This window comes from Atractosteus spatula, chromosome 16 (genome assembly GCF_055471065.1).
Source record: "Atractosteus spatula isolate fAtrSpa1 chromosome 16, fAtrSpa1.hap1, whole genome shotgun sequence".
Lineage (NCBI taxonomy): Eukaryota > Metazoa > Chordata > Actinopteri > Semionotiformes > Lepisosteidae > Atractosteus > Atractosteus spatula.
The window spans coordinates 14,662,384-14,770,019 of record NC_142721.1 but is presented as its reverse complement, the minus strand read 5'-3'; the positions used below and the strand labels follow the sequence as shown (position 1 = coordinate 14,770,019).

At 45.9% G+C, this 107,636-nt stretch overlaps 3 protein-coding genes across 4 annotated transcripts; all 3 read right to left on the bottom strand.

Annotated features, from left to right (window-relative positions):
• Positions 1-3,569: 3,569 nt before the first annotated feature.
• Positions 3,570-11,217, bottom strand: ccdc34 (coiled-coil domain containing 34). The gene is made up of 6 exons (XM_088934747.1): positions 10,962-11,217; positions 10,421-10,565; positions 10,184-10,291; positions 6,345-6,503; positions 5,364-5,505; positions 3,570-4,317 (listed from the first exon to the last, which is right to left on the bottom strand). The coding sequence occupies exons 1-6, from the start codon at positions 11,210-11,212 to the stop codon at positions 4,100-4,102; spliced, it is 1,023 nt and encodes a 340-aa protein (XP_088790873.1). The 5' UTR covers positions 11,213-11,217; the 3' UTR covers positions 3,570-4,099.
• A 3,226-nt stretch (positions 11,218-14,443) lies between these two features.
• On the bottom strand, positions 14,444-85,780 carry lgr4 (leucine-rich repeat containing G protein-coupled receptor 4). Of its 2 annotated transcripts, none has more exons than XM_088935116.1 (18): positions 84,886-85,780; positions 53,454-53,525; positions 46,397-46,468; positions 45,100-45,171; positions 35,782-35,997; positions 35,266-35,337; positions 32,384-32,452; positions 31,317-31,388; positions 30,864-30,935; positions 30,020-30,088; positions 28,891-28,962; positions 28,021-28,086; positions 25,507-25,578; positions 22,231-22,302; positions 21,863-21,988; positions 20,126-20,238; positions 19,063-19,131; positions 14,444-18,613 (listed from the first exon to the last, which is right to left on the bottom strand). In XM_088935116.1, the coding sequence occupies exons 1-18, from the start codon at positions 85,074-85,076 to the stop codon at positions 17,295-17,297; spliced, it is 2,886 nt and encodes a 961-aa protein (XP_088791242.1). In that variant the 5' UTR covers positions 85,077-85,780; the 3' UTR covers positions 14,444-17,294. The 2 variants fall into 2 exon arrangements, with proteins under 2 accessions (XP_088791242.1, XP_088791243.1); XM_088935117.1 differs by lacking the exon at positions 84,886-85,780 and adding an exon at positions 84,626-84,645.
• Positions 85,781-92,203: 6,423 nt separating this feature from the next.
• Positions 92,204-103,005, bottom strand: lin7c (lin-7 homolog C (C. elegans)). Its single transcript, XM_088935115.1, has 5 exons — positions 102,903-103,005; positions 100,140-100,258; positions 98,644-98,715; positions 97,557-97,766; positions 92,204-96,734 (listed from the first exon to the last, which is right to left on the bottom strand). Exons 1-5 carry the CDS (start codon positions 102,937-102,939, stop codon positions 96,567-96,569), a joined length of 606 nt encoding a protein of 201 aa, XP_088791241.1. The 5' UTR covers positions 102,940-103,005; the 3' UTR covers positions 92,204-96,566.
• Between the last annotated feature and the right edge of the window lie 4,631 nt (positions 103,006-107,636).

The window sequence follows — 107,636 nt, the reverse complement described above, 5'->3', positions numbered from 1 at the left end:
CCTTAGCACACACCATTCAGCTCCAGCATACTGCTCAATTATAACATTTTTAATGATTTATGGTTTGACTTCAACCAATTCGAGATATTACATAGTTAAATTTAAAGAGCAAAAGCAGTTCTGATCTAGGTCAAAGAAATATACAGTTTACTCCTACAAGCGTTTGCTAAAAAATATGCTACTGTTTTTGCTCCCGGCTTCCAGGATAAATCCATTTAAAAGTATCTTTTCTTACTCTTCCCTTAATAGATATTTTATGTAACCATAAATTACATTTTCCAGAACCACGTTAGGTTTGATGACTCAATTAAAGATTATATAGGCCGGAATACATGTTACACAGTCTTTGTTTCATTTTCAAAACAGAAGAGATGTTTCAAGAATTCTGTGTTTTAAGTATGACTGAACAAGGCGTTAACCAAGACCATCCCAGTCCCGAGTACTTGAAGAAGATTCAAACCTACAGACCAATTCCTAGAGAAACAAGGCAACTATCTGGCAGGAAGCTCAGTTTCTGGCTTGTAGCAAAACAATTTTGGCTGTGTACAGATCTGTCTGAAATAGATTATAGCCCATCTTGCCATATTAATTAAGGCCCTAGAATACTAGACAATGCTCCAAAACTAGAATAAAAATAATAGAAGACTACTCATACATCTGGATCAGAGTTTTGTCACAAAACTGTGTGTACACACTGTTCTACAGAAATCCTGCTGGAATGCACTCGAAGCAGTGATCCATGCACAATCAGCAAATTATTTATGAAGAACTGGCCTCTGGGTCTCTAATGGTAAACCCAAAGTGTTTCAGTTTATTCTTAGACAGCTCTGCAAAAACATTTGTGTGATGGAAAAAAAAAGAATGCTTAAGTGGTCTCTCACAGATTATAAGAGCCAAGCAAAACCTGAAATGGTTTTTCAACGCAGCACTCTACACAGAAGTTTTTCCTTCCTAAGGTTCACTGCTATTTAGAGATAGGCAGTGAAAAAAGGGAGTGTTATAAAAGCACTCTAGAAATCTACAGGGAAATTAAAAACTTAATTACACCCCACGAGCTGTGCTTTTTGTAAAACAAAAAAACTCGATTTTTTTTATAAAACAGAAAATAAGCTCTCTGGGGCAGAAAAAGCACATGCCCCATTCCCAATATACCAATTAGATTGGAAAACACGTCACAGATTGTTTAGTGAAACCAAAATGTCTCTGGAAAAACCTCCTTTGGGCACAAAGCTGTAAAATCCTAAATTTGTTGGGAAATGGTTTCAGTAAAACCTCTTTTAACGAGCCCTTTAAATGTCACATCTGTGACTGGATTAATCAACCATAATTGCCCTGAAATCTGTAGTGACTGAAATAGAGAAAAGGGCCTGGTAAACCAAATGTGGTCAGTTATATGCCTGGCAGACTCAGGGAAAATATGGTATTGTGTGTGAATAAAACACAATTCGATGGGAGTTTCTGCATATGCCAAATACAAAAGATGGGGGGAAAAAAACATTTGTCCTCTAATTAACACTTGCACTACGTACAGCTTGATGTAGAAAGAATAATGCATACCTACAATGCTGAAGCAGAATGTAATATAAACTTGATCACGACTCAAAAGAAGACCAGAAAGCTGTTAAAATCATATCCTCAGAAATGTTGATCTACTCAGGCACTCGTTTGTAAATGGATTCTTAAAATCAAGGCATCCTTTGCTTAAAAGAACAATGACTAATTACTTCTTATTAAAAGAAAATAAATTGAACAAAGCAGCTTTGATAAACAGAAAAGACAGGTGACTGGAAGAATTCTGTCAGGATTTGAGAGCTCCAGGCTCTTAAAGATAATGCATTGAAAATACATGAATCGGATTCAAAATGGCTTGTTTTAGGTACTATTTTCCTACCTGCAGTCTTTAGCTTAAAAAAACATATTTCTATTAAACACAAAAGGCATATGTTAAGAAAATAAAAAAGCTATACGTATGGTTTAAACATCATCCCAATAACAGTTTTACATATAATATCTTAACGTCTCTTTGAATGTGAATGTCAAAGCCTAATTAAGAAATGGTATAATGCTAATCACATTAATATACATAGTTCAGGGGGGTACACACCTGAAGAAGGTTCTACGTGCGAAACTTTCTTCTCTTTTCAGCATGGAATAAATCCATTACTTGTCCCTTAATATACATATACATTAGATACAACCAATTTCTTAGAGACAGAAAATTATGCAATAGTATTTAGTACCATGTACAAAAGGACATGCTAGCCAAGCACAGCATAGACACACATGTACATTTTTCTTAGTTTCATGTTAAGAACACCACCCATATTATGTATTTGGTGTAGTCCTAATAGTAAGCAGCAGGTGGCAGCAGCTGTGAGCCACAAGACCAGGTTAACACCTGGAAATCTTAGAGACTGAAAATGGCATGGTGAAACACTACCAAAAAAATCCCATCCATATCACCTAATTAATATACAGGTCCAGTAAAGCCTATTAAGGATTACTCCACTGCTGGCAATTATAAAACATAAGACATTCATTCTCCAAGCTAAATACAATGTAGGTCATTCACAACCATATACCAAAGTAGTAAACAATGTGCCTTGCCTGTATAAGTTAGTTTGTGAGATGTCATGATTTGCCAACACCTCAGATCAATACATAGTAACTGTAGGCTGTAGTAACTGTAGGCAGACTACACACTTTCCTAATAACCCATTACAGTGCATTAAAAACTGTTCTTAAAAATACATTTAGATAAGCTTTACACTGCAGAGATAAAATTAAGAGCATTCCAAACACAACCCACCACTATATTGAATCAGTTCCCATCTCTGCATATTTTCAAAGTGAATGTGTGGGATAGAGAAACCAAGACTGCTCTTTAGCAATTAGAGGAACCAGTATTGTAAGCACTTAGGCAAAACCCAAGACCACGCGTTTGGTTAAATGTTGACAGGAAAGCTCAGATAAAATAGACATGAAATGGTTTGATTTTTACATGAGGTACATAAAGTATATTCAGCAACCTAAATTTAACTCAGCTTTGCCATCACCGTCTCATTTTTGACTTCTGCGAGGTTTCTTCTTGGACTGAAAAACAGGTTAAGTGAACTGGCAGGAGGTATTTGCCTTCAAGTCAAATCCCCATACATAGCAATCAGCAACCATCCCATAACGAGTGCTTCACTTAGCTACTCTATTATTACCAAACAGAATTCTCGCTATATGACAGAACATGGTCCATAAAATGCAATTCAGGTCTTGCACATTAATTAAAGCTGACAGAAAAGAAAAATGCTCTCAACTATATGTTAGTGTAACAGGATGGAATGCTATTGCACAGATTAGCTCTGAGAACACTAGTCTTGTTCCTGTAAAAAAATGTATCAGACCTTTCAAACCAATCTGTACTTCCATTAAAAAGCAGAAATATAGAATCACCAACACCCTCATCTACATTAAGGCGACCTCCTGATGTGAAGTGAATTTTTAAGATTAGCAAAAAATAGATTTTTTTGTAGAGAATTATGATGAGAATAGAAAAGAATTAGTGAACTGCAGACTCATTTTCACAAAAAGTGTTTATGAAGGAACACTACTCATGATACCTTCAGCTACTAGAGAGCTAAGTATGTTCTCAGAAATTTAACAATGCCAAACTATAATCATGATTTCAAATTCTTTTGGTTTTAAAATAGTTGAACTGTAAAATTACTAAAGTACAATATTCTAGATTGTATTGAGAGATTATAAGTAAACCTTACATGCTACTGGCTCAAAATATGACAATAAATAAAACTCAGAAAGCTAAAAAAAATAACTCTGATATTTACAAATCTGAAAAGATGGTCATTTGAAAAGAGCCAGTGTGCTCCCCATAGAAATTTCAGTAACAGAAAACATTCAACAAATGTTTTTCTTCTTAAAGAAAATGAATGAGAAATGTTAATGCCAGTCTTGCTTCCAAAATGCCCATTTTTTTTCTTTTCAAGAAAAGAACAAAAAAAAGCAAGGAGGAGTTTCTAGGAAAGGGACTTAGGGCAATTAAGATGCCGCCTCCCAGGCAGCTGTGTAGTCCATACACTGCACTCTCTCGTCACCTCCTGTGCTTCTGTGATGACCCCACAGTGAGGCTGTCTTTCGGCTTACAGCTCACAGCTGGGGTCTGTCTATACAGTGCAGAACTGATGGGCTTCTTGTTTTTCCTAACGGAATTTTTCTTCAGTGAGTCTTCTGGTGGGGGATTGTGGATAGGCTTCCAGGGAATAGGATTGTAGAAGCTTGGTGCTGGATAGGAGGTGCCATCGTAGTATCCTGTAGAGAGCAATGAAACTACTTTAGTGAAAGTAGAACTGTCACTAGGAGGCAAAATACATTTCACATTTCACTAATGGTCCAATCAAATGTAATCAGATTAAGGGGGAAACACTTTTGATGATTTAGGGAAGCTAAATGTCTTGATCTGGAAAGGGTATTCAAGTTTTAACATTACTAGTCACAGTGTGAAAAAAGAAAAGGCTTAAAAAACAGCGGATCAGTGTAAGTATGAGCAGATTTCAAAAATGCTTTTCATTGTTACAGGACTGTTTGACTTGTGAGTAAAGAAAAAGCAGATTTCTGCATCCCTGATATATGAGTAATGTGACAACTATTATTTTAACAGCAGCAGGACAACACGTTTGCAAAGTAATCTGGAGTATGTCTGATAAGAAGAAGTGAAGACAGCACAAGGCAAGGCCTGCTCTTTATCACTCAGGAATGATGGCGCCTTCTGACAAGGGCAGAGGTCTGGTAGGAAGGCTCAATGAAATATGTAGGAAGGATATTAATAGGACCTGAAATACTCTGTAATGTTCCCACGTGTCTACTAATTCTCCTTTTCTTTCAGTTTGGTCTTCCGATACATTTAAAGCAATGATAGAACTAGTGAAGTGTGAACCCATTACATGCAGACCACTGTACAAAAAACAGCTATAAAACAAAGAGGAACAATTACAACTGCATGGCAATACCAATGAAGCAATTAAATGACAGTTTTTTTTATTTCCCTTCTTCTAGTGGTAGTAGATGTGCCATTATGTACTGTAGGCGACAACTGTTTTCTTTTATACTGGCTGAATGATAAGTACGTAAATGTACTGTAGCAGATTGGGTGACCCTTTGGCATAAGAAAAGGGGCTGCAGTGGTAATTCTGGATTCTGTCAGAAAGCTAATGTAAACAGAAGTGGGTTTGTCCCCCTCTGAAAAACCAATAATGAGACCCAGATGTGATTGAAACCCAATCTAGTATTATGTCATTAGATTAAGCCCACCTTCACAAATATGTGCATTTGAGGAACGTGCTCAACACAAACCATACCTGTGAGTTTTCCATTGGAGTAAGCAAAGCTGTTGGAGACAGGACGAGGCTTGTCCTTTGCACTTTTTAACCATTCCTGGAACTTCTCTTCAGCTTTTTTCCTCCTTTCTTTGAGCTCTGCCTCTCTTTTACTGGCTTCTTCCTGCACAGCGATGCACACCAAAGTGCTTAAACCTAAATCAGCTAAATTAAATTGCATTTTTAATATGTTCAACCTTTAACACGGCATCCGATTTTGTTTATTGCTGCAGGTAAAGTGTCCAGGACATTTTTTTTAAATCACACTGAAAACTCTTTGCTGTATTTGGAAAGCTAGAGATGGAACAAATCTTTAATTTTATATAGCACCTTTCATGCCAATACAAAGTGCTCAAGAATAGAAATATTTATTATATAGTCAAACAACATCCTGGTAAGCATGTTGCAGAAGGTACAATTTAAAACTGTAATGTCTTTGCAACAGATGCAAAATATTTTAAACAGACGTTCAGATGAAGGTTTTGTAATTTTACTGCATTTTTTATAGCAGGCAATTTGAGGATTCATGAGGAACAGCTTGATCCTTTGCTTTACACAAGGCAGAAGTTACACATTAACATAAAAGTTACATATAACATACATTCACACTTTGCACAGATCAGCCTTCTCGAAATAATCAAATGACACTTATAATAATGTCTCAGTCTGTCATTTAAAAAACTGGCACTTGAGCTCATCATGTCATAAACCCTCAATGATGAGACAGATAGATGGCACAAAGATGCTAAGGATGAATGTCACTTATAGTTGTATCCTTTAATTAAACTTATTTTCTACCATTCTTTAGCACCTATCTACAGCGGGCTTCTAAGCCCAATCAATCAGGGCCAAGTGAACAGCACTTGTCATTAAGGGGCTTAAGATATGATCTACACCAGAGGCCTGTTAAAACGCAAGGAAAAAACTGGTCTGCCAGAAAGAAGTGAAAAGAACTTTCCTCACCTTTTCTTTTTGCTTTTTTTCCATCTCTTCCTGCTTCTTCTTCTTGAGCCACTCTTTATATTGCTGCTGTGCCTTTTCCTCGGTTTCCCTCCTCTTCTGCTCCTTACTCTCCATCTCTTCCAGCTCTTTGCTTCTCTTCATCTCATTTTCTAACTTTTCCTTAAACACAACGAGTCACACTGAGCATAGGGAATAAAATGCCATTACCCAGACACGTACTGACCTTTTCCCTACGGTTGACATCTTGCTCTTCACCACATCTAGTGGGGTTTTCAAACCAGCGATTACAATGCAACACAGTGACTGAAAAGGGAACTGCAGTCCCAGTTTCTCAGACTGGTTATTAAACCTTGGCAAGAAAATAAATTCATTGATGTTACAGAAAAAAATGACAAATTTGGAATTAAGCACAAAACTGTGAACTATGTGAAAAGTACTGTCGTCACAAACCGCTGGTCTTGCCACGCACGAGAGCAAGAGTTTGCGCGGGTTGTGATGTGAAGGGGCCCTTCCTGCTCACTAGTCACTGTAATGAGTAATGAACAATGCACAAGCGAATAAGTAGAGGTGGTGCAGCAGACATTTCTCTCACAGAAATATTCCAAATGTGATCTGCATTCAGAGTTAATAAGAAGTACTGTATTTGTCAGCAAAACTGTCTTGAAATCGAGAACAATGTTTCTATTGGATTAAGAGATGGGATTGGATTCACAAGCCTGCTTCTTTACAGCGCAACATGTTCGCTTCACGTCACTGGAAGTTTTGCTGCCTCGTTCTGAATCACAGAATATGCAGCTGTGCACATGTAAATATTTCATTATTTTGGGATGTACACTGGAGGCTTTACAAAGTGCTACATATATTCTACTTTTATTGTGGTTTTAAATGAGCTGATCAATGCCGATTCCTTCTAACCCCGAAATATAATAATGGCATTGTATTTCCCCTTTAATCAGCAGCAGGCAATATAATGGGGTGGCGCTGGACCCCCTTATGGAGGGTCACTTCAGTGAAGCATTTTACCCACCACCAGTCCAACAAAACGTACAGAACAAACGAGAAAGATCAAAGCACCTGCCAAATCCACTGGCATTAACATCTCTTCTGACAGGTAGTAACTCTTCAGATGAACAAGCAGAGGTTCACGCCATGCCAAAAGGATTACACCTCTTCAAGTATGTGTCAAGGCTCTACATGTGAAGCTTTTTTCTCTCCTCCAATTTTCATCGTTTCAAGTTCTTCTCTCCAATTTTTTGGGGGGGGATATGAAAACCTGCCGTCTTGTGAGTCACCAACGTCACCTGAATCTTTTTGGACAGCCTCAATTTAAGCATTAACCCAGCCAAATATAACCTCACTTAACTCTTCAGATCAGATGAGATAATGTGTTATATGATTACACCTGACAAGTTGCAACCCTACCCATCAAGATTCAAAGTGTTTCAAGTTGACTGCAAAAGTAATTTAATATTTTTTTCATTTCCATACTGACAAGTTCATCTTTCCACTAACTCACATTAAGAACCCTTCATTAGGAACCCATTTTGCACCCTAACTTTCTGCATTCAAGACCTAAGGCCTCATCATAGACTATTTTAGGGCAAAGCCTTAAGTTAGTACTGAATTTATTCTTAAAATCCGTCATGGATAAAAGTACTCTGGATAAAAAGACCCTCTCAGATGAAACCTCCATGTTGAAATATAATGGCTATAAGTTTTGCTCTGGCATTGTAAGAAAAATTAATGCAATCACAAACACCATGTCGCATGCCTTTGAATACGCCGGAGGCTTTATTACTTTGCAGAATTAAATTACAGCATACTTAAAAAGAAGAAATAAATCATGCAGAGGCTTCTGAAACAAAGACTGAGAATAACTGAATTTCACATTTTCGCTGGGCTTTTTTTTTTTTAAAAACCCACAACTCTTTTTATTATTCTGATCTGCCACTGTCTGATTACACACAAAGATTTACATGCAACTTTGCCCAAGGACAGTTACCCATTTCGACATATTAATTACAGCTTTTCAAAATGCCATCCATTCTCCAGGAGCCACATAAGTGTTTTAACAATACTTTGGCTCTACGCCCATGAAAGCAGAGGTTTCGGTCCATCACTAGATCACTGTTATTAGTGTTTTATGTTTTTAATTAAGTAGCAATCATTTTTTCCACACTTTTTGACGAGGGAATTATTAAACCCAAAAGAACATTAAAAAAGCAGAAACCTCCCAAGTTGTACTTATTTTCTGCTCATAATAGAGTACTGTATTTTACCATGATGTATTAACAGCATGGAGACTTTCAATAAAGTCTTTTAATTTTCTTTAATACCATAACCTGAAAATGGTTTTTTTTTTACCTGAAATAAAATCAGTCCTAAATTGGCATGGAAAAGTACCAGTAAAAAAAACTCCAACAAATTTTAAAGACTTTTTTCATGATTAAAATGGACCCTTTAACTAAAGATTTATAAGCAATGTTCTTCCAATGTGTTTTTTTCTGGCTGTATCAGAAAGGGCTTAGACAAATTACCCATTTCTGCAGCTTAAATTGTTCTCATAGCCTCATGGGGAATTAATACATTTATCTCTATCATCATCAAGTGTTGGGGCACTTCCAAACCTAGGACTCTGTTGACAGAGACCTAAAACATAGCAACCAAACACACTGAACAAAAAACCATTAAAAGCACATGAAATTCACATTGAAAAAATCAACATTTCAGAGCCACATCATGCACTCTATGTGAGCAAAGAAAACATCACTCTGTCACTGGTGTTTTTGACACTACTGGTGCTGGAGATCTGGAAGATCTTTCTGTTAAGTGAAGGCTTATCTGCAAGTACACTTGTATTTGGCACTGTCATAAATTAGTGCTGTGTTTTGGAAAGCTCTAATTAAGGAAATGGTAGCACCTGCTCAGCTGTATTGCCTCCATGTTTAAACATGCATTTCATATCCTTTGAATATGATATTTCCAATTAGGTCTCAATGCTCTGCCAAGCTCAACAGAAGTTATTTTAACATTTATATTAATCCCTTAAGATCACATGCATCTCACATTACAAGATGTAAGAGAAAAAAATAAAACACTTTGTGGAAATGTTTGGATATACAGTAACAAGGAGTATTGATGACTATTCAACAGAACTAATGTGCATACAGGAAGGGATTGGAGATTGTTGTTGTAAAATACGTTAAGTACATTATAAAAAATATTTGTATTATGTTATACAGTACTAATAAGTGAAAACTAAAAAGTGTGCATAATGCCACTGCATAAGTCATTAGGTTTTGTCATCTGACTGAATTACAGGCTCAAGGAGGATATGAAAATTATGCTTATAAAGTCTGTGATTTTGAAGCTAGAAGTCAAACTACCAGTAATGAGGAAATTACCTATCTAGTAAATATAAGCCATGGACTCACTCACAATTCATAGCATAGTTAAAGTGATGAACTTATATTCAGAAATGTGAAACCTTTAACAGGTAGCCAAGAATCCCTTCAGTAAGTCTGACTCCTGAATCTATAATTTTTACCATCAGTCAAACAAATTGATCACAATGAAGACTGACTTAGTAATTTCCATTAAAAAGTCTCCCAGTGTGATAATTCCTGCTCCATTATTGCATGGGTAAGTTACCTTGGCACAGCCAGCCTGTGCCACAGAACATCACCTCAAACAGTTCTCCAATTGCTCAATGAATCATTAACTACCTGGTTAGCTCTGCTGCTTGGAAACTTTTGCATGATTGCAGACTGCTCTCCACAAAGACGTTGCAATGGAATTTAACTTGAGAAATTCAAGCTTGTCTAGCAAAATGTTTGTACCTGCTGTTTCTTCACCTGAAGCCAGTCACGCAGCTTTTCCTCAGCAGCAATTTTCTTTCTTTCCAGCTCCTTCTCTTTTTCCATTTTTTCTTCCTTTAGAGCCATCTCCTGTCATGAGGCAAGGTATTAGAACATTTCCTTATGAGAATGAAGCAGGAGGTCTTAAAACCATCAGTTTAAAAAGGCTAAGAAAACATACTTTTACGCTTTAAAGTAAAAAATTCCGTTTTAAAATACCTTCAAAGCTCTCTTCTGCATTTCAGTGCGCTCCTCTCTGGCTTTTCGAACAATCCATTCTTCCCAGGCAGTCAGATCAAACTCTACAGAGGGACATCTTTCCAGTTCCATGCGGATGAGTGTCTTAGCTTTATGCTTCTTAGTACTGTGGTTCAAAGATTACAAATACTACAATATGATTTAGATTTCACCTCGATTAAAAAAAAAAATCCTTCATAAAATTATTAAATTGCGTTTTACATAAAACAGACATTCATTAATATCACAAAGGGCCAATGTACAGTACAGCATTCACACCATTATGCAAGTACTGGGGCAGGGCTACCAGACATGTAGCTTTCTTCTTGTACTTCTTTAAATGACTTTAGAAAAATTAGCTTCAATGTCTGCAGTAAACCAGAAAAAGCACTAAAACATTACAAATTACATAATACAGTGCAGACGTGGTCACCCCCATCTTTTTTGATTTGTAACCTTGAACGCCCAAGTCTTTGAAGATGCGAGGAAGCCCCTGACTTTTAAAAATAATCGCAGCCTGTACCCGGTCCTGGGTTTTACGTCGCAGCCGTGTGAGGGAGGGGGATCGGTTCGTGGCCGAGGCTCCTCCTGGTCTTCAGACGCGCTTTCGAAGCTGTCGTGGTAGATCGGGGACAGCAGCGAGTACGTCGAGTCGCCGGTGGAGTCCAGATCGCAGCCCCTCAGCCCTGACAGCCCGCCCTCCCGGCTGTCGGCTCTGCAAGGGGTGGAACTGGACTTTCGGCAGGACACATGGTGGGTAGGCGTCCCCGACATTGTGATCCCTGGGGGGGGGGGGGGGGGGGGGACAAAAAAAAAGCACTTATGCACATAAACACACAAACATTCATTAATGCAACAGCACTGAGTGAACATTTCAAATAGGCAGCTGCGTGAGCATACACAAGCTGCAAAGGAACACGTAAAATTGTATCCCATGCTGAAAAGAAAAGAGAATGTTTTGACGGTGGTGCCTTCTTCAGGTATCGGGTGTCACACCTGAAGAAGGCTCCACCGCCAAAACATTGAGTCTCTTTTCTCTTCAGCATGGAACACATCTTTACTTGTTCCTTTGCAGCACTGAGTAAACACTGTACAACAGTTTTCTATTGGAAACTACTGGTTAAAAGGTCACATGGGCTATGTAACCATCATCAACTCTAAACAAATTCCTGACTTTCTGAACTGCCCTTATTTAGGAATGATGCCTGAAAAGGACTACATGTGGGCCTGTCTAATACTCTGTCATTGCCACCTGTGTCTGTTCATCATCAGTCACATAACTACCTTTACTCCGAAATAATAAGAAATGACATCAGCAAGTTAAGGAGAGGCAGTGTGTAAAGTTGTGTGCTGCTGGAAATAGTATACCTGAAGATTTTGACACTCAGGAATGTCTAAGGATCAAGTTAAATAGAAGTCGAAATGAGCCAGCAGATCAGTTAAGACTAGAGATGCACAGCTCAATTGGGAGGAATTGGAATTAACCTCCTCCAGGTCCAGGGCAGAGAGTTAGCCACTGCAGTAAACCATATAATAACAACTTATCCTACATTTCAATACGCTAGGATAAGCATACGCTTCGCCCAGCAAGAGCATGAAATAATGACAATAAAAAAATGTAATGATTGCGACATCAGCAAAGTATAGAGAGACAGATCACCGCGCACTGTGAACACAATCTGAGCTGCATTTTAAATCGTACTTCTTATGTAGATAAATCCTAATTTAAGAAGCAACAAAAATTTAATGCTCTAGCTCGCTATTTTTCCAAAAACTATTAACAATTAAACCGCTTCGGACAATTAATAGCATTTTGCATGGCAAAAGAAGTGTTTTACTAGACTCACTTATAAACAAAACAAACTCGTACTTTGTAAGGTTGCCGCTATATTTTAATTACAGCAAGTAAGTTCACTGGAACGGTAATTAAGGAATATGCACGTAGGTGATCTTTAATATTTTATCGTTTAAAACCGTCGTATTTTATTCACATTACGGCAACAATAAAAAGGAAAAACAGCTCATTACCTACCCAGCCCACTCTCGCAATAAGCGGTTTAAAAATGTCTGCTCACTTGATGCCTTCCCGTCAGACACCACGCTTTGTACGCCGTTGCTACCTGCCAACCAATAAAATGCGTCCTCAGTGCTGTCGTTACCATAGCAGCGCTTAACGCTAAGCTTTGGTTTTGGGAGTGTTGTGTTTCTGTCCCGTTGTATTACAATACGTAAACTAGCATGGCTTTATATAAAAAAATCGCTTTTTTTAAATATTATTTTAATGCTACTGTTAAAATCCCCAAATATCCAAAAAACATAATAGACATTATGTACAAAATACCGAGAGAAAAGTTCAGGTTCATCAACGTTTACCGAAGCAATAAGCACGTTCGTTAGCTTGGGTAACAAACATGGTACAACGTTAAGGTTAGTATTTAGGGAGTTGGCTGGACATTTAAAAATGTAAAAGTGTAAAACGTTAAAAAAGAAACATTTGAATACAGGCTGCAACAACATTTGATCAACACAAAAGCGACTTCATGTATTACATGACTGCTCTACAACTGTCCTGTTGACTTCAACCGACATAATCACGTTAAAAGCTGATATTCCCGCAAGGACAAATCAGATCATTCTCACCATGTCATAATGCGTCCATTTGTCCTTTTAGTTCTGTTTATTTTTTCGTGCAGCTGTTTTGTTATAGACTGAGTCGTCGGAGGAATTTCAACGCCCTGGTGCAATTACAGAAAACTACATCAGGCAGAGTACAGAGACAGGATTGCTGTCTCAAGGGCAACGGACTGTTTACCACCATATTTATCAGGAGAAAGACTCTGGTTCTTTAACTTACCTCTTACCTCTAGGTTTAGAAACATCTTTTTAAAAATTACGTTTAAAGTAAGTTAATGAGGCAGCACGAAGAGAAAGTTTATGTATAACACTACAAATAAATTCTTTTTTTTTACAACTTTGTACACCGTCACCCACAGCAAGTAAATTTCAGAAAAAACGCTGAAAATGGGTTTGTGCTTCCATGTCCACTGTATCTGCTGGGTTTTGCTCGTTCCGAGATCTTAGCAACAAGCTAATACAGATTAGTTTTTAATTAGGGACATACCTTAAAATCACGTTTCAGCTCTTAAAAAGTCAAATGGGATAACTGGGCTCAACCCTATAAGGAATATATCCTATAAACCCTACTGTATATTTTTTTCTCTTCATGAATACCATCATTCAGCAGCGTTTCCTGTAACCAACGAGATCTCTGCAGAAGGACAAAAACATTCTGTGGGTGTGACTGATACATTGCCATTCCCACCCGTGCTTGTTTGTCATAAATTGATCACCTATCAAAAGCTTTCTAGTTAGAAGGGTCAGGGAGCACCCAAGACTCAGTGCAGAAATAAGTTAACCAAACGTCTTAACAACGAGCAGGTTGGTCAAGTCCTCAATTACCACAGGAGATGTAGAACTCAGCTGGACACCTATACAGGGTAGGAAACAACTGCTTTGTAATCAGTGTAGTCAATTGTCCACACAAACTATCACACTAGTATGACTGCTGCCCTGTACTTAACAATTATTCTGTTCCCTGAAGCATTTTTATCTTGAAATGAATTCAACTGGCATCAACTCCATGGTGTATCCTGGCTTGTGGCTGTTACTTGCTCCCCTGTGAGCCTATACTGGATAAAGCAGTTGGATGGACAAATCGATCTTAAATCATGCACCAGATGGGTTTTTTTTTGTGTGTTTTTCTTAAGTCGCTCGCATGTTCAAATTCTGTTTTGTGTTTTGTAGGCATGTTTTGGAAGTATATTTTTGTTCACGTGAATTAATTTGAACTTCTACCACTTTCCAAGGTACTACGAAAATGAGACGCATATCTCATTTTGAGAGGTACATGCAGAAAATATAATTATTTGTAATCTTCACCTCAGCCTAAAAAAATAATAAACATAATGCAGAACAAAATAAAAATGCAGTGAAAACACACAGGACTTTAAAGCAATTATTCTTTTATATGAATGGTTTGGTTTACAAAAATTACAGTATACAGTACATAATTCCCTCCCACTATTAGTATAAACTAGTTTTTTTTTACATATACAACAATCAGAATTTTATTCATTGACAATGTACAACCAGATTTATTTACAAAGCAACAGAAAGCATTCATATATATATATAAAACAATTTATCACATCTTACTACTGGCAGCCACTACAATTCAGGAGGTAGCTTCCATTGTTGTACAATGTATCCCATTATTTATTTATTGTCTATCAAATAATTTACAACACGCACGCACAGACACACACACGTAGGGAAGACAATTCAGGACTTAAAATTACACGCATTAATATACAGTTCACACCCCAGCCTGTGCTGTAGAAAACAGTGAGTTTAATTTGGAATTGAAGCCTCTGCGTTTCCAATATTCATCTGCCATTTGTTTTTGCCCAAGGAACGTTAAGAGTGACAAAGTGATAACGGTGTGAAAGTATTGCCCTAAGGATGGTGTGGTGGGAGCAATTTGGCACAAAACATCACTGTACCATTACCATCCTTGGGAACTGTGGGTCAAAGTCACTTACTGATGACCGTAAATTCCACTGGGTTGCATGTACCAACAACCCCATCCCCTGGGCAAAAGGTTGCAGAAGGGGATTGCTTCTGAGAGGAGGCAAGTATCTACATAAAGCAAAGCAAGAAGGATCCTGTGGAGTGCGGAGAATGAAAACCAAAATCTACCACAGCTTTAAAGACACAACCCATACGTACAGGTAGCGAGATGAAAACGACAGGGTTAAAAACTAAGAATCTGCTATATAAGCAGGGGGTACGGTTACAACTCACGTCACACAAAATTGTTTGCACGTGAATCTGGTCTTCTTCCTGAAAAAAACAAACACAGAAACACAATGGTTTCACCCAACGTATCAAAGCTGGGCATCAGAGGACTGAAGCATAACAGACAAAAAAAATAAGGATCTAAAAGCTTCAATACTGAATATTAGAGACACTGACACAACCTGGGGGTCATATAGTAGACTCAGAACCTGAAATAAAATCCTTATAATCCTTATGTTAAAAAAATAAACTTTCCTATAATAGCTCTGATGCTGAATTCTTCACTGTTAACAGGCTCATGTAGTGACTGACAACTTTGCACAAAAAAATCAATGCCCTCCGATTGCAGACTGAAGTTACTTTCTAATTTGATTTTTACACAGACCATTAAAATGAGTAAGGACTGTAAAATGTCACAGTTTTTATACATCAGCAAGTACAAAGCTACTGAGTTTACAAACGTGTACCAGTGAACATTTCAATAATATTTTGGGGTAACTGTGGGCTCTCTCATGGTATTAAAATTATGAAATCATTTGCAACTCTTCTTAAAATCCTATATTTATGTCACTTAAGTTGAAAGCACACTAGGTTTTGAATGTTTAAATTATAGCTGACCTGCAGTTTCTGTGTTAAATGTCTATATAAACCCAGAACATACATATACACATGCTTTATCAGTGCTCTACAGTGTGCCATAGATCCTATTTTGCAACTAAAGGTGTTGGTCCACATCACATTAGTTTTGGCACAGAGAAGACTCATTTAGCACAGAAAGGCATAAGCCCAAGCATGAAAATACAAGCCTGTGGTTTTGCTATTTGTTTTTAACAGTAATTGCATATACAATACTAATACAGAAAATGCAGGTTATACTGAGAAATTATTTCAGGGATATGATGAGCCACATTTAGTAGGGATTGCACCCCTAAGCCCATGGAACATATTACCGTGACCTGAAATATGAATCCTATTCCATAAACCCTCTAGCCTTAAAAGCAACACCAAGAAGAAAAATGATTGTCGATCAACACAAAACTCTTTACAGCTGATGGTGTGCAATTTTTGCCAAGAGTGATACACGCAAGTTTACCTTCCTGGCTTGAAGAAGTTAGAAAATTAAGTTTTTCATGGCGAACCCTGAAAGATCACTAATATATACAATTTTGTCGCTAAAAATGTAGTTTTGGTTTAATCGTTTTGAAAAAAAAGAATCATCAAACAGGTTGTGACACCAAACACCCAGTGCTTTCCTCTAAGGAAATTGTCTCATTCTCATATAAACATAAAAGTTTTTTTCTCTTACATCTAGAGGCAAAAGACACCTGTGAATTTAGACCATGGTCATAGTTTCTTATTTCCCTTAGTATGAACTGTAACTTTTCTGTTATTATATTCGCAACACAGAAAAATCTTCATGACAATCCTGTCAGCTACCTTAAACAAAATGGGCAATTTGCAGGTAATGTTGACTCGCACAACATTCTTACATTCAAAGCAGATGAAACAGGGAAAAGCAGGTACCCATCTCTCGAAATGAAAGGTGGTGTGAACACGATATCGGTCAGAGAAAAGCTGCTGTGTGAAACGAAAAACATTCGATACAGCAATCGCATCACTTCAAAGAATAGGAGATCCCCCTAAACCAGCAAAGCAAAACAAAGATGGCTGTGGCCGAGATATTTCTCCCCCCCCAAGATTATTGTAAAACAAGCTCGGCGTGATCTACACGACGCTAGCCCCCCACACGCAAGAAAACACAAACTTAAAATTTTTCGACCAAAGATTCCTGGCTCAAAAGGATGAAGCGCATTGTCCGAATTCCCTTCTTATTAGGCAAGTCACACAGTGATTATTCCAAAAGTGCTTCCTGAATGGTTGTGTACGGAGATTCTGTACACCTCTCGTAGTGTCTCATGCTTTTCGTCCGCCGAAAAAAACAAAACAAAAACACCCGGAAAAAGCGTCCCGCGGGTCTCGAACTGCGCAGGTCTCCCTGCTAGTCTTTAATCCGGGGAATATTGTAGGAATAGTGGACGAGCGGGAAACCGCGGCTCTGGTAAAAGCACGCCCGTCCGCAGGCCTGAACCTGATCGGAGCTGTCGGACACAAACGAGTCTCCCTCGTCGGCGTATTCCGACTGGGCGGAGGGAGTGCCGCAGTCCGACCAGTACCCGTCCGATCTCTGGCAGGGCACCACCGCCAGAGCCGGGCAGCTGTGGGCCTTTACCAAATGTTTGCAGGCCACCGGCTTGGCGAGCAGGAGGGACTCACAGCAGTCGCACACCGCGAGGTTGTCCTGCAGCGGGGAGTAGACGCCGCAGTCGTAATAGAAATCCGGGGAGATGCGGCCGGCCTGCAGCCCGGCGGCGGCCGACCCCGCGGCGGCGGCAGCGGCGCCGGCGGTACCGGCGGCGGGTTTGGCTTCCCGCCACCGGCCGCAGAGCCGGATCTGCCTCCAGTCCTCCTTGAACTGGGGGTTGAAGAAGGCGTAGAGCACGGGGTTGAGGCAGGCCGGCAGCGGGAGGAAGATGAGCGTGACGGACTTCATGATCTCGGGGCTGATGGAGATCGCGGTGATGAGGGGGGCGAAGGAGAAGAAGGCCACAGGGCAGAAGAAGATGCAGTTGGTGAAGATCAGCCAGGCCACGTGCTTCACCATGCTGGCCTGAGGCGACGACTCCAGGAGGTCCGTCTTCTCCAGGCCGCAGTACAGCTTGGTGTAGACCACGGCCATCAGCAGGTAGGCCGTGGAGTTCAGGAGGACCAGAGTCACGGTGAAGCCCAGCGACGGCGCCTCCCCGGTGGGGAACGGCAGGCAGAGGGGCGAGGAAGAGAAGTCGCCCACGTGGAACAGGGGCAAGCAGGCCGCCACGGTGGCGAAGACGCCCAGTATCGCGGCGGCCGCCCGGAACTGCCTGTGCCGCCGGCTCTTCCCCTTCTTCGCCAGGTCCCGCATGGTGACGCTCCGCTCGACGGCCGCCAGAGTGAGGAAGAGGATGGAGGCCTCCGAGGAGAAGATGGCCAGGAAGCCGGTGACTCGACAGCCGGCTCCCGTCTCCCACCACACCCCGAAATCGGCGAAGTGGCCCCAGGACGCGGCGTCCAGCACGCTGAGCATGCCCGTGTAGACGCCCATGAGCAGGTTGGAGGCAGCAATGAGGCCCACGAGGAGCTTGGCAGGGGACACGGCCGCCCTCGACGAGAACGTCGCCGCCAGGACCAGGAGGTTGAAGAGGAGCGCCACCAGGCAGATGAACCACACGGTCAGGCGGATCATCCAGCTGCCTAACAAGTGCTCACAGGGCTTGAAGGCACCTACAGAGAGACGGCGAAAGAGAGACACACTGAGAGATGGGGGGGAAGAGGGGAGTCGCTCTGCATGGCTGATATTTCTAAAAGAGAAGACCGACAACTAAGGACAGCTGACAACTAAGAAACCTTTGTTGCGATTTATGCATGGGTCTTTATCATCAGAGACAGTTTTGGACTGTCACATTCAAAAACTGAGTTTCTTATATTAAAAAATGTTCTCTAATTTTCCAGGACTGAACTGTTGTGCCATGCTCTGTAATACAGAACTCCATGTATAGAAATTAATCTGATTTTATACTAATTCCTAAGTAATTCATTATATTCCTACAATTGCTTGTCTTTCTTTGCCATTTAGCAATTATATTTGGATAAATTGTGAAAAAAACCCAGCAGCAAGTTAAAAGGTCCCAGAAGGAATTTTTTTCCTGCCTGTGGCTTCTGGCGCTCCTTACCTGTCGCGGGAGAACAGTGCACAGCCAGCTGGATTCTCTCGCCCTCATCTTCGGCGACGCTGCCCTCACCTTGAACACAAACCCAACACCATCAAACCCCACTCGTGGAACCCCCCCCCCCCCCAGGAGTCTTGCAAACACTCGGGGCGGGTGTCCTAGGTAGCGCCCTCTCGGTACCATCATTCTGCACTCTTAAACGGGCCAGCCTGGATCTTTCCTAGCCGAAGGTGTCCGAAAACCCCCTCCTATCCCTCCCAAAAACTCTTTGTCCTCCTACCATCTGGGAAAAGAGGTCGCACTGTACGGGCCAGCTCCACCAGACTCTGGACCAGCTTCTTCCCACAGGCTGTCAGGCTCCTCAACACCCTGGAATCTACTTGCGCCCACCCCAATTCCAGAAACAGGGTTTAAACCCCCTCAGTGTGTTGTGTATGTTGTATTATGTAATTGCCTTGTAATCTGCACTTTGCACTATGTGTATCCTGTCTACAATGTCTGTGTCAGTGTCCTGTCTGTATTTGCACCATGGATCAGGAGGAACGATATTTCGTTCCACCATATACTTGTATATGGCTGGAACGACAAATAAATGTGAGCTTGAATATGGGTGAAGACCCCTTGTAGCGTGTGTGACTGGACTCTGGGCTCGAACCACTCCAGCTCCGCAAGCCTGATTTCTGGTACATAGCTCAGGAAGGATGTGTGAAACCTGGTGAGCGATACTGCCATTAAGAGATGCATTTACACACACAGCACTCCTGCTCTCGGTTTTAACTGCACTTCCCCATAGTCTGCACTTGTGTCCTCTGGTGTGTGTCTGCTGGCTTGCTCTCGAGGACTCTGGATACGTCAAGTCCTCCTGGAGTCCTCTCTGTTCATGTCTAAAGAGGTTCTGTCCCTGAAGCCTATCTTTAAACCCCAGAAGACATCTGGTTGCTCTTCACCTGGGCTGTACATTATCTTATAAATAGAGCCTTTCAAGTGCGATATCCAATTATAACATTCATTGATTTGTTCATTGCACAATACAAGTCATTTCACCCTCGGCTTCCAGAAAGCCCACCTGTCTTCTTCCGACTCGCGTCGCCCTGGCTCCCCTGGTCCGGGTTTGTGTTCAGGTAGGCGTCGCACCCGCCGAAAGCACAGCACTGGTAGGCGTAGGGCACAGACAGCGTCCTGCAACAAGAATGCAGTGCCCAGAGCACGCCGTTACTGCAGCTCGGGAGGCCCAGCGGCTCTCCGAATCTGCTGCACAGCGCCTGCCCGTGATCCGGCTCTGCCGACTCGGGGCTCAAGCAGAACGCTCGCTGTTCCTTTGGCGGCGCTTGCGAAAATCGGCCGCGCTCGTCAGTACAGAGGTACGTTTTATTAATGAACCCCCCCCCACCCACCTCAAATTGCTGGAGAGAGCTTCTTGTTTTGGGTAGTTGCATTTTTTTTCCTTCTTTTACCTCATTCAGCCCGGGCTGGTATGAGATGTACAAATTGAGGGCCCTTGTCTTTTTTATCCTTGATACCGGGGCTCCCTCCGCCCGCCCGCCCAGCCGCCAGGGCCTACGGCGTGGTGCGGCTAACTAAACGGGCCCTGTCCGCACCAAGCGCACGTGTCCAGTGTGGTGTCAGGTCCAGCCTGTTTTTTCTTTCCCTGCAATAACGTGTTGAAATGGTTTTTACTGGGCACCTCCCAGCGGAGACCCCAGACAGCCATTTCCTTCGTTGAATGACGGTCGGGGTGCATCAGGGAGATTATATTAAGCCAAGACGTTCAAATCAACGCCTTTTCTGATCACATCCAGTATGTTAAAGGATGAGGACGATTTAGAAGATCATTCAGATCATGCAAAGTTCCCCATTTCCCTACAGCCATCTAATAAAACCAGCATTTGTTTTATTCCTCTTTTTCGATTTGGGGATGGCTCTGGTCCGCCCTCCGGCTGCAGAGAAACTCAGATCTTCGAGCTACAAGCCCCCGGATCCAAGAGGCTCCACAGATGTATTGTATCATAAGTTCATTCTCGTTCCTGCCTACTTTATCCATCACCCCCTTTGCTGATGCAGGGGAACACAGCTTCGAAAGACAAACTATCCCTGAAAAGCAAAGCAAACCAGCCACAGGCCCAGATGCTTCAGTCTGAGTGCTGGATTTCTGTAAACAACCAGCTTTTGTCAGGTCAGCTCAGACCTTGGCTTCTCAAACTTTTACACACAAAGAGATAAGATAAGATCACTTTATTGGCCATATACAATTTCTTGTATTAGGAATTTATCTTTTCGCATACCCCAGCTTGCTCTCCATGAGACACACAGACAGGGAGAGAAGCTGGGGGTCAGAGCACAGGGACAGCCATTTATACGGCGCCCCTGGAGCAGTTGGGGTTCAGGGCCTTGCTCAGGGGCCCAACGGAGTAGGATTCCTCTGCCGGCCGCGGGATATGAACCGGCAACCTTCCAGCCACAGGCGCAGATCCTGAGCCACAGATCCACCGCTCCACCCCAGAAGCTGTGGCACTTTAAAACTGCTCAGAAAAAGTGATAGGGGACTGGCATATAGTTTATTGCTTAGGAAATCTGACTATGGAAAATTTTCTTAGGATAGACTATTTATCTCCACCACTTCTCGAGAGTTTCTCAGAGTTCCCATAAACCTATCCACACCCACACTTCAGTGATAATGTGTGGCGTATAAAACCTTCTTGCTATCTTATTCTCAACTTTAAAACTCTACAACTCAACTGAAAAGAGTCCTTTTTTGACCATCCGGAAACGGCAGTGGTTTGAAGGAGCAGTCCGGTTCGTCTACCTGAGCTTCTGCAGGTCCTTGGCTGACAGAGACCCCTTCATATCCATGTTTCCAGCTAACTTCAACTGGTTCAGCCCGCCCAGGCCTGAAGTGGGCAGGGACGACAGTGCGTTTGAACTCAAGTCCCTGAAATACAAACCAGCACATAGGACTCCTTTTAAAGCTTATTTCAGATGTACAAACAGGTTGAGCCTCCGAATTGAACCTCAGCTGTTGTCTAAAAAGACATTTTGTAAAAGAAAAGGTTTGATTGCACAATCTTTCCTTCTTGTATTTGGGCACTGAGCCATTTATTCTTCCTAATTCCACCTGAAAAAAACGAACATAGGTTTCCAGCAAAGACATGCTATGGTGCAAGTTCTACTCACAGATTTGTTAGCGATGTCAGGGACATAAATGCATCCTTGTGAATGGACTGGATCTGATTTCTGCTGAGGTCTCTGTTAAAATAATGAAACACTCATTTTTAATAGTGCTGCATGATTACTGTATGAGACACATAGACCAAAATGCAGACAAAGCTTGAACCCTACTGCTAGGCCCAATCCTAACTCTGAATCTAGCCCTAATAATCTAGCCTAACTCAATCATCATACTCATGTCCAATAATGGGGGAAGATCAGTATAATTTTCTGCACGTATCGTGTTTTTTTACTGTGGGGAGGGCAGATGAGCAGTGCACCAGGAATCCAGTGAGTCTTTTCAGTAGTTAGTTTCTGGTACAGATCCAAACGGGAGACAAAAAAAAAAAGAAGAAACAGCTAATTTAAAAAAAAAAACATTGGCAAGAATTAACGTCCTGACAAGCTGGAACGAATACACCAGCTTGTGCAGTTACACAACTGTCTGCAAGAATGCACAGAGTCAACGGGAGGTGAGTTTTTCCTGCAGGAGGGCAGGCATCGAGCGAGCCAGGTGAGCCGTGCTCAGGGAGACGGCCTCAAAACGAACAAGGTGGCAGCTTGTCCAGGGCAAGACTTTTCGTCAAGGGGAGCACACGGTTGCTTCCTTGTCTGTGCAGATCAAGTCCAAGCTAAATGGAGGAAATGCGGGGCTCTACGGAGGCACCGAAAACAATGCAGAAAATGTTCGGCCACGGCCTCTTCTTCGTTTTAGTGACCGATGTCGGAACGCTCAGGAAAATGATCCACAATGTCGACGACCAAGACTAAATGCCTTTGCATTTTTGAGTGAAGTAAGATGAGAGGAAATAACCGATTTGACTAAAACTCGAACTGAAATAAATAGCGTCACTTGAGGTTCACCGTTTACACATTTCTGTCTGGCGAATAGCAGGCTGGCTGTAACGGGTTTGAGCCCAGGACTGCTGTCGGATGTGCTTCAGGGCTGCTCATGTGTGAAAAGTGCCAGTATGAGGGTGTGCCAATTTCTCTCCTCTTCTCTTTTGTCCCTCATTTCTAGCCGATCTTTTCCACGTGTCTTGGCTAGAGATGAGCATGTACGAAGAAAGACACCCTTTTAAATTGTGAGAGTTGGTCAGACAAGCTTTGCGCCCGTAATTTCGGCTTCACAATGTGAATAAAATGTTTCCTTTTGCTCGTAGTTTACTTAGAAAAATGTTAAAGTGAGTCTGCAAAATGCTTTTTGTGTACTGTACATATCCCAGCATGTAATAGCGACCAGAAACGAACGCTTAATTGTATTTAGCTTGTGAATGTTGCTGGGTGTTTAGCTAACCGATAAAATATCGTAGGGCTCACATCTTATGGCACAGGCGGTCATTAGGTCATATTTTTTCAGTAGAATGTGTGTGGAGTGAAAGCACAGGTCCGTCACTTTGTTAGACTGATTCTAGCACAATGTCATGAGCACTCACACTGCTCTCAGACTATGGTAGTTTTTCGACTGAGGTAATATGGCATAGAAAGAGCTAGTTATTAATATTTTACCAATGAGTTAATGAATTTATATATTGCTTGCCCTGTCTGGTTTAAATATTTTTTAAAAGCTCATGCATGTCATTTCCCTATAGTTATTGCAAATTCAGTAACTATAGTGTTGGCGAGGGTCACTACTGAATAAATTCATAATACTGCTTCAAAACATTTTTAAAAAGCAGCTTTGAAATAAAGAACTGTGGGTGACTAGAAAGTGACTGTGACTAATAGACCTTTTAATCGACTTAGATTATGACTAGATCAAAAACTTGTGACAAAATTAACATTGTATGGAGCGAAAGTCAGGCTCTACAGCTGCAGTGCCAGCCTCTACAGCTGCAGTGCCAGCCTCTACGGAGGGAAAGCCAGGATCTACAGCTGCAGTGCCAGGCTCTAAGGGAGAAAAGCCAGGATCTACAGCTGCAGTGGCAGCTTCTATGGGGGAAAAGCCAGGATCTACAGCTGCAGTGCCAGTCTCTACAGCTGCAGTGTGAGGCTCTACGGAGGGAAAGCCAGGCTCTACAGCTGCAGTGCCAGTCTCTACAGCTGCAGTGCCAGGCTCTACAGCTGCAGTGCCAGCCTCTACGGAGGGAAAGCCAGGATCTACAGCTGCAGTGCCAGTCTCTACAGCTGCAGTGTGAGGCTCTACGGAGGGAAAGCCAGTCTCTACAGCTGCAGTGTGAGGCTCTACGGAGGGAAAGCCAGCCTCTACAGCTGCAGTGCCAGGCTCTACAGCTGCAGTGCCAGCCTCTACGGAGGGAAAGCCAGGCTCTACAGCTGCAGTGCCAGGATCTACAGCTGCAGTGCCAGCCTCTACGGACGGAAAGCCAGGATCTACAGCTGCAGTGCCAGCCTCTACAGCTGCAGTGCCAGCCTCTATGGAGGGAAAGCCAGGCTCTACAGCTGCAGTGCCAGGCTCTAAGGGAGAAAAGCCAGGCTCTACAGCTGCAGTGCCAGGCTCTAAGGGAGAAAAGCCAGGATCTACAGCTGCAGTGCCAGGATCTACAGCTGCAGTGCCAGCCTCTACGGAGGGAAAGTCAGGCTCTACAGCTGCAGTGCCAGGCTCTATGGAGGGAAAGCCAGGCTCTACAGCTGCAGTGCCAGGCTCTATGGAGGGAAAGCCAGGCTCTACAGCTGCAGTGCCAGGCTCTAAGGGAGAAAAGCCAGGATCTACAGCTGCAGTGCCAGGATCTACAGCTGCAGTGCCAGGCTCTAAGGGAGAAAAGCCAGGATCTACAGCTGCAGTGCCAGCTTCTATGGGGGAAAAGCCAGGATCTACAGCTGCAGTGCCAGCCTCTACAGCTGCAGTGCCAGCCTCTATGGAGGGAAAGCCAGGCTCTACAGCTGCAGTGCCAGGCTCTACGGAGGGAAAGCCAGGCTCTACAGCTGCAGTGCCAGGCTCTAAGGGAGAAAAGCCAGGATCTACAGCTGCAGGGCCAGGATCTACAGCTGCAGTGCCAGGCTCTAAGGGAGAAAAGCCAGGATCTACAGCTGCAGTGCCAGCCTCTACGGCTGCAGGGCCAGGATCTACAGCTGCAGTGCCAGGATCTACAGCTGCAGGGCCAGGATCTACAGCTGCAGTGCCAGGATCTACAGCTGCAGGGCCAGGATCTACAGCTGCAGTGCCAGGCTCTACGGCTGCAGGGCCAGGATCTACAGCTGCAGTGCCAGGCTCTATGGCGATTTCCACCCAACTGAGAGTAGCCCTTGCCCTTCACAAGCCGTCTCGAGGGGTATTCGACTCACAGCAAGCGCAGGGAGGCCAGTCCTCGAAACACGTCCGCCTGGATGCCTTTGATTCGATTGTGCTGCAGGGTTCTGCAGAAGGAAACAGAAGCGGAGGGGGGAGGCGTTTATGGTAAAGGAAACGAAAAGAAAAGGGCCGGACTTGTTAGAGCCTATTTCTATTATGCAACACCATCTCTGAGGGATTTCTCTCCACATACATGTTTATTTTTACGCCTATAAATTACGTCCAGTCCCTCCCCCTTTCCCTCACAGCTTCAACCGGCAAAGGTAAGATGGAAACTCTGCCTGTGCGTGTGGACGATCCGACACTCTGAAGGGGAAAACCCGTTTCCTGAAGGAAAAGGCCTGAGAGGTGTTGAGACTGGGTGTACTGTCAAGGTCTGGTCTTGAACTCTTTCTGAGACACACCTATTTCCATTTCTCTTATTCTGAGGCATTTGGCAGCTGAATGTAGCACTTCAGAAGGGAAAGCAATTTAGGAAGAGAAAAGGTCATTAAAAAAAAAACATTTTGAAAACCCACAAATTGAGAATGTGCGGGTTTCCTAGACAGCAACTTTAATCAACAGAATGGTGTTGTTTTGCTCAAGCACACAACACTTTAACCTTCCTCCCCACTTTCATGGAGAAAGAAAAGAAAATAGAGACCTTGTGCCTTATGCCTGGTATGATGAAGACACAGTGTATCTAAATTTACAAGGTAATTACATGTCATTTTTCTATAAAAACAGTACCCTTCAGTCTACCCACTGAATAGATGCATTTAACAGGACAGAGGCCAGTGGCTTTGGGAGAGCTGAGAGGAGCCAGCAGCACCAGGCAGATACTTGTTGGCATCTCGTTTGTGGGCTGTACCAGCGAAACGTGGTTTTCAGCAAGGAGCTGTGTGGCAAGTCATGTGGCACCACACTGTCATCGTCCTTTCATGTTCTCTGCTCTCCTCCAGCTACATTCTTTTGACAAAGAGCGGCATGAAAAAAAATCACTCAAGCTGGCCTTTTCAGGCCAGAAAGCCGACAGTTAAATGGGGCTTCAGTGTATTATTCTATTTTGAGACCTCTTGTAGGCCCTGGCTATCTCAGTGTTCTGCTTAAGATTAGCTTCACACTGCAGCATGCCAGGCAGACATGAAGTAGTGCCTACAGAAGAGTGTTCAGTACAAAAACACAATTCTGTTACTCTGTACACAGGCAGCCCTTCACAATGACATCCTACAGTGTGTATATCCGATATAGAGAGCTCAGAAAGCCAGACTGCCCAGTGTAAGCTATCTGTATGGTGAAAAATGTGTGCTGTTGGGCAAAGGCGTTTGGTATACGTACAAGCAGGTCCATGGGACACTGTTCCATGACAGTGCTATGGGCACACCACAGGGCTCTGCTTTTGCAGGTGTGCAGACAGGAATGAGATTTGCTTCCTTTAGTGTGTACTTCCTCCCTCTATACTTCTGACCCAATGACCTCCTCCACAGCTCTAGAACAGTGCTTTTCAACATGCTCAACGTCCCAAGCTATTCATGGCACGCCAAGTTACTTTAAAATATCCGTCGCTAACATTGCTAGAAATAACCTTTTTTTTCAAACGCGAGCTACAGCTGAGAGAATGCGAAATTCTGGACGTGGCTTTTGTGACGAGCAGCCGATTCACTGAAACAGGAGCTGGTTTCGATGACCACAACCGGTCAACATCTGGAAACAGCTGTTTCCACGAAGCCCCGATCCGTACTCTGTAAACGCGATCTCTTCTTGACTTCCCGGGACGTAAGAAGAACTGAGCCCTTTTGAGTTTTAGGCAGAGAAGTTCACGAGAAGACCCGATGCAAGTATTTAAAATCCTCAAGGGCACGGGCAAAGCCAGGGGACTTCTTCAGAATGAACAGCGGGATATAAACCAGAAGGCACAGGTGGAAAACACATGGAAGTGCGTTTAAAACTGAGAATGGAGGCACTTTTTTGCGAAGAGAGTTGTGGGGGCGTGGAGCAGACTACCCCTCCAAGTCGCTGAAGCCGATACCCGCCCTTCTTTTATGAAACAGTGGGCTGATCTTTGAATCAATCAGCTACTCATTACCACATGGGCCAGACAGGCTGAATGCCCTCCTCTCTCACACAACTTTACTTACGCAGTTTCTAAGCGCTGAGACCTTTTCTACAGTGTGCAGTTAGGAGACTGCACCTCGTGCACTGAGATGGCACAAAACCTGTCCCAGCTGACTTGGCTCACCAGAACCGCAACTTGCATCACAACGCAAGAATCTCGCTGGCAGGTCACCCCTTGCCCCGGAGCTACGTACTGGCACTGTGCTACACCCTGCCCCCACCCTAAGACCAACGTGGCTCCGGCCAATGTACTGCTCTCGGATTGTGCACACAGAGAAACCCTCTTGTGATCTCTTCTACTACACACAGACTCCTTGTTTTGCTTTATTCTGGCCTTAAACATCTGGTGACAAAATGTAATACTTAGAGAAAAGGTTAGAGAAAAGAGATTGGTTTGAATTTAGGACACTCACATTTCCTCCAGCTTGGTGCAGCCTTGAAAACTTGGAAGCTCTTCAATCTCATTATAGGACAGATCCCTAGAAAGACAGAAGGAAAAAAAACAACAAATGTATTGCACCGTACATCAGTCACAGGAACTTCGGATTTCACACAAATCGCTCCATGCTGAAAAGCCGTAAAGGGAACTTAGTTATAACATCAATTCTAACACAACTGACAAGTCCACCAGCAATAGTGAAGAATAACAGTGCAGTGGCTGACAATGAAAAACATCACCCATGGGCCTGTAAAGACACAGCAGTGCTCAGCTTCAGCTCCTCTCACCCTTGGATCCAAACCCCAGATTCCAGTTCTAATGAAAGCTGGGGGAACGTGCAGCTCAACCTACAGTTACTCTCATCATATCCTCTGCTGATCAAGCTGTTCTTGCTGAACGTGTTACTTAGTGGCCAGGGGAAAGGAATTGTGGTAATTGAACAATAAATGATAAGATATGCCAAAGGGACTGTCTGGTGCACATTCCAATCCAGCTTAACCAATTACTTAATTGGTTCAATTATTGGCTAAATGAACCATTCTTGGAAGGCTGCTATAAAAAATGGAAGGTTTTAATCTCTCCAGGACTAGTGCATGCCTTACTTATAATTTTGTATAAGTTTAGAAAACAGAACTTCAACTGATTTAAAAAAACCACCATACACCAGACACATTTTTATAAAACTGGCCATCAGAACAAGATCATTTTTGTCATTAGGTGCATTCATATTTCCCCCATAATAACTCATTCTTTCATTGAGAAGTACTACAAAGACATGACCTATAGAGGCACGATTTCTACACCTCCGAAGGACTCTGCTTCAGAGAGCTCAGGGGAAACTTACAGGGTTCGTAGCAACTTCAGATCTTCACACAGGCTCGCAGGAATGGTATCTATCTTGGTTCCCGTCAGTGTGCTGCAAAACAAAAGGTACACAAGCATGGGAATTTCTTTCGAGATAACTTAAATTTAACAAATGACCCTCAACTGTCCACACTCTAAAAGAAATGACTGAATGGCGAAGTTTAATCCCTGCTGACATGGGAGCTCTCCAGGTGCTGGGCTGGAGATGTATGGTGTAACACTTGCACACAAGCTTTTAAAAGTCTTAATTTGAATCTAATTAGATTGCTACACCCACTAAAACAGCAGCAGAAGCAGCCCCAGATTACTGCAGTGGTTATTTCGGGCAATTATAGGATCTATGAGCACAGGGTGTCAATCTTGCAAAGACACCTTAGGAACACAGAATCAGAACAGGTTTATAAAACCCAAAGAAACGAACACAGATTTAAAAGTTCAGGCTCTGCCAAGAGGATACTGGACTTCAAGTAACATAGGCTGACAGTATGATACAAAAGCCTTTTGATGCATTACTGAATGAATCACGTTTAATTACACATTTTTATTTTGTTCCTTTGTATTGTATTTCCAATTACTCCCAACTGCGTTTATTTATGAATAGCTTTGCTCATAAAGACTATATAAATATACTGATCAGCTATTTCTCACGCAGGAAAGAACCTGTCAGTGTCTGGTGAGGAATTTAGGACCAATTAGCACAACACAATGACTATTGGAATTTGACTAGCAAAAGGAAAATGCATGGTAACACAAATTCTGTCATTGAAATACTTTCTTTGTTTTCAAATTCATAAGTCCACAGCACTGTGCTTATCACTAAGCACTACTATCAATTAAGCAGAAGAGTACTTTAAAAATAATGCAGTATTTTTTGGTTATTATTAAAATGGTCTCAAGGTGTTCTAGACACACTGGGGACATCTGGTCACCCTTCATCAGGTACGGACAGCTTTGGCCCTGTGGTTCTGTAATACTGCACGTGGCAGTAGATTGTCAATGAAGAACAGAACTGTAATCGTAGCTTCAAGGCTGTTCATTTCAGCCTTAAACCGATGAAGCCAACATCAGCTGATAATTCACAAGTCACCCCATCTCCCAGTGAGACTTACAGGCTCTCTAAATTCTCAGTCCCATTGAGGTCAGGAAACCGCAGCACCATACTGGCTCCCCGCACTATCCTGAAATTAAACAGTCACAGCGCGTGAGAAGAACTTCACGGAGGCACACATTTTCTCGTTAAGAATTACAGAAAGGAAGACTGTAAACAGAAGCACACTCAAGCACTTTAAAGGGGAACTCGAACTACTTTCACATTTGGGGTTAGAAAGAATCAGCATTGATGAGTGCACTTCAAACCACAATGACAATACAATGTACACAGTAACTTATGTATGTGCAGTGCCATGTTCTGTGATTCAGAAAGAGGTAGCAAAACTTCTGGTGAGGTGAGCGGCCCTATGACATTGCAAACAAGCGGGCTTATGAATACATCTCTTCTAATCCAACAGAAATATTGCTCTCGACTTCGAGGTTTTGCTGACAAATACTACTTACTTGCTAACTCTGCATACAGATCACGTTGGAACATTTCTGCAGTGAAATGTCGGCTGTACAACCTGTACTTATTTGCTCATCCATCGCATTACAGTAGTCATTAGTGACTAGTGAGCAGGAAGGGCTGCATCACGCCACAGTCCGTGGGAACTTGATTATGAGTTTGCGACAACATGGAGACTTACAGTACCTTCACAAAGTTCACGGTTTTGTGCTTAATTTGAAATTTGGAATTTGTTTCTATAACGTCAATCAATTTGGCGAATTTACCAAATCAATTACTTAGAGCTACTTATGAGATCAAAGCCAATGGAGATATTTTTCTGGGGGATGAAGGAGTGGAGACGGGACATTTCTTTGTAATATTCAAAATGTAGCTGTTGCTAAAGGAGTTCTTACAGGGAGTGGAGCTCTGACAGGTTCCGGAAAGCTGTGCTGCCCACAAACGAGAGGGGGTTGTCATACAGGTGTCTGAAAGAGAAGAAGTGGTCCACAGAGTCACCTTCAAGTTAGGACCAGGAATCGAGAAACCAAAACTCGAGGAAATGTGAAAAAGACACCAGTGCATTCAGCTCAGAAATGACTGAAGAAACTGCAATGAAATCAGACACTACAGACTCCAAGAAGTAATGTCCTCAGCGTGAACCTTGCTTAGACAAAGCAAGAAAAGTCGGATTTTTTTTCTAACGCTGAGGCAAATGTATTTCGCTCCAGGTACACCAAACAATTAGAATGTTGTTCCTTGTAAAATAAGTTAATGAAGACTCTTAAGGCAACAAGGAACCCTAAACACCTCACCTGGAAAAGGAAAAACAGACAAGGCCGAAACAGACTCGACGGTGTAAAACTCACATTGCTCTCAGCAGAGGATTTTGGCTGAAGGCTCCATCGGGGATCACAGCAATGTTGTTACTATGAAACCCCCTGGAATAAGAGAAAAAAAAACCTAAATAAAGGACCAGATATAATTCTGGCACCATCGTCCGACTCAGGGCTGCTTGCACCCAGGTTAAAAGGACAATCTCAGGGGTAATCAAGTCCCTTTTTACCTTGATTTATCATAAAGATGAAAAGGCGCTATATAAATCACTTGGTTGGAGAGGCTCTTGATCTCTACAGTCCAGAAAATGCACTGCTACTGGCACAATGTGTCTGGGAGTTCCCAGGTAGCACTGCAGGTTTGGTCAGGCATCATGGCAACCAGGGTGCTGGTGCAAAAGGAAAGATACCTTTGCAGTTTTTGTGAAAAGGCAGCCCTCTCACAGGTAGAAGGTAGAACAGAGAGCGAGCCTGGAGGAAAGAGATGATTGAGGGAGGTGAACCGGGTCTGTTGACGTTACTTTGAACACCCAGGACGACATGCCAAAGAAGGCACCTTATAAAAATGTTTAGGAGTAGCAGAGCAAGATGAAGTGCATTAGTTTTGCAGAGAAGGGGGAGTAACACTCAGCAATCAGATTAATCTCCTTTTCTTCTTCTTAGAGCGAAAAAAAAAAAGAGCTTAGCACCTGGCTTTCAGAAACTGGCTGGATTACTGACATGTCATTCTCTACACGAAAGAAATCTTTTTCATCTCTCTAAAGCTCGGGATCAAGGTGTCATTGTAAACTAACACTACAGTCATTTTTCTTCATTCTGTGAAAAACTTTTCTACCTAAGGCTCTGTAAATGGGGGGGGCGGGGGGGTTGGTAACAAAAAGGTATTGAAATTTTTGGGCCCCGTCTGGGTAACTCGTCAATCTATCAACTTGAGCGACAATTCCCACAGGTCATCCGAGAAGGAGCGCAAGGGCGGGTTTCTCACACAAAGACAAGCAGAATCAGGCTGAGCTGACATGAAGCCCAGTGCTTCCAGCATGTGGGGCTGTGAGCAGACACCCCCCCCCCCTCCCCAAATCAGCTGTAAATCAGCAACTTACAGCTCCTTCAGATTTGGCAGAGCCTTGATCGCCTCAGGAAACTCAACCAGGTTGTTGTAGTTCAGGTCTCTGCGACACAAGAGGGGGAGAGACAGAGTGTTCGGGTGAATGCACACACACTGGTCCTGCCCCCTTTTCACCAAGGCCAGCTAACTCCTTTCTCCAGCTTCGCTTGCAGACAGACGAGGGAGAGAAGAAGAAAACAAGCCGTGATGCAATGCGCCTCTGGCTGGGTGCCTGATGTGCGTTTCGGTATTTATTTAACAAATTAAATATTTGAAGCGAATAACTGATGGAACTGCGGGATATAGCAGCATCAGTTACACTGTGAGCTAACAACCAGCTGATGCCATGACCTTCGCCGTATTCCCACCATAGGTCTCCTCTGAAATTCCATTGCCAGCGGTATTACGCAGACAAGCAATTGTCAGGGAAGAGGGCAGCAATCCACATCCAAACACACCAGCATAACGCCGGTAAATGGATTCTGTTTACATATTGTACCTTGCCATGAATAATGGTTTTAACAGCACAGCATGCACATACAGTATAAATACACACACAACATATGCTGCAAATCATCTCTTGGCAGGCACTCCTGTTGACTCTCCTGAATACCTTGCTCAACCCATACTGCGCCCTCGTTACATTGCCTGAGCGGATCTGAGACTCCTCCGAAGTCAGAACACCTCCGAGATCTTGGCAGCTGCCGCAGGCAGGGCTTTACTGAGCTAATGGGGCAATCAAGAGCCGTGGAAAGACATTCAGGCCTGTTTTTCTGCCTGTCCCAGGCAGCTGGAGGTGAAAGGTTACAGGGGCCTGCCTCAGTTTGGCAGAAGACTCTAACATTCCCCTCTGCTTAGGACCTGTCACTCTCCTCCTCCTCCCCCTGTCCTGCTCCTGATCAGCAGCCATGAACAGACGACATGCGACCCGAACCTTCATCTGCAACATTCCTAAATGACGGCCAGGCCGTGGTAGCGTTTTCTGAGTGCGGACAATGTGAGGTTAATAGATGAAAGGGAGACTCAAACAGAGGAGCCTAGCTGAGCGAGCAGGTCATCCCTACCTTCAACAAACAGAGCCGAAGAGAAAGAGACTGCAGCAGTGCTTGGTTTTTTCTCAGGTTTTTTTAAAGATCTTTGTGATACTTCATACATGTGGAAGTATTGTTCGTCTCTCTCTAAGAGCTGAACAGTTAAACACCCCACATTTCCAGCCAGAATTCAAATGCTTGTAACAGTTATTACACTTCAGCTGTTATTTAAATGCAAAGCTTCCTATTAAGGAAGGACAAACAACTGCTTTTCCAAAATACTGCATTTCCACCAATTACTTCTTAATGACAATCTCATTTTTTTTCAAGTTGGAGGAGCTGCAGGATTCAGTTTAAAGATCTCTTAGCACGAAGTCAATGAAAAGTCAGTGGTGCAATGAAAACGCAGGCCTTCGGCTCACAAGAGGTTTCTGTTCCTCTAGGTGAAAAGCATCAGGGTGTTTTCATCCTCTGCAGGGCTGGAGGAAGTATCAGCCGGAAATGAATAACGAAGGGGAAACCAGATATCAATCTCAGATGATTTGGTATTTATCCTGGCAGCAATTACTGGAGGAAGTTGTTCCATAGGCTTCCTGATACGCTAAAGCAGTCTGCAGTGGTAAATTCCACACACAGAAGGAAGAGAACCCTGCTTTCAGCAGCAGAATTTTAATGCACTGTTTTTTCAGGACAACAGCAGAGACAGCAAACAGAGACGTCTGCTTTCACGCTGGCTCAAAACAGCTACAAATCTTGACTGCGCAGTTCCTTCTCTTAGCTGGCCTTACAGTGAACCCAGAAGCACTGCAGCTCACAAGCCCATGAGCCCTGTCTCTAACAGCTCTTGAAGGTCACTGTCACCTTGAACTGGATAACCCCTCCCCCCAGAAAAACACACACACACACACCCTCGTTGTCGCTCAGAAACGGGCCTCCCTCAGGCAAAACTGACAAGCTGCACTGCTCTGAATACTGTTGTGAGAAACAGGTACTGAGAAATACTACCCCCAAATTCTGCACCTGAAGACATTAGTCTGAAGATAACAGTACTGGGACTATGAGGAAACTGGTACAATCCTTGAGCTCACAGAACAGGACAGTCATTGGAGCCCAGTTTTCAAAATTAGCAAAGGCGCTTGTCTTAAAATACATTCACTTTTCCCCTTGCTAGCTGCATCCATGTCAAGAAACAGCAGAGCAGTAGTGAGGCTTCATACTGTTAAGGAGACGATGGGGCGAAGCGGTGGCTCTGTGGCTCAGGATCTGCTCCCGTGGCTGGAAGGTTGCTGGTTCAAATCCCGCGGCCGGCAGAGGAATCCTACTTCCTTGGGAACCCTGAGCAAGGCCCTTAACCCCAACTGCTCCAGGGGTGCCGTATAAATGGCTGACCCTGCGCTCTGACCCCCAGCTTCTCTCCCTGTCTGTGTGTCTCATGGAGAGCAAGTTGGGGTATGAGAAAAGACAAATTCCTAATGCAAGAAATTGTAAATGGCTAATAAATTTGATCTATCTTATCTAATGTTTCTTTAGCGCACCTGCTAATGAAGTTGCTTTATTAACCTGCTGTAACTTCACATAGGATGTTCACATCACAGATGAAAACAAAGTAAAAAATACTGGATTTTATGTGGCGATTGATTCAGTTTGTTGCACTTATGCTTGGATTTGCATTGAAGCCAGAAAAAAACAGCTAAGCTCTTGGCTTTCCTTTTTTTCCATTCTTACTATTGTAGTCTTGCGCATTGTGTTCAAACTGTACAGTACTCAAAGGTCTTCCTGCTCCCTCATTGACATTTCCCAGATCTGTAAATGGGTTTTCAAGCACGCGGGACTGTTTGACACTTACAGAGTTTCCAGGTTCTCTAATCTGTTAAAGCAGTGCTCCCCAATCTCCTTGATTTTGTTGTTGTGGAGATGCCTGAAAAAAACAAAAACAGCATTCTTAAAACACTGGTAAACCAGTGGGTGCAAAACATTTTATAAGCTCCATTGACATTCAACAGGAAAGCAGACTGGAAAAGGCCCATTGATGAAGAATTAATGCTACGCATTTAATAACAGAGGCAGAACCAACCAGGCCTGTGCAAGCAGTCAAATCCTGTCACGCTACAGGATTTAGCAAAGGGTCAAAGGTCAAAGGGGAAAGGTCACTAGGTTCATCTTGTTTTTTGGTGCTGAACTGAAGTGATGCAAACAGCTTTGACAGCACGACCAGGCAGCTCACTCCTGCTTCTAATGGAGCAGAGGGGCGGCTGTTCTGTTTCCCACAAGAGCCTGCAGCAGCCCCCGATCCTGAACTGGATCCATCTGCTGTGCAGCAGGAGCGCCCTGCGCACGGGGTCTGTCCGGGCGCTGTACTCACAGGACCACCAGGCTGGAGAGGTTGGCGAAGGCGCTGTCGGGGATGTGCGAGATCCTGTTCAGAGCCAGCGTGAGGGCCTGCAGGGAGGGCAGGTTGCTCAGGGGGGTGACGGGCACCTCCGTCAGGCTGTTGTCGTCCAGCCACAGGTGACGGAGCTGCAGGAGGCCCTCAAAGCTGTCCTCCGGGACCACCGTGATGTGGTTGGCATCCAGCCTCCTACAGGAGCAGTAGGCCATTACAATACAAATACAGGCTTATACACAGATTTCCAAAGAGCTGCTGCAGGTCCCATTCAAGCTCTATAGGCCTTTTTCCTCTGCAGTCAGAGAATGACCAGCAGGCATGTGCTACGTACTAAAGACCGACTCTTATCACTTGATCCCTTGATCGGTCCTGTGGATGAGGAATGAGAGCTGGCTACAGCAACAGATCTACAGTTCAGCGTCACAGGGCTCAGCGCACTGAGAGAGGTACAGAAGCGACGCCACTCCCCTCTGAAATCCAGACACTGGAAAACTCCGCCGTGGCAGGAGGAATGGTCTTCCATCATGGTGGAGCTATCCTGTCTAGAGAGCAGCGCTGCGCGTCTTCAGAGCCTGTGAGCGGACAGAAGGAGCTGCCCCCGTCACACTTTTGCACCACAAGAAACCTTCATTCGGCACCGGGTCTGGTTTTTTTTCCGGATGGGGGTGAACAGGACACCAAGTGGGGGCAAACTGCGCTGAGGGGTGAGGAACGGCTTAGTGCACAGCATTTCCATGAATTAACTGGCACGAAGTGGGATCAAATTAATTAAAAGCATTCACCCAGCAAGAGATGAAAGGCATTCCTCAAACACATCCATTTCTGTAGGTGCAGTTAACCTAAAACCAACATCTAATTCTTCTAAATAATACACCAAAGAATTACTTAGTGCCTTGCTGAACTCTTCCAGACTGCCCTTTGTTCTTTTTGAGACTCCGCCCCCTGCAGACATTTCCATTTGCTTTCAATATGGTGTTAAAAATTAATCAGACCTAGAAGAGAGAGCCACACACAAACTACTGCAGGTGCAAGCCAGACTTGAAAATTCCTTGCAGTTGCCAATCACACGCTGACAGCCCGCTCCTCTCACATCTACCGGCCGAGCTGAACCAAAAGCACACAACTGCAGCAGACACAGGAACTCACTTTGGCAACCGACCCACTTGTCAAGTCCCCGTGCTTAAAACATGAATTTTCTATGATCTCATAGGAAAAGGATTCACAAAAGCATTTATCACTTTTGGGCTATGAATCACCCAGGCATTGCACAAGCCGGGAATATCAGAGGTCTGGCTACTGAAACGCCTTACATGAGTTCTGGGAGGTTGAGGAAACCCTGTTGTTATCATGGAATTATTTGCAGATATTTACTGCTCTGTTTATACAGGCGTTTGCCTCAATGGTTCCAATCTTCTGACCACAATGAGGGTCCTGAACAGTTAATTGTGGCTGAATTATTTCCTGTTTATGAACGGTAACTCACTTCTCTTGCTCTGCTGTAGGCACGGCGTTTAACTACATACCAGCGCGTGCAGATTCTGTACAGTAACTCCCGGCTGAACCTAAACAGAACTGCTAAAAGGGACGGGGACCTACCACACTTTAGCAGCCTGTCTATCCGTGGAACTTTGGGGGGGTTTCAGAAGCGTCGGAGCACAGTGTCAGCCCTGGCTGGGGCTGTTGCTGCCTCTCCTGGGCCGGCAGGTTCAAAAAGCAGGTCGACACGAGAGGACAGAACAGGGTCGCCGGAACAGCATCCCTGGCCGGCGTCGCGCAGGTGGGACAGATGAGCGCTCTGAGCTGTGGGCCCGTCGCCGTCTCCCCAGCATTTGGGAAGAGGCGCCTGCGGGAACCCCTCCCAGCTCGGAACACAAAGACACAGCCAGGGTCGTGTGATGGCATCGGTATGGTATCACCTGTCCGCTCGGCGACCTGGGAGTCACTGCAGATGTGTAAGGCCTCGTGAGGGGTGCCCCCACCACATACTAAATACACAGCAACCACCCCCCCTCCAAAATCCTCAGTTAAAGGAGAAAAGGGGGAGCGCGTGAGAAGAAGAGCAGGAGAAGAGCCTGCCTGAAGCTACCTGTCTCCTACCCAACCCTGAAGATCAAAGCCCCTTCCCACACAGTGGCTGAAAACCTCCCTGACAGAGCTCCCCTGACAGCTCTATTCATTAATCCGCCACCAAAAAATACAAAGCACACAACCCCAGACTTTTCTGCACGGGCATGCAGGATTGTCAGTGCAGATCCGAGCCCTTGCGTTCAGATCATTAATGCTTTTAAGCACCGTTTAATCGCGTGCCGTCTCCTCCTGTCTCCCGCGCCATCGGCTCCCAGCCGAGTCACAAAGTTACCGAGAGGAACTGAGGCGCCTCCCCGCCGCTGCCCACAAGGTGGGCCGGCCGCTGGAGTTCCAGAGAGCTCGAACGGAGAAGGACACGTTCAACAAGGTATGCACACTTACAGTCTTGCGCCTTGCAAAGGCGCGATCCCGCGAAAGTCTGCAAGGCCTCAGGGTCCTAAGGCCTCAGGGTGCCCCCTTTCTAAATCTGTGTATCACAAGGGTGCTCACGCGCGTGTCCCAGTGCGCCCCCGCTCTGAAGTCCGCACCGGAATGGACTCTGCCGAAGGGAATCACCCCCAATTCCTCGTGGAATGGTGACGTTTCACTTTCGAACCCATCAGAGCGTACTGTCAGTTTTTGGACTGGGACAGATGATACGAAATATATTCATTCGTACAAATCCTTGAATGACAGAGAGTGGCACTGCCACGTTTTCCTTAGTTTACGGCGCCCGTTTTAAGTCGAGCAGCTCTACCTGAATGAACACGACTTTTGTGCAGGGATGGACGAGATGAAATTCTATTTAATCAAGCTGGAAGTGGAGAATAAAAAAATAGTTTTAAAGAAATATCTGCCAACGTGCACTTAGGCACTGGAAAAGAAGCAGTGACAACAGACAGCACTGTGACTCTGAACCGCGTGACCAGCGGGTGCCGTCACATGCAGGGGGTCCCCATTACCCCTGTTTATAACGTCACAGAAGTGCGGACCTGGAGGAAGAGCTTAGGACTCAGTACCAGAATTGGGACACGGCAAAAGTCGTCCCCGGGCTGACTTTCGTCCCCGGAAAGACGGAAAGCTGAATGGATATGGATTTCGCCTGCGGGGGCAGGTTGTGTTGTAGGAACTGGAGAGCAGGTGGGGTGTGTGCTGATGCGCCCAGGACCTTTCCAGTAGAAGCTCACCAGGCGGCTAGTCTCTGTGTGCTGCATCTCCTCAGCTTCCTCATTTTTTAAGCCCTATGTACACACCTTTCTTTCTCACCATCTAAGCCAAAAAGTGCTTTTCTCTACAATTATAGCTTTGGTTCCACAGGATGGGACATCTTACACAATGTAACAGGTTTCTATTTCATGAGAACATGCTTCCATTTACTAACTGCTAAATTTACAATTTACTACTAAGCCAGCAGCCATATCCCCCTGCAACTCACTGGCAGCCCACCGGAGCTCAGCAGGTGTGAGCCTGGTCAGTACCTGGATGGGAGACTCTTGGGAAAGCTGAGGCTGCTGCTGGAAGAGGTGTTAGTGGGGCCAGTAGGGGGCGCTCACCCTGTAGTCTGTGTGGGTCCTAATGCCCCATTATAGTGATGGGGACACTATACTGTAAAAAGGTGCCATCCTTCGGATGAGATGTAAAACCTAGGTCCTGACTCTCTGTGGTCATTAAAATTCTCAGGGCGTTTCTCAAAAGTCCATCGCAAGGAATGTTTCCCAGTTTCCCTTAGAGGTCAATTAATTATTATTCATGAACACAATAGTGTTGCCTCAGTTATGAGCAGGAGCCAGAGAGGAGGGAGTTATCTAAAACCATTTATTTAGCATGTATTTGCCTATTGATCTACTGTGTTTGGAGATGCAGTTTTCTAAACCAAAACAAATTATGATAGACTGGCCCCTGACAGATCTAGCATGCACTTTACAACAAAAAAAAAGAACTAAACTAACCCTTTTCATTTTTTTTTTATTCGGGTACACCTCATTTCCAAGCAAAACAATACCATTAAAGCTGTCTTGGCCTTTAAAAACTTTTTTTTTTAAACTGCAGCCCTCAATAAAAAAAAACCAAACAAGCTGTTGTTGTTTTCATCAGCTAGGAAATCAGTCCGCAAATCAGGCCCTGTCCCTCATTCTGTTGAGGAAAATAGAAACAATAATGTCAACAGGCTGTCTCGACCCTTATCTCTGGCAATCTCTCTTACGGGCTGATAAAGCTTCGTCACTTGAGCTCCTAGACACAACGATGACAGAGATAATCTTCAAAATAACCATCAAAGCAGAGCTCAGGCAGGCAGTCAGGCCTCGGGGCGAAAGCATGTCACTTTCAGGATGTCGAGGAGGCAACGCCTCTGGCCTGTCAACGCTGGAATCCTTCACCAGGAAGAAGCCTGAACACGCCAAGGGTGAGAGGAGGAGATCTGCACCTGCACCTGGAGGTCCTGCTAGCCCCTTCGCAGTCTGCGTCTCCCACCAGGGATCTCACAGGCAGCGCTGGGTTGCCTCTTCTCTCTGCGACAGACTCCAGCTCCTCCCTGGGGATTCCCAGATTTCCCAGCATTCTCAGGCCAGCCAGGAAACACCGACCCACCCCCCCCTCCCCCAGTGAGTCCTGGGTTCCTCGGAGGGGGTTGGTGTCTCAGCCCAGTGGGAGGTGCCCAGGGGAGCCCCAGCAGATTGGGGGTTCAGTGCCCCTCAGCTGGCTTCTCTTGATCTTCGGGGTATTCTGGGCTCTCCCGGACCCCATCACAGTGAGTCACCCCAGGAGGCCCCGAAACGAGACCTCATTTCCGCCGCTGGGACCCCTGATGTGGCCCAGGGGGTCACGACCCTGGATCAGGTGGGGGACACAGAGGATGATGCACCTGCACACTATGGGCTCGCTCACATTCCCAGCCGGGAACCCTGAAAACTCTAGGGTCTTAATTCGTTTTTTTGCCCCTGTAGCAAAAAGTCACTTAATAACCCTGGTGAAGTGGAGCACCAGAATTCTTAGACCCGCCATGTGTTTGAGGAAAGCAGATGCCCAGAAAAAAAAAATAGGCAAAGCCTTTCATATTTGCTCCGGAAATCCGTGTTACATTAGCAAGTGGAATAAAAAATGGATCTGTCTGCCATACGGGTGAAAGCCAGCATGAGACTCTTACTATTAATCTTAAAAACCACACATAAAGGCAAACAGCATGGTAACCCTGCAGTTTCCCCAAGCTTTACTCATAATTTCACCGAGCTTCACTCAACTTACCAAGGCATAGCACAGCGTACTTTTCAAGAGTGAAATCACCCCTTCATTGAGATCATTAAAATAAAATGTCCTTTTCTTGGATCTTGCAGACCGAAAGGACATTTTTTTTTCTGAAATCTTGGGTTATATATATTTAGCGATTCTAGATCCCATCCTGATTATTTGGATGCTTCGATCTCCAGTGAGATAATTTAAGGCTGCCCGTGACTCCCAGTTCCCTCATAGCATAAGGATTCCCAACAAAGAACACAAACGACAGCACTAAGAGATCTACTGATGCTTTCTTCCAAGGCAATTTAAATTTGCACCCATTTATACAGCTGGGTATTTTACTAGAATAATTTGGGTGAAGTTTCTTTCCACTTGGTGATCAAGGAATGAACAGCCTCAGCTGGGATTTAAGCCCACATCCTTCCAGTTAAGAGTCCAGAACCCTGACTACTGCACCACACACACTGCCGCCTCAAAATATTATTGAGCAGATTTGTAGAATGCATGAATTCTACATCAGAGGTTACAAATCATCAAGGATCTTGGAAAGTTTACAAAGGGAGACCACTCAGTCTTCCTGCTCTCGGGCGCTGGGGTTTAAGGACCTCAGGGACGTATTTTAGAAGATCTCAAGGTGTCTATAACTAGCCCAGTTTATTTCATAAGCACATCACTCGTGTCAAAGATCTCATCTGTTGGGGATTTTCAACCGAGAAAATCGTTTTTATCGCCTTCAGTCAAACAAGAGGCAACGATCTGCTCAATTAAGATCAGCCATTCCAATACAATTGGGTTCTGGTTCAATATATCTTTATTTAGTAAGAGCTGCATCCCGAGTTGCGCCTGTTCCTTAAAATGCAACGTTTTGCATTATCACTCTAAACAAAAATCAGCCCTTTCTCTGAACATACAGTATAAAATAACATGAGCAAGACCAACCACATGCTTCTTTATAGTGGCTACTTTATCTAAGGTTGGCAATACTTCATAATAATGGTTTGAGAAGTCAGTGAAGTTATGGACCTATGCCCCTAGCATCTGAAATCAGATGGTAATCACTTTTATTTTCTCTCTCCTCTATGATTTACCCAGGGTTAAAGTGAACATTGCACTGACAGCACCTACTCAGAAGTTTGGGACGAAAGCAGCAGTTGCCTGCCAAGGTGCATTACTTAAGCTATGAAGCTTAGTGCCTCAGGGCCGAGTAGAAAAAAAAAACAGCCGCAAAAATTAAATAAGGAGGAAAAAAACAATGCCTGATTAAGAAAGAACTCACTGAAGTGATAATGACCCAGTAGCTGCTGTCAAGCCTGAGACTACCTTCCTTCAGGAAAGGCCTTTGGCAGAGTGTGTGCTGTTTGCTTGACAAAGGCTTTAATAAGACAGATGCCAGGAAACTCTGCAGACCCAACAGCTAGCACTGAACCACTGCTTAACGCCTGTCGCTTTATGAGGTGGCCTGCTCGTGACCTCCGAAAAGCTTGCTGATGAAGAGACCAGGTTTTCAAAAGCAGCCAACTGCTGTGCAAGATCATAGTTTCCAGGTGCCTGCAACAGCGGTGATAACTGGTAACATTTCCTCATATTTATATCACACGGTCCTCAAGCACAAGAAAACGGAACAGGTCACTGACCTGCAGATCAGCACCCAAGCAGTCAATCACACACCCACAAATATCAGAAAACCTCTTCAGATTAAACGCCTCTATAATTGGACTGTTACCAAGTTCCATCAAAAGTAATCTGACTTGTTCTCTCTAGGCACTTTGGACAGATTTCCAGCGTTTGAGTTCACCTCAACACCAAGACTGCCAGCGGTTTTTAAAACCATTAAAAAGACTTTAACAGGCACTTTGCTTAAATTTAAAAAAAAAACGCGCACATTACTGACACCTACTCGAAAAGGCAAACATTTCTATTAATGAAACCCTCTTGGGCTAAGGGAGCTCTTAAAATTCACTTGAGATGGGGCGGGGGTTCAAGGAAACTTCTGTTCAGTTTTGCAAACGAAACCAGTGAACGCAACTAATGACAGCGTAGGCAGAGCAACAGTTGCGGAATTAACACGTTAGGTCAGGAATCTTGAAAATACAGTGCAATTCGCCGCCGTTGAACTCCAATGGTACTCCAGGAAAACAGCGGAGGATGCGAGACGTCCTTGGGGAAAGAGCTTTCCTGGAAAATGGCTAACCGTTCTTTTGCTTCTGCTCATGTACGCTGCTAAAACCATTTTCGGACTGCAATGCGATCTTTTCGTCAGCTGTAACGCGCCGTTGTCACCGCACTGGAAATCCTGCAACTACAATGCCCTCTCCTGTGTCGAGCACGTGCAAACTGGAGCTCTGTGCAGCAGAAAACACCCACAGTGACTCCTGCAACGGTTTGACAGGCCTCATTGTTCTTTGTTATTCTTCGAGAGGCGTGTGGCTAATTCTTTAAGCCTTCCTGTTATGACAAAGATCTGATTCCTTTCCAAGGTGGAGAGGGGGCCTGAGAAGCAAAAAGAGGCAATTATTATCGGCCCGATTGACAGCCTGTTATTAGGGATGACATCGGCCAACATCTCCACGTTCCCTAGCTTGTTCCAGAATGTAACAAACGCTGGCTTTGTCTCAGAAAGTTCCCACAACATCAGGGCTGCAGAGGAGGCGAGAGAATTCCTTTCAGTGTAGATTTCGTAACTCCCAGCTCGGTGCTTTGGAGGGTCTGATCAACCATCCCCCCCCCCCCCACCTCACGTCCCAGCAGCGAATGCCTTTGAAGTAATAAAAAAGATTCGGAGCCACCGACCAGCTGTGGAACGGATTTCCCCCAACAGCGGCGAGAGTACTGGCTAAGGGGCCGGGGGTCAGTGGGGCAGAACGTGCCCAGCACATGACAGACCAGGATCCCAATGACTTCCCACGCGCCCGTGATGTCAGCGAGCGAGGCGCCTGTCTCCTCCAATCACAGAGGCCGCAGTGTATCACAGGTTGGAAGGCCTGAAGGGTGGGTCGGTCTGAGGAGCCTGTCTGCACTGCTTCTTTTTCCTCCAAGGAGGCAGGAGCAGCAGCAAGCGGAGGTGTAAATACCCCCGTCTGGGCATGTAAGAAAGAATAACTGGCCATTGGAATTCGAAATTAAAGGAAGGTTTCAAACCACTCGGGCTGTCTTGCTTATTTGCTAGCTAGCTGCTACAATAACCCCGGTAACTAAAAGCAATTTTCAAAACCCGAAGTAAAAGGAAAGGCACCTTCCTATAAGCTAGTGTCTCTGACGGAGGCTTGCACAGAATGGGTACTTTGTTTTAAAGGGCGGACAGCCCCTGCGGTCATTCAGAAACGGAAGCAAAAAACGTTTTGTTTTGTTTTTCCAATCCGTGTTCCGAACTCGGGACCCACTTTTGAGGCTCCACGCTCACATTCAAGTATCGCCGTCTGAAAGAAAGCTCAGCCGGCGACTAAAGATGTCAGGGATTACACATTTCGACTCGCGTAACACTGAAACCAGAAAAGTAACAGAGCAACGAGTCCAACCGTGACCAAAAACAAATCTGTCGTGCCAACTCAAGCAAGTATGGCTCTATTCTCCAAGTAGGTAGCAATGTCAACATGTGTAGGCTGCAAAGGAACAAGTAAAGTGTTACTCCATGCTGAGAAGAAAAGAAACAACGTTTTGGCTGTGGAACCTTCCTCAGCTGTACCGGGTGTATCACAGATGCCAGCTCCACAGCCAAAATGTTGTGTTTCTTTTCAACATGGACTAAACCTTTACTTGTTCCTTTGGATGTATTCTTGTTTATCAACCGAGGCAAGAGACCTATAAGGCCTTTACCAAACTCTAGAGTCATTACTACCGAAATGCTACACCCCCGCCAAGACAATTCAACCTGCAAGAATACAAAACATTAGCCCTTGAGCCACACATCTAGCTGCGAGCTAAGATCTGGGCATACAGGGATGTTTGCATGAAGCGAGCAGCCATGTGTGGCCGCGTTAGAGGGGACGGACTTACAGAGACTGCAAGGCGTGGAGTCCTTTCAATGCCTTGCTGGGAACCGTCTTCAGCTGATTGTTCTGGAGCATGCTGGGAAGACAAAGCTAAATGTCAAGAACGAAACTCCTCTGCACACATTGAGGAAAACAAGAACACATTCACACGGGCACGGAGGTGGGGCGCGATCCAACAAGATCGACTCGACGCTCCCCTCTCCCAGCTGATGCCTGAACGACACAGCGCGATTTAAAGGGAAGCAAAATGCCTCGCTTTTAAAACTCGGCCACGTCCACGCGTGTTCAATCTTGAATTTTAACGTCAATTTTCACAGCTGTAATCGGATCGCGATGATTAGTCATATGATCATATCTAACAAATTAAGGATTCCTAAAACGGAATAAGGGTCAACTTATTCTGCAGGGCGGGCAGACTGGTGCCTGATGGACAGAAGACCAGCATCCTGTAGGCCAGCGGCTGAACGCGATAGCCTGTCCGCTCCTCCCAGCCCACTCACCTGAACCCGCCCCCTCAGAGCCACAGACCATCCCCTATCTGTTTCACAGTCCTCTTGCACCTATAAAAGGAGCCTGGATCAACAGGTAGAGTTACTTAACACTCTTACGAGCTGTCCTCTGTTGATAAAACGTCCTGTGGTTTGGTTGGGCACGCTTTTTTATTGCATCCCGACAAATCTCCCCAAAATCCAGAGAACCCTCGGCGCAGGCACTCCAGGGACCGCGCAGCAACAGCAACACCAGATCTTTTTGGCTCGTAAGCCCCCCGGCACTGACCTCCCCTTGCAACTCCACAGAGCAGGCAGGGATACGCATTCCAGCACAGCACAGATAAGGACCTGCGAACGAGCATTGTTTCCATCTCCCAGTGGAATGCACAACGAGCGATAAACGTAATCCCTCCTGGGTGAGCGTGGTGTGAAAAGAGCACACTTTCTTGCACACTATCAGGTTAACCCACGGGCAACTCTCAATGACGCCCTGCCCTCAAGCATGCATGGTATCGCAGAGGTGCCACATACATCGTGTCTCCGGTGGAACTGGGCATGATTACACGCAGCCAGCAATGAGGAAGAAACACGCGGAAAAGAGCCTTCTTAATACCAGGCTCACCTCTGCTTATCTGCAGTTTACAGCCAAATGCAGTAGCTGGCAGCGCGAACAAGGTGGTGACTTTTTTCCAGGTTGCCAGCCCGTCATCATCAAATCCCTGCTCGCCCAGACAGCAGACCGTACCAAGCGTGGACCGGAGGGTGCCTCCGGTGACTGGGAACAGCTGCAGGGGCACGCTGGGTACTTACAGGACTTTGAGGTGCTGGAGTCCAGACAGGGCCTCCGGGTGGATGAAGGCCAGATCGTTGCCGGCCAGCCTCCTGCAAAAGAGAGCGAGAGAGAGAGAAAAAAACATCAGCCGTGCTCGGACACGAAGCACTTCCTGAGCCCCCTTCACGTTAAGACGGGCACTTTAGCTGTGGCCGCAGCCTGTCTGCCTGCCCACAGCGGCGCAGCAGAAACCCACCATCTCAGCCCTGCGCGGGGCAGGGCCTGACGCAGATGCTCCCCGCAGAAAGCAATCTGTTGGAAGCCTCATGAGGTAAGAGGGCAAGTTTCCCATTACCCCCCCCCCATGCTCTTGCTCAGCTATCATAGACAAGGCACTTGAGAAGGGAATTTTCTAAATGACTCTCAATAATAACCATAAATAACCACCACTGTCAAACAGGCCTCTTGTAATTACAGGAAAACAAATGTGCCATAAATCTTTCAGTGTAATCCCAGTGGCACTGCAGTTTATGTAAGGCTACGTCCTTGTTCCATCACACACTTACAGTAAAGTTTCAGCATCCATCAAATGTGTAAACAGTCCTAAACTGCTCCCAGGAACTGCTCATTCTGATCTTCCTGTTATTTTTTGTTCATTTTTCCTTTCTTTTTTAGGGCTTTTTTGTGAAGTTTATGCGGCTTGCGGTCTCTGGGGTCAACTCCAGGCTTGCTGTGAGAGCTTGTGAAAGGGCCTTTTTCATACAGGTGGGGCTGAATTCACCGCCGATCAATAAAATAAGGAGCACGGGACCTTTGCTTTGCTCAAATGCTCCATGGAAGGACGTTTCATCTGTGCAACAGTCCAGCTTTGGTACTTTCACCATCAGTCCGTGCACCTGCAGCACAGGTCTGGCATTGCCCCACTGCTCAACTCAAAGCCCATCTGCAGTGTGGCTTCAAAGCAAATTGACCGAATGTATGTGCCTCCATGTGAAATCATTTACGCAGTATTTGCATGTCTCAATAGCAAAATGGGAATAACGAAAAGCAGAGCAGTGTTTTAAAAGCTGGTCCACTGCGATAGCCACATGGTTACCCAGTAGTTTGTCCCGCAACTTGGATGGTTTCTCCGAGGCGAGGATCAGCGCTTGCCATGTTTCTGAGCCTGCCATCGCCACAGGCGAACACTGGGCTCTCTGCAGAAGTAAGGGTCCAGCCATAACTGGGTGGTGTGTGGGAGCATGAGATTTCTTGGCCTTCCAAAGCAGGGCTCAGCTCATGTGGAGCGACAGTCGTGTGTGTGTGTGTGTGTGTGTGTGTGTGTGCCTTTACAAGCCAGTGAGCCTGACAGCAGACAGGTGGGCTCACTCAGGTATTCCCATGTCTCCAATTCATATCTCAACATCAAGCTGTGGAGTTCCTGCTAAAGCAAAGAAGAGCCAGCTGTCTCTGGAGGACAGAAATAAAAACAACAACCTTTGTTTGACTAACCTGCATTTCTCGGGAATGGAGAAACAGGCCGAGGAATTTATTTCAATAAATTCCACCCAGTCCCATGGAAAGCTGGAAAAGACAGGTCTAGTACATCAGACTACCTGAGAGCCAAGCCATGTGATGTGAATGGGCATAAAGTCTGAGAGCTGCCTTTTCCCCTTGAACTCTTAAAATATCGCCCCATTTTTCTCCCCTTGTTTCATGAACCTTAAACAACTTCTAAACCCTGAAGAGGAGAGCGTCTGTGTGGTCCCATTCTCTGCCGCGGTGTACAGGACTGCACACGCCTAACCCTGTCGAACGTGCACGGAAATAGAGATGATGGCAATCATATCCATCACATGCGAGCTGCTTTAAACACAGCAAACAGCAGACACCAGAGCCAGGACTCTTTCAGAACACAAAATCATGGGGCTCTTGTTCGGAACTGAGCCCTATGCTCAGAGGCTACCAGTTGCAGTGAGTGCAGGCCATGCCTACAGCTAGCTCTAACTGCTCACCAGCTAGCTTGCCACAAGCTGCGATGGGCATGGGCTTGGGCATGGGCTTGGGTCAGCCAGGGCATCCATGCAGTCGTGGGGCAGCAGCAGTTCCTGGGAATGTGCTGGGCAACCTGAGATCCTCCAGTGCTTTCAGTGAGACCTGCAGCACTGCTCCAGTCAAGTCCTGCCGCACACTTTTTGCCATCCTAGTACTAAGAAACACTTCACAAAAAAACTGCCCGTGCCCTCCCTTGACCTGTACTTCGGGCAAGTTTTACAAAACCTCCTGAGGTCCGGCTGATGTCCCTGCAGGTTTCTGAGGTATCTACACATACTGCTGCTTTAAGGGGCTGAATAGACGTTGTTAAATTGGTTCAGCTATTCCAATAATAACTGATTAAGGGCAATAGGAGTCTGGGTTTGACTAAAAACCTTCAGACATGACGGCCCTCCATCCTTTTCTTAGACGCTGACATGCTTCTTCGCACACGGAGCTACCTAATGCGAGATTATGCGCACCGCCATTCGTCATCTGGCCCATGGCAAGCTCCTCTGCGGCTGACAGGAGCGGCAGTCCCCGCTAGCGGAGCTACGCCCCTCATCGTGGATCACTGTAAAGGGGCAGGAGATCGGCAAGTCCCAGGAGTCGAAGTTTGTCAGGACCTTCGACTTTCTGGCAAAGCCAACCCTGCCCTGGGGGTGCCAGGGCAAAGCCAAAATACTGCTAACCCTCCTCACCTCTGTGTGGAGTCCATAGTATACAACTGCCCTCACCTATGCCAAAGGGCTGCCCCCTCTTGCCACACCGATCCTATGCACTTCCTTGTGCGTCGGCATGACCTATGACCTATGTTCTGAACTGCAAAGGTCTGCTCCTCGAAGGACACAACACTAAAACATGGCGCAGACTAAGGTCTGCTCCTTCCACCCACCACCGCTGAGCACAGCGGGAGGTACGTCCGTTCAGCAGAGCACCGCTGACGGATGGCATGACAGGCGTGCGCCTGGCCTCGTCCTGCGAGATCCTCCTGCTAGAGACAGCCAGCACAGCCATGCTGAGAAAGCGCCCCCCTCTTCGTCCTGCAGGCAATTTCATTAGGTGATTTACAGGTGATTTTTCGGAGCAGTAAATCTGTCAGTGCCGCTTTCCGACTCCATTGTGTTTAGATAAACAAGACCCAACCAGAAGAAGCAGGTCTTGCGTGAGAGAGGCCAAGAACACTGGAGTCTACCTCAAGGCTGCTCCTGTTTTTTTCAGCCTGCTGTTCTCCCTTTTATACTTCCGTTTTTTCCTGCCTGGCTGTTCTCCAGGGAACAGGATACGACTGGTCCGCTCGGGCAAAACTCTGGAAATCGGTTTGGCAAAAGTAGACTTGTACCGGCCGTACACAGATCATAGGATAGGATTTGTTATTGGCCAAATAAAATTTATTGTATTAGGAATTTGTCTTTTTGCAAACACCAGCTAGCTCTCCATGAGACACACAGACAGGGAGAGAAGCTGGGGGTCAGAGCGCAGGGTCAGCCATTGTACAGCGCCCCCAGAGCAGCCCAATGGAGTAGGGTTCCTCTGCCGGCTGGGGGATTTGAACCGGCAACCTTCCAGCCACAGACGCAGATCCTTACCCTCAGAGCCACCGCTCCGCCCCGCACTGCAGAGTTTCTTGAAACGGAGATAAAAGCTGCCAGCACTATGGAGCTCTGCATCTTGTTCCAGTCCGCTGGCTAAACACATCCAGGCCTTGAGACGCACAGCCAGCAGGTCTTTTTGGATGAGCCAACAAAGCACAATCGCTCTGAATGCGACCCTCCCAGTCACTGTGTCATTGCTGAAGTGAGCACTTCTATATCAGAAATGCACTCGCAAGAAAACCCTGTGCTTGTGTCCGTCTCTTAAAGAACACAACCCTGACAGACAGGACTGCAAACAAGTCATCTTTCTTAGACTGAAGTTAAAACTGGTGTTCTCGTCAGAGTGAACAGCGTTTAAGACTGCTTAACAGGAGAAAGAACTATAACAATAATTAGAAGAATACTTCAGCAGCAGCAGGACAGCCCATCCTGGGAGTGCACAGGCCATGCACACTAAAGAAAACATTTAGTCTGGGAAAGTGCAGGAACTTGCCGCATTTAAAATCAGGCTATGGACTGTGTCTGTGCCCGAGGCCTCACAAGAGGTTGTGCAGTTAATTGGTATTTTCTAAAGGGGGAAAACAGAACCATTTCATTGCGAGTTACCAGTCTGAAAAGACAGAGAAGGTGAATAAGAAAACGCACCACCTAGACAGCACTTTCCACACAAAAATGCCAGAAGGAAAAAAGGATCTGAAATGCCAAACCATGGCGTTAAACACGGGCTCGACTCCCTGTTTGAGCCTTTTCAACGTAATCCGTGAACTCTGCGAACAGCAGAAGATGGTGTGTTTGTGAAAAAGTGTCTCACACACACCAGCAATACAACTTGATCCTTAAAGCACGCACACGCATGTGCATGCACACACGGACATCTGTTGCTATCATTATCTCTCGACTGCAAGCTTGCCATCTTCCAAACGTACAATTTAATAAATCCAGCGAGGCACACCGGGCTCATCCTATAACAGACATGTCTGTGAACACCACACAACAGCCATGTGTCAACAGACTTTCTGACTCAGGCTTGTTTGAACAGGATTTGATTCTTTCACATCACAGAGCTGATTCCCCTGAAAGTTTTTAGCCACTGTCAAGGCACACAAAACCCTTTCTTTTCTTCTCTCTCTCTCTCTTTTTTTTAAATCAACAGCTCGGCAGCATTCCTTCTGCACAGCACATGCTGAAAAGTAAATCGCCCTCTGACAATGGAGATAAGGCAACTGTTTATTAAGGGAGTGAAGCATACGCCAGCAGGGGAAGAGATATGCAAGGTTAAGAAATGCCAGCAGATTACTTTGCTGTGAATTTCCTCTCGCTAGATGACTGGCTGTAAGTTTCTGGCTGCCAGAATCTGGGCCTCCTCCTCTTGTCTCACAAAGCTCTACCAATCACACTCTCTAGTTAGACTGCAGACCAGACAAGCTCTTTTTCTCCCTCCTCCAACAGCCAAACACATTTTCCCCTAAAGCTCAGTGTCAGACAGAAGCTTAAGTAAGCCCACACTTCCCAGCATGAATAATTAACGCCATCACTCCCACTCGGGGAAAAGATTCTCACTCCGGTTCCTCATTGTTTGCACTAGGGTAGGTAAATACGGGATGAGCTGTGATTCCGATCTGCGCAGCCAGAAAATTAGAAGGCTGTTCCATCGTCACCAGCAGAGTGGATTCCGGGTGCTTCCCTGCTCGGTTTCAATGGAAACACGAAGGACACAGAACCCTGCGCACCCAGCATGGGGAATCTCCACAAGGAAAGTGCAACACAGGGGTGAGCATGCTGGGAGCCCGGGCTGGGGATGAATAAAAGATCAAAAGGAGAAAAAAATCCATTTTGCTGGGCGGAGAGACTGACTGGTAGCAGCTCGCTGTAAGCGAAGCCCCTCTGTGCAGTATCACTTTGACAAATTCACACCCTTCCGGTGGGATGCAGGCACCTCTAAAAAACACAGCGCTGACTGACCTTATAAACCAGTGCAGCAACACCGAGGAGAGGAAGCGTGAATCTACGCTGTAGTGGTGAATGTGCACTCCACATACCCACGCAGAGGTTACGCATCATACAGTGTTCAGTCAGGTTTTAACATTCCTAAGACTTCCCTGTTTCCTGGCTCCAATACTTTGATTAAGCATGACAGAACGACTCCTCCTGCCCGGTAACAACTGAATGGCGCAGAAGAAGATTTCCTCTCTTCGAAATGACCCAAAGTGTGCTTTAAAAATTTATCCAACGCTCAACACGCGTTCGATATTTTTACAACCCGAAGATTAAACAAATAAACGAAACACTCCATTTCAAAGGCACGGGGGGGGACACATTCAGGTTTACTGTCAGGTTTTGTTAAACAAATCGTTCCTTATCGGCGCGTCTCACACACACACACACATGCGCGCGGAATGGGGCGGCTCAGAACGCCCCACCTATGAAAAGATCTCCACTAAGACAGCCAGGGAGTCTTCGCTAGTGTGCGGCCTTTACAGATAGCCATCTGGAAACAATTGCAAGGAGCCCTGTGGATCGGAGAGGCCTCATCGCTACACTAGGGCTGCTGCAGACCACCAGGAGAACTGCTGTCTCAGGCACTAATAAGCCAAACATGTCTGCCACATTGATGCCATGTTTAACTTGTCACACAGTCAACAGTGACACACGCCATTATCTCAGCCGGCAGACTGATTTATGGGAAGCAGCCTCTGACGAGAGAAAGGAAATGAAGACAAGCATTAGGATGTATAAATAAAAGCATCCAGACACACCAGGGACACTCAGGCTCTCTCTCTATCTGCTTTTTGCTCTTTTCTGTTCATTGGGAGGAGGGGGTGCAGCGGAGCTCCATCTGTCACTGTTCTCCTTCAGACCTTTTTGGACTCTGGAATTGTTTGGGGGTTTTTTGCAAATGCTCCTTGGTCTTGAAAAATGCCGAGCTTCACAGCACAGGAAAGCTGGCTGCTACAGGCTCTTTTAGGCTCAAAAAGAAATCTTCCCCCAATTTTGTAATCCTTTGCATGTAGGTAGTTACAAATGCATCCACGTTTAACCTGTAATGTTGTGCCACTACCCACTTTGAGAAAAGCTACAGAGTCAAAGACAGTTGCAGCCTTTTCTGTGCCACTGTGGCAAAACTGTTCTATGAAATGTTTTGGTATTTGAACAGGAGGGTTATGTCTTGAAGGTTTTCATGTGCAGGTCTTTTAAAACCTTCCCACTGCTGTGAGATAGGGCAAAGGTAGGTTTACTGCCCTTTACTCTGATTATACCATGATTTCACTGGGCTTAACTGCAATCATACCACGCGATTGTGTTGTGAACCTTCATAGAGTAGTAAAAGCAGCATCAAACTCCTAAGCAAGAACCAAAACACCAAACATAAAAAGGATTTCTCGTCCACAAAAGCAGAGACCCACAAACCGATTTAAACACACACGTCAGAAAAGTGCAAGTCTGCAACACAAAGCAAGTTAAGGACAGGAACGGAAAGGACACTCACAGCTCCTCCAAATACGGCAGGTTCCTGAAGACACTAGCAGGGAGCTCGGTGATGTTGTTCATGCTGATGTCCCTGTGGAGCACAAGAACAGAGAACAGTCAGAGAGGGGGGCGACCAGAGCTGGCCTGGACCCGCAGCAGGGCAGGTGAGACCTGTGGAATAAACGCACAAGCTGATGCAGGAGCCCTCTGACAACAATTTCACCAAAACCAGATGCTTGTTTTTCTGAAGAGGAAGGGGGTGGGTGGGGGGCAGTTTGATTGGTAATTTAAAGCTCACTCCTCACTAGTGTTACTGGCGGAAGCAGTTATTAAAGAAGCACTGGTATCTGACATGGTGCGCGATTTGGACGGAGCAGTGCTTTTCGGCGTTTTAAAACCGAGCAGCAAAGCGCCACTTCGGAGCTACAGCGCTCCGCGGCAGTCTCTGATCGGGGAGCGCCGGCCCGTCGGACTCATCGGTCTCCGCAGACGGGCCCGTGTCTGTGAGCGGATGTCCGTTTCTACTCCCGCAGGAGCGCAGGGGTCGCCGGGCCGCGGACCTCGGACCTCGGACCTCAGCGGGGCTCCGCGCACGAACACCCGGGGCGCCGTTCTCCCCCGATCCTACATCGCGGACGGAATGCCGACGTAGGCAAGGAAATGTCTCGCCGAGGCATGTGTGTGCTTGAACGGTATGCGGGCACAGCCGGTGTGTTCTTTAAAGCCACGTGACCCGTGCAGTCGTTTCAGGAGGCTAATGGCCAGATAAGTAAAAATGACACACATTCGCAAGCACCCCCTCCCCACACCACACACACACACATATCTTCGGGATAAAGAAAACAAAGGAGGACGGATCCCATGCTTCGGTTTCCTTTTAGCCTGTTTCAGGTTACCGACTCAGGCTTTTGGCCGGAGGCAGAGGTTTGCTGGACGTGCCCCGGCAGTGCGGTCTGATGGGACTCTTCCCTTTTCCCAGTCCAAGTTCCCACAGGTTCATAACCTGTCATTAAATGGCTAAGCACTGTGTGACTGTTGCGTCCAGCGCTGGCCTATCTCAAACCTCTTCCTGCGCGACGCTTTTGAATAAGCGAGCTTCGTTGTCTGAGAAGCAGGAGCAGAAACTTCCCCGGCGCAGAGCACGCTGTCGAAAGCAGAGTCAGAGACCGCAAAACCCGGAGCCGAGAAGCTGATATATACGAGACCTGCGCATATGGGCAACACAGCAATAAGACATCAAAAAAGGATGAAACCGATTTCAATACAATGATGAAATATGCACATCGTTCGTCACACTATGGTTTATTATGGTTGCATGCCTTCAAAAGAATAGAACAACATGCCAAAAAATAATTTCCAAATTCTGCAACATTTTGCATCAACTACAACTTTGCTTAGTCCAGGTACTCCAGCAAAACATTTGTCTTCGTACTTCTAAAGTACACGGATCTTTGGGTCCACCTGTCACCCCCCATCCACCTCATGTCGCTGAATTTTCCACCAGGTTCTTGTGATTTTGACAGAGATCAGATGTGTTCTTAGAAGACACCCTCTTTCGACTTATCAGCGGTCTGCTAATGGTACCCAGTGATACAGGCAGCAGGAATCACTAATTAGTTACACAAAATATACACATTTGCACAATTAAGATACTTTTTTCGACAATTCCTCTTTCTACTTGTGGCCATCGCAGTACAACAGTGCTAAGAATTTAATTCCACAATATTATCATTCATTACCACGCAGCCGATACCCCTTAAGCCTGCCTCAGCACAGGAGGCCCTATAACTAAACAACTACATTGCAACCAAATGTAATTTCCTCCTCTGAAGTTAATCAAACTGCACGTCGGTAAAACTCATTTATAGCACACTGGAACTGTAAAACTAGAGAAGAGGAGGACAGGAGACTAGGAGACTTTCTCCTCTTAGCAAACAGTGATGAATTAAAGGCACAGAATGTTTTTTTTTTAAAGAGCAGTTGGTGGGAGACGACAAAACAAACCTAGCGTATCCTGTATTAATGAGGTGAAGCATTTTGAAAGGGCATCTAAGATTTTTCTGCTTAGAGTATCCCAGGAGTAGCAAGTGCACATATGGGTTACACAAGAGAAGACGGATCGCATTACCTACGAATCTGGCTAAGAGCCCGGGACATCAAGGATGTCCCTCATTCTTGCTTATCTGTGTTTACAATCCCCAGGTTGTCTTGATATTGAGTTACAGTGCGGGGCATTTCGACGGGGGCTTCAGATCCTCTCCCAGGGCGGAGGTCGCCGCCCTGACCAGCATGAGAAGCGCGGTGGTCCTTTTGCTACATTCCGTCTTGTAAAACGAAACCCCTGTTGTCGTTTCTGCTCCGCGCACACCGAGGCAGCTGCTGCCTGACTGCCTTCTCAACCCCAAAACAGCCCGTTTCCAAGAACTCTTCCCGGAGAACCGCCGGCCTCCCGGGGCAGGGAAAACCGGCCCTTTTCTCCCCCACTCGAGTTTATCGCTTCGGCCGCACCCGTGGGTGCCGGTCCCCGTCCTGCTTCCTAATAAAACAGGTTTACAGGTTGACGGGCGGTCTCCACCTTCGCAGTTCACACAGTGCGTCGTCAACCAGCTCCGCCACCTGCTACCCGACGAAAGGGGACCGACTGGACAACCCACCCGTCCTCCCCGCCTTAGTATTTTCACGGACGCGCGACGATTAAATCTTTAACGCGACCGTTCCCCCGAAACGAGAATAAGAAAAGAGAGAGAGAGGAGACGAACCGAGTCCGAGAATGTCGGAAAAAAACGGAAAAAAAACCCTTTCTGTTGTGGTTGTTTGGGATTCTGACTCGTCCCACTTACGGGTGCACACATGGGCAGAATGAAAAGCATGCAACACACCAGCATTATGAAATCTCTTTGAGAAACCCCTGAAATAATATGAATGAACGGTGCTGTTAAAGGACCTGTTCGCTAATATCACATGCGGCTCCTTGGGCAGCAACCCGACTGCTGTGCCTGTGTGTCTTACGTACGGTTTACTTAATAACCAATTCGTTTGGTTGACCAACGCTAGCTTGCATTTGGACACATTCTCCCAGACTTGCGTAAATCCAACTTCATGGACAAAGTTGGGTGCGGTCTTCCTCTGCATCGCCTCATGCGCCCTGCCTGGAATCATCTGGATGTGCAGTTCTTTTATCACGGCTGGATACGGTTATACTGACGCGAAAGGTGCCGACTCTGCAAAAAAAAGAAGTGCCCTACATTTACTTGACAAATAATAGTTTAATTATGAAAGCCCTATACAGTACACTACAATAGTGTAATTCTGTATTTCAGTACTGTGATAATAATGGCAATACTAACGGTTTCAAGTGCAGACGTGCACTACTGCATCAGCTTGTTCTTCAGAGAAATAAAATGCTGTGAATTTTGGCACACAACCCGTTGTGCAGAAATGGACACTTCTGTAAATCTGGGCGTACCTGCACATCTGTGCGTTTACCTGAAGCAAGTCTCTCGCGCAAGGAAACGACGGCAGTGCCCCACCCAGGATTCGAACCCGCAACCTTTCGGTCAGGAGTGTCCAGAGTCCCGACCGCTCCCTCCTGTCTCTCCCGCCCTGTACTTCAGCACAACAATATGGGATTTCCACACAGGCCGACCAGCGGTAAGTGTTGGAAAAGCATTTTCTCTCCATGGAGATTCTGCTTCCGCACATAAACTTTATTATGGCGGAAAATGCATCTCCTGATGCAATAGGCTGCAGTTCACACCAACAGGGTCCTGCTTTCCAGGCGTTCCTCTGCTACAGTAGGTGCAAAACCCCCTGCCAATCTCAGAACACCGAGATCTGAACAGGTTAACTACAATTTCCAGTTTTATTCTGCGAGATTAATTAATATGGCAGCTCTTCAGCACACACGCTAAGAAAACCGTCCTTCGGATGAGACGTAAAACCGAGGTCCTGACTCTCTGTGGTCATTAAAAATCCCAGGGTGTTTCTCGAAAAGAGTAGGGGTGTTACCCCAGTGTCTTGGCCAAATTTCCCATTGGCCCTTATTAATCATGGCCTCCTAATAATTCCCACCTCTGAACTGGCTTCATCACTCTGCTCTCCTCCCCACTGAGAGCTGGTGTGTGGGGAGAGTACTGGTGCACTATGGCTGCCGTCGCATCATACAGGTGGGGGCTGCACATTGGTGGTGGTGGAGGGGATCCCCATGACCTGTAAAGCGCTTTGAGTGGAGTGTCCAGAAAAGCGCTATATAAGTGTAAGCAATTATTATTATTATTAAAACCCCAAGACTGTCCAGTGGGGACAGTGGGGAGTGAGGGGGAAGGAGCCATTTGAAGACGCTAAGTGCCGAGTCATGAACCTGCTCCGAGGAAACCGCGTATCCAGGAAGCACAGACAAGAGAAACTTGGCAACCTGTCCACTTTCCTTTTTTTTTTAGCTCAGCCCATTCAAAACAAACAGGTCGTTTCCTCTGACTCAACCTGGCCAGCCTCTCTCAGTATGCCCACTTCCTCCTTCGTCTCTGTTTACCAAGCTGACAGCACCGTCACACCACTCTCGCCTCCTCCGACAAAAAGTGCAAAATATTCCAGTCAATGGAATTCATTCTCCAGCTATTACAAGGGACTTGCGAAGGGGTAACACAGCTAAGTCAGTTATCACCCTGCCAACTCACAGCTGGCTTCCCACTGGAGCTCAACAGGTGTGAGCCTGGCCAGTACCTGGATGGGAGACCTCCTGGGAAAGCTGAGGTTGCTGCTGGAAGAGGTGTTAGTGGGGCCAGCAGGGGGAGCTCACCCTGCGGTCTGTGTGGGTCCTAATGCCCCAGTATAGTGATGGGGACACTATCCTGTAAAAAGGCGCTGTCCTTCGGATGAGACGTAAAACCGAGATCCTGACTCTCTGTGGTCATTAAAAATCCCAGGGCATTTCTCGAAAAATTGTAGGGGTGTTACCCTGGTGACCTAGCCAAATTTCCCCCTGGCCTTTACCAATCATGGCCTCCTAATAACCCCCATCTCTGAACTGGCTTCATCACTCTGCTCTCCTCCCCACTGAGAGCTGGTGTGTGAGAGGACTGGAGCATCATCCAGGTGGGGCTGCACACTGGTGGGGGTGGAGGGGATCCCCATCACCTGTAAAGCGCTTTGAGTGGAGTGTCCAGAAAAGCACTATATAAGTGTAAGGAGTTATTATCATTTGGAAGCTATTTTATCATAAATATTCTGTACCTGAATGTGCAGTGTCGCATGTTTACAAACATTATTGGAACTTTTTTTTTCAAGCACAAAAGGTGTCGGTCTTAACAAACCTGAACCTGGGAAAACAAAACTCAGGTGAAATGTTGAAAAAGAAAGAAATGGTTTCTCAGAACACTTTTGCGCATTGGTACAAAATCTGCTCTCTTCTCAGATTCTGGAAAAGCAGCTGTTGTGAGAGAGAGATCTGACTAGAAATGTCTAGTCACAACCCTGAGTTAGAAAAAAGAAATGGACTTTCCCCAACACAGCAGCACAGGTGGGAAATTTCTGCTGGGTTTTATTCGTAACCTTCTACGCTGCAATTTCTGAAAAAGCTTTCAAGGCTGCCCTCGTTAACAGCTTTACCACAGTAATAAGAGTCAGGCTTCCCGGCGCCTTATTTTGGAGCAACATCAGGAAGACCACCAATCTGAATTATCCTGCTTTACTTTTTATACAGCACCAGAGGAGACCACCACAGCCACAGGTTTTTAAAAGGAAGGAATCCTGTAGAACAGACCAACAATCTCTCTGAAAAACTTTAGCCTTGTAATGTTTATTAACAGCTTGAACAAATACATAGTAATAAATCAAACATTTCAACCACAATTAAACATAATACAAGGAGTGCCATTAATTCTGTAATTTAATATTGGCAGTGGAAACCTAGCCTGTATTCTTGCTAGTGCTGTTAAATTCCCACAGCCCGGACAATCGGTTCTTCCTCTAGTAGTGTACTGTATGAACGGTTCTGGTTCCTGCAGTGCCACATACTCATTAGCCAAGTTCTCATTTTGTAACATCTGGCTCACCCAGAATTCGGGATGTGCAGCAACCTCTTTTTTACACTCTATAATTTCCTGAAAATGGGAAGCACAGGAAAAAACTGGACAATTCTGGTAGCATTTCTTTGCAATCACCCAACGAGAGAATGTCTTAACAGTTCCTTCAGTTTCAGGTATGTGAAACTCTGAGCCGCTACCAGTAACAAAAGAAAAACCTTACAACATTTGGCTCAGGTTTCATGCATGTGTTTAGGGTTATGTACAGCTGTGTTTTTAAATTCACCTGTTGAAAATGTGTATTTTAATTGCAGTACAGCTATGACTCAGGGTGGCTCTAAAGTCGTCTGAATTAACGATACTTAGGACTGTCTTCTGACACCACACAGAATACCAGAGAAAGCTCTGGGCAGAAGCCACTGTACAGGAATCTACAATTTCATTTTTCGTGCTGTTTAATGCTGAGGCCAAAAAAAAATTAATTTAAGTAAAGCATTTAATAACATTAGAAAAGGATCACAACATTGAAAGAACTAGGGGAATAAAACAGCAGCCTGCAATTTAAGGGCTTCTAGGATAAGAGTGCTTGATGCCTAATAATCACAAACTCCCAAATCAAGGAAGCCAGGGCAAAAGAAAATTTGCACGCCGTTTGAAACCCTCAAAGGTCGGTGGCGAGACTGTGGTGATTTACACAAAAATGAAGGAAAAAAATATAGTATTCCTGGAGCGCAGCACAGAGCGTTATCTATGCTCACATTCCAGGAAAAAAAAAAAGAAGCAAGCAAGTTGTCTCCATGCCCAGACTTTAAATAAATCAGCAAGTCTCGGGTTTGTGAAGAGACTCCGAGAGAGAGGAGTGTTCGAGCAACGCGAACAGTAACCCCTGCCGAGGCACCGGCGCACAGAGATTCGTCTCCGGGGCGTGGGGCTACTACTGCGGACTTGCATTAGGAAAGTCCTCACGGAGCAACAGTGTTCATCAGGTTTCAACAAAACACCCCTTAACCCCCCGCAAAACGCTCCTTCAGGAAATGTAACTTGCCTGTGGAAAGATAATGATCTGTATTTCGGCAACACTCTATTCAGACTCAATTAAGCCCAGACATTCTGCAGTTACACCTCAGGTCTCTGCTTTGTCTGCTCTTCTGACATATGGAATCAACACGCTCCGCTTTGCAAGTGTCTTTGTTGGAGAAAAAATAAAAAATATTTAAAGGTTAGCTAAAATGCTAGGCCATTCAGTTTTAAACTTCAAACCTTATTCCAGCTGATGACAAAAGGGTTTTTTTTGTTTCTGCTGGTAAAGGAATATATAGCTGTAAGAACAACTACAACACAAAAAAAAGACTCGTTTCCCTTTGAAGACTAACGTTTTCAAGTAAGGTACGGAAAGGGCAAATCTTGCCCTTTTCCGTACAGTTAAATCAGGCGAATGCTAGTGTAAGCCTCAAGATCTTGACACTAATTTTAATATTTCAGCACGACAGCATTTTCGATTTTCAATAAGAGTTTCAAAGGCAAATATATGTGCATGCAAACTGGACGTGTACACCTCAAAACACATATTATGCACAAGGACGTAGGGCAGTTTTTTTTTCTTCCTTCCTGTTCCTCAGAAAGGGTCCCATGAATTCTGCCGTACGGCTGACTCCTCCTTCAAGGGGAACCCCACGAGAAAAACGACGTGCTTCTGCTGGACCCGACGGGATCTCTCAGCGAGCAGCGGCCCCTGCCCGTTCAGTCCCAGCTCTGCCGCGCACTTCCCCCGTCTCGCTGGGAGAGAACTGGCGTGTTCCCTCTCCCCTCTCCCCAGAAACAGCCGCTTCTTCAGCCCTTCCCCAGGTCTGTCAGTCATTCCTGGGAGGGCTGCAGACCCCAATGCAGGTGCCGACCATCACCGGTAATGTTTCTTGCGCGACAATTTGTTATTTTAAGACGCGCTGACGGGCGGCGGAGATGAAATACACCTGGATCTGCGCTAATATTTTCCAGGCTCATGAGAGGAAGGAAAAAAAAACACGTATTGGCACGGCATCCAATTAAGCATCGATTTTGGACCACGCTTAGCGAAAACCAAGTTATTTCCGAAATGTAAGGTCAGAAGGGGGTTTGTAAGGCTATAGCAGAGAGGTAAGTGCACTGTGCTAAGAGCAGAACATCACTGTCGCGACCTCTTGGGAAAGCTAAACTCTGCTGAGCTCTGATCTCCCCGACGCAAAACTCCTGTTACAACCCTACAGGACCCGAGGGGAAAACGGCCTCTCTGAACTTTTTGTTTTTGATCTGCAAAATTAAAGAAGAAAGGGGGGGACAATATTAGCAGGTTATTTTTTTTAACTCTGAACCACCCCTTCTATAAATTGCAACCAGCGCCACGGAGTAAGCGACTAACTGCTAGCAGATGCAAATAAAATCTGTATCTCAGGCCCGTTTTAAGCATTTTCTGCTGCGGCCCACGAGAGCCTGGTGCTCGCAGGACGAGTGGAGACGCATCTGTCAAAATCCTGGCACCAAAGCCATCGGAGGACATAACGGCCTCTGTGCGTCGCTCTCAGGCTCCTCGGCGGGTGGACGGACGAAAGACGCAAATTGCCTTTTTAAGAAAAAGCTGGCGATCCGCAAAAAAAAAAAGAGCACTGCTTTTCAGAATGAATAAAAATGTGCTCACCACAGTGAAAATAAGGGGGCATCAGCAAAGTTGTGTCATGACTTTTGTGGACGTTTGCCACATTTGGCATTTTCACAATTAGGACGCCCAGCAGCATGATGGTTTGCACTGCTGCCTCGCAGCAATGGGGTCCCTAGGTTTGAGTCCCAGGTATCTGTCTGCGTGGAGTTTGCATGTTCTCCTGCATCTCCCAAAGCCCAAAAGAATTGGTTGGATGAACTAGCATGTTAGTGTCAAGTCTATTCAGCCCCCCACACACCCGTAGGGACCTGTTTTTTTTTTCATTTATCAGCTCTGGCTTCAGACTCACAGGGATAAGAGGCTTTCAGGCGGAGGGGGTTCTCAGTTTTCCCAGGGCGTTAGCAGAAACAGCACTTTAACCTTACCCATCATGCCCCAGCCCTTCTCGTGTCACAGCTATGAACTCGGCGTGCTCCCTTACACTGCACTGCTTCTCCTGCGGAACTGCTGCGCAGTCCACTTGCACAGGAAGATCCTGGACGGGATGGCAAAGCCAGGATTTCCAGTTTCCATCTGGTTCACACAGGGTAACTGCGTCTACTGTGCCACATGTGTTTTTTCCTCTGTCATTCCAGCGGCAAAGTGCCTGAGCAGAAAACAAGCAATAAATAACGCCGCGGGTCCGCGCAGCCTGCGCGCTGCTGACAAACCGCAGTTTGGCTTGGAAGCGACGGCTGCTCTGCGAGTGGAGGTCCGGAGTGGAAAAGTTATGGATGTTGGCCGGCGGCCCTCGCCGAGACACTGCAGGGACAGAGGCGCGGGGTGGAAAAAGAGCCAGAGAGAGACAGGCATTTCAGAACAGCAATTTCGGAATTATTTTTACAGTATCCGGCGGGAAGGGGGGGGTGGGGTGAGGGATCTGACCAAGTGCCAAAAAAAAATCAACGTTCTCACTCATTCTTCTTGATTAGGGGCACTCCATGCCAAGCTGCAGGGATCATTCGTGTTTCATGCCTACTCCTTTCATACACCGTGGGGTTTACCCGTCCCGCAGCCCAGAGACAGACTGGCTTCTGGGTAAACTGGCCCTGGTGCACGTCTATGTCTGTGTGTCTGCCCGTTGCATGATGGGATAGGCTCCGGCTGCCCCTCGATCCTGAATTGCAAGAAGAGGTTGGAATAACAGAATCCAAGCAAGGACGGAGCAGAGCAAAGCAAAGGCTCAACGCACAATTAAGGGCCATTAACGTACAATCACATCTTGGGATTAGGAGTCCTTTTTAGATGCCATCACTGCCGTTCCCCCATGATCCTGATCGGGATAAGTTCGACCAGAACTCTTTGGAACAGGAGCGAGTGAAGCGCTTCACTTGCACCCAGATGAAAGTCTCGGTCTCGATTCAGTTTAACCTGACTGCACGGAATAACAAAAAAAAAGGGAAAAATCCCATTTCTCTAAAAGCTTGCTATTTCAAGCCCAGTTCTGCCATTCTGGGGGAATAAAAAACAAACTCCATTCCTCCAAGCCCTGAAATTGTGTGCCATCACAATCCATGAACCCCATCTGCATATTTACAGCACAGCCTCTCGCCCCTTAACAAGCAACTAATTTACATCAGATCTATAAAAACAGCGATTGCCAGGGAGCTGTGGCTTGAATGTAAAAATCAGCAACCGGCCAGCCAAGAGGAGTGATTTACAGTGACTGGAATCAACACCCTGGAATCAGCCCTAGACAGAGGGTCATTATTTAGGTCAGCGCGCATGGTTTTTTTAAAGGGATACTCTCTATTAATTAGAACTCCCCCAGCGCGCTTTATTCAGACGCGATTCATTACTGAACCCCGCTGCCAGGAAGGGGAGCCTTGCACTGGTTGGCTCGTTGAGATAGGAAATAAGTCCCCAAGTCCCCTTCCATCTTCAGGATGGAAGGTCTTGCTTGGCAACTCGCTTCACTGCATTCACAGCAAACAGGAATGCACAGTTACAGAGAGGAAGCCGCCTTCTGAATCCTTGTATCCCTCTTCTGTTTTTCACATCTGAAAAGATCTCCTCCCGGTACAGAGAAATAGCCTTGGGACTAAAACCCTTCGGTCTGAGACCCTCTTGCGAAAAAATAAAATCCGCAGCATCACAGCTCTCGTAAGTCCTTTCTGTGCGTCAGACAGGGACAAGAACAACGCTAGGCTTTCCACCCCCACAGAAAGAATTAACACGCACGAAACAGGCGGTTCATTTATCACTGCTGTCCTGCCTTGGACAGCTAAAGTTGCATTAGTAATTTCAAAAACCCTCATAAAGACCTCAACACCCTGGGAAGACCGATGTTAACACAACAAGTATTGCCAATTTGAAACCCATCCAGCACTCGCGATACGCAGCATTAATTGTAAATTAATTGGGGGTAGATAGATGCAAGGCAGCTCAGTGTACTCAGACATGCCAGCAAGCATTTTGATTTGACCTACATGCACAGTTACTTCAATCTTATACTGCATCTCCGCCCCAACTCCCCATAGCCTTGATTAGAAACGTGCTACGATTAAATCACAAAGATAGATAGCCCGCAGAGTTCAATTCAAATCCAGAAGGATTCCTGGTTTCGCAGCCTGGAAAACACATCTCTTTTTTTTCCCCTAAGCCCATAAGTAAGAAATCAAAACTGTTTATTGATTGGTACAGGAAGACAATGGCGTCTCCCCTCACCGAAGGGCTTCTCTGAAACAATATTGATTAATATTTGATACCACTTTAATTTAGTTCATATATAAGGTGCCCCCTTGTTAAGTAATTAATTTAGATGCCATTTCATTGCTAGTGATGTGGAATTAGTCACTTATGAATGAGTCATTACCACTAAAGAGTAGCTCTGCCCTGCACCTTACACATTTAAGATTTGACATTTGCTGGATCTATGGGAAGCTGTGTAAGGCACCAGCAATAAAAGGTAATCATTGCTATCTGCAGCTCACAAGTCTCCAGTGTTATTTAATGCAGCTCCTTTAACAGAAATCACCTCAATGCATTTTTACAATACTGATAAGAAGAAGAAGGACATTATACAAAATCAATTACAAGGCCAAAATACAAACGGATACAGAGGATTATGACAAAAAAAAGCCTTTCAGGAAAAGCATGTCTTTAGTCTTACTTTTATTCAAACGTCAGCCAGCTATTAAACAACTTCCTATTCGTGTTGTTTTTTTTTCCCACTATTATTTTTAAATGTGGGTTAAACTGTTCCGGACTGCCGCAGTTTCCCGGATGCCGGACAGAAAGGACGTCCCGCAGGCACCTGGCACAGCTCTTGGGCAGTGCGGCTCAGTCCAGCCCCCTTGGGAACCTGGTAACGACGCCAGCGCTTGTGCAAACACTGCTCTCCGGTCCTGCAGCAGCCCCAGCACAGCGCGCAGGGAATAAACTACCGTCCAGAACATAGAGCACAAGCAATCAAAGGGCCCACTGACATCCTTATTCAAGGCGCTGGAATCAAACCGACCATTAACATCTGTATTAAACGGTCCTGAAGATCTTGAATAATCCACAGCTGGAGTCTCCTGACCTAGACCGTCAGGCAGTCCAGGGACGGCAAGCCCTAGTCCTGGGGAAGCTCTCTCAAAAAGTCTTGCAAATCACCCCGGAGTCACCCGTGTGGTCAAGAAGAGGACCGCGGTGCATTTTGATCAATTTAGTACGTTAATTGGTGTAGTGACGTCAGCAACGGCCAACTGTGGTTGCTGTGGTGTTGGCGTCGTCTTTTCAAACTACTTCACTGATCAAGTCGGGTGCTTAAGGAGACCACAACAAACGCGCTGGACTCTGGTTTCTGCTTCTCCAGGACGAGGGCTGGCCACCCCTGGGTTAGCCCTGAAGGCGACAAGCCAGCAGGGTGAGCTGAAGTATGTTGACAGCTATTCAACCCAGCGACAACACCACTTGTAACAGCTTTTTGCCACTACTAGGCCCAAATCCGGGGGGGGGGGGGCACAGTGGTGAGAACTGCCAGGAACTGTGACGGGTGCAATCCCTGGAGTGCTCTCAGCGTGGAGTTTATGTTCTCCCCATGTTCATATGGGACCCACAAGTCTCAGGCAAATGCAAAGGGGGAGTTTCTCTCTCGCGCTCGCTCTGGCTGACAACTGACAGGATCCTGCTGCAGGGAATTAACCTGCCTGGACACTTCTTTCACAGTTCTCCACAACGGCCCCCGGGCACACAAACCTGGGAATCAGGCGCGCCTTGGCGACAGAGGGCCGAAGTTTTTGCTCGGGTTTCATGGGGGGGCAACACTGTGGTCATCAAATGGAACGGGACACTTTACTTTTCAAACTTTTCGCCGTCAAACCGCTAGCTGGAGGACAGGACACAGCCCCCCCCCCCCCCACCCCGTTCACGAGGAGCCGAGCACAAGAGGCTTTTGTTTCCCTGAGGACGAAACACACACTTGCTTGGTTAAGATGCTCGGCGTTGTGTTGAATCCAGCCGGGCAACCAGCACAGCACAGCCCCCTGACACAGAACGCAAAACCTCTTCTGCAAGCAAGACAAATCCCTCAGTCCCCGTTCTACCCTACTGCAGTATGCGTCTGCAACAGCTAACGGCAATGCCTTGGACTCAGTACACATCTGCACTAGGCACCTTTTGCACGGTCTGCCACTTTCTTCTTTTTCCTCACTACAACATATTTATAGTCCCACAACAAATGTATTGTTCCTAGTGTTATTATTTATTATGTTTGTAATGTACTGTCTACTCACAGGTGTGAGCCTGGTCAGTACCTGGATGGGAGACTCCTGGGAAAGCTGAGGCTGCTGCAGGAAGAGGTGCTGTATAGGAACACTAGACTGTAAACAGGCGCCGTCCTTCGGATGAGACGTAAAACCGAGATCCTGACTCTCTGTGGTCATTAAAAATCCCAGGATGTTTCTTAAAAAATTAGGGTTGTTACCCCAGTGTCCTCAGTAAAAATTCCCCCTGGCGTTTACCAGTCATGGCCTCCTAATAACCCCCATCTCTGAACTGGCTTCATCACTCTGCTCTCCTCCCCACTGAGAGCTGGTGTGTGTGAGAGGACTGGAGCATCATCCAGGGGGGGCTGCACACTGGTGCTGGTGGAGGGGATCCCCATGACCTGTAAAGAGCTCCGAGTGGAGTGTCCAGAACAGCACTATATAAGTGTAAGTAGTTAATAATAATAATAATAATAATAATAATATTAAATTGTGTGGTGTCATCTGCTGCACTGTGTATGTCCCGAGAGATCAGGGCGAATAACAATTCCAATGTACGTGTCCGTACGGCAGTAAACTCCTCTACTACTACTACTCAGACCCGCCTGCGCTGACCCCAGACCGCATGGCAGACCCGACACCCCCCCGGCCAGGGCCCGCCCCCCCAGCGCCGGCGCTGCGACGTGACGCAAGCACCGCGCCAGCGCCGCACTGCTGGAAGAAGAAAGAGCTATTTACATTCCCCTGGCTCACAGCTGCCCCCCGTGTAACAAGAGAGACAATAATTGGCTTCTTTCGCCTCTGTTAACCACGAACAAAAGTGTCATTCAGTTTAAACTGGACAAAACGCACCAATGGACAGTCAGAGAGCTGAGCCAATGGAGTGGAATAACAATAACTCTATGGCCCGCTCTCTCGTTTAGCCTTTGAAAGGCCTTAATTAAGACCCATACAATGCCCCCTGCGGGCTGGTTCTTTCCCCTCGGTACAGTATAAAAGCCTGCGGGAATCATACATATATACATACACACGCTCTCGTTTTCTGGAATTTAGCTTCCCGCTCTGCATAAAGAGTGTTTTTCCCCTCCATCCTCACCTGTTTTCCTTAGGCAGTTCGTTTCTCTCTTACCTGCCAAAAAGTAAGTTTCACATGAACGCCCCACTGACATGCCAGTTTTAATCTCCCCCCCTCCCCCCTTCAGAGCTCCACCCCTGTCTCCTCCAAGCACACGCCCCCCCGGGCAGCGCCGCGTTGCCCCAAAGGCTCTCCCAGATCTACTGGTAAAAAAATAAGAAATCGCCCGGCTGCCTCCCTCTCCCCCTGCCGACTCGAAAGACACAAATGGAGCAGGCGCACCAAAACAACACCAACCGGCAACCGAGAAAAAGTCAGTTCCGCCAGACCACAGCTGCGCTGGTGTGCCAATTTCCCTGTTCACACCGAAAACCAGTTTTGAGGTTTAGCCCACACGTCAATTCCAAAACCCGAAAATGTCTGGCGTGCCTGTGCAGCGTGCTGACACAAACAGGCCCGAAACATGACATCCCGCCAAGAAGGCTCCACAGCTGAAACGTTGCGTTTCTTTTCTTCCCTTAACAGCATGGAATAAACCTTTACTTCTTTCATGCTGAAGCAGCTTCCTACTTGAACTACTATCCCCTAAGAAGGCCAGGCTGGAGCAGGGAGACCTCCTGATTTATTCTGGCACAGCCTGCTTTTAAAAGCAACCCAACGTGCTTGTGTTCCCCATTACCATGATGCTGTGGCCCCCAGCTAAGACACTCGGATGTTTCGAGTGCGTGTGTGCACGTGCCAGAGGGTGTGGATGGGACGGGGACATCTCTCTCCCGGTCTTTTCCCGAAGTTATTCCCATCGGATCTGAAACCACACAGGTGGACGGACAGAAGGCTGCCCCTGGGAGAGCTGGGAAAGACTGAGACGCGCGACAGAATCCCAGACCCTTTTCAATCTCCACGGATCTGAGACACCAGACTAGGAGGAACCTGGTGCTCTTCAAACTCCTAAAACTCCCACCCCCCTCCACGCCTCTCTCTCTCTCTCTGTCACTGTTTCCTCCTTCCCCCTCCTCTCCTAGGACGGCTTTCTTTTCCGGGCCTGTCTGCGGTGAGAGGAGGGGGAGGGGTTGGAAATGAGTTTCGGGGGGGGGGGGCTTGGCTCAGTGGGAACAAATACCTAACAAAGCCGTCATTCTGGGGAGCAATTTCAAATCCGTCGGAGGGTAATGGGGTCTCCCACTCTCCTGTGGAAGCGCTGTCTCTCGCTGCTCAAGCGCTTAGAAGAAAAAACAGAGGGGGGTGCTTGGCGATGCACCCACACAGACACAATACAAATTCAAACAAGGGTCTCTTAATGTCACCTCGCATCTCCATTCAGTCTGGGCTGCTTTGTAAAGAAATGTGTACTACAGCCGAGTCCAGGCAGGAAGGCTTTCTGTTCGGTTTCAGACTGGGACGGCTCTTTTGGAGACCCACACTGGATTTCTGTTTTTAGCTTTACTTTTTTTTTTCCCATTGTTGAATTACTTAACCCAGGACCGAGTCTAACAGTTGCGGGAACAGATGTGGTAGTTTTGAGGTGGTTAAGTAAGAGATGGTTCAAATCAGAAAACCACTCTACTACACGTAGTTAAAGTTTACCACAGTAATTATTTTTTTAAAAGAAAAAACACAGACTACCTTTGCAATTTTTTTTGATTTTGCTATATATATAAAAAGGTGAACCAGTAGGGCCTTCTAGCTCACTCAAGTGACTCCTAGAAGATGCTTAAAGGGTTGACATAGATGGAAAACACAGACCTCACATAATGCCCACATCCAGGGCCACACCACTCATGCTGCCTGCCAATACACAGCAGGACAACGCACATGAAAACCAAGCACGTGATCACTCCTGACTGCTGGTCAAGGTCTCGTGCAGACACAGAGCAAGCAGAACTACTGAACTGCATTATAACATTTATTATAACATTACATTTAACATTTAATAACATTTACCCCCAAATAACACTTGGGGCGGAGCGGTGGCTCTGTGGCTCAGGATCTGCGCCTGGCTGGAAGGTTGCCGGTTCAAATCCGCAGCCGGCAGAGGAATCCTGCTCCGTTGGGCCCCTGAGCAAGGCCCTGAACCCCAACTGCTTCAGGGGTGCTGTATAAATGGCTGACCCTGCACTCTGACCCCCAGCTTCTCTCCCTGTCTGTGTGTCTCATGGAGAGCAAGCTGGGGTCTGTAAAAAGATAATTCCTAATGCAAGAAATTGTATAGGGGTAATAAAGTGATGATGTTATGTTAAGTTAATAACATGTGAAAGGTCCCAAACTCAGGAGGCCGTATGAAGTTCCTAGCTCACTCAGTTGCAAGCAGCTGTCACGAAGCGTTTTTCAGGATGAGAGAATCCAGAAGGGAGTGCAACAAACACTGGGGAGAGAGGACTAGGAGCGGGGCTGGTACAGGGACAGGGGGGCGTGTCGACACTGCACTGGTGCTCGGGGGGGGGGGGCGTGGTCCAGGCAAACAGTCCGAGGGGAGTCCGAAGGGTAATCCAGAATGAGCCAAAAGTCCAAAGCCAGCTGATCCATACATGACAGAAGTTAAAAGCCGGAGCGGGATCGGGGGAATAAAAGGGGGATTATGGGACCAGGCGCCCCGAGCCCCGGACTCAGATGGTCAGGACGCCGTGGTGAAGCCGATGCCATCGGGTCACTCCTGGACCCGCTGGTAGGCGGGCTTCCGGGTGTCCATCTCCCAGTGCTGAGCCCAGATTGGTAGGAGCGTCTGGCTTTTATAGGAAGGGGGCTGGATAAGGGTCAGGTGCAGGGAAATCAACACAAACAAGAAAGGGCTGGAGCGCCCTTAAGAGGAGGGGCTTACAATCGTGACGGTCGCCATCGAGATCTGAGGACGAGAAGCTTGGCGGGTGGTTTGTTTCAGACTCCTACAACCCTTTGTGGAAAGATGGGCCTTTGGTTCTCAGCTGAAGATGCTCTTACCCAGTAATTTCCACTCGGGTCCTCTTCTTTCACTTTGTGGTGCACAGCTGGTTCTGAAGAAAACTCTGTCAACACCTTCGAGGAGTCTGGAAACACGCATCTGATCCCCTTGTAATCTTCTCGAAAGTTTTCAGTTTTAGGATGCCATGGTACGACAAACTGGTGACTGCTCTGTGGTGCCCAAACAGTTATTAAAATAATCAGCCAATTAGCATTTGATTAAACGATTCACCTAGAGTTTACTCCAGTCCGCAGCACGTCTGTGTGTTGGTTATCGATATGGGTATAGTACTATTAATAAAATCTTTGACAAAACCAATGTAATTGTTGCAAAGGAACAAGTAAAGGTCTATTCCATGCTGGAAAGAGAATAAAAGAAACCTTTACTTGTTCCATTGCAGCCTATGCATGCTGATGCAGCTACCTACTCAATCTAATAGTTTATAAGAAGAAGAAGAAAACAATGTTGTACCACGATAACCCATATGCAATAAGATCGCTTACAGCCTCCTTGCAATTTGGATATAAAACAAGCAGTCTGCCTTCATGTGGCACTGGTCAAAATCGTCTAGAAATCTGCCTAGAAATCATTTTGCAGCTGGGTCTTTGGCACATCGCACAATGGGAAATCATCCTCAAATTCCCTGGCACATTTCTGGGAAAATCCTTTTTCAGTCACACTGTCTATTAAGATAAGATAAGATCACTTTATTGGCCATATATAATTTCTTACATTAGGAATTTGTCTTTTTGAATACCCCAGTTTGCTCTTCATGAGACATCACAGGCACACAGATGGGGAGAGAGAAGCTTGGGGTTAGAACACAGGGTCAGCCATTTATACAGCGCCCCTGGAGCTGTTGGGGGTTAAGGGCCTTGCTCAGGGGCCCAGCAGAGTTGGATTCCTCTGCTGGCTGTGGGATTTGAACCAGCAACCTTCCAGCCACAGGCGCAGATCCTTAACCACAGAGCTACCGCTCCACCCTGGCTGCCTTGATTTCTTTTTAAAAATAACGCTGATGGTGTCTGGAAACAAACCAGCTGTGGACGGCAGAAACACTTTTTCCCAGGATTTCCAAAAGTGGCTGTGATAACCATCCGATGTGTCCGAGCCGCAGATCGAGGCGGGGGACTAGGAACTAGGAGCAGGCACCCCTAACCGGAAAAGCTCACAGCTGTCTTTCCTCCTGATGGGGCTCTGGCGAATCCCTTATCAAGCCAGGTCCCGAGAAAAACAGACAAACCGGGGGTGAAGGACAAGCCTGCGAGATCGATACCTTCCGTTAACGCCGCAGGTGTGAAGCCGGACGGAGAGCCGCATTCCGGCAGGAATGAGAATTGCACGGACCCTGGCGTGCAAAAACAACAGGGATACAAGAAGGAAAAAGAAGACGGAAAGAAAAACAAAAACCTTTCCAACACAGGGAAATCTCTTTGAGATGCAACCTGTGCGATGCGGATTCTCTTCGGGGCCGCCATCATGTGCACTTCTCCCCTCGGGAAAGGCCGGCCCAGAGCCTGGCCTTCAGCTGACTTCAGCAGAGCCATTAATCAAACAGGGGCCAGGGGGACAGGAGGCTCTCACTTCACTGCCCAGCAATACAAAAGCCGGGCAGACGCAGGCGGCAGTCTGTACCCACCCCCTCTTTTACAGCCTGGCTGTAAAGCAATTAGCAGCTCTTAAACTCTAATGCGCCTGCCCCACCTCTGAGGGGCAGGGCCGGAGGCAGGAATGCAGGGCTGTATCTGTTTCAGCGAAGGGGCGGCCCAAGTCCATTTAGCCCCCTGCTCAGGCACAAACAAGAACCGCCAGGAAATTAGCCGCCTCTACAGACACAACAAGTGTCAGCAAGAAAGCAATTAAACAGGTCGAAGCTATTTTTGGGGGGGGGGGGGGGGGGGTTTGAGAAGAGGAGGTAGGCTTTGTTTACATTTAATTAGCCCTCAACAGCCACATCCGATTAATGCAAAAGGTCTCGGTATAATTTTCCTGCTTTGCTTTGTTGATTTTCGTACTGCACAGAGGTCAATAATCCCTCCCTCGACCTCCCCTTCTTTATGCAAACTACAAAAGAGGACTTCTTGCAATGCAACAGTGATTGAATCCTTGCCCGGGAATAAACTTTGTTGCCTTCACTAGCCTTCTAATCAAAGTCCCACACCTGTCATTTTACTGAGCTTTTTATCTCAGACACGCCGCCCCCCGCAGTGATGTGTTCCTCCTAGCAAAAAGGTGATTGCAGAAATAAAAACATGGCGCTATAGTCCTGGCAGCTTTGAGTAAAAGGGGGGTTTCAGCCATTGTGGAAGAACTGTACACTGGAACAACAGTAAAATCAAGTCCAGTGCAATCATGGATTACTGCACGTTAAGGAGTTTGATTTCATGGCCAGGGTACAAATCTCTTAGCTTTGCAGTTTTCGGACAACCAGGTGAGACCTGCGGGCTGGGTTGTTGGAAAAACAGGTGATCTGCATTGATTGGCATTCCAGAAGGAGACATGGCTTCACTCCTGAGGAGCGGCAGATCTCTCAAGTGTTGGAATCCATCTTCCACATCAATCTCCCTTCGGGATCAATAAAGTCTTATCTATCTTCTTTCGGAGGTGCAGTGCACAGCACCACAGCACCAAGCAGTTGGCTCAAACTCATCTATGAGCCCCAGAATAATCAACAGCACTTTCATTGAGGTAACAGAATAATATCCCAGCTTCTTTTTTTTCCCCCCACACTGCTTGTGCTGACTTGTATCTTAAGTTGTGCGTTATTTAATTCTGTTGTTGGTGCTGCTGCCGTTCCGTGTTTATAAGATAAGATCACTTTATTAGCCACATACAATTTCTTGCATTAGGAATTAGTCTTTTCACAGACCCCAACTTGCTCTCCATAAGACACAGGGAGAGAAGCTTGGGGTCAGAGCGCAGGGTCAGCCATTTATACGGCACCCCTAGAGCAGTTGGGGTGAAGGGCCTTGCTCAGGGGCCCAACGGAGTAGGATTCCTCTGCCGGCAGCGGGATTTGAACCGGCAACCTTCCAGCCACAGGCGCGGATCCTGAGCCACAGTGCCACCGCTCCTAATGTCCTTGTATTGGACCATACATACAAATAAGCATTTCATTGCACTTGTGCATATGACAAATCAACTGAACTGAACTAATATCCCCAACAAGAATAACCTGAAGATGTTTGTGTCAGCCTGCATTCCTGTAAATAATTACAGCACACCAGCTCAGACTGGCACGCCAGGTTAAAACATTCAGCAATCGACACCTCAAGGAATTCCTGGGTCACTGGACATTGTGGAAGGTGACTGCAAAACAATCTGATGATCAGGACCAGTGACTCAGGACGGCAGAGGGTTTAGTTACAACCACTCCTTAACTCTTGAGGGGGAGAATCGTGCTATACCAAACCTTCACAATCAACTGCCTCTTAGTAAAACCAATCTAAACTAAAAGGCTCTGACCAGTTTTTCTAACCTGTGGTGGTAAAACCCTAGTGGTTTTCTGACCATAGACGACTGAACTTTGCAGGATTTTCCCAATGCTCAGAATAGTTCACTTCATTGCATTAAGAATGCAAATCTGATCACATTCAATTATTAGTGTATATTGGATGGCAAAAAAAAAGAAACAAAAAAGGAGATTGATGCGTTTACAATCCACAAATAAAGGTAATATGACTGCAGTTCAGCAAGGAAGCTCTGCAGACAAGAAAACGACAGAGGATGTCATTCAGTTTAGACTGCGCTGCTGGGCTTGGTCAGTGACTGTGTCAAGCAAACAATGGCGGACTTGTCCTCATCCGCAGCACCTGTGGATAAATATTTGCATCACGGATATTAGCTCATAATGAGCTCATCGATTGTGGACAATAGTAATTGCTCAATAACCGATCGATGGGCCCGTACCGAGCTCTTCTGCCTGATACAGACGTTATTACTGGTTCCTTTTGAACTAGACAGGATTGGGAAAGAATTAGTACACAAAAGACCTGGAAAAGGAGTCAGAGATTTAGCACATGGATCCCCTCGGGGGAATCTGTAAGGAACAGTTTAAAAACAAGTTTTAAAAAATCCCATGATGGAAGTCCGCACAGAACAATTTTTTTCGAAAGCGTCTGGTGTCTTGAACAAGCAGAGCTGTGTACACTAAGCGTAGCCAGTTACTGACGTGTTAATGTGTACCGAGCCTCACGGTGGGGGCTGGCCAGGGCTGCAGACCTCTGTGCTCAGTTTGGTCTCCTTTTCACCAGTTTGAATTGCAAATGATAGCTGCAACTTAGCTGAACGGGTTTGTCTTGCAAGACAAATTCCCCACTGTGCCCTCAGCTAGTCTGACTAGCGAGGAGAAGAAAAAAAAAGAACATTCCTTTATAGTTTAACATGTGCCATTTGAGTGGATGGTACAGTATGTATTTTTAAAGAAAATAATTCCGCATGAAGCTGCAATAACGCTGTGGTAAAGCGCAGGACAGCCGAGCGAAGGGACGGCCACTCATGGACGCCCAGTCTTGGGGGTGTCACGTCAGGTGGGGACCCCCAGGTGACCTCCCCGGGCCGAGGCGTAGACGACACGAGTGCGGAGGAAGTGGCGGGCCGTGAGAAAGTCTTCCTCTCCTGCCCGTCCATTGGCTGTCCGCAGAGGGGGGGGGGGAGGGGTCGCTCCAGAAAGGAAACCTCACACCGCACAAGGCCGTGCCATTCATCTCGCGTGTGAATAGGGACTTCGGCGCGGAGCTAGCGAGACAGAAACAAAGGCAAAGAAAGGGCAGGCTGGCCCGGTTCCTGCACAGTCACGCCGTGCGCTTACCCACCAGCTCCCCCAGTCCGTCACCACGAAGCAGAAGACCGAGCGGCACATTCACAAGGCTGGAGCGAAATAAAGCGTACTAGGGTAGGGAAACCGAAGAGAACGGACTGTGTGGGACGCTCATTTATTACTATACTCGTTCTGAGTTCCCACCTATTTTAGTACAAGTTTCAAAACCCCATAAATATCATTCCTGAACAATAGAAAAGGCCTAAATAAATTGAAAGTCTTGCTCTTAATGTTTTCACTTTTAAACGAGGGTATTTAATTGATGTTTCGGGACCCGTATCCGTATGGAAAAACCCATCTCTAACAGAAACCGCCCGGTGCTTGATGAATTTGGTTGGAGACTCGTGGAGAGGCCAGGTAATGTCCTGGAGACAGAAGAAAGGAGAATTCACACACACCAAGGTCTGAGACTGGAGCCTTTTAGTTCACAGCCTTACAACACCTACAACAACAGGCTCCTCTGCTCCCTGGAGAACAGGTTCTAATTTGCAATGATGACCTGGAGACCCCGTTTATACAGAAAGGCTTTTTTTTCTGGTTCTGAAGAAACAGGCTTGGGGAGAGCAGCCCCTCACCCAGGATATGAGCTCAAGTCTCTCCGGTCCCGAGGCCAGAGCTCGAACCACTACCCCCTCGCAGGGACCTGAGCAGAAGGCCTTAAACGGACAGGTCAAAGGAAGAAACTCGCTTTCGTCTTCAACAGCAGAAACATGGGACAGGAAGATCAAGAGTTCACAGGTGGGGGAGAGACACCGCTCCCGTTCCCCTTGAGCAATTAAGACTGCTCCGGTAAAGGATCCTACTGGAGAATGTTAAGATGCTAAGTCGCTTTGGTTTAAAACAAAAATTCAAACCAAATACATTAATAATCTCTCCATTCAAATGTTCAACCCACTGGACTTCTGCAGGATCAACAGCAGAGGGCACAAAGGCAAACTAAGGGGAGGCATATTAAAGACTGAGAACAGGTAGTGCATCTTTACACAAAGGCTTGTGGGAGGATGGAACAAGCCTCACCCAGGTGCACTGTTGAACTTGACACCCTGGCTTCCTTCAAAGAAACAGCTGAAAGATTAATTATTTACAAGAGTCCAAGCCGAAGTAGATGGGACAATTTGCCTGGTCTCTTTGACGATCTCCCTTACAATCTTATTTAACCGCACAGGGCTAACCCGCTTACCGACTAATAAGCAGGACTGTTCCTGATGTACAGGTGCGAGCAGACCTGTGAACAGCTTCTGCAAGACTAGTGTTGGCCAGACCCACTTATTTCAAAAGCAAATTTAAAACTATAGTTTGCAAACCACTCTGGCCTGCCTGCCCTTGCTCGTCAGTGGCAATGCAGTCAGTGAAATCCGTTCTTATATAATATGGGTATTTCATACACCAGAAATACGAGTGTTTACAAAGGAAATGGCACAATACGGGCCGATAAAGAAAAAAAATGGATAATAATGGAAAGTACAATTATCTAATCTGTCTGGGTAACTGTACACCTCATTGAGCAGAATTATAAAAAGGAATAAAGTAGGCCCTACAGGACATTAATGGAAAGAAAGCAATTTTTAAATTCCTGAATACCAGTCAGGCAGTATTACGTATCAGTTCCTCTAGATCAGAAATGATTTCAAACAAAACAGCCGCATAGGGGCCAGGAACTCCACTCAGACTCAACACTGTACAAGCTGATCAGCAACAGATCAAAGTGGTCACACACACACACACGCACACAATTAATCCTGCTTCACTCGAGCGCAAACCGCAATTACAACAACTGCCTCTGACTCCAGGACGAGACGTCCGCCTTCCCCAAGAAGAACACTGCCCCCAAAAACAGTGTCAAGATGCTACTTTTTTTTTTTTTAAAAAGTGCTTAAGAAACCAGCGACAAAGAGACCAGCATGTCACACTGCTGTACTGCATGGGTGCTTCAGACTCAAGGACGTGAAGACAAAACAAAAAAATTATCCTCAGTGAGTTGACATTACAGCAATATGTACAAACATTCAAATAACAGTTCTCTGAAAGATATACAGACCATGGATTGAGGTTTTCACAATTCGAAAGGGCAAAAGTGTGGTTAAAGAAAGACCAGAAAGTGATGACAAAATGTGGAGACAGGTATCAGTAGAGGATTGAATTTTTGAACCATTTTTCCCAAGATACTTTTTTTTTGTTGCACAGCAAATAACCTGTGCAGGGAACAGATTCCCAAGGCCAAGGTGTTAATCAAGCTTAAGATCCTTGGATCCGTACAGACTGAGGCTTGACGTCTTGTCAGTAATCGGGCACGAGTGGTCTGTGCTCATCACGTTTCCCTTTTGCTCTTCTGAAATCTTGAAGGAGTTCAATAGTTATGAGAAGGGTGTTACACTGGGGACAAATCTGGCCAAGGACAGCAACATCCCAGACAATCATTCAGCAACTTCTCCTCTACGCTGGTAAGCCACTTAGCACAGACAAATGCATATCACAGTGCTTTGTGTTTTGGCTTCATTTTACTATTTACACAAAAGCCTATAACTCAGTAAATCCTGAAATGAATCAAACTGCTCTGCAATGAGATTCTCTTTTTTTTTTCTTCCTGGATGCATGGACATTCCCCTGTGGGGAAGAGAAATAAAAAAACATTTTTTTACCTACAGGAACTGAGCAGCGAGCTGCAGCACCCTGTGCATTGCAGTTTTAATGCAAAAGAAAGCCAATATTTATTTTTTCAGCCCAGCTGAGGAAAGGACAGGCATGCAGTCTAAAACTGCACCCAGAGAAATCGGGAGAGCTTACAAAAGATACACTGCACTAGGCGTTCAGACACTCTTAAAGACAAATAAAAGTAATCAAAGTGAGAAACAGAATTCACTTTATAGTCATAATGTACACCTTTAATTGCAAACCTGTAGTTTACTTAGAAGGAGTAGATGATTGACTGACTTGGCTGCCAGTAAGGTTATCGAACACTGGTGTGTTGGCATGTCCCTGAATCAACTCCTGTGTGTTCTGCTCTTCCCAAGAGCTAAAGATGCATTTACAGAACCATCAAACATTAACATACCACAGTAAAGTTGACTAAACACATACAGACTGTACAACAGCTCCAAGGCTCAAGCCAGAATAATTAAAAAGAAATGACCAGACTCCAGCGGAAATCTTCAGCATTTCTGTGCCCTAACACCGTCAGAACCTGAACAAACTCGGTCTTGCATTAAAACGTCCCGTCCTTTGTATTCCCTTAAACCAGCAGCACAAAACAACAAAAGACAGAACATGAACAGTCATGAACACTGCCTGTATAAATAAAAACTGATTAATCTCCTTTTCAACAGACTATTATAACAATGGCAACAAATGAAGGCCGTAACTTTAAACAAGAAAGAAACAAAAATATAATTTCCACTCACAAGTAGCTGTTTTTTTACTGCTTTTGCGGTTCTCTGATTTATATTTTACACACCACTTTACGCACAATCTCTACAAGGTATGGAATAAGAACATTAGCCGACAACCCAGGGAGCACTTTTAAATCCCGACACGGACAGAAAGAGGGAATCCCTTTTATTAAGGTGATCTTTTAAAACCTTTTCCATTCCCAAAGTCACCTTTCTGCGACACGGTAACACAGAAAAAAGGAGACGCACTTCTTGCAGGTCAGTTTAGAGCCTATACTTCATGTTTATCCCAGCTGCAGGTGCACTGCAGGGGAAAAGATGGGGGGACGGGGGTACGGCAGCCCCCATCGTGTTGTGTCCATGCTCATCCAACGTTGGGGGGGGGGGGTTAAGTTCACTGCTTGTTCATGAGAGCTCCTACCAGTGTGACACATTCACCTCCAGTCCTCCTAAATACCTCTGGGCCTGTCTGTGTACAGCTGGTCCTCAAATCACCCTGACAACCAAGGGACGAGAACAACACCCCTCTCCGCTCTCCAGGCTGGCGGAGAGGAGAAGGACGAAGGCAGACGCGGACGCAGAGAAAGGTTCCATATGGTTTCTGGGCGACAAGGCCTCTGAGTGTCAGGCTGCAGCCATCACACCCTGCAGGGGGACGACAGGTCAGGGTCCCGGGTATCTACTGAGGCGTACAGAAGAAACACACAGGACCACGGGGGTGGGGTGTGTGTTTGTGTGGGGCAGCTGGGGGGAGGGGATACCAGAGGACACTTCAGGGAAAATCAACCAAAGAACTCAGTTAAAAAAAGTTGACAGCCAGTGAAGGAATTCTTCTTTAGCGCTCAGATGTAGCACACAGAATTACAGCTGCTGCTAAATTAACGCATAATCGCCGAACACTGGAACCTTCCTAACACAAAAAAGGCCTACGGTTTTGTGCTGAAATCTTGGGATTTTCAGACCTGTACTCCACCTTTTCATTTCCGGTACCGTAAACGAACAATGTACAGACGGATAGCTAGCTGGATTCAGAACGCTGCTGTGTCGGGATTGCAGACTTCAGCAAAGGGGCCCGTTCTCTTTCAAAACATCTTTCCTCCCCCCTGCGTGTTTTCAGAGAGCAGCCAGAACACGGCACACGCATGCCAAGCTCCTAAAAATAACAATCACTTCAGGGCATTTACCTGTTTTCCAAAACTGTTGTCAGGGCTTTGTGATAGCATGCTGGTAATCAAAAAGGCTTTTGTGCCTGTAAGTAACGCAAAGTGACAGCACTATGAAACAGCAATTATTCAGAATGACATGTTACTCTTTTTTCAAGTACATGATTGCTATCTGGGGGACTCCCAGCCCTCTCTTAATGAGCCAAAGTGCTAGCCTGTCTGCATGCATGCTCTGGGCTTCCACATCAGGTCCCAAGTCGTGCGCCTGTTTTTTTAAAAGGAGGCCAATTTCTCCGACCAGTTATTATATCTCAGCAGAAACAAATTCATTGACGACCGGGAAAAACTTGACAAATTTCAAATTAAGCACAAAACCGTGAACTTTGTGAAAGTCCCCCCATATTGTCGCAAATCTCCCGCAATTTCTCACCACGGGCGAGAGCGAGAGTTCAGGAGAATTGTGACGTGAAGCAGCCCTTCCTGCTCACTAGTCACTGTGACGACTGAGGTACTGTGATGTACAAGCGAAGAAGCGCAGGTTGTGCCGAACTGTCCCGACATGTTCTGGGTTATCGAGTAAGTTCCATTTATCGGCAAAACCATCACAATGTCGAGAGAAAGATTAGAGCAGATGTATTCACAAGCCTGCATGTTTACAGTGTAATAGGGCAGCTTCACCTCATTGGAAGTCTTACTGCCTCGTTCTGAATAGCAGATTATGGTGCTACACATACCTGGAAATTTCATGTATTTTGTGATGTAAATTGGAGGTTTTACAAGTTACTGTGCACATTTTCCTTTCATCGTGGTTTGAAGTGCACTCATCAATGCTGATTCTTTCTAACCCCGAAATATACAAATAGTGTTGCAGTTCCCCTTTAATTTGGGCTTCGGCCTCGTGACGTCATGCAAGCTGCCAGTTCTTCTGAAATCCCTGAACGGCTCTGATCGGGTTCAACCTCATATGTTCTGCCCCAAGCTGGGTGCTGGGAGTCAGACTGCCACACGCTGGCCCCTCCGCAATCAAAACGCCAAAATTAGAGCAGGGGCCCAACAAGCTGAAAACCCAGGGGGGCACTTTCAGATCTCGACGTGGACAGACGGCGGGGGGCGATGACGAAGGAAATGAAAAACACAGCAGCTATAAAGGAATAAATTAAAAATTGGAGGGGTTTCCCAAGTGTGGCTTGACACGCCCAGTAAAAACCCTGCAGGACTTCAAAACTTCCCATAAACCCAACGGCACTGTCAGCACAGATCTTGACCCTTCCTTGGCAAGAGGAAGCTTGCTCTGGCTTACTTGCCGATGAGAGCAGAGCGCCGTGGGATTGCCCACAGTGCATTTCAGCATCCTGTGCCGCAGGAGGTCAAAGTGCATTTCAGCTTCCAGCACCACAAGAGGTCAAAAGAGCATCATTCATTCTGCACAACAGGTTTGCCTCCTCCATCTAGAGCGTTTCCATTGCACAACACATCGGTGAAAAGCTCCCGAGGAAACTTTTTTCCCCCTTGCAGGACTTGGCGTTTGGGGGGGGGGGGGGGGCAGGGAAGAGGGTGGCAGCCAACATTGTAAAAACAACCGCTGCCCTATTCCTTCCTTGAAAAAAAAATGAGCTCTTTACGTGAGCTCTCAACACACCTCCTATTGGGAAGAGCCCACTGGCCAAAGTTGCATTTCAAGAGACGGACAGATTGTCTGAGCCTCTCTGCCCGTCAGCCTGCCTATGTTATCAGAGATTTCTGAGGGGAAAAACCAGCAACAACAGCAAGGAACTCAGCTAGTTAAACACTGTTTATCTACCTCACTAGGCAAACACAAAGCAAACCACATACTGAACACTGCCAGGTAAAAATCTGAAACTGTTGCACAGCTCAGCTCCGTACAGTAGCAACGCTGGAAGCCATCACAACACCACTTGATGCACTTCACAGCGCTGTTTACAGTATAGTTCTGTTCTTCTTCCGCTGAATGGCGGCTTCATCTGTTTGTAGAGAAAAAACAAATGACAGCACGACAGACGAAGGCAATTTTCGAGACAAAACCTCTTTCAAATTGACAAGAACCGTAGAGAACGAGCAAGCCGCGCAAAGCGGAAAACTATATCGGTTTCGAGCCCAGTCGCATGCACGCAATTCACCCTGGAGTTCAGTGACTGATCTATCAACCATGTAAATTGAAACATGCTGTGTGCGCTGGCCCATTCAGAAATGACTGCATGCAAGTTACGCCTGAAGTCCAGCCAGTGAAGGTGTGTCAGACAAAAGAGATCATTTGGGGACACTTTCAATAACAAAAAAAAATGTTCACCCAGATTCTTCCCCCCCCCTTCAAGAACTAGAAAAAATATTTATATATACATAAAAGGATATTATGTTAAAATTGCACAATGCACTTAGCAGGACCTCATTTAGAATACTGAGTACAGCCTTGGTCAGTGTGTTACAAAAGATACTGCTGCTCCGGAATCAACACAGAGAAGAGAAACCGGATACGCTCCTAGGCTCAGAGGAATGTCCTATATTGACAGGCGAAAAGAATTGACTCTTTTAGTCTTGAATAGTGAAGACTACAAGGGGACTCAATTCAAGTATTCAGAGTCCTCAAAGGCATTGAGCCACGGGATGGCAACAGAAACCAGGGGGAAATTGCACTTCGACCTGAGAACAGGAGACTCGTCTTTACACCAAGAGTGGCAGGAGGCGGGAGCAACCTATCCATCCATATGGATGATGAGTGGATATTCTGGCTTCTTTCGAGAACCAGCGGGATACGATCCTTGGATAAATGAGCTACTAGCAACCAAACCACCTAGAGGGGCCAAAACGCCTCCTTTCCTTTGTTACCTTTTATAGAGTTGGCATAACAAGAGTCCTTTCAGTATCAGGTCCATAAATCGAAATGTTATTGTAGAGTACACTTCCATAAGCATGCATCCCCAAGAAGCTCGTTGAGTGGAAACTTTTATACTTTACTACCATGCACTGAACGCTTTTCCCCCCCGTTATGCTGTGCATGAGAATAAAAATCCAAAATAAATAAATAAAACCAGACCCACAATCTAAGAGAATGAAAATCAAGAATGCGTTACGATCTTCGGCAAACTTCATGCCTTCACGTCTGAATGAATGCGCCGTTACATGACATGAAATGTATACTTTGCTGTGCGTGTCCAGTTATTGGCCTGTGTTTAAAGACTAACCGTGCAGTACACTTCTCAGTTGTGCAGTAGTGACGTGTGTAGTTCATGATTTTACGTGAACCGGTGGCAATGGTTTCTACTGCCAAGAGTGTGTACATTTTAATCACAATTTGGGAATTCGGCCAGGTAAAAACTGTTTCCCCCTTCCACAAATGTCAAAATTGGCTAGTGCAGCAGCGGTGATTAAACTGAATTTGCTACCCAAGTGTATCTCCTGTCGAAACTCCCAAGCCCAGCGATTCAAAGTATATAATTAACTTGCAACATTGTGCAATCGGCGGTGCGGATTGGAGAAGGGAATGCATGTTAATTACCAGATCCTCGGGTCTGTGAGTCACCTACCTAGGTTTATGGAAAGGGGGGAAGGTGAACGAAATTGCTCACGCTTAGTCAGGATCTCTTTTGGCGCAGTACAGATGATAAAAAAAGAGCCCGAAGTATCGCACATCAGAACAGCGACTTCATTTTCCACAGCGTGCATTTTCAAGTATGCCCCTGTTAGCGTGGCATGTTTCTGAAGGGATATCGACAGGTGTTCACCGACTGGTATTCATTTGTTTCTGCCCCAAAAACATAGAAAACGCGAGTTTTTCCATATATATGCAACATCAGGCGTGACACTGAAAAAGAAGTGGTGCGGATCTGTTTCAAGAGCAGCGATTCAACGAGTTCTTCACCTGAATTCGCACGACGGCGGGGAGAAGTCTAGCGCGATTATTATAATCAAATATTCGCGGGATCAATTCCGTTCAAACATGACGGCAATAGAGCAGGCGTTCACTTAAAAACCCAAAACACTACTAGTGCCTGCTTTAGGTTAAAAAAATGGAACTTGTCATTCGAAGTGCACTACACTTCACGCACGCCAAACCAAAATGCCGCTAAGCACACTTTGCATCGCTAATTGCAGGAGCAAAACGTCCACCTCGACGGCAGCCCAATTTGCCGACCGCAGTGAATTTCCTTAACGATTATTTTCCAAATTCAGGCGCTGCGCGTCACGTGGCCGCAGAACTACACATCGGCGGCTACGGCTGCGGAGCTGCCGCTTTCGGGGGGACAACTTTCACCATCGCTCTGAGAAACGCACAGCTGCTCACTGGTAAATAAACTGCTTTCCTCCTGTGCACCCGCGGAAGAGCGGCCGCGATCCTTTCAAAACAAAAATCGATTTAAAAATGGTGGCCCTGAGCGTTCAGAAGAGAACTGTTCTGACACGCCGAACTACCTTTACAAGAGATAAATACGCACGATGCCAGGCAGCGGCTGTTTTCGGCCACTTTCTCAACCCCCGACACTGTTGCTACCAGCTCTCCGCGATCAGTTATTTTCGTGACCATGCCCGCTAACCGCTGACCACCGCGCTGGTGGTACCACGCAGGGGGGGAGGAGACGGGGGGAAAAAACACTCAAGTTGCGAAACCGCCGACACGGTAAATCCGATCCGAGACGAGTCCTCGGTGCACAGGCGCGCACAGCCACACTTACAGATAGTAGGTGAAGGCGCTCAGCCCGGCCGGCACGGCTGGGAGTCCCTTCCCGGAGCAGTCGGCTCCTCCATCCCCGTCGCAGCGGCACGGCGTCGGGCAAGGAGCCGGCGAGGACTCGCCTTGTCCGGCGGCAAGCCCACAGATCAGAAACCAGCCGGCGTACGAAATCCGCGCAGCCCACAACTTCATCTTGGCACTTTTGCTAGTTGGCGCCGGCCAGCTCCCGTCAAATGTTGGGTTTTTGTTCTTTTGTTGTTGTTTTTTGAAACAAAAACCCAATAAGAAAAAAAAAAACCTCACACTTATCCTGCGTACCGATACCGTCCCAGTTGCAGTGCCGTGAAACGGATCAATGCATGAGTTTTGTAATCAATCATTGATTTGCGGGTAAAGGTAAACTACTCCCCAGGTTGCAATGTATACAAAACCAACGCATAATCCAACTTTGGGGGCTTGCTCGGTGTATTCCGTGGTTTAAAAAAAAAGAAAAGAAACCGATCGATTATAATTCCGAAGACCCCCCGTATTTACTAGTCCAGTTTAATTCCACATCGGGGGTTGTACGGGAGTACCCGACCCTGCACCGCAGTAAACAGATCAACACCTCTATCCCTCTTTCGGATTCCGTCCCATTAATCCACAGAGACTCGGGTCTTCTCCTTGTTGGACTTGGTTGCTTTTCTCGATTTAACCTCCCTCCAAAAAAAAATCAGGAGTCCTCACAAACGGGGAAAGAAAAATCGTTCCGTGTGTATTCTAGTCCTCTGCACCCCCCTGTGTTTTGATTCCTGGGGAAAACAGAAGTCCGATTTCAGCCATTCCTCGCGTCTGATCTTGCCCACAGCACCAGCGTTACAACGAGCTCAGCGGCAGCCTCCGTCTCTCTCTCTCTCACTCTCCCCCGCGGGGAAGCAGGGCTACACGACGTCCTGAATATGTAAATGCAAACCTACATATTAATGAACCACTGCCATGACTTATTGGCAAAATCTGACGGAACGGCTATTAATATGCAAAGACAACGCCACCACATTGAGCAGACGCGATAAGGAGGCCTTTCTGGCTCGGTTTGAACCGGGGGAGGAGGGATTTAGGACGCTGGCCGGCTCTGAGCGGGGAAGGTTTGAACGGCGCACAGTGAGGTCTGTGTTTTTTGGGATGACCTGCAGGTTAAAAGCAGGGTGGCCCAAGGAGTTTCTGTGTCCGAAGGAAAAAGCGCCTGCTGCTTATACCTGGGAATTTTTTTTTTTAGTGTTTTTAGCGTCCATCTACACATGCGGTAGAAGCGCATTCGCACTTGTCCCCAACTTCAGTCACAAGCCGAGCCGGTAGCGGAGACGAGATTCGCAGGCTGTGTCGGTTTCTGCGGGACCGGCTTCGTAAAAACAGCGCAAAGTGCCAGAGCTGTCAAAAACGGCAACACGGATTATAGTAAGGCGAGGCAGCCAGCATCCGCTTGCGACAAACTAGCAAAAGTCCTCACTCTGCTTGAAGACTACGATCCGGTTAAACGTTTGTTTTTGCCTCTTATGTGCAGCACCCAGTCCGAGAGATGGCCGGCCGGCCAGGCTAAATCCAGTCTTGCCTGCGGACTCCTCTTTCCACTAAAGCTTTTAATGTGCACTTTACTTTTATTAGTGGGTCAATTTACGATGCTATTTATCTTTCTCTTCATTTACATGTATTTACGCGTTGTAAGTGCTATGGGTTTTGTTCAAAGCCCTTGATATAAAATATAGTGCTCTACTACCCTATTCTACTATTAAGTAATTGCAAACGCTGGCAGTCCCCAAATTTGCATGCACCAATAGACAATGAAAAACGATGGTAAAAAAGAACATAAACAGGTCATAAATTAGTATCATCCGGAGCAGATTTGCATCGTCACTTCAATCTTGTAATAGGAAATGAAAGAGAGTGAAATATATTTGCTTTGCAAATAGCTGTATCAGACTATACTGTACATAGACCTATTCATACATTTTTTTTCCAAATAGCATTTGTAGTGACCAAGGTGTGTAGTTTTGAATTAAACCATGCTCATTCGAAGAGCAGTTTTTCTCTTTTGCCAGTATAGTCACACAGTTTTCTTCATTCCCAGGTGGCACACACAAATATATATGTTTTGGGGAAAAACAATTAAAATGTAGCACCCTGCTGTATCGTTAGTGTTTTCTCTTCCTCTCTGCCCATGTGCTCCTAAGTCTAAGGTAAAAGAAACTTTCCTTTGATGAGTTCTTGCTGTGCCTCAGACAGGAAGGTCTTGGGAAAGACCTGACAGACTCCCCCCAGTTCAGCTCTGAGTCAAAAGAAGAAAACTGTGCACCTCTTTACACAAAGGGTGGTGGGTGTCTGGAACAAGTTGCCCGGCAATTTTACTGAAGCCAAATCCACCGGATCGTGCAAGAAAAGGACGTGAGGAGATCTTTTGATTGGTTGGAGTGAAGTGAAGAAGGTTGATCACAAGGTCTTCTCCTGCGCGAAACCATGTTCATGATCTGTTCAAGGTGGGGGAAGAGGAGGTGTGTGATTGTGCTCATGGTGTTGAAAACAAGCTCTTCCGGTACATAGAGATGTTCACGTGTCTGGGGAGAGCCCAGCAGGAATGTGTGCGGAACAGATGCTTCCCTACTGCCCGTCTGCCACAGACCCACCTGAAACACGGGTTCATATTGAAACCACACTCCCCATCTCTTCACGAAGGACAGTGCACCTCCCAGTGGACAAGTTAGAGAAGAGAAAACCTCCTAGAGGCATACTGGGAGTCAGGCGTTAGAGTTTCCCAGCACGAAGGAGCAAAAGATCTTGAGAGCTACACAGAGTGCTGTTTAGGGCCCAGTGGATTCTCATATTGAACCCATTCTGAAGTCCACTGGATTGTAGCAGGCTTTAAAGATCCCAAATCACACCTCCACGAGAGGGACAGAGAATGTGTTTCTTACTGTGAATGCCCACGGACCCATGATTTCCAGAACAGTAGAGAAAGATTTATAGAGAGAGCGTCGGGGCATGATTTTCGGGAAATAGTTTCTGTTTCGCATTTTGGGACTTGAAGGAGTGGCTCGAGGAACAGTCTGGGGTAAGGAGCTGTTGCCAAGGAAATTCAGTAAAAAACCCTTGTAATTCTGTATCCAGGGTGCACTGCAGGTCAATGATTAAGGAAACGGTATGCATTCATTCAGGCTTTACAAATGTTAAAGGATCTCTTTAAAAAAATCCTTGAGGAACACCATAGACCTCATGGATCAGACCGGGCTGACTGGTTTCAATGTCCCGTATGAAACCCCAATAATGCACCTTCAATTCAGTTCAGTTTATTGTCATAGGCACCAGTTTAATTAAGTGTTTATTTGCATGTATGCTCCAATACAAAGACATTCATGGAATCACCAACAACATAAACACAGAACAGCAGTCTCAAGAACAACAAGCTCTACAGGAGGTCATTCTTGCCTTCTGCCATAAGACTGTTCAACGCATCCACCTTGCGTCTGGGCAGAGGCAACATTGACAGGGACCTGTTTCTGGACTGAACACATCTACACATCTACTACTACATCTGTTCTTTTTCTTTTCCCGTTAACAACCATTTTTTGTGCAATATATAAATGCAATACATTTATATTTATATTTAGAGCTATATTTACATCTATATTTATATTCATATATGCAATATGATTTTTCTGCGTACTGTTCTGTTCTAGTTTGTTCTTTGTGTGTCCTGGACTGTGAGTAACTCTTTTAGTGCACTCCTCACTGTACTGATTGTATTGTATGTATTGTATTATTATTATTATTATTATTATTATTATTATTATTGTATCATTTGTTACACTGTGGCTGTGTTGTCTGTGCTAAGCTGCTGTTGCACTGCAATTTCCCTCACGGGATCAATAAAGTATCTATCTTAAATAACATACAACATAAACAACAAAACATCAGTGTGAGTCAGAAGTAGGGGTAGAGTTCAGTAATCCGACAGCTTGTGGGGAAAAAGCTGTCTCGGAACCTGGAAGTCTCGTGTCTTCATGCTCCTACAACGCTTCCCAGAGGGCAGGGGGGAGAAAAGGGAGAAACCAGGATGACCGGTATCCTTAGCGATACTCCCAGCCTTCCTGAGACAGCGAGTTGTAAACATGTCTGCAATGGAGGGGAGCTGGACTCCAGTGATGGGATGTGGGCTGTGTGTGCGGGACGTGTCTTCCGCAGGATTTGTATGCGACGATGTCGAGCTACCAAAATGAGGAATTCCTCAAACCCGTACTCAGTCATATCCACGAGCGCACAAGCTCACAAGAAAGAGCGATGGGTTGATGGGCAGGTGCAGTCAGTGGATATTGTGTAACGGTGAAGGAGCAATGTGTCACTATAGTGTAACTGTTGGGGGAGTAAATGTACTAATCCTGGGGTAGGAGAGGTGTGAAATGAATTTGTATGGGATGTTGCCTGTTAACACAGAGGAATATTTATTTTTTATGTAACATTCACTTGTTCTATTGGTGTGGTTTGTGGGTTTCTGTGTGTGTAACACGGCTGCTTTGAAGCCAGGCAGATTTCAGAGAAATCAGACAGCGAAGGAGTATGATACCATATCATTTGCTCATCACTGATTGACAAGAGGCAGGCAGGCATACAGGTCAGTCAGTGCTGCTGCTCCAAACCTCTTGGGTTTGAGTCTGCCCTGGGGCAACTTCTGTATAGGGTGTGTGTGTTCCCAAGTGCCTGTGGATTTCCTCCAGGTGTTCCAGTTTCTTCCTGGAACAGCCCCAAGACATGCTGGCTGGGTTAACTGGTGTTTCTAAGTTGTCTGTGCGTGTCCTGCAATGGCCTGGACTGCTGTCCCTAGGGTGCCTAGGGAAAGGCTCAGGGCTACCTCGACCCTAAACCATCAGCTATTTCACATCAAATCAAAATCAAATCAAAGTTTATTTATCAAGTGCACAACAATACAGCGTGCAGCAGTAGTTGCTGGCAATGAAATGTCTTTTTCTGCGAGCTCACAAGAATCACAAGAATCACAAAAATCACAAAATTGAGGTTCTGAAAATAAGGTTACATAATAATAGATGCAATAGAAATTGAATAAAACTCAATATGAATAGAGCTGCTATGTGCCCATGGCGTATGCAATATATACAAGAAGTGCAGTTATGCTGAATACAGTGAAAGCTGTGTGTCCATGTAGCCGTTACAGGTGATTTGCTGAAGGAGCTGCAGGTTGGCTATTTAGCAGTCTTATTGCCTGGAGGTAGAAGCTGTTCTGTAGTCTGTTGGACTTGGACCGAATGCTTCGGTACCGTTTACCGGACAGTAGGAGGGAAAACAGTTTGTGACAGGGATGACTGGGGTCCTTGAGAATGGACCTGGCCTTCTTCAGACATCTAGCGGAGTAGATAGCCTGGATGTTTGGTAGCTCACAGCCGGTAGTGAGCTGCGCTGACTTCACCACCCTTTTGCCCCGGATCGCGGGTTAATGAGCTGCAGCTAGTTGAGACTTGACCCAGTGATGACACATTGCTCTGAAGACCCCATCAGTAGCTCTCTAGCAAACCTGACTCTGTGTGTGAGCGTGCGAACAGTGTACAGTCTGCGTCCGAGTTTCCTTGTTCAGTCCCTTCAACTGGCAGCAATTAAGACGCTTGTTTTTGCAGCGTTGGCAGCTCAAACATAGAAGAACACAGCCACCTAGTGGTGACAATGAATGGTGAGCAGGAGAGCGGCTCTGTATTTCAACCAGCATTAAATATCAGTGAAATAAAGAACGGAATAAAGTGATCACTTTTGCTTTATTTTTCAAATGCACCATATGTGGCAAATAGCTACTAAAGGTGTAGCTAAAAAAACAAAACAATCAAAATGAGAATACTGTGATTTAGCTGCAAATAGCAATAAATAGAATAAGAAAATCAAACACTTTAGGATAGAGCTAACAGTAAATAAAGGGATATTATGATAAAATGATGAATAAAACAGTAATAATTTAGAATATTCTGTGCAATTTTGGTCGCGAAGTTACAAATCAGAATATTGCTGCTCTGGAATTTCTCGAGAGAAGATAAATGAGATACATTCCTGGCCTTATGTCGTGCCTAGCCTGATGTACTAGTTGATAAAAGATTTACGTATATATTTTTAGCTTTGAATTGAGGAGGCTAAGACGAGACTTGACCCGGGTGTTCAAAATCCTCAGAGAATTGCTAAACACAAGCCGATGGACTTCAGAAGCAACAATGAAACGCAAACCAGACGCGAGTGGAAACTGGGTGGAAGAGCGTTCAGAACTGAGAACAGGAGGAACTTTACACAAAAAGTGGTGGGAGTCCGGAACACGTTTCCTGGCCATGTTCTTTCAAGACGGAGGCAAAAGAGATCCTTGTATCTCTTAGTTACTAGCAACTAAAAAGCTTGAGGTTGAGGAGGCCGAACGTCCTCCTCTCGTTTGGAACCTATAGTCTTATAAAATCTTATGCAGAACAGAGGTTGTGCACCTGCGTCTAGTGCACAGATAAAATCCCGTAGGAAACATTACGCTGTCGCCATTGCCGAGTGCAGCGACGTGCTGGTGTAAATAAAAAACGTGTCTCCGCCTTGTGGTAGATATTGGCATTGCACTACAAAAACCTAGAAAAAATCTCAGCGACTGCTAGGGGAAACGCCTCATCTCTAATACCGTACGTAGGTTATAATTTTTTAAGCAAAATGCCTTCTTCTTATATGCAACCCGTTTTATGTTCTTATCGGGCTTAGGCTAAATATTAAAAGATTACAAAACTGCACAGGGCCTCCCTTCAGCTACCTGAACAGCTGGTACCTCCACAGGCGATGATGTACAAACACCTTGCATTTCCTTCACTGTACTGAGAGCCAAGTGTTCCAGCAGAGGAAGCCTTCTGGTAAAGACTCAAACAGGACTAATGACCGGGAGAGACGGGACTTCTATCACCCCTTCCCCGTCTCTGCTCAACACTGGCAACCCGAGAAGACTCGCCTTATATACCACTGTCTGAAGTCTTCCCGGATTCTGACATTGTTCCCATTAATCGCCTGGGGTGCAGACTGTTAGCTTATGTGCACGCTGATCCGAGGGTCCATCTGTAGAACAAGCAAGTCTGCATGCAAATGAATGATGGTGTTGTATGGAATAAATAGGTGAATGTCGGGGAAGACTTGTGCATGGACTCCATAAGAATTCTTTCAGATAGTAACATGAACCAGGATGCTACAAATAATAGCTATATATAAAATGCAGAATATTATAACAGCATGTGTTGTAACAGCATGAATGTGAAGCTTCAGGAAACAGTCAAGCCAAAGTCTTTTGGGATAATTTATTTAATGTCATATCCATATCCATTCAAATAAACACTATTTGTATTCTCTATATAGTTTACATCTGCAGCTATGTTATACAAAAATGACAACGAGAGGAGAAACAAATAAAATGACACAATGTCTTTAAATAACACAGATTTCTAAACTAATAGCAAATCACTGATTATCACATTACGTTTCAAAGAGTTTGGTCATTTTCCGTGAAAAAAGCACAATGCCGTCAAAAAAGAGTATAAATCACTTCTTGTTTAAATCATGTATGAAACCGTTTTTATCCAAAAGAATGAGAAAATATCAAAATGTGAGCCTGTGCTACAAAAATATTCTGCAACTATCCTCTTCCTCTTCAGACGTGAGTAAAATACACAGGGGACAGAGGAAACCATTTGCTCTATGGTGCTCTGTTTTGCATTTTTTTACACCACCTCGCACAAAACAATCAGCACAGCAGACTTTATGTGGCCCTGAAGGACACTTAATCAATGGCAGAGAGGCATTTTGTAAACCTCAGAGAAGCTAGTACCTCTCCAGTCCGACATCACACTGATGGACTGAGCGCTCGCTTCGCGGACCGCGTGAAAAACTCCCTACAGGCATGCCAAGTTTACAGAATTCTCCTGAGAAAGGATCACCCCTCCTAACATAACACCAATCTGAAATGCACCGACAGGCTTTTTACATTAGCACCCTGAAAGAGGTTCTCTCATCAGAGAAGATGAAAGTACCGTGCATGGTGACAGAATGTTCTGTGAATTAGGCCCCCGGTGGAGCAGGGCACCTCACAAACAGGTGTTCCCAGCAGAGTGCTGCGCTTGTGTGCAGGAAAAACGCCGCACACAGCTGATCCTGGTACTTAACACCATTTCCTACAGCTGGACAGCCGCCCACATGTGAAGCAGAAAGCTCTCCCCCTCCTTATGCTGCTGTTTTTTTCAGTCCTCTTTCACAGCAGGATGACTGACAACTGACGTGCACAGGGATAGAACAGGGGCACATCAGCTTCCCAGACATTTTAAAGAAAATGACTTTGTACCTACAGTGCTCCAGCACTTACAACTCACAACAGAGTTTACTTGAACGTCAGATTTCACCTGCTTGGTGGGCACATTTCAGCAAGCTAGCATCTCACACCAAGCCTGGCGTCCTCTCAGAACACATCACAGATGTGATCCTGCGAGTACTCTGAGGTTCAGCAATGCTCCGTGTTCAGTAAGCACACTGTATCCAAGCTAAATGACCCCATCTACCAAATTCTCCCTCCAGCCCCATTCCCCACCCAAAGGACCAATTTTAAATTCCAACTTTTTCCAAAAGGCATCCAGGCTTTGCATAAGAGAGTTCTGTCAGGTTACAAGTTTTGCAAACGCATGTGAAAACACACCGAAGTCTCGCCGCAACACTGGAGGCCCAGAAAAGCTTCCTCCAAAAGCAAACATTCAGGCTTTCCAAAGCTGCGACGTATAAATATATAAAAAGTCCTTCCTTATATAACTGTCAATGAACAATCCATTATAAAAGTAACGAGAGCAAAAAGATTAAGAGCATCCCCATAGATCTCGAACGGAAATGGAGGTTTTTACAAGTCCAATTACCGAGTTCAAATTCTTCAAAATTAAATCACTTCATTAATGCTGGCAGGAAACCCGCAGAGAACAAAGGCAGACAAATGTTTCTTACGTAGAGCCAGACCTCAGCCAGGGGTTGGACTAATAATGTTGAGAATGTAGGTGTTCAGTTTCCTCGCGCTACAATTTTCCTTCTGTGGCTTAAGACAGAGAGAAAACAAGCAAAACTAAAGGAGCTGTAACAGGGCGCGGTCTAGTTTAAGAGAAAGTCTGAAAACTCTTCACCTCATAGGAAACGATCAGTAAGATGAGGCACCAGTTCTACTCAGAGGTGAACATTCACAGACATGGGTCTGAACAGGATTTCTTTTAGTGTACAACTAAAGTGAGGACAGTGCAAGACAATTGTGAATCTCATTACTACTCAGAGATATAAAAGTGTTTGAAAAAACATTAAAAAAACATAACAAATTTGCAACAGTTAAGTCATTCTAAGATGACGTAACCTCCCCTTGCCCCACATTTGTTTTTACAAGAAGTTCACACACAGGGCCGGAACACCTCTGTGATTTCCACCACACCTATGCAGAAAACAACAGGAATTTATTACTTGTGTATAAAAGAGAGAGCAACATTGTGCAATCACAAAAGTACAAAATGGGGGGATTATTAGGCCATTATCACTAGGGAAGATATCGTGACAAAAATCTGTTCTCTGCGTCATCTTGGACTTAAAACTGTACAGGTATGTCGTGCAATTACTTCATGCAGGTGAATAACCTATAGTCAAATGTAATGAAATTAAAGACACTCCGCTCTGAAAAATGTGTTTGTCTTTATCAGTAGTATTGAGATTTTATTCTGCAGGGGTTTCACCATAGCAGCCAGGCAGACACGACAGCTTTGTTTCCTAGCCAACTACCCACAATGCATTTCACTCCGTTTCAGTCACTTCCTGCTTGCCCTGTTGGGCTCACTGACCACTGTGTATCACACTGTGTGAGCAGACTGGAACTGAACTACCCATATCGAAAAGCTTCGCTCTTGCTCTCCTTATTTTGGTACAAGGACCAGGATAAGAAGAATGCCTGTCTCACACAATTGATAAGGAGGCACAAGGCCGCCACATTACGACACAATTCTGCACTGCTGCTGAGAGTTATGACTGACACTTTTGTTAAAACCTCTCACATTGCTGAATTGATACCATAATCTTTTTGTACTTCAGTTTCAAGAGCTCTGTACTTTAAAAACAATGTGTCTGCAGTGTTTTTGCGGTCACTATTTGATCAACAAATATAGCAAATGCCTCATTCAGTGTACTATTCCTCTGCACAAGTGAGAAGATTTTACATAACTTTAAAGTACAACAACGTGTAAACAGTGCATATTTTTTCCTCCAAATAATGTCTTGGGGAAAAAAAGGGTGTGGATCTATAAATACCACTGATGATAACAATAATAATGAGTAGAAGCTAACTGTTTAAAAAGGAGTAACATTCAGTGAAGATGTAGTGATCATAGTTTTGTCTCCCATGCAGCTCATAATTTCATTATTTCAGTTTCACATTCTTAGTCTGAAAAAAAGACAGAGAAGTTCAGATACCTTCTACTTTTTCAGCCAAAGATAAAGTAGCTAGGCCTCCTCCTTTTTCTTATCCAAGTGCACAGTTTCTAGTAACAAGATACTGAACTGTTGCTTGTAATAACTATCAAGGGTCTGAATCACTATTGGATCAAATCAAATTACGAGATGCATCCTTTCAAGCGCTTCGACCGATTGTGTCGTTGTGTTTTTCAGGGGGCGAAAAACATATTGTAGCGCTCTCGGGGTCACGCGGGCATGCGCCCTCGCCGCTGCCGCCTCGGCTCGGCCCCCCACCGCTGGGGACTCGAACCCAGGCCTCCGGCGTCACTCAACAGGGGACCAGCCAGCTGAGCTAAAGGGAGATCTCCCCTCAGCCCAGCGGCTGAGGTCCCTGCTATTCACAGGGAAGGGCGGCGACATCAGCGCACTGGCAAGCCAGCTCACACAACCTGTAAATGTCGCCCGTGTGCGTTACAATATCCTAAAATGTTCAGCGCTCAAGTGTAATAGTTAACTGGCTTCGATGTTCAATTTCACTACTCATTTAATTTCAACAAGTATCTAAAACATGGCTGCAGAAAAGGGGTAAGCCTAGCCCATTACCAGTTCTTAACTTTTCAATTGTTTTTTTTTTACATTCTAAATTCATTAGGCTGACTTTTTTTTTTAAATCGGAAATGTTATTTACATCTCTGTGTACTTGTACAGCCGGCCAGTTTGCCGGAGTAGGTCTACACAAGGGGACGACAACAGAGCTCAGCTCAGAGCTGGAACCTTCCAGTTATGAGTCCAGAACTCTAACACACTCCTCCACCCTTTTCCTGAAGAAATCTTACATTGTTTGTGTTTTAAGAAAACTGCCACTGTGGCCAACATTCATATCAAAAGCCCTCCCGTGACCCCATGTAGTGAAAGTCCTAAAATTCCTATCTTAGATCCCTAACCTGCACGTGACAGAATAAACTGAATTCACATCATCTGAAACGCGCCTTTAAAGGACGTGAGATTTCTGCACAAGCCCAGTGAACAGGCCGAGGGCTGGTACATCGGGACGATCAGGGAAGAAGAGCCAGAGTGGTGAGGGGGGTGGGCGAGGGACACGCGGGGAGGGATCGAGAGACAGGGCAGGGGAATTAGAGGGAGGAGACAGGCAGAGGGGGCAGGAAAGAGATGATTCCAGGGGGCTCAGCACTGCTACTGCGAGAAGCTGTTCTGCTGCCGGCGCTTCGCTGATCTCATCTTCTCAAAGCGGGACTCCATCTCTTCCAGCACCTTGGGAGTGTAGCGCACCACCAGCTTCACCGCGCCCTGCGCCGCCTTCAGCAGCTCCACCGCCTTCTCGTGGTGCTCCCCCTCCACGCTCTGCGGGGACACGGGCGGGGGCCGTCAGCGCAGGAAGTTCCCGTCCTTCAGTTCCAGTTACAAACCCCACTCCCTCTCGGCGGACTTCGCTCGCGTCCACGCGATCCGTGCAATATACCGGCACTGGGCTACAGCCCTCGCAAAGTCCGGATCAGAGCATGTTCCGCTCATTCGGAATGTGCTTGAGGAGCCGACCCTGTTTCCGGGCTCTTTTCAGCCCCGCTGCCTCGCTCTGTGCACGGCTACCTGGACCCATCCCCGAGCTCCAACTCTCGTTAAACGATGAGGTGCTCCCTGCTCGGTTTGACAACTCAAGCAGAAATTACACAGCTCCTTTATAACGGGGGAGGTCAGCCAATTCCAATGGTATCACTTTCATACAGAATAAGAAGAGCATCTTTCTGGATTTTTTCATCAGGGTCCCTGATATACACTGGGGTGAGGCCCCAGAAAAGAGCTGCTTATAGCTCATAACAAAACAACTTAAACGAGGGAATTGATCCCCGTAAGAATAATGTAACATAGGCATGGGCTTCACACGTGGGACTCGGTTTGGGAATTTTCTTCCATAGAAACAATGGAATATGGTTGGAAAAGTAGCATCGTGTGCGACCCACACTCCTGCTGGTTTTCATGATATTACATGGAATCATTATCACGTCTTTGTGACATGGCATCACGGATGCGTCAATAGTTCTGTGCGCCTGAGGGGAGGGGCCGACAGTGGCCTCCTGCTTTTGACATCTGCACCTACACAGCTGTGAACGCCCCCCCCCCCCCCCCCCACCCCACCGCAACGGGACACAGACAAAAAAGACTCACCACACCGTTGACAGACAACAGCTGGTCCCCCCTCTTCAGCCCCCCTTGCCGGTCTGCAATGCCGCCCGGGATGATCCGGGAGATATAGATGGGGGAGTTCTGCTCCTTGCCCCCCATGATGTTGAAGCCCAGCCCCTCCTCCGTCTTCGGCAGCTCCACCACCCGGGGGTGGGAATGGCCTTCGCTGGCGGCGAAAGCAGCTACAGTTGCCTGAGGACAACATGGACGAATAAGCCCCAGGGCTGCCACCAGCTCACACTTCAGCACGGCGTCTCAGGCTATTACTCTCCAGCAACATCCCCCAAGGTCACTCAAGGATCCTGACACGGGGAAGATGTTAGCAGGTTCCCAGCGAGTCTTACCTAAACCCATATTCTCCCCAACAGCGCTCTGAGACAGTAGTCCAATGTAGAGCTGGGAGCGCTCATGTGACCCTAATGGGATGTTCCCTGGGAAAGCTGCTGGGTTGCACCTGTAATTGTTTGAAGTGGAGAAAAGCACCACTGACCGGGGATCCTGGCTCTCGGTGTTCACAAGTGTACTGGGAATCCACTTTGCCAGTCAGCAACCGCGGAGTGAGAAAGCGTTCTAATCTCAAGGAAACTCAGACTGGCAGGTACCACGAGAAAACAATCTTATCCATTAACAGACCTGCCCTGTTTGTGCAACTGTGTTTATCTATACTGCAAACGTCTGAGTCTCGACCGAATGAGCTTTTCTTCTGCTTCTTCAGCACAAAGCTCCACATGTCCAAGTTAAGTCTACCAATGCAGGTTTAAGTAAAAAAAAAAAATGCAAGGTTAGCTTCCTCACAGTTGCGAAAAAGTTTCGGTTTCTTTTTTGCATCGACGTAAATGGTGTTAAAACCGACCCAAAGCTTTACAAATTCTTAAACAGAGGGTAGGCCGTTCACTTATTCCATTTTTGGGCCTCAGCTGAGGGCAGTCTCCAGCATGGAGGAAGCTATGTGGAGCATGGAGCTGTACAGGAAAAGGCTTCAGATGGGGAAACACGACATTATCCTCCTGACGAGTGGTTTCTGCTCCTGGAGTTTTGCTGCTCATCAGGCTGGTGCAGGTTGACTCACCTTGGCTGTAGCGTTGGCTCGGACCTCAGGGCTGCTGTTAATGTCCACCGTTTCGTACACGTGTTCATACACCTGCAGGACAAAAAGAAAGGGTGCTTTTCCTCCGACAGATCGGCCTACTTTACAGTAGTGGTTAGGAGCTCTGAGCCCATAACTGGAAGGTTGTGGGTTCGAATCCCAGATGCTATTGGAATTTACAAGGAGTGCTCCGGTAAAATGCCAGCTTTATAAATGGAGACAAATGTGAGGTGATTTGGATAAACGCATCAGTCAAATAACTTTATACACAACGGCCAACCTTGTTAATCTGTGAGGACTATGAAGATATTTGCTCTGGTTATAAACATAGTTCAGAAAGGAGGAAAAGCAGCACAGTCTCGCAATCAAGGAGCCACCACTTCCAACAGCAGAAAAAAAAACACTGTACGTGAACCTCCTGAGCTAGACAGCTTCGGCCTGCAAAAGCTCTCGGGAGGCCATTAAAGATATAACCCCTGTAGACTTAGCCCACACTTTTTTGAAAGGAGAAGAAAAGGCCAAACCTTTTGTCTGTCAACTCTAAGAGCTTTTGAGGACAATGCTGCTCAAGAGCCTAGGAACAGGCAGAATACAGGGCCCATTCACAACACTGAAGACAAACCAGGGTTTCTCAAAACGGTCTCTAAAAGATAAAATATACTGCACTGAATACAAATACAGTAGCGTCTTGACACCTGTGAATTTAATGTTCACAAAATTTGCTTGTTTTTTGGTCTGGTTGACAGAATCTTGGATGGATGAAGCGCAGACTGAGACTGAACTGAGCTATAGGCTGAGAAGCACAACTTTCAGCTTGACGGACTAGGATCGCGAGATGAATCTGGCTAGCAAGTGAGCCTCCTCCTGCCCCCTGCCCAAGTACGTACTAACCAGCCACTACCTCAGCGTGGGCTTGTTTATATATTGCAACGAACGCTCCAGGTTCTGTGTCAGCAGACTGGGGAGTGACAAGCCGGGAGACGACTTCGCTGACTGAGTTTTATTGCCCATTTCATTCCAGTGAGGCTGAGAAAGAAAGTGCAGGCATCCACTGGATGCAGAGGAGCAATTCATGTCGTTCATTTTAGCTGACTACTATATACATCAACACATAAGGGAGGGTTCTTTATGTCTTTTAACCATACTTACTATAAACCAATACAGTGCAGCACATTTGACCAACGTTGAGACCCTACTGTAACTGGAACCTGACAGGTTTGTGGCCTCTTTACTTAATTTTCCCAAACAACATAATCTTTTGCCAAACTCTGCGCTGCCACTGAATAATGAAACACACTGTTTTTTTTATCAAAGCCAACAAGGCAGTTGCTTGGGACGGAGATATCCCTCCCTACAACCGAAACCTGGGTGCCAGTCAGAGCCCATCCTCAGTCTGACACAGTGGCTAAGGGGCTCCAGACCCTCAATCATCAATTTCCCTACGGGATTAATAAAGTATTATCTATCTATCTTCTTACCTCTCTCACGGCGTTGCAGAACTCGCTCTGCAGCACCCTCTGCAGAGCCTGCAGCTTCTGGGGCGGCACCTCTCCGGTCCGCTGCAGTTTATCCAGGAGCTCGATGGCCCGGGAGATATCTGACGAGCCGAAGACCGAAGAGAGAAACAGGTCAGGACACCAGCACCACACGAGCACGCGCCTCCGTCCACGCAGAACATCTTTGTGGAGCAACAGGAACTTGCACGGGACCAGCCTCTGCAGGCAGTAGATGTGTTATGATGCTTTTTTTTCCCCAGGCTAAATGTTTTCACTGTACACTTCTGTGCTGTGGCGACTGGGTTAGTTTTTACGCCTCAGTTGGGGGGGAGGGTGGCATAATCTGAGAAAAATGGTTTCTGCATAAACAAACAGACGATGTAGTGTCGTCCCCCGCGATGCAAATTCTTTTTTAGATATATAAACCAGATGTTGTTTTATTTTAATTCTAAAAAAATACTGAAATATTGGGTGTTGGCACGCCCAGCAGGGTACTGCGCACACTGGAGAGGCTACTGAGGCAAAACAACACAGTAGTTTAGGCTGCGTGAAACACACTTGAAAAGGCAGCAGCCTTTCAGAAAGAAGTTAGACTTTTAAAAGGTAAAACAAGGGCGGCCAACAAACATACAGAGTGAGAAACATCGATGTACCGAACTTCATACAAAATATTGGCTTTACGGCCAAGAGCAGTTGACTTTGCTTTTTGTGATACAGTACTCCTGTAAACTACTGGACAGCAAATGAGGACTCCAAATTCAAACTGCTGCAACTGCATTAGGAGATTTCCATGTTATATTTTAAAGGAAGGCGAGACTGATGTGGGCTCACGGGTGACCACTGCACGAGAATCAATCACACGACCCCTGACTGCATGCCAGTTTCAGTCTCACAAAGGTCAATCTCAGCAGGTACCTGTGACACCGCCACTTTCCTAGGTCACGCATGAGTCGAAGCCACCAATCACACGGGCCTGTTAGGAGAGTCCAACCCCAGTCCACCCACGGGTCAGCGTCCCTGTCTCTCGTGGGGGTGTTCCCAAACACTCTCTTCACTAGTCCCAGTTCCACACCGGGTGTGCGCAGATATGCAAAATTTATATTTTGGTATTTTCTTTGGAATTACATTAAAACGACATCTGTTTTATATATATATAAATAATTTCCATTGTGTGGCACCTCTGCATTGTCTGTTTGTTACGCTCAGCAGGTGTGAGCCTGGCCAGTACCTGGATGAGAGACCTCCTGGGAAAGCTGAGGTTGGTGCTGGAAGAGTTAGGCCAGCAGGGGGCGCTCACCCTGCAGTCTGTATGGGTCCTAATGCCACAGAATAGTGACGGGGACATTGAAGTGTAGAAAGCTGCCGTCCATCAGATGAGATGTAAAACCGAGGTCCTGACTCTCTGTGCTCATTAAAAATCCCAGGGCGTTTCTTGAAAATAGTAGGGGTGTCACCCCAGCCAAATTTCCCCCTGCCCTTTACCAGTCATGGCCTCCTAATAACCCCCATCTCTGAACTGGCTTCATCACTCTGCTCTCCTCCCCACTGAGAGCTGGTGTGTGTGAGAGGACTGGAGCATCATCCAGGGGGGGCTGCACACTGGTGGGGGTGGAGGGGATCCCCATCACCTGTAAAGAGCTTTGAGTGGAGTGTCCAGAAAAGCGCTATATAAGTATAAGGAATTATTATTATTAAACAGTTCCGAATTTCTCCAATTTTGCCACCCTCCCCTTAACTCTTCTGTACTAAGTAAGCCAGTCGATCAGCAGCTGCAGAACTACAATGTACAGTAAAGACATTTAGCCACGTGCAAGAAACTCCCCCAGACGATGCACGTTAATCCGAGTGCAGAAGAGAAAAACGGGGGCAACGCGAAATGACGTCAATAATGTATACAGCGCATTCGCACGGCCCTTGAAGCTCAGCGCCAGCAGCGAACACAACAACACGGCATCACACGACGAGATAATCCCCCTCCGACCAGGCGCAACGACAAAGCGTCGAGCTCTGGGGGACTGCAGGGGGAAACAGAAGTGACACTTTCACTTACTACAACCGTCAAAAGCTCAAATAAAACATTGTTTCGAGCGTGCTCTAGGTTCGCCTATACAGGAGGCTGCAACACCACCTCTCTCTCTCTCTCACACACACACAGCTCTGCGGTTTTGGTGTTCCAGGCAGTCAGTGCGCTACAGTGTTTCGTTTGTATTACAAAAAACAACAACAACAACACACACACACACAAAGGAACAAGCGCGTACAGTCGGGCACACCGGACGTCAAATTCGATTGTATTTGCACACAACGCAACGAAACTTGTTCAAAAGAGGGGAGAAATAACGCTCTGAACCAGAAAACAGCTCCATACAGATGGCATGTCACCGAAAGGTGTTTACATGCGTTTATTCTGGGATCACAGCCCCCTGTGAGAGATCCGAGCCTCCCTGCGTGGTGTCTTTGGTTCATGCGAACGCACCTTACTGCCATGAAGCCGCTGTTAACCCCAGACACACTTTTTAAATCTAAAGCACACGCTCGCATTATTATCATGGGTGCAACTGGCCAGCAGACGTTTCTATCTCGAACGACAGCCAAAAGCCCCTGCTTGATCTAACCAAATGCAGCAACAATGTTACAGCGGGAAACAAGTGTATCCGCAGAATGTTAATTAAAAAAAAAACAATACAGTTGCCCGGGCTGTACATTCCTATTTTTTGTTTTCGCTGTTTCTAATGTTTTTTTTACCTCTCTCCAGCCTGACAGGTTCCCCAATCGCAGCCATTTTGTGCCTGAAGTCCGTCAAGCCAGTACTATTCCAGCGAGTGCCCAATCCCGGCACAGCCTTGGTTTATGTGACACAGCCTCATTCAAACAGCAACATGACTTCCTGGTTTCGGCACGGCACTCCCCGGAAGGTTTAGTTTCTGATGCCTTACAGGCTGGAAGGGGCTGACAAAGGTGGGCCGCAGGACTGCCCGTGAACTCGCAGAGAGCAAACTTCTCAGACATCGTTGTTGAAAGTTTACAAACTCGAGAAGGTCACTCGGCCCATCTAACCCTTTTCTTTGTAGCCGGTCAGTCCAGGTATCTCATCCAGTTGATGTATCGGCTTCAATAACAAGGCGGGGTAGCTCGTTGCACACTCCCACCACTCTTTGTGTAAAGAGGTGCCTCCTGTTCTCGCCTTTAAATATACTTCCACATAGTTTCCACACTTGTCTTCTGGTTTGTGTTCCAGTGTTAATTCTGAAGAAGTGTATTTAGTTGATTATGTCAATGTCGTTGATGGTTCTGAAAACTTCTGTCAGATCTCTTCGTAATCTTTTCTTTTGGGAACTCAAATGATTCCTTTAGCCTGTCAGTGTGGGAAACTCCCTTCAGACTAAAGAGACTCAGTTCCTTCAGCCTGTCAGTGTGGGACACTCACTTAAATCACAGTCTTCAATTTGATTAAATAGTTTTTCATTGAAATTTTCATTGCTGTTTCAATAGTGTTTACTTATCCTACTAACCAATCCTACTAACCTGGTATCGTCTGCTAACCCGACTAGTTAGTTATTAACTATACCAGAATCTAGATCTCTGAAGATCTACTACAGATCTCTGTGGTACTCCACTAATTACATCACCTCTACATGACTATTCACCGTTTATCTGTACCCTCAATAATCAATTCTCAATCAAAACACTCACATTGTCCTGAATGCATACCTCCTGTGATTTGAAAATTAATGTTTCATCAGGAACTTTATCTAATGCCTTCTGAAAATCTTAATATACCATCTCATGTGCTCTATGCTAAGAGCCTAAGTATGTTGGGTAACACCAAGCTTTGGCTAAACCCATAATGACGGTTTCCTAGGATATTATTTCCATACAGGTGATCTCCTAATTTGGTTCTGATAATTTTTTCCATAACTTTACATGTAATAGAAGTCAGACTTCAATAATTTCCTTGGTTCAATTTTCTCTCCCTTGCCGCAAGGCAGGCAGGACAGCCTCCACTTATCTTTCTTGTGTTATTTGGTTCATTCAGATGAGCAGTTAGCTGCCTACAGTACCTGCCCAATATCGATTTAGATCTTTAGGTCTTTATTTGTCGTGGACATGAAAAGGCTGATCAGGCCTGCAGGATATTAGTAGACCTGGAGGTGTGCGGATCTATGAAATTATCTGCAGAAGGGCTTGTCCACCTTTACCCTTCAGAGCTGCAGGGTCAGGGTGTCATTGCAGCCTGGATCTCTTAACAATTCTTTGAGGCTTCAGCAGTCCGAGCTAACCAGCCCGAGTGCGTGCATTGAAAGCCGAAAGCCGGTTCGGAAGAAATTGTGTCAGGGGCTCCACCCAAAAATGCTCACACCTTTTCGAGCTTCCATTGAGAAAAAAGCGCCACGCGCCCCAGTTAAAGGCTTTCATTCTTTCGCTCTGGCCTCTTTTGACTCTCATTCAGAACATCGTGCACAGTTCCGCCCCAGAGGTGCGAGCAGAAGCCGAGCGTGGGTCATGATGTCAGGCTCCCACCCCTCTGAACCTCCAATTAGACATCAGTCTAATCCGTGTCGGCCATGTCACGTGCAGGCCAGCGAAAGAGGAGTTCATTATTTTTCCCCAATGAAAGTGTGAATAACATATAATTTCCATTCACACTTGTTAAGAAGCTGCTATTTTCCATTCAGATCTCATACGCAACAGTCTCAGCGTCACCAGCGCCTCGCTGAACGGATAACAGGATTATACTTCTTAGAGACTTCCTCCAGCTCCTAGCCTGGCAGGATGCAACCAAGCTTTCCTGATTTAAAACTCCATTTACTAATTAGCAGAATATAAATAGCTTAAATCACTCATTTGTAAAAAAAAAACTTTCCTGTCTTTTTCCTCCTTTTCCTTTGAGAAGACTTTGTTCAGTGACTTTCACTCTCAGGTGTCAGGTGGAAATGTCACTGAATAATTTTAACTTCCTTCCCATAATTGTTACTTTCCCCCTGAATTTATGGCACTTCGTGAGGCTGATTAACAGAAGCAGCTGGGACAGAGCAGCAGTCACCCATAGTTTATTTAGACAGATCGTTCCATTTATGGATTTGTTAATGGCCTGCGATCACTGTTCGCTCATAATTTGAATTTACAAAGTTTCTTTTCTGTTTCCTCGCTATTATTTCTCAGAAACATTACGGGACCTGATGACAAAACTGCTACGTGCATTGCTGGGACCAGCACAACTGAAATCAAAGTGGAAACATCAATTCAAATCTAGCTTCGTAATGGTGTACCAAGAGGTAAAACATTCTTCCTGTGGGCTGGGTCTATTCACCAAACACTCGTAACAAAACACATTGCAGATTGCACAAGCAGACGTGTGTGACTCCAGCATGAACAAGGCAGTGAGTAATACCATGAAGACAATAACCCAGCTCGTTACAGCTCCGGGTGCAAACGATTCTTACGTTCACTTTCCAAGCCATAATGTGTTGAAACACTTTCAAATCGTAACGTTGTGGAGCGAGCGGGAGGTTCCAGTTTCTTGTTGGACTTCTCCATCCTACATTTTTTGAGGGCAGACGCAGGAACTGAGGGATCCCATGTCATTTCCAGTAGTTCTGACCAAAGCGGCCATATCAGCTGAGGCCTGATTGCTCCTTCATCACAGTTTTGTTCCTTTATTTTCAGGGCTCACAAGCCGAGAGGAATAAAAACTTTCAAATAGCTGAGCACCCTGTGTCTTTCTGTCCTGCGTCATGGTGTTATTTTCCGAACGAATGTTCAGTCACTGCATTTTTGGGCACCTGATGTTAATTCATTAAGGCACAAGTCATTAGGGCGGTGCTGTAGCTCTGCGGCTGGAAGGTTGCCGGTTCATATCCCGTGGCCGGCAGAGGAATCCTGCTCTGTTGGGCCCCTGAGCAAGGCCCTGAACCACAACTGCTCCAGGGGCGCCGTATAACTGACTGACCCTGCGCCCTGACCCCCAGCTTCTCTCCCTGTCTGTGTGTCTCCTGGAGAGCAAGCTGGGGTCTGCGAAAAAAAAACATTCCTAATGCAAGAAATTGTATAGGGCCAATAAAGTGATCTTATCTTCAGTGATAATTACTCCTGGCCCTAAAGGGTAACATGCCACTAGGTTATATATGTAGGTGATACTCCTCAGTGAGTAAAGACCTAGAAACAGTGGGAATGCGCAGTCCAGGGTGGAATGAAGTGATTCGAGCCCACTGTATTCCCGAGAAATATCGCTAACCAGTACAGATCCGTGCCAGAAGCAGGCAGGAAGGCAGGCGTCTTTTCTGTTCCCTGCGCTCAGCACCTCCACTCACGCTCGGCGAGAACTGGCGGGGCGTCAGAAAAGAAACCCCCCTTTGTTAAATCGTCTGCTGTCCTGAGAGTTGACACAGTCAGCCTTCGGAAGAATGACGACTCACAAACGGTGGGCAAAGGGCCCAGAAGCTTAGGCCTGAGTGCCTGACTCTACTGTTGGCAGATTAACCCCCATTTATGCATGATTGAAATTAAATAACTTCAATTCAAATGATTGCATGTCTGTTGCATAGGACGTGGCAGAGCTCATGTGCAGTGATTGCAACCTTACTTACTTTGCTAATGGTGCATTGACAGTGGGGCTGTGCTTGAGCATCTTGGGCTGTGCTTGAGCAGAGACTTATGTGTTTGAGAAGCAACTGTCTCTCAATGGCAGCCATGATGGAAAAATCAAATATTCTTATTTTCACTTAGAAACATCACCCAAAGTAAATACAAAATAAAGAAAATTACCTCTCCCCTCCCCTCTGTATTTTTTTATGCAAATATTTTTTCATTCAGCCACCAATTACCTGAAGAATGAGAGTTGCAGCCAAAAGAGGAATTGATTCTTTTTCCCGTTTTTTCTATCAAGATCGCCATCTGCTGGCCAGCGTCTGTCATTGCAGTGGTCCACGGGGCTGTGTGAGGTACCAGGGGCTGAAGAAGCGTGGTCATACAGGACACATGATTATGGCCCTGTTGTTGTTTTGTTTTTTTTTGGTCCTTGTGTTCAGCAGTTCTCCTCTGCACAGGCTGGGAGAACGAAGACAAATAAAGAGTGAGATGCCCTGTGCTTTTCTGCATATGACTTATCGTTTTCTTCATCAGCAGTGATTTTCACTTTGCCATTGGCAAAGAGAAGTGGACCACCGCCATACAATGTAAGCTGTCTATACAAGGAGCTGATGGGTTTCACAATTTGGGCTACACATGAAAGGAAACAAAAGTTTATTGTAACTTCACTGTCTCCGAATGCACGAGGAAACCTCACTGCATTGCAGCACAGGGATAAGAAATGTATGAAAATACAAGAATAATAATTCCGGGCATCCATGTTTAGTGCTTTTATTCTCAAATGATTTCAGAGCATTTACAGTACCTCTAGGAGGTGAAGCACCTCCTTCCATCTCCAGAGGGCAGCCCCACCTCGGTGATGAATACCAGACAGTCTGTACCAGCAGCCCC

What these genes read in the sequence shown, in the direction of transcription:
- ccdc34 (XM_088934747.1), bottom strand. Translation starts at nt 11,212, where the DNA reads ATGTCGGGGACGCCTACCCACCATGTGTCCTGCCGAAAGTCCAGTTCC. An exon ending in AAAAAAAGCAAAAAGAAAAG is followed by an intron (nt 5,506 to 6,344) that starts GTGAGGAAAGTT and finishes ATCGCTGTGCAG; the next exon opens with GAAGAAGCCAGTAAAAGAGA. An exon ending in CTCCAATGGAAAACTCACAG is followed by an intron (nt 4,318 to 5,363) that starts GTATGGTTTGTG and finishes TGCTCTCTACAG; the next exon opens with GATACTACGATGGCACCTCC.
- lgr4 (XM_088935116.1), bottom strand. Translation starts at nt 85,076, where the DNA reads ATGAAGTTGTGGGCTGCGCGGATTTCGTACGCCGGCTGGTTTCTGATC. An exon ending in CTGCCGTATTTGGAGGAGCT is followed by an intron (nt 46,469 to 53,453) that starts GTGAGTGTCCTT and finishes TCTCTTTTGCAG; the next exon opens with GAGGCTGGCCGGCAACGATC. An exon ending in CTCCACGCCTTGCAGTCTCT is followed by an intron (nt 35,998 to 45,099) that starts GTAAGTCCGTCC and finishes CTGCTCCTGTAG; the next exon opens with GAGGCTGGATGCCAACCACA.
- lin7c (XM_088935115.1), bottom strand. Translation starts at nt 102,939, where the DNA reads ATGGCTGCGATTGGGGAACCTGTCAGGCTGGAGAGAG. An exon ending in TCTGCAACGCCGTGAGAGAG is followed by an intron (nt 98,716 to 100,139) that starts GTAAGAAGATAG and finishes TTTGTCCTGCAG; the next exon opens with GTGTATGAACACGTGTACGA. An exon ending in TGTTGTCTGTCAACGGTGTG is followed by an intron (nt 96,735 to 97,556) that starts GTGAGTCTTTTT and finishes GTGTCCCCGCAG; the next exon opens with AGCGTGGAGGGGGAGCACCA.